The 129,651-nt window shown below is 48.0% G+C and overlaps 1 protein-coding gene across 3 annotated transcripts; it reads left to right on the top strand.

Moving 5' to 3' along the window:
* Nucleotides 1-20,878: 20,878 nt before the first annotated feature.
* On the top strand, nt 20,879-123,215 carry ace2 (angiotensin I converting enzyme 2). 3 transcript variants are annotated; one of them, XM_038802737.1, is made up of 18 exons: nt 20,879-21,084; nt 43,011-43,169; nt 45,243-45,336; nt 54,568-54,711; nt 54,802-54,914; nt 56,600-56,708; nt 59,362-59,459; nt 61,357-61,529; nt 62,440-62,666; nt 66,321-66,465; nt 68,989-69,087; nt 70,272-70,394; nt 75,422-75,600; nt 81,755-81,813; nt 102,087-102,187; nt 107,680-107,796; nt 117,461-117,655; nt 121,876-123,215. In XM_038802737.1, exons 1-18 carry the CDS (start codon nt 20,902-20,904, stop codon nt 122,024-122,026), a joined length of 2,469 nt encoding a protein of 822 aa, XP_038658665.1. In that variant the 5' UTR covers nt 20,879-20,901; the 3' UTR covers nt 122,027-123,215. The 3 variants fall into 3 exon arrangements, with proteins under 3 accessions (XP_038658665.1, XP_038658666.1, XP_038658667.1); XM_038802738.1 differs by having other exon boundaries at nt 117,461-117,659; XM_038802739.1 differs by lacking the exons at nt 59,362-59,459; nt 61,357-61,529; nt 62,440-62,666.
* Nucleotides 123,216-129,651: the final 6,436 nt, after the last annotated feature.

Below are 129,651 nucleotides of genomic sequence, written 5' to 3'. Positions count from 1 at the left end.
ACTCACACACATATTTATACACAAGCTCCCTGTGGGCGGAGCTAGCCGGCAGGGGCTTACCGGAGGAACCTGTATTACAGGTACAGGCATACATCCTCCTACTGCAAGTATGCATATCTACAGTGGTTATATCACCACATTCACCCCTGTAATTAAAATGAGTCCGGCGGGGGTGACATGTAACTCTAATACAAAGGATGCTATTTACAAGAGGGTCCAAACAAGGAAAATCAAGAGTCCATCCGGTTAGCAGGTTACAGGTTGAGCCGAATCGGTGGTCGAACGTTCCGCTGTGATCGGCGTAGCTGTGGTGGTGACGTCGGCACAGGCGGTGATGGCAACGATGGTGCAGGTGTTGGCGGTGTTGGTGCTGGCTGCTGGCGGGATGATTCCGAGAGCGAGCCAAAATCTTCCGTGTCCTCCAGGGTGGGCAGGGGGATGAGGGATGGACCTGGTGGGGATGAATAGGGGGGCGCTGGGGTTGGCGCAGGGGAGAAAGGGGCATGGGCATTGGATCGGCACCTGAGGGAGCCAGGTCCCGGAGCGAAACTGTGTCCTGGCGGCCGCCGGGGAACTCCACGTAGGCATACTGAGGGTTGGCGTGGAGGAGGTGTACTTTGTCCACCAGGGGTTCCGCCTTGTGGTGCCGTACATGCCTACGGAGAAGGACTGGGCCCGGAGTCGTGAGCCACGTCGGGAGCGACACCCCGGATGTGGACTTCCTAGGGAAGGCAAAAACACGTTCATGGGGTGTACTGTTAGTTGCGGCGCACAGTAGCGACTGAATGGAATGGAGCGCATCAGGGAGGACCTGCTGCCAGCGAGCGGCTGGGAGGTTCCTGGACCATAGGGCCAGCTGGACGGCCCTCCATACCGTCCCATTCTCCCTCTCTACCTACCCATTTCCCCGGGGGTTGTAACTGGTCGTCCTGCTGGAGGCGATACCCTGCTGAGCAGGAAATGATGCAGCTCATCGCTCATGAACGAGGATCCCCTGTCACTGTGGATGTAGACATTCACGCCCTGGCTATGTCAGATCGAATGCGGGCGAAGGCCTGTTGTGCCTCGGCCGAGAGGGGAAAATGTGTGGACTGGATAAGTGGGCAGGCCTTGTCCACGTATTGTGGGACCCACTGGGCGTAATAAGAAAAAAACCCAAGGCAGCGTTTGAGGGCCTTGGGGCAGTGGGGGATTGGGAGCTCCATGAGGGGGCACATGCGGTCGGGATCGGGCCCCAGTAGTCCGTTTTGGACTATGTAGCCGAGGATGGCTAAGCGGTCTGTGCGGAACACGCATTTCTCCTTGTTGTACGTGAGATTAAGGAGAGATGCGGTGTGGAGGAATTTATAAAGGTTGGCATCATGGTCCTGCTGGTCATAGCTGCAGGTGGTGACATTGTCGAGGTACGGGAAGGTGGCCTGCAGTCCGTACCGGTCAACCATTCGGTCCATTTCTCGCTGAAATACCGAGACCCCATTCGTGACGCCGAAGGGAACCCTAAGAAATTGGTACAGACGACCGTCTGCCTCGAAGGCAGTGTAGGGATGGTCCGATTTACGAATGGGGAGCTGGTGGTAGGCGGATTTCAGGTCAATAGTAGAGAAGACCCGGTACTGTGCAATCTGAGTGACCATCTCAGAAATGCGGGGGAGGGGGTACGCGTCGAGCTGCGTGTACCGGTTGATGGTCTGGCTGTAGTCCACGACCATCCTGTGCTTCTCCCCGGTCTTAACCACTACCACCTGGGTTCTCCAAGGGCTGTTGATGGCCTCGATGATACCCTCCCGAAGCAGCCACTGGACTTCGGACCTGATGAAGGCCTTGTCCTGGGTGCTGTACCGTCTGCTCCTGGTGGCGATGGGCTTGCAATCTGTGGTCAGATTGACAAAGAGCGAGGGAGGCTCGACCTTGAGGGTCGCGAGGCCGCAAACGGTGAGGGGAGGTAGGGGTCTGCCGAATTTGAGGGTGAGGCTCTGGAGATTGCACTGGAAATACAGGCCTAGTAAGAGTGACGCGCAGAGGTTGGGGAGAATGTACAGATGGAAACGGTCGAATTCCACGCCATGTACAGTAAGTTTAACCAGGCAGAAACCCTGGATCGGGACAGACTGGGACCCGGAGGCGAGAGAGATCTGCCGGTTGGTGGGATGGACCGCAAGGGAATAGCGCCTTACCGTGTCCGGGTGGACGAAGCTCCCGGAGTCGATGAGGCAGGAGGTCACGTGGCTGTTGACCAGCACCGATGTGGAAGAGGGTGCCAGGTTGCGAGGACGGGACTGGTCGAGCGTAACGGAGGCAAGCAGCGGTCGATCGGCGGTTGAGTCAGATGAGTCCGACGAGGAGCGGTAGCAACCCGTGTCCTGTGGCCCCGTCCCGGGGAGAGGACAAAATGGCGGCATCTGGAGACAAGATGGCGGCATCTGCAGTACCTGTGGGTAAAATGGCACTACCCATGGAGCGTACGTTGTGGGGTCGGAACAAAATGGCGGCGCCCATGGAATGCACATGGCGGTGGTGGATGAAGATGGCGGCGCCCATTGAGCGCACGTGGCGGGGGCGGCAAAAGATGGCGGCGCCCACTGATCGCACATGGGGTCGGGGGAAGCGGACGGCGGGGCCCATTGAGCGAGCGGCTGAGGCGAAGGGACCGGGGGCGCGATAGCGGCGACCGTCCGGGACTGACACACCGCTGCAAAGTGGCCTTTCTTGCCACAAGCTTTGCAGGTCACGGTGCGGGCCGGGCAGCGCTGGCGGGGGTGCTTCTGCTGACCGCAGAAGCAACAGTGGGGACCCCCAGGGAGTGCGGTGCAGCGGGCAGCGCAGGCATAGTGCGCGGGGGTGGCTGCTGGGGAGGCCATTTGCGGGGTCCACAGATGGAGGGACAGCATCGTACAACAATAAATTGTAGCGCTAACAATTATACTCAAAGCCGAGAGACTAGTACAATAGAGGCTTTATTGTTGTACGATGCTGTCCCTCCATCTGCAACTGTAGACTAAAGGTCTGAGTAACTCACACGCATATTTATACACAAGTTCCCTGTGGGCGGAGCTAGCCGCCAGAGGCTTACCGGAGGAACCTGTATTACAGATACAGGCATACACCCTCCTACTGCAAGTACACATCACTACAGTGGTTATATCACCACACTGAACAAGAACAAAGAACAAAGAAAAGTACAGGACAGGAACAGGCCCTTCGGCCCTCCAAGCCTGTGCCAACCATGCTGCCCATCTAAATGTCCAAACTGCTCTCAGACGGTAGGAACCCAGCGTGCAAGGGTCGTGGGGCGGTCTGTGGGGAGATGGGGGCGGGTGGTCCGACCCCGGGGGGGGGGGGCCTCCGATGTGGCCTGGCCCATGATTGCGGCCCACCGATCGGCGGGCCTGCCTCTCTGGCTGGGGGCATCCTTTCTTCCGGGCCGGCCCCTGTAGCCCTGCGCCATGTTGCGTCGGGGCCGGCGCAGAGAAGGGAGACACCACGCATGCGCGTGTTGGTGCCAGTGCCAAGGCGCATATGCGGACCCCGTGGCGCCCAGTTCATGCCAGGATCAGCAGCTGGAGTGGGTGGGCCGCACCCGTGCCGTGCTGGCCCCCTGTAGGGGCCAGAATTGCTGATCCTGAGGCCGTCAACACTTAGCCTCAGGATCAGAGAATCCCGACTGTATCTTTTATTTCCCATTCCTTGGCCTTGTTTGTCATCTCCAAATGCACCTCTCTGGCATGAATCGTAGCCATAACAGGCATTGATACCAAGCTGAAGGAAATTCATGGAGCTATCAATGGGAAGGAGCTCTCAGATAAGAAAACACTCCCAGAGCGTTTCCCGCAAAGAGTGGAACCCATGTTTTTTATTTATTCATTTACGGGATGTGGACGTCGCTGGCTAGGCCAGCATTTGTTGCCCATCCCTAACTTTCCTTGAGAAGGAGATTGTGAGCTGCCTTCTTGAACTGCTGAAGTCTATATGGTGTAGGTACACCCACAGTGCTGTTAGGGAGGGAACTCCTGGATTTTGGCACATTGAAGAAACGGAATTTTGTTTCCAAGTCAAGATGGTGAATGACTTGGAGGGGAACCTCCAGGTGGTGATGTTCCCAGGTATCTGCTGCTCCTGTCCTTTTTAGATGGTAAAGCTCGTGGGTTTGGAACGTGCAGGCTAAGCAACCTTGTTCCTTGGTGAGTTCCAGCAGTGCATCTTATAGATGGTACACATGGCTATCACTGTGTGTCGGTGGTGCAGGGAGTGAATGTTTGTAGATGGGGTGCCAATCAAGCAAGTTGCTTTGTCCTGGATGGTGTTGAGTTTCTTGAATGTTGTTGGGGCTGCACTCATCCAGGCAAGTGGAGAGTATTCCATCACATTCCTGATTTAGACATGGTAAATTGTGGTCATGTTTCAGGGAGTCAGGAGGTGAGTTAATCTCAGCAGGATCCCCAGCCTCTGACCTGCTCTTGTCGCCACAGTACCTACATGACAGCACGGTAGCATTGTGGATAGCACAATTGCTTCACAGCTCCAGGGTCCCAGGTTCGATTCCGGCTTGGGTCACTGTCTGTGTGGAGTCTGCACATCCTCCCCGTGTGTGCGTGGGTTTCCTCCGGGTGCTCCGGTTTCCTCCCACAGTCCAAAGATGTGCAGGTTAGGTGGATTGGCCATGACAAATTGCCCCTAGTGTTGGGTGGAGTTACTGGGTTATGGGGATAGGGCGGAGATGTTGACCTTGGGTAGGATCCAAGGGCAGGTGCAGACTCGATGGGCCGAATGGCCTCCTTCTGCACTGTAAATTCTATGATAATCTATGATGACAGGAATAAAGCGAAGGGGTTCATATTATTGCTGTGTTATAACAAATGACTGTTGAAATCCAATCACAGTTTTATGTGTACTCTTTTATTGTACATCGTATATAAGATGATAAAAGGTATTGACAAAGTAGACATAGAGCGGATGCTTCCTCCTGTGGGGCAATCTAGAAAGAGCTGTCATAGTTTTAGGATAAGGGGTAGCAGATTTAAAACAGAGGAGGCAAAATTACTTCTCTCAAAGGGCTCTGAATCTGTGGAATTCACGACCCAGAGTGTGGTAGATTCAGGGACATTGAATAAATTTAAGAAGGCGAGAGACAGATTTTGAATTAGTAATGGGTTGAAGGGTTGTGGAGAACAGGCAGGAAAGTGGATTTGAGGCTGAGGGGAGTTCAGCCATGATAGTATTGAAAGGCGGAGCAAGCTTGAGGGGCTGAATTGCCTAATCCTGCTCCGAGTTGTTATGTTCTTATGACAGGGAAGCCAAGTGTGGCTTTACAGCCTGAAGGTTTTCCAAATTGAGTTTGAAAACTTCTTTTGCATTAATTGTGGGAGTAAAACCAGGTCAGAGACTCGCACTCCACAACTTGTACATGTCAAGTTGCAGTCCCGGTATTCATCAGTTCATGGACATTCTGCAGCCAGTATCCTCAGCTATCATCGAGATCAGTGGGTTTTGCTTCTTCCCTCCTTCCAAGTCAGGCTTTTGGAAACAGAGAGTTAAGGGATTGTACAAAATAGGCTGTCCATCATTGCATGGAATTGTGGGTGCAGTATTTGGCCCCAATTCCTGAAGCTTTTTGGGAAACGGTTCCACAAAATAAAAACTTTGTTTAATAGATGTGACCTGCTCCTAACAGGCAACCGTAGGCAGCAATTTTCCAATCCTGCAGCCAAGTTCTGACGCCGGCGTGAAAAGCGGTGCGAGCCACTCTGGCGTCAACTGGCCTCAAGTGGTCGGTATGCACCCCTTCCTAGGGGGCTAGTACAGCGCCGGAGTGGTGTCTGCAGCTCCGGCGCCCGAAAGCTGGCACGCCACGGCTGGCGCGAGGTCGCGCATGCAGGTGGGTTCCCGTCTTTTCCTGCCGGCCCACGGGCAGTATGGCGGATCCCTACAGGGACACGGCGTTGAGGAAGATAGGCCCCCCATGGAACTAGCCCCCGCTGACTGGTAGGCCCCGATCGTGGGCTAGGCCACCGTGGAGGCCCCCCCGGGGTCGGATTCCCACGCCCCTCTCCCCCCCCCAACCCGGATGGCCCCCACAGCCAGAACTCCACAACTCCGAGGTCCTGTCACATGTGACCTCCGCTGGTGGGTCTCGGCCAAACTCGGCAGGCACTCAGCCCGTCGAGGCCCAGAGAATCGCCTGGGGGGCCACTTTCAACGGCCCCCGACCGTCGCGGCGGCGATCCCGCGGGCACCCGAGAATTGGCGCTGGAGAATCGGCGGGCTGGCGTCGGGGTGGCGTTGCGCAATTCCCCCCCCCCCCGGAGATTCTCCAACCGGCCGTGGGGTCGGAGAATCCCGGCTGTGAAGTCTGAGTTTTGAGCTGTTTGTCTTATTTGAGCTAAAATAGCAACACTGAGTGCACAGAGTTTGACCGATACTCATTGCTAGCTGGTTTGTATTGTCATACTTTCTTTGATGTCAGGCACATCCACTTAAAAAGACCACTGGAAATTCAGCTGTCATTCCAACCAAGCAAACAATTGGGAGCAAAGAATTTATAAATTGAATTGTCTCCTTTGCATCCTTTTGTGACTGCTAATAGTTCCTATACTTCTGATACACAACTCCTCTACTTCCCCACACCAGTGAGAGAGACTCGTAACCCTAACACAATCCAATTCTTTTCCTGCACCTAGTGATCACTAAGGCAGACTTTTGTCTGTTCCATATCTGGTATTGCCAGGAAAGATTCGCTACCCATTGCGCCACAAGCCCTCTACCTAAAACAAACAGTCTTCAAACCCTTCCATGGATGTGGAAGGTATATTTACAGCAGCATTGGATACAGGAAAGTGTGAGGTGTCGCATAGTTCATGTATGTGAGAATATTTTCTCTGACTATGTTATCTATGGCTTGCAGTGTCAACTGGATGATGTGCATCATTGTGTCAATATCAATATAATAGCAATCGGATAACGTGCATCGTGACTGGAATTAAACCATTTTATCATTTGGAAGATTACATCGGAAAACATTAACTTAAATTCCAGATGTTTATGCAATACCCTGATATATGACTGAGGAGACTCAATGTTGCTTTTCCACAATGTGTATCATGCGAGAATGCACAATAATTCATGCAATGATTCATTCCTTGGGTATTTATAGGAGTCGTCAACAGCATTTTCTCTAAAATCGAATCAATGGTTGAAATTAAATGGCCAAATAAGGGCCTCTTCTTCCCTCTGCCACTGGTATTTTTCCAGGGGCAGATGAACACTTTGCCATGTGGAGTGACCTCCAGGTGTACCCTCTATGGGTGTGATTTACTGGTCGCCTCCTGCCAGAATTGGGACAGGACTCAGCCGGTAGATCCGGGGAGAGGCCTGTCCCAGGATTCCCGACAGCCGTTAAGCCTTGCGAGACCTCACGAAATGACGCGATCTGGATGGGTGGGTCCCAGCCTCTAACCGTAAACTCACTTAACTGTGCTGCCAGCAGATTGAATGGCCGCCTGGCATTTACCGACCTCGCTGAGGAGATCCCAGCCGGGCGCAGTTCAGCACTGGCCCCCATTTTTAAATGTTGTCCCGATCTCTTCCTGCATTGAGGAACTCCGCTCATCGGAGCTTCTTGGTGCAGGATGTGCGGCCTAGCAGGGAGTTCCCCGCCGAGGGCCGAATAAACCCCCAGAGTGTCGTTAGATAGCAGGGTCACTACAAACGCCGGGAACCGGGAACAACCCTTCAATTCTCGCCCAGAAGGAATCTGCTTTTTTTTTTAGTGAAATTCCACATTCTACCAATCCCCATTAACCTTTGACTCTCTTGTTAGTTAAGAATCTGTCTACCGCTGCTTTAAAAATATTCATTGGCCCAGCCTCCACCACTCTCTGGGAAACAGTTCCAAAGATTGATGACTCTTTGAGAGAAAAAACTTCTCCTAATTTCCGTATTAAGTTTTATTTTTATACTGTGTTCCCGCATTCTCACTCCCCCCACATGGGGAAATAACCTTAAGCGTCCACCCTGTAAAAATCCCCTCAGGATCTTACATGTTTCACAACATGTTATAAAACAGAAGTATAAAAGGATTGTTACACACAGCAAAAAGAACACCTATTAAAGAGCGATTACCTTGCCCATCAACTGTGTACACAGCCTTCAAAATCAAACAGGGGAACTGGGGGCAGCAATCAGATCTCCGGGGAGGAACCAGATGCAGTGAGAGCAACTGAAACACATGCAAAGGTTTTCTGATCCATCCGACACGGGAGGTTTCGCAGATAATTGTCACAGAAAATCTGACTGACCAGCAAAGGGTCTGTTGACTTTGGGTGAGAATTTCTGGTCCTAAGGCAGATGGGAATAGAAGGTCCTGCCCAAAACAAAGAACAGAACTGGCCATTAAATGTGATAGGATTTCAGGAAATGGGCAAAGATAGGGTAGGAAGATGAGGTTAAGAGGAAGATTAGGGGCAACACGGTAACAAAAGTGGATAGCACTGTGGCTTCACAGCGCCAGGGCCACAGGTTCGATTCTCCGCTGGGTCACTGTCTGTGCGGAGTCTGCACGTTCTCCCTGTGTCTGCGTGGGTTTCCTCTGGGTGCTCCGGTTTCCTCCCACAGTCCAAAGACGTGCAGGTTAGGTGGATTGGCCATGATAAATTGCCCTTAGTGTCCAAAAAGGTTAGGAGGGGTTATTGGGTTATGGGAATAGGGTGGAAGTGAGGGCTTAAGTGGGTTGGTGCAGACTCAATGGGCCGAATGGTCTCCTTCTGCACTGTATGTTCTATGTTAAATAATACATAATGGCAGTGGAAAATAAAGGGACATAATGAACAGAAGATTGGGAAGAGAATCTGTAAGGAATAAATTTAAAGGAATGGGATCAATAATGCTAATAGGGACTGTGCTAAAGGTGGAGAGGGAAATGATGGAGCGGACAATAACAGAAAGAGAAATGCTGCACTAAAAATGTTACAGGTAGGAATAAGTTCCCTGGTTCAGTGAGGCCTCTGTGAGCATTTTCCTCCAGGCCGGTCAAGACTGGATGGAGATTCTCTTTCTTTGGGCTGGGAGTTGAGCTGGGGGACCTCTCAACTGACCGTACCAGCTTGGTAGGAGGTCGCCATGGAGGTCAGTGCCCATGGCCAACAAAAAAAGGCACCCTGAGGTGCAGGAAAAAAATGAAAGATTGGATGTGCTCTGTCGGAGTAAGTGAAATTTCTACTCACTCAAACTAATGCTCTCATTCGGACATCAGGCAGTCCAAGTGTTACAGTCCACAGGGATGTCAGAGAAGACCAGAAGATGGGACATCAGCACCGCTTGTTTGCCAAGAACGTTAAGATTACTATCTCAGTTAAGATCATGCAGAGTCTTACGCCCTAACGAGGGAGAGCTCAGCACACATGATGGGCATATATGCTTCTGAACTACTCTCACATCCATTCTGGTCAGTCAATCCACCTAGGTTTATTTAAGACATGAGGCTGGATTCTCTGTTATGGGTCCACCCCATTACTGCCGCTAGTGTGGATGGAGAATTTGGCCGCACTGTTCGCTGGTGGAGTGATTCTCTACTCCCATTGCTTGTCAATGGAATTTCCCATTGAAACCACCCATGCTGCCTGTAAACCTACGGGCAGGGGCGCACCGCCGGCAGGACCAAGAATCTTGCCGTTTCGCGAACATTCAGAGAATCCCAACAGAAGGGAGAGACCTCCCATGAGGTCTCAGAGGTAGCTGTAGAGGATAGAATTTGCACCTGTATGGAAGGTGAGATCAGTGTCTCCCAACAAGCCAGTGAGGGTCTGTCCAGTACATAACATTGAGACAATGACTGAGTGACGTTTAATGTTGGGAGTCTGCCTTGCCAATCACTAATTATCTCTTCTCTCTATTCCAATCACCAGTAAGGAAGAACTCCAGCAAGCGTCTCAGCCCCAGTCCCCAGACCAGCTCCGATGAGCAGGCAGATGAACGATCAGTTGAAGAACCATCACTGCATTAACTAGCACTCTCCACCAGCACAGGTTCCCACATCTTGGTAGGTCTTGGTTCTATTGTAGGCTTGGGTTTACAGTCTGGTTGGTAATCAACTGGCCAACACATGTCCACAGAAGGCAGAGACAGGATCAGCCAGGTTCTCTGAGACTTGGAGGACTGCTGGAGATCACAGCCCTGTGAATCTCAAATTTGAAGACAAGAAAAATGTAGGCAATGTAGAAACAGGCAGGGGAACAGCAGGCAGGATTGTTAAGAGCCAACGAAGGATGGAGGAGTCCATCCAAAATCGGTCTGATTCCATGGCTTTGTCATGCGAACGCATCAAAGTATTTTGTTATTTTGTTATTTACAGCACAGGAGGAGGCCATTCGGCCCATCGTGTCTGCACCAACTCCCAAAAGAGCTACCTAACTAGTCTCATTCACCATCCATATCCCCATAGTGCTCTAAATTAATAATTTTCAAATATATATTAAAGTTAAAACTCACCACTATTCTTAGAATTCCCCCTATACCAAAAAAGGGTTGATATTCTAAATGGTGAACAGGGATTCTCACTCCCTGACTCCGATGCAGGCTTCGGTGGGTGCTATTCAGGTCAAACTATATTTTCAAGTTATCCCCCGGTATAACCCATACCTTCACCGAAGAATTTTACCTACTTACTCCTTAGTAGCATCGATGTCCTGGGTCCTGCATTGTTAAGTAAGTAAAGTAGGCTAATAACCACTGTTTCAGATTAAAACTTTTAAGTTATTTTATTATTATAATTTTTTCTTTTAAAGCTGTAAACACTTTCTTAACAGAAAGGTAAAAAGATCTTGCTTCTGGATCCTTCCTGTTGGTTGAAGGGACCTTCAGGCCCACCTTGACACTCAATCTTCTTTAAAATCTGGTCTTCTTGAGATGTAGTCGCTGGTGAACTCGGTTGCTGTGTCCTATCCTTCCCATGTACCGAGCTGTGAGAGCTGGCTCTGCTGGCTCTGCTGGTTTTAACGACTTTATTGTAAATAAGCTTGTTTCACTTTGATAGTTAAAAAGTATCTTTGATGTAAACATTTTAATACAACTAATTATTCATTTTGGGCATATCGTCTCCTCTCAGATCTGATTAAAAAATGCTTTGGTTTCAATAGTTAACTTTTATTTCTGTGATTTCGAATCGTTTAATTTTCCAATTGTCCCCAGCTCATAACTTTGCCTTTGACTTTGACTTTAAATTATGTCTCTCGTAGACAGGTCGTCTCCAATTTTCTTTTAATTGACTTGATGTTCGTACAATTTTACACTTTAGAATTGACACAAAATTTGACTGAGCATCATCCATCCTTTCCAGCTGTTTACTAAGAGAGTTTTTTTCAATTAAGGTGTGAAACTTTGCTTTTAGCTGTATGCTAAAATTTAACTTGGTTATGACTTGAAAGACCTGCCTGCTTTAAACATTCGTCACTTAATTCAATTGAAGCTCTCATCCATGCTTTTCCAGATGCTTCCTGAGATAGTTACATTCCATGAAGGTGTGAGCCATTGTTTTAGCTTACCACATGAAACCTGTGTGTTTGATAAGCCTGCTTGTGAGCAAGAATCTGCATTTTATAATCCTGCTCTTTGCAGCTATTAACCTTTTGTGGGATCTTTCCCTGTATCCTCTCAGACCAGATATTGCCAGACTTCCATGTTTCAAATGACACATTTTTCTGTATTTTCAATTACAATATCCAGCTATCTTTGAAAGCTCCTATGGAATCCGCCTCCACCACTCTCTCAGGGAGCGCATTCAGAACACCAACAATTGTTTGAGTAAAGATGTTTCTCCTCATCTCACTCCTAGATGTCTGGCTGACCATCTTGAAATTGTGACGCACTAATCACTGGCACACCAACTAGGGAAAACAGAATATCCTTCTTTCCCCTGTCAAAATTGTTCAGAATTTTGAACTCCTTAATTAGGTCACCTCTTAAACTTCTTTGGTCTGAGGAAAGCATGCCCAAATTCCCCAATCTTTCCTTGAATTTAAAATTTCTCATTCCCAGTATCATTCTAGTAAATTTCCTCTGCACTCTCTCAAGGTCTTTAACAGTCTTCCTTAAATAAGGTGCCCAGAACTGAACAATACTCCAGATGTGGTGTGACCAATGATTTGTAGAGGTGTAGCATCACTTCCTTGCTTCTATACTCTATGCCTCTATTTATAAACCCAAGGATGCTAGAAACCTTCTTAACAACTGTTTCAACTGGTCTGGCCACCTTCAGAGAATTATGCGCTTGAACCCTGAGGACCCTCTGCTCCTGTACTCCCCTCAAAGTTGTACCATTGAGCCTATACTATCTCCCCATGTTCCTTCTCCCAAAATGCATTACCTCACATTTCTCTGCATTGAAGTTCATCTGCCAGATGTCTGTCATTTGGCCAACTTTTCAATGTCCCTCTGAAGTTGCTCAGGTTCATCCTCACAATTCATTATTTTCCCTAGCTTAGCACTATCTGCAAATTTAGCGATTGTTCCATCAATGCCCACCTCCAAATCATTTATATAAATCAGAAAAGGCAAGGGTCCCAACACTGAGCCCTGGGGAATACAACTTTCAACTCTTCTCCGGTTTCCTGGTTATCTTTTGCCCTTTTCTTAAACAACGGCATCACATTTGCAATCCTCCAGTCCCCCGGGACTAATCCTGTGTTCACAGATCTGGAAAATTTCTATGAATGGCTCTGCAAAATGCTCCCTTACCTCTCTCAACAATCTAGGGTGCATCCCATCCGGGCCTGACAACTTCTCCACCTGGAGTTCTGCCAACCCTTTCATCACCTTTTCTTTATCTATCACTATACTGCTCAGTTGCCCAACACTCACATTTTCAACTGGGCCATTGTCACCATCTTATAATTTGGTAAAGGCAGAAGCAAAGTATTTATTTAGTACCACTGCCATACCCTCTGCTTCAGTGAGCAGCTTACCCTGCTCGTTCCTTATGGGTTTCTCTATCCTTCACTAATCTTTTACCATTAATATGTTTGAAGAACATTTTATTATTTGGTTTAGCACAGCCTGCCATCCTTTCCTCATCTTTCCTCTTAACCTTCCTTATTCCAGCCTTAGCCTTTCTCCTGCATTTGAAACCCTCTACCTGATTTCTATTGTTATTATTATTCCGGCATGCACCATCCACCTCTTTTTCTGTCTTATTTTATCACAAATATCCTTAGTTTTCCAGAGTACTCTAGCTTTGGATACACCATATTTATTTCTCATGGGTACGTATCTAGCTTGCACCCCATTCGTCTCTCCTTTGAAAGTCTCCCATTTTTCATCCACTGATCTATCCACAAAAATGTGTTTCCAATCAACCTGCTCCAGTTCAACTTTAGACTCCTAAAATTTGCCCTTTTCTCAAATGGGATCTTAATTCGTGACTGACTTTCAACCCTTTCCAACCTAATATTGAATCATATTATATTATGATCGCTACTTCCCAACGGTTCACCCACTCTGACCTTCCCCACTTGCCCTGCTTCATTTCCCAGGACCAAATCGAGCATAGCTTCCTCCCTGGTCGGACTGGAAATGTACTGTTCCAGTGAGTTCTCCTGAACACACTGCAGGTATTTCTCCCCTTCCGTGCCCCACACTCTACCCTTTTCTCAGTCTACCTTAAGGTAATTGAAATCCCCAACTATCACAACCCTACTTGCCCTGTGGATTTCCATAATCTGGCTGCAAACAGTCTCATCCACTTCCTCACTATTATTTGGAGGTCTATAATAAATACCAAATAAGGGCAACTGTTTCCTCCCTGTTTCTCACCTCAAACTATATAGATTCTAATTCAGGAGCTGGATCTCGTTCAAGGACTATGATACTATCTTTGACCAACTGCTACACCTCCTCACATTTTACCCACCTTGTTCCTACTAAAAACTTTATAACCCAAGATGTTAAATATCCAGTCCTGTTCTGGCTTCAGTCGTGTTTCTGTCAATGCTAATATGTCATATGTGGGAAGAGTGACTGTCATCTTAGAGACCCAGATCCAGACATTCCTGCCAGATTTGTGCTTGGACCCGAGCGGTAAGATATCATCCTGGAGGACAGCAGGGTGTTGACCATTTCCCTCAGACAGTGTGGCTGCACATTCATAATGTGCGCCTTAAAAAAGGCTCAAAAGACCCATGTCCTAGGATTCACTTTCAGGCATCTGGTGGTTGGCATCCAGTGGCCTTGACAATAAGTATTGATATCAAATCCCAACCCAAACCTATGTCCTGGCTGCAAGCATGGTGCCTTGAATAGCAGGATCAGAACACTGAGAACATGGAGGCTTTGTGGCTTTCTGCTGCATTATTATTTTTTTCCTAGCTAGTTTTTCGAACTGTGTCACTGTGAGCTGAGACTCAAAGTTGCATCACTGACCTTCATCTGGAAGAGCAGCTTTCAACTTCCCCCTACAACCCACCAAGTTCATTGCATCCTCCTTCATACTCACTGCCTCATAAATTCCCATTGCTCCGATCACTATCCAGCCTCTCCCAGTTACCCATGACCATTTTGTGGTCCATATTTCCCCCTGCACTGCCCCCCGCTCCCCAATCCGTCAATGTTGCAGTCACAATGCCATTTGTGGACCTGACCCCACCCCATCATGAGGCCAAATGCACCTTTACTTTTCAGGGCCCTCTCCCACAATGGGATCATCCAATGCCCCAACATCACTTTGCAATACAGATTCCAGGAGGATCCAGATGCCTCCTTCAGTCACACAATGCCATGACTCAAACCCCCAGGACCAAATTCCTTATTTGATTGACTGTGCCCAGCTCACCAAACTGTACCTGACATACACTGCCCAGTGAGGATATTCCATCACCAATACAAATATCAAGGCATGTGAGAAATCCAAAGATCTCTAACATAGAGGATACAACTCCAAGGCAGTCTGTTCAGTCTGCCCCCAACAGTGTGGCCTTTGCCATAAGAACATAAGACACAGGAGCAGAATTAGGCCACTCGGCCCATCGAGCCTGCTCTGCCATTTAATCGTGTTTGATATTTTTCTCATCTCCATTTTCCTGCCTTCTCCCCATAAACCCCGATCCCCTTATTAATCAAGAACCTATCTATCTCTGTCATAAAGACACTCTGAGATTTGGCCTCCACAGCCTTCTACGGCAAAGAGTTCCACAAAATCACTGCCCTCTGGCTGAAGAAATTCCTCCTCATCTCTGTCCCAAAGGATCGTCCCTTTAGTCTGAGATTGTGTCCTCTGGTTCTAGTTTTTCCTACAAGTGGAAACATCCTCTCCATGTCCACTCTATCCAGGCCTCACATTCTTCCATAGAAACGGGGCCCAAAACTGCTCGCAATACTCCAAATGGGGTCTGACCAGAGCCTTATATAAACTCAGAAGTACATCCGTGCTCTTGTATTCTAGCCCTCTCGACATGAATGCTAACATTACATTTGCCTTCCTAACTGCCGACTGAACCTGCATGTTAACCTTAAGAGAATCGTGAACAAGGACTCCCAAGCAACTTTGTGCTTCTGATTTCCTAAGCATATCCCCACTTAGAAAATAGTCTATGCCTCCATTCCCCCTTCCAAAGTGCATAACCTCACACTTTTCCACATTGTACTTCATTTGCCACTTCATTGCCCACTCTCCCAGCTTGTCCAAGTCCTTGTGCAGTCCCCCTGCTTCCTCAATACTACCTGTCCCTTTATAGATCTTTGTATCATCTGCAAAGTTAGCAACAGTGCCTTCAGTTCCTTCTTCTAGATCATTAATGTATATTGTGAAAAGTTGTGGTCCCAGCACAGACCCCTGAGGCACACCACTAGTCACCGGCTGCCATCCTGAAAAAGACCCCTTTATCCCCACTCCCTGCCTCCTGCCAGTCGGCCAATCCTCTATCGATGCCAGGATCTTACCCTTAACACCATGGGCTCTTAACTTATTTAACAGTCTTTGTATCCTGGCCCTGGGTCACTGTCCGTGTGGAGTATGCACATTCTCCCTGTGTCTGTGTGGGTTTCACCCCACAACCCAAAAGATGTGCTGTTTAGGTGGATTGACCGCACTAAATTGCTCCTTAACTTGAAAAAATAATTGGGTACTCTAAATTTAAAAAAAAAACTTATTTAACAGTCTCCTTTGCGGCACCTTGTCAAAGACCTTTTGGAAATCTAAATAAATCATGTCCACTGGGTCTCCTTTGTCTAACTTCCTTGTTGCTTCCTCAAAGAACTCTGACAGATTTGTCAGACATGACCTCCCTTTGACAAAGCCGTGCTGACTCAGTCCTATTTTACCATGCACTTCCAAGTTCTCCATGATCTCATCTTTAATAACGGTCTCTAAAATCTTACCAATAGCCAAAGTCAGGATAACCAGCCTTTAATTTCCCATCTTCTGCCTCCCTCCCTTCTTAAACAGCGGTGTTACATTAGCCACTTTCCAGTCCTCTGGGACCCTTCCTGCCTTCAGTCACTCCTGAAAGATCATCACCAATGCCTCCACGATCTCCTCAGCTATCTCTTTTAGAACCCTGTGGTGTAGTCCATCCTGTCCAGGTGATTTATCCACTTTCAGACTTTTCAGGTTCCCCAGAACCTTCGCCATAGTGATGGTCACTGCACTCACCTCTAATTCTCCTGGAGCTCTGGCATCTCACTGGTGTCTTCCACCGTGATGATTGATGCAAAGTAACAATTCAGTTCTTCTGCCATTTCTTTGTTTCCTACTACTACCGCACACGTGCTGTGGTACAGCAGGTGGAGGTACGAACACTCGAGGGGGCGGGCGGTCGGAGGGCAGGCCGACCCCAGGGACTAGCTGCCGTTCAGACAGTTTTTGGGCTTCTGGAATGAACAGTCCCATCAATTGTGGAGATATAGTCGCAGAGCCAGGGAGTACATGAGGGGTTGTCGGTGAGCATCCAGCACCTGCAGATGCAGTTGGAGGAGTCCAACTGTGTGCAGGAGCAGAAGGTGGTGCCGACATGTATGCCATCCAGACAAACACCGCACAGGTAGCACCTGCTTTGGAGGCATTGGGAGTGATGGTGTCTGTGCAGGCCCTGGCCATGGCCCTCTCACAGGCAGCCATGTGCCAGTGGCACCTGTAAATTTCAGCGGCGCTCCTGAGTGTGGCCCAGTCACAGCAGGCCATGTTTGGGAACGTTGGCGACAATGCTCAGGCGCTGGCCGACATGGCACAGGTACAGAAGGAAGTAGCTCAGTGCAAGAGAGACATGGCACAGTCACTGGCTGATGTGACACAGGCCCAGAAGGTGGTGGCACAGTCAATGAGTGAGGTGGTGCAGTACCAGACAGCGATGGTCCACTCCTTGTGCTCGGTGCCCACGAGCATGAAGACCCTGGTCAAAACCAGAGCGGGCCTTCAGGAGTGGCAGCGCCAGATGGCAGGGGATAGCTTCGCTCGCACACCTGTCGCATGGAGTAGCCCAAGGGCCATCGGGCACACAAAAGGAAGAGGAGGTGATGGGGCCCGTGCCGGCAGAGGAGATGCTAGAACACCCCAGACCCTCGAACTCTCACCTCCCTGTCCCTGGCACATCTGCTGGGCAGGACAGGGCAGCATCACGCCAGCTGGGACATCCGAGCAGTAGCCGGGTCCATCCAGACCCAGTCGCCCACAAGACGTCCACCAATGGGGTCCCAGGTCACAGGATGGGAATCACAGCAGGCCGCCTTCACTCCTTTATTTTTTTTAAAATTTAGAGTACCCAATTCATTTTGTCCAATTGAGGGGCAATTTAGCGTGGTCAATCCACATACCCTGCACATCTTTGAGTTGTGGGGGCAAAACCCACGCAAACATGTGCAGAATGTGCAAACTCCACACGGACAGTGACCCAGAGCCAGGATCGAACCTGGGACCTCGGCGCCGTGAGGCAGAAGGGCTAACCCACTGCGCCAGCGTGCTGCCCACCTTCACTCCTGATGTACCATCTGAGGATCCAACTAAAATGTAGCGTTAGGGCCCGTAATGCCAGAAACTTAGACACAAGTTAAGTGGGCATGGGTGCAGGGCACAGTTTAGTTACAGGGGCTACGGCATGTATCTGTATATATTTGTGCATACTAGACAACTGTTACCACTGTTACAACCTGCCTCGGTGCTCTGTCAGATGGGTGTGCGTGGTGGGCTAGTCTGGGCTGGTCAGAGAGGGGGTGTAGGGGTGGAGGATTGGGGGCACTCATATGGCCGGTGTCACTCTGCAGAACCAGGGGCCAAGATGAGTGGTCAGTGGGGTGAACAACAAGATGGCTGCCTTGCAGGCTGCGGTAATGGCAGTCCGTGCCTGGTACTGCCCCAGTCCCATGGGGGGTCACCCTGGCCACATGGCTCTTTTACCTCCATCACCACCCCCCCTGCCCTGGCAGGGCCCCACCCCCTTTCCTGGCAGGGCCTCCCCCCCACTCCAGCCAGCCAGGCCGGTGTCCAGCCCGGCAGCCCGCAGTCGCGCCTCTCCATGTCCTACCTCCTCTCTCTATCTCATCAGCCACGACGCCGGTTTCACGATCTTTAAAAGCACAAGTGAGCCTTGCCATCGGAATTCGGCCCATCGGAGGTGGAGAATTACGGGGGTCCCGGCGAAAACCCATGCTGGCCCGCTTATAATATGCAAACGGTATTTACTGTATGCGCATTCTGGAACGCATTGACATCACTGTCGAGGCGACTGAGAATTGCGATTTAGCGTGAATTTGTTGCCCATCATGATTTCGGCTTCAGAACCGATTCTCTGCCCAATCGCGCTTCTCGATTTCGGTGTTAGGCAATGAAGAATCTCACCCATTGTCTACTTATCTCCAAGGCTTGATGAACTGAAGGTCACAATGTACACGTCACTTACATCAGGCTGGGATAGCCTGTTCTGATTATCCACAGACGGAACACTTAATTTGGAAAGGGGAATGTATTTCTGGCGAGTTCGACCTTTAGTGAGTATACATAGATCAGAGAAAACCCGACCCACTCTTATCCTGCCACCAAAGTCAGGAGAACAAACTTCATAAACTAATTTCCGTCTTGTCAAATTTAGGCAGGATTCCCACCACTGACAGGAGTGGGAAATTCAACCCAAAGTATGACACCAAGCCCCATGAGGAGTATTAATCAGATTACCAAAAAACCTGGTTAAATAAGTAGACGCACACATATAGTCACACACAGGCACACAGGTACCAACACACACACAGACACACCGATGCACACACACACACACACACAAGCAGCCACACATGCAGATACACACATACAGATACACAGACACTCACATACACATACATGCATACACACACACAGACACACAAATACACAGATACACATACATACATACACACACACAGACACACAAATACACAGATACACATACACACACACAGACACTCAGCACTGACAAATATATATGTCTGTAAATTCACAGTCACCACACTTTCTCCTCCATGACAAGATAGTACAGGTGGCAGCGGGACGTGTCCAGGAGGGTTGAGGTACCCCTGCAAGACTTCACCCTCCTTGCGGAGGCAGTAATCAGGAGGGAAAGAAATGACATCATAACAAGAGCCCTGGGCATCTTGCCGAGAGGTATGTTGCCACTCCAGCTTCCTTCCAGTAACCCATCTGACGCCTAGCCCTCCTCACTGCCAAGCTCTAGATGCTCGGATGCACCCATCGTCCTATAGTGACCACAATTACTGCCCCCCTAGCATCCAGTGCCCCCCCCCCCCGCCACCCACCCCCTCCCCCCCACCAATGCAGATTGGCAGCCATGTGAACCATCAACATCAATCCCTCCAGAATCAATGCTCTGCAGCAACTCACTAAGATTTCTGAGACATCACTTTCCAAACCTGTGACCTCCAACATCTGGAAGGACTGGAGAAGCAGCACATGGGAACACCACCACTTGCAAGTTCCTCTCCATGCTGCACACCACCCTGACATGGAAATATTATCCTTGTTCCTTAATTGTTGCTGGGTCAAATTCCTCCCAGAAGGGGGGGAAAAAAAGAGTACAATACTGGTCCGAACTGTTTTGTTCCTTTTGGGAGTTGGAATCCCCTCCCTGTTAGCATGGTGGATGTATCTACACTTCAGCGATCCATGAAGGCTGCTCACCTCTGATGTGTTGGGTACTCTGGATCTGTGAAGACTGCGTTTACCTTAGCAGTAACATAGGCAAGCTACCACACTTGTAATAGTACAACTTTATTTTATTTAACTAAGAGCTGTTAAACATACTTGCACTGTGGGTCGACACTATGTTACATTGACTTAAGACCTATGTCTAACCTGACCAGCCGATATTGCTAGCACATGGTGGATGTTTGTGCTACTGACTGCGGGCTCTGTCTGTTTCAGAGGCTCCATCCCGAATGAACGGGAAAACTAGTGCCCTCTGGCTTTATAGTGACCGTGCCCTAACTGGTGATTGGCTGCTGTGTTGTGTGTGTTGATTGGTCTTGCAGTGTGTCAGTCAGTGTGTGTCTCTGCACCATCATGTACTGATGTGTATATTATGACAACCTCCACCCTCATGGGCGTAGACATAGACAATAAATGCTGACCAAGCAAGCGATGCCCATATCGCGTGACATAGCCTCTTATGATATGGCAGATTGGCTTTCTTCCAAAATATTCCTGAATGGATGGTTACTTTCAGACCTTGCTTATTTAAATGTGGTTCAATTAATAAAGGGTTAATATTGTTTGACTTATCTCTTCAGTGCATAGTTGCCACACAGCTGCCCGAGGGCAAATTCAAAATGATTATCTGCCGTGACTTATTTTGTTGTTCAAAGGCCATTGCGATAGTAACTGATTTAAACCAGCCTTCTGGGACTGATAAGATTCAGTTCAGGTGTATCCCAGTCTGGAGAAGGATGTTTGTTCACGGGCTTTGGGTGCTGGGCCTGACGGCAGCTGTACTCTCCCTGACACCCGAGCAGGAAGCTGGAAATTTTTTGAACACTTTTAGCGCAGAAGCTGAAAAGCTGGCCTACAAGTCCTCAGTGGCATCATGGGACTATAACACCAACATCACCGACGAAAATGCCTTGAAAATGGTAAGTATGTCATCAACTGTAGCCTCGGATTCTTGACCTAGGTAACCCTCTGGAACATCAGTTCTATTTATTTATAATAATAATTATCTTTATTGTCACATTAACACTGCAATGAAGTTGCTGTGAAAAGCCCGCAGTCGCCACATTCCGGCGCCTGCTCGGGTACATGGAGGGAGAATTCAGAATGTCCAAATTACCCAACCTGCACGTCTTTGGACTGTGGGAGGAAACCGGAGCACCCGGAGGAAACCCATGCAGACACGGGGAGAGCCTGCAGAGTCCGCACAGACAGTGGCCTAAGCCGGGAATCGAACCTGGGACCCTGGTGCTGTGAAGCAATAGTGCTACCCACTGTGCTACCGTGCTGCCCCAATAGGAAACACCATTGAAGGGCTCGTACGGAATTTGAACCCAAGACCTCATGCAAGGTCTCAGCCTGAAAGGCCCAAAGTGAGAATCATTCCCCTGGACCAACCAGCCACCAGAGGCCAAAATGGCAGATTCAAGAGATATAAGTGCATTCAGAAAATCCCTACAATGCAGAAGCAGGCCATTCAGCCCATGAGGTTCTGCACTGACCCTCCAGAAGAGCACCCTACCCTCGATCCACCCTCCCACCTCATCTCTGTAACGCCACCAAGCCTTTGGGCACTAAGGGAACATTTATCATGGCAAATCCACCTAACGTGCACACCTTTGGACAGTGGGAGGAAACTGGAGCATCCGGAGGAAACCCACGCAGACACGGGGAGAAAGTGCAAACTCCACACAGACAGTCACCCAAGGTCAGAATTGAACCCAAGTCCCTATCGTGTGTACTTGCCTCACTGTGATATATTCCCCATCTCTCTTCTAAAGGTATTGACAGGATGTCCAGTCACACCAGCTGAAAGCTCTGGATGGGTGCTGTAATGTCTGTATATTTCTTTGCGTACTTCCTTGAGCGTTACCTGCTTCATGAAGCTATTCCTTTGCGCCAGATCTGTATGCACTCCGCAATGTTACCTTCCTAGAAATCCACAAGAAATTCTGACCTTCAGTGGCTGGTCATTAATCAGGCAGAACAATGGCAATTCCTCACAAGAACCCACTCCATGTTCATTCCACTCTCGTTGGGAGCCCTGTAACCGTCGGACTGTGAAGAAGACGTGACGTTCACTGTCCTAGCACCCTGACCCAGGAACCCCTCTGCTAGAGAGGCAGGAGCTGCAGTCAGCAATGTTGAACCACACTCAACAAAGTCAAATCTTTATGGTGTGATGAATTGTGTCATAAAATATCCTTCAAATCAGTGTTCCACAATAGATAGTTATTGAGAATAAACACAGCAAGATTGGGTCATAATAATGCCATAGGTGGCAGAGACATTTCTACATGGTTTTGAGAATTTGTTTGCGAGAGTGCCAAAAGGCTGGACGATCGTCAATGTATTTCTTACATTTAAAAAAGAGAGATAGAATGTGCCTGCAAATGGAAATGAAAATATAATAATGAATAGTCAGCTTGGAATTCTGGAAAACAATTGTTTATTGGGTTTTTTGAGGAGGTAGCAGAGGGAGTAGTTAATCTATTGCAGTAGTTGTAATTTATCTGGAGTTTCAAAAGGTCTTTAAGAATTTGCCTCAAGTCAGTTACCATAATTTGCGATGCATCGCCACACGGAATGGGGGCGGTCCTGTTATAAAATGGACATTGGAGCAGAAAGGTTAATTGCCTTTGCCCAGAGCTCTTTCCGATACCGATCCTAAATATGTACAAATTGGGAAAGAAGGCCTTGCTGTAATCTACATCGTCAAGAAATTTCACCAGTAGCGTTATAGAACATAGAACAGTACAGCACAGAACAGGCCCTTCGGCCCTCAATGTTGTGCCGAGCCATGATCACCCTACTCAAACCCACGTATCCACCCTATACCCGTAACCCAACAACCTTACTTTTATTAGGACACTACGGGCAATTTAGCATGGCCAATCCACCTAACCCGCACATCTTTGGACTGTGGGAGGAAACCGGAGCACCCGGAGGAAACCCACGCACACAGGGGGAGGACATGCAGACTCCACACAGACAGTGACCCAGCCGGGAATCGAACCTGGGACCCTGGAGCTGTGAAGCATTTATGCTAACCACCATGCTACCATGCTGCCCCCTTCCTACTTTACAATAATAGCTGACCACAAGCCACTGTTGGGGCTCCTCCATAATAACAAGCCGATACTCTAATCCTCTCTGCCAGGGTACAATGGTGGACCTCGTTGGCGGCCTGTAATTACATCTTTCAGCGTAGGTCAGGCACACAAGTTTCAAATACTGATGCACTGATTGCATCCCACTTCCAAAGAACCTGGCACCAGCATCCATGCCTCAAGAAACCATCCTGACATTGAACCTTAGAACATAGAACATAGAACAATACAGCACAGAACAGGCCCTTCGGCCCTCGATGTTGTGCCGAGCAATGATCACCCTACTCAACCCCATGTATCTACCCTATACCCGTAACCCAACAACCCCCCCCCCCTTAACCTTACTTTTAAGGACACTACGGGCAATTTAGCATGGCCAATCCACCTAACCCGCACATCTTTGGACTGTGGGAGGAAACCGGAGCACCCGGAGGAAACCCACGCACACACGGGGAGGACGTGCAGACTCCACACAGTGACCCAGCCGGGAACCGAACCTGGGACCCTGGAGCTGTGAAGCATTTATGCTAACCACCATGCTACCGTGCTACTGTGCTACCTTCCTAACATATTGGCAGTATTGTCAGGTCATACAACAAACTGGACCCAATGCAGTCCTGTCCAAACTGAAGCAAATGATCTTAACTGGGTGGCACCATGATAAATCAGACCAATTAAGACCTTAAATCACGTGCAAAGATGGACTCAGTTGTGAGGATGGAGTCACACTCTGGGGTTCCCGAGTGGTGGCACCACACACAGCCAGAGAGCCCTTGTTGCAAGAATTGCACAAAGCTCATCCAGGATATACAAAAATGAATCTACATTTGGTAGCCTGGCATAGATAAGGATATTGAGCAACTGATGCAACAGTGCGGCCTGCCTCTGCCAGGTACAGAAAGAAGTCTGACAACACCAGGTTAAAGTAATCTGCCAGGTACAGCAGACATTGCCACCCAAAGCCATCCTCCAGCCATAGGAATGGCTTGGTCGTCCTTGAATGGGGCTACATGTGGTACTGCCGGTGGGATGTTCCATTTTGCCAGCAATCCGGGGGTTCCCGGTGGCGTAGGGCTGCCCCACAATGGGAAAGCCCATTGTCCAGCGGCGTAACGGAGCACCCCGCCGGCAGGGTGAAACATATATGTGGCGCGGCGGGGCGGCCTGACTACGCAGGCTGTTCTTGGACAGAATGTTCTTCATCTTGGTCATCATCCATTCAAAGTGGTTGGATGTCCAAAAGTTGGGGCGACAACCTTGGCCGCCACAATAGGAGCCCTGTGGTGGATTATTGCTACTCACGGCTTCCTCAAAGTAATAGTGTCTGACAGTGGCACTGTGTTCGCCAAAGAGGAGTTCAGCACTTTGTCCAAAAGAATGGCACCCATCATACTAGAACAGCCCCCTATCACCCTGTCTCAAATGTGTTAGTGGAGAGAGCTGTGTAGATGTTGTCATGTGAGAGTAACTTTAAGAAATGTGTGTTTATAAATGGGTGTGTATATAAATATCTGTAGTGAGAGTACCTTTAAGAAATGGGTGTTTATTACTGCAGTGATGTCAGAGAGTGGGCGGAGCTTGGCTGTCTGTCAGCTTTTTACTTTCATTTTACGCTGTTTGCTGCAGGGTGTGTTTTCGTTTAGTTTTTAGAGCTGGATAGCTGCAGTCACATAAGGGATATTAGACTCTCTCTCTCTCTCTGTAATCTAAAAACTGTAAATCGATCCTTTGGTGATTCAAAACTAATAACTGCTCTCAGTAGTGACTTTAACCTGATGTACTTCTGTTAAAAGTTCTTTTTTTCAGTCTTATGGATGTTAAAAGGACAGCTTAAGGATTACTTAGTGTTGTATTCTTTGGGGGTTGTATTTGAATTGATGGTTGCTAAGATGCTCACTGCATGTTTTAAAAAGGTTAACTTGAGTTCATAGAATAAACATTGTTTTGCTTTAAAAAATACTTCTCTATTTCTGCTGTACTACACCTGTAGAGTGGGCCGTGTGCTCCCCATAACACGATCTATTAAAAGTTGTGGGTCAGGTGAACTCCATGATCCACTTTGGGGTTATCTAAACCCTGGCCCACAACAAACTGGGGGCTTGTCCAGGGTAACAGTCTACCTATTGGATTGGCTTAGTGAACTTAAAGACAGTGAGGGATGAGCATATTGTGGTTGCTTTTTAGGTGTGGTATTTTAGTTTAAGTAGGGAGTGTGTTGTGGACAATGGCTCTTTCAGAGGCTCTGAAGTGTTTGGGGGCGGAGACGGTCACACGCAGTAACTTACGGACAGAGACTAAAAGCAGACTGTTAGATTTGGCAAAAACATTGCAGTTAACATTACCTGACAAAATGAAAAAGATGAGGTAATTATGGTGCTGGCTAAGCATTTAAAGTTGCCTGAGATACAGTTTTACTCATTGGAAATGGCAAAAATTGAGTTACAAATTAAACAAATGGAACATGAGAAAGAATTAAAGCAGCTTAAATACGAGAGAGAGAGGAATAAGAAAGAGAAAGGGTGATACAGATCAGGGAAAAAGATAAAGAGAGAGAGTTTGAAGTTCAGAAAATGGCCATGAAACGTGACAGTCTGTTAAACTTGGCAGGCGTAAAGGGAAATGTACAGTTGGATGATAGTGATAAGAATAGTGAGAAAGCGACACCGTCGAAGGCTTGGTGGGGATCTATTTAAATATGTCCAAGCATTGCCAAGGTTTGATGAGGAGGAGGTGGAAGCCTTTTTCATTTCATTTGAAAAGGTAGCTAAACAAATGAAATGGTCACAGGACATGTGGGTTTTACTGATTCAAACAAAGATGATAGGTAGAGCCAGTTAAATGTTTGCATCACTACCGGAGGAGGTATCTGGGACGTACGAGGAGGTGAAAAAAATCCATCTTAGGTGCATATGAACTAGTGCCTGAAGCTTACAGACAAAAGCTTAGAAATTTAAGGAAAGAATTTGGTCAAACATACATGGAGTTTGAAAGGCTCAAATAGAGTAATTTTGATAGGTGGATAAGGAATTTGAAAATAGACCAAACGTATGAAGCTCTCAGAGAAACTATACTTTTGGAGGAGTTTAAAATTTCAATTCCCGATGTAGTGATAACTCATGTGGAAGAACAGAGGGTTAAAACTGCAAGGTTAGCAGAAGAAATGGCATATGATTATGAATTAGTTAATAAATCAAAGCTTGGTTTCCAACATCAGTTCCAGCCTGTGAGGGATAGAAACTGGGGACAGGAGAAATACTCAAGTGTTAAAGATAAAGGGATCTGATGGGAGATAATAAGGAGAGTGTATCTCAGGTTAAAAAAGAAAGCTAGGAGCATGTAAGAGACATGAAAAGTTTCAAATGTTTTCACTGTAATAAACAAGGCCATGTAAAGTAATAGTGTTAGTGGTTGAAGAAAAACACTGGGAAGACTGATGTGGTAAAACAGGATAAGACAGTGGGGTTTGTTAAAGTGGTGAAGGAAAGCCCAAGTGAACCGAAGGAGGTGCAAAAGCTTGTACAGCCTGATCAAGAGATGATTGATAAGAAGGTGCCAGATGTCTTTAAACAATTTACTTTGTGGGTAAAGTTTACTCATGTGTATCAGGATGAGCAGGTAAAGAAGTCACAATTTTAAGAGATACGGGAGCTAGTCAATCTTTAAAGGTAAGAGATGAGGAGTTATGTAGTTTGATAAGAATGTTACCAGAAAAGGTGGTAATGTGTGGAATTCAGGGTGAGAGGAGTAGTGTTCCATTATATAAAATAAGGTTGGAAAGTCCAGTGAAGAGTGGTGAAGTGGTAGTAGGAGTAATAGAGAAACTATCTTGTCCAGGAATACAGTTTATCTTAGGTAATGAAATAGCTGGATCACAGGTGGGAGTGATGTCTACTGTGGTTGATAAGCCAGTGGAAAATCAGACAGCTGAAGTTTTGAAGGACAAATATCCTGGGATTTTTCCAGATTGTGTAACAAGGTCGCAAAGTCACAGGTTAAGACAAGAGGAGAAATGAAAGAGTGAAGATGAAGTTGAAGTGCAATTATCAGAAAGGATTTTTGATCAGATGGTTGAAAAAGAACAAGACCAGGTGGAAGATGAGGCGGATATTTTTAGTTCAGGAAAATTGGCAGAGTTACAACAGAAAAATGTATAAATAAAACAGATGTATCAGAAAGCATACATGGAAGAGGAATCTGAGTGCATACCAGAGTGCTATTACCATAAAAGTTATGCCTTGATGAAAAAATGGAGACCTTTACTTATGCAGGCGGATGAAAAGTGGGTAGAAGTTCATCAAATAGTATTGCCGTTAGAATATAGAAAGGAGGTGTTGTGAATTGCACATGAGGTACCAGTGGGAGGACATTTGGGAAAAAGGAAAACTCAAGCTAAAATCCAGAAACAGTTTAATTGGCCTGGACTACATAAAGATGTAGTTAAATTTTGTTGATCATGTCACACATGTCAAGTGATAGGGAAACCTCAAGCAGTGATAAAACCAGCGCCCTTAATACCCATTCCAGCGTTTGAGGAACCTTTTACAAGGGTCCTAATTAATTGTGTAGGACCGTTTCCTAAAACAAAAAGTGGGAATCAATATCTTTTGATTATAATGGATGTGTCTACTAGGTTTCCAGAGGCCATCCCAGTACGCAATATTACAGCTAAAAAGATTGTGGAGGAGTTACTTAAATTCTTTACTAGATATGGACTGCCCACAGAAATTCAAATCGGATCAAGGATCAAATTTTATCTCAAAGAAGTTATGGATATCTTAGGAATAAAACAGTTTAAATCAACTGATGGAGGAAATGCTATTCCAATCAAACAACATCCATATCGACTTAACCCTTTAAAATTGGCACAAGTTACCAAAGAGATTGAGAGTATGCTTAAAAATGGCATAATGAAGTGGGTTGGAGTCAATGGAGCTCACCCAGAATGATGGCACCAAAACCGCATGGTACCCAACAGTTGTGTGTGGACTATAGAAAGGTTAATGCAGTCACAAGAATGGACTCTTATCCTATCCCACGTTTGGAGGTTTGCATTGAGAAAATGGGACAATCAGCTTTTATTTCCACACTGGATTTACTTAAAGGTTACTGGCAGGTACCTTTATCCTGAAGGGCGAAGGAGATTTCAGCTTTTGCAACAAATGGTATATACCAATTCAAAGTTATGCCATTTGGCAAGAAAAACGCCCCAGCCATATTTCAATGGTTAACTAAGTTGTTTCAGGATTACCCAATTGTGCGGTATACATCGACAATTTGGTAATTTTCAGCCAGACATGGAAAGAACATTTAAAACATCTGATGGAGTGATTCGATTGACTTCAGGAGGTGGGTTTGGTGATAAACTGAGCCAAAAATGAATTTGGAAAAGCCCAAATCACTTTCCTTGGCCATACAATCGGACAGGGTGGAATGGTCACATGGGATATGAAACTAACAGTTATTGAGGAGTTTTCAATACCCTCAAGGTGAAGGGAAATAATGCAATTTCTTGGCATGAGTGGATTTGATCAAACATTTGTGCAAATGTTTTGTAGCGTGGTTGCTCCACTGCTAGACTTGCTGAAAAACGTAAAACATTCCAGTGGACAGTAGAATTTCAACAGGCATTTGACTGCCTGAAAGCTGTGATAACTAATGCTCCTGTGTTGGAGAATTACAAGGGACTCAGTAATCAGGTTGAACTAAAGTATCTGACTTTAAAGAAAAATGCCGAGGCGCAGAGAAATAGAAAGATCATCCAGAGACTTTCTTGTCCAAAGACACTGTCAATTGAGAAGGATTCCAGTTGGAGGAAATAAAACTGGACTATATTATTATACCTGTTGCCTGTGTTGTTTTTTTGAAACAAAAAAGTATGTTTACTGTGTGCATTTCTTAAAGGATCGTGAAAATGTGAAAAATGAACCATCTTGAAGTTGATGGTTTATTTTTTTTCCTGGGGGAGTTGTCATGTGAGAGTACCTTTAAGAAATGGGTGTTTATAAACGGTGTGTATATAAATATCTGTAGAGAGAGTACCTTTAAGAAATGTGTGTTTATTACTGCAGTGATGTCAGAAAGTGGGTGGAGCTGGGCTGTATGTCAGCTTTTTACTTTTGTTTTAGGCTGTTTGCTGCAGAGTGTGTTTTAGTTTCATTTTAAGAGCTGGATAGCTGCAGTCACAGCCAGAAGGAGTATTAGTCTCTCTCTCTCTGTAATCTAAAAAACTGTAAATCGATCCTTTGGTGATTCAGAACTAATAACTGCTCTCAGTAGTGACTTTAACCTGATGCGCTTCTGTTAAAATTTATTTTTTAAGTCTTATGGATGTTAAAAGGACAACCAAAGGATTACTTAGTGTTGTGTTCTTTGAGGGTTGTATTTGAATTGATGGTTGCTAAGATGTTCACTGTATGTTTTAAAAAGGTTAACTTGAGTTCATAGAATAAACATTGTTTTGCTTTAAAAAATACTTCTCCATTTCTGCTGTACCACACCTGTAGAATGGGCCATGTGCTCCCCATACCACAATCCATTAAAAGTTGTGGGGCAGATGAACTCCATGATACACTTTGGGGTTCTCTAAACCCTGGCCCATAACAATGTTCAAAAACTGTAAGAAGCAGTCCAGCAGACCACCATACCTTAGGTTGGCCAACTTTCTTCTATTTCATAACACATGCCCTCCCCCCAATGGGCATCACACTGATGGAACTACTCATGGTCCATTGTTTCAGGACCCAATTGGATTTAGTTTCCTCGGATTTGGCGGGGAGGGTGGAGGTACAGCAGGATTCCAGAGGAAAAAATAAATTTTGTACAAAAGGAGAAAGGTTATTTCAAGTGGGCGACCTGGTCAGGAACTCAGGCCTACTTTAGCAACCAGGCAGAATTCTATCAAAGTCAGGCCCAGTGTTGTACATGATGGATTTGAATGACAGGACAGCGTGGAAGCATGTTGACAGCCCAAGAAGCTGAGGGACCACGACCCAATCTCAGAACAGTTGGATCCAGTGAGCAGCACCAGTGTTCTTGTGGTGGGGTTCTGAGGAGGCCGCATTGATGATCCAGCAGGGAGCTGCTGAAGGGAATGCCCCTTTTGTAGTGGTTGAATCCCAGTGACAAACCTCAATGGATAACAACATTGCTACCTCAGAGGAGGAGGAGCCATTTGGGGGACTAACGTGACCCAGAAAACCCCTGACAGATTGACATAGTGATGAACTGCAATGGACTCTCTTCCCTTGTGTTTCTCAACCTTTTTATTTTATATAATAACTATTCATAGCCTGTTCTGCAAATATGCTATTGAGGGACTGATAGGGAGGGGCGGAGAAAGTGGTGGAGAAGCCCCGTTAAGGGGCGAGCCCTCACGGTTCACATGACCGACTTGGGACCTATTGCACAGGAGCGCACAAGCCATAACCAATGGGGAAAAAGCGTGAGGCCCAGGGAGCAGAGTCCCGGGTACAGTGGACCCTGGAACCAGAGAGTAAAGATCCGTTTAGTGACTCAGTGCCTGTGTATAGTTCACCTTTATTTATGATCAATAAACCCTTGTTCCATTATACTGGAAGTTTCCCTAGTATTGCCTCGAGCCACCAGTTTCTTTTTTCTTGGGAAAAGAAGGCTGAGGGATCACATAATAGAGGTTTTTAAAATTCTGAAAAAGTTTTGATAGAGTGGATACAGAGAGCATGTTATCTCTTTTGAGGAAGAGCTTAACTAGAGACGGTCAATATGAGATAGTCACTGAGAAATCCAATAGTGAATTCACAGGAAACTTCTTTGAAAATGTGGAACACTCCCACAGGGAATGTGTTGAGGTCAATAATGTAGATATACTTAAGGGGAAACAGACGACGGTGAAGGGATTAGAGGGTTACAATGATAGATTTAGTTGAGAAAAGATGGGAGGAGGCTCAAATGTAGCAAACTGGTTGCACCAGTTGGCCTGTTTCTGTGCCGTTTCCTATGCCATGGAACACTTGACAGAATGATACTGGGTTAAAAGATTTTGAGGACAGGTTGTATATGATAGGCTTTTACTCCTTTGAGTACAGATTGTGTTGGAGCCTCTACTATTCACTGTACTCATTAATGGCTTAGATAACGGAACAGAAAACTGCATATCTGTGTTTGCTGATTACATAAAGATAGGGGATATTGTAAGCAGTGTTGACGATAGCATAAAATGGCAAAGAGCTATTAATAGATTAAATGAATGTGAGAAACTGTTGCCAATGGATCTCAATGTCGGCAGACTCTTACCTGCCTTTCTAAGCGGTCTGGCGAGCCATTTAGTTTTACCAAAGCACTACTGAAAAGTCAAAAAGAAACAAAAACAGATGGACAATCCACAGTCCAAAGATGTGCAGGTTAGATGGAATGGTCATGCTAAAATTGCCCCTTAGTTTCTAGAGGTTAGTTGGTGTCACGGGGTTAGGGCAAGGGCGTGGGCCTGGGTGGGGTGCTCCTTCGGCAGTTTGGTTCAGACACGATGGGCCTCCTTCTGCGCTGTAGGGATTCTATGAATTTATGTTTCTATGTCCACCAGATCAACCACATCAGAAACAACAGCACATCCTGCCCAGTCGACACTGCAAGATCCTGGAACTCATTCCCTAACAGCACAGGGACTGTAGCGGGATTAGGAAGGCAATTTCCCACCACCTCCTCAAGGGGTAATTAGGAATGGGCAATAACTGCAGGCCCAGCCAGCGATGCCCCACATCTCATGAAAGGATCAGCCTTCGAGTGAGCGCAGCGGAGATTCTCCGAAATGACACATGGACTCCAAGAGGAGAGATCAAACAAATTAGAAAAGTATTTAGACAGTCAAGGGGTGATTTAAATGTTATGGGGAATAAGTCGGGTAGATTGGGAGAAATTAATTCTGCTGCTTAGCGTAAAATACAGGACTGAGGGCATTGTCTAAAACGTAGAATCACATCATTCAGGGATGAAATTGAGAAAATAAAGAGTAGTGCGAATCTGTCACTCTCTCCAACTCCCCAAAGAGGCTATCGAGTCTTGGTGGACTGGGGGGGGGGGGCAATTAAAGGATACTAAAAATGACAGAGAAAGAGTTCAGGCATGTATCAACATGATTTAATGGAATGAGGAGCTCAAAGAGCCGATGTACCAACTAGAAATGCCCAATAATGTACTTCGCCCTCAGATTAGCACCTCATAACAGCATTCAGAATCCAGCAATTCACATTTAACAATTCAATTCTGTACTACTGTAATCCAGTTGCCAAATCCATCTATGCAATACTAAACTGATTAGCATTATTTGGGCTTCAACAGGAGTCACTGGGTAAAATCTCGAGCATCTGGGTGGCACGGTAGCACAATGGTTAGCACTGCTGCCTCACAGCGCCAAAGACCCGGGTACAATTCTGGCTTTGGGTGACCGTCTGTGTGGAGTTTGCACTTTCTCCCCATATCTACGTGGGTTTTCTCCAGGTTTTCTGATTTCCTCCCACAGTCCAAAGATATGCACGTTAGTGGCTTGGGCCATGTTAAATTGATCCTCAGTATCCAAAGGTTAGGTGGGTTTACGGAGAGCCTCAACTAGGGTTATGGCAATCCTCAAACTCTCCAGATAAAAGGGTTATAGAATTGCTACAGTGCGGAAGGAAGCTATTCAGCCCATCGGATCTGTCCCGGTCCTCCAAGAGCATCCTACCTAGGATTGACCATCAAAAGCACAGTCTGAACCTCAAACTTCCTGACCCAGATGATTCAATATTACACACCAGAGCATTTCCAACTATGCTATCAGAATCCAAATTTCCTGTATCTTGTCTCGATTAGAATATTAAAAAATGACATTTTAGCGTGTTCTACCATACTATCCTGTCACATTCTCTACACAAAGAACAAAGAACATTACAGCACAAGAACAGGACTTCAGCCCTCCAAGCCTGTGCCAATCATGATGCCTGTCTAAGAGAAAGCTTTCTGCACTTTGGGCATCCGTATCCCTCTATTCCCATCCTTTTCAAGTATTTGTCAAGATGAGTCTTAAATGCTGCTGTCGCATCTGCTTCCAGCACCTCCTCCGGCAGCGAGTTCCAAGCACTCACCACTCTCTGTGTAAAAAAGGCTGCCTCGCACATCTCCTCTGCGTTGCACCATAAACCTATGTCCCCTAGTAATTGACTTTTCAAGCCTGGGACAAAGCATCTGACTATCTACTCTGTCCATGCCAGTCAAAATTTTGTAGATACATATAAGGTCCCCCCTCAATCTCCGTCATTCCAGTGAAAACACTCCAGGTTTATCCAACCTCTCTTCACAGCTAATTCCCCCCAGACCAGACAACATCCTGGTAAACGTCTTCTGTACCTTCTGCAAAGCTTCCACATCCTTCTGATGGTGTGGCGACCAGAATTGAACACTATATTCCAAATGTGGCCTAATCAAGGTTCTATACAGCTGCAGCATGACTTGCCAATTTTAATTCTCAATGCTCCGACCGACCAAGGCAAGCATGCTGTATGCCTTCTTGACAATCTTTATTCACCTGCATTGTCACTTTCAGTGATTTGTGGACCTGTACCCCTAGATCTCGCTGCCCGTCAATACTCCGAAGGGTTCGGCCATTTACTGTTTAATTCCCACCTGTATTAGACCTTCCAAAATGCATTACCTCACACTTATCCAGATAAAACTCCATCTGCCATCTCTCCGCCCAAGACTTCAACCGAACTGTAGCCTGTTGTATCCTCTGACAATTCTCTTCACTATCCGCAACTTCACCAATCTTTGTGTCGTCTGCAAACTGACTAATCATACGGGCTATATTTTCCCCAAAATCATTTGTGCATACTATGAACAACCAAGATCCCAGCACTGATCCCTACAGAACACCACAAATCACAGCCTTCCATTCAAAAAGCACCCTTCCACTGCTGTCTTCTCTGAGCGAGCCAGTTCTGTATCCATCTTGCCAGCTTACTTCTGATCCCATGCGACTTTATCGTTTGTACTGGTCTTCCATGAGGGACATTGTCAAAGGCTTTACAAAAGTCCATATAGACAACATCCACTGCACTTCCTTCATCAACCATCTTCGTCACTTCATCAACAAAGCCAATCAAGTTAGTGAGACACGATCTCACCTTCAGAAAACCATGCTGCTTATCTTTAATAAGTCCATTTGTTTATATGTATAAAATGCCGTGAGAATCTCCGTAAACCTGTTTTCCAAGGATTTTTCATGACCCCTATTAGCCCTGATAACGCCTTGCTTAAGTTGGTCACCCTGCCACGTATGACATCCCAGTTAGAGAGCAGTAACGTTTTGTTCAAGCTGACAATGTTTAAAATCCTAGTTACTCATGAGAAGAATAAAGGCACAGGGTCACATGGTTTTGAACAAACAAAATCAACTTTATCAATCAAAGTTAGAAAAGTAAAACAATTTAGAATGAAGACGATTTTCAGCCCGCAATCACGGGAGAGAACCGTTCCCGATTTACTCCGCCCCGGCCCGACGGTATCACAAGGTTCATGCCCACAAAGTGCGGGAGCCTAATTTAAAGGGATTTTAATAAATGTAAATATTATTAACAGGCCTCATCATATGATCCCTTCTCAATAAATATTCATACCTCGCTGACACAATGTCACAAGTTCACAACAGGTTTGGCAAAATGAGAAGCAGTCGAGAGGACCCCTCCAGGGGCGGAATGGTAAGTGTAGCCCCCAGGGAGATGGTGATATCTGGGTAATGCCTTGGCAATGACCCTTGACACTGCCCAGGCATAGCTCTCTGGCATAGCTCTGGCACTGCCCCATTACTGCATCCAGACCATTTTTATCTGCCAGGTTGGCACAATGTCAACCTGTGTTAGGGGACAGTTTGTTTATCGTTACTATCTCTTATTCTAAGATTATGACCTCTCAATCTAGAATGCCCCACAAGAGGAAGCATCAGCTCCACGTCTACTTCATCCATACTTTTTAGCATCTTGTATACCTCAATTAGATCTCCCCTCATTCTTCTAAACTCTAGAGAGTATTGGCCAAACTGTTCAATCTCTCCTCATATGACAAACCCCTCATATCTGGAATCAATCTAATGAACCTCCTCTGAACTGCCTCCAATGCCACTACATCTTTCCTCAAATAAGCGGACCAAAGTGCATAATATTCCCGGTGTGGTCTTACCAATGCCTTGTATAGTTGCAACAACACTTTCAGAGATGAGAGGACATGTCCTGCAGAACCTCATCAAGGTTAACCTGATGCTGGGTGATATTCCCCAGCGAGGCGGTCATTCTGCTGAGGCCCTCAGCCACGGCCGTCACCAACTGAGCAACATCATGGTGCCGACATCGTGCATTGTGATCACCCCCTAGTAGTGTTAGCCTTGGTGCCACTCATTGCCGACGACATCTCCTGCACCAGTAGCCTCTGGGACTCCTCCAAGTGGCTATGGACCTGCTGGAGTGACGCTGACATCTCCCTCTGAATGTCCCAGCCGCTCCCTATCGTCTCCATCAGCACCGGGTAACGCACATCCAGAGGATCAGCATCAGGCTGGGACCCAGATGGGTTCTAGGATCCAGCAGCCCTTCTAGGCTGTCTTGCCTGGGGGTTCCTGCCTCCACCTGATGTGCATCAGCAGCTCTGTGGTGCTCAGTAGATTGTGTCCGAGAAGCCTGTCCACTAACATGTCCCACCGAGGTGTGTGCTTCTGCCTGGTGGGGGGTGGGGATGACAGCTGTGCCGCGATCACAGTGACATCCTTGGAGCTCTCCTCCAAGGTGTTCTCCTCAGAGTTAAGAGAGGGGGCCACCAGGGATGGGCCGGCACCATTAGTTGGAGGACCTGCAGGAGAATGGGCATGTGATCAGTGGGAGGGACGGGTCAGTCAGTACGGCAATAACAACTCACGTTTTACAGGCCCACTGGGTGCAGCCCGGCAGTTCCTCATCTCTGCGGCGTCGACCAGCCTCCGTGTGGCTGACTGATCTGTCCTCGGCCACCCCAGTCACATCCAAGGCCCACTCGTCAAAGGAGGTGAGGATTCTTATGTCTGGTACCCATCTGCCAGTCTGGCCCCACTCCTGCCGATTGTCATAGAATTTACAGTGCAGAAGGAGGCCATTCAGCCAATAGAGTCTGCACCGGCTCTTGGAAAGAGCACACTATCTAAACCTACACCTCATCCCATCCCTGTAACCCCACCTAACCCAACCCTTTTGGACACCCAGGGCAATTTAGCATGGCCAATCCACCTAACCTGCACATCTTTGGACTGTGGGAGGAAACCGGAGCACCCGGAGGAAACCCACGGGGAGAACGTGCAGACGCCGCATAGACATTGGCCCAAGCCGGAATCGAACCTGGGACCCTGGAGCTGTGAAGCAACTGTGCTAACCACTATGTTACCGTGCTGCCCAATTGTCGGACACAGAGGGGGCATCGTTAGCCACACGTGTGGTTCAGTGGTGGGAGAGGGCGTGTGAAGGCGCGGTTGGGCAGACGGGGAGGGAGGACTGGTGGTCACTTGGAGAGTTGGGGGGTGGATGCTCCCTTGGGGTTGTGGGGGACGTTGATATATATCCACTCGTGCTGCCCGGTGTAGGTTGTTGACCTTCTTCCTGCACTGCTGGCAAATCCTCCTGGTCACACTGCCCGAGCTGACTGCTGCCGCCACCTCGTCCCAAACAGCACTGGCTGCCTTGTGGCTCATCCTCCAGGACCCCCGGGGGAACAGGACATCCCTCCTGGTCTCCACCTGTCTAGGAGTCTTGCCAGGTCACGTCTCCAAATCCTGGGGTTGGTCTCCTCGGCACCATTATTGAGAACTTGCTGGGGTTGGCTGAGCAAGTGCAGTTTAAGTGATGTTCGACCTTGTTAGCAGGTGGCTGGCGAACGGGGTCCGGCGAATCATCTGGCGAGGCGTTATTTGCGGCGAGCAGCCCTTGAGGCCTCGTGAAGTGGACGAATTAACGAGCAATTCCCGCTTGCTACCATACTTAGAAATGTTTTCAGAGAATTACGCCTGAAGTGTTGGCCCCAACACAGAATCCATGGACTTTCATGACAGCAAAACTGGCGCCACACCTGGACAGATTCCTATTGTTAAGGAACTTGCACGGATACCACACAATCGAATCCAATGGAAAATGGTGTCGGATTTGCCGGATCCGTGATTGACACTCAGGAGGCTGACAAGCTGCAGCCGCATATACACATTACACTCCCCACACACACTCATCCCAGCCAACAAGATGGCACTGGTTGTGCTGGAGCGTGCCTATAGAGCAGATAGGTCAGCTTGGGTCAGAGGGCACCTAGAGGGGTGCCCTGAGCGGACACCTATACGTCCCATGGTCCTAAGTTCACAGTGGGCTGTCAGTGGCATGTGCAGCTGCATGGCTGCCTTGCCGACTGTGGCAATAGTGTTGTACTTCCATCCAATTCGACCCCCAGCCCACTTCCTGCACCCCCCCCCCCCCCCCCCCCCCCCACCCCACCCCGCAACTCCCCCTGGGCCCTGGCAGAAGCCCTCCGGCTAGTGGCACAACTGTCAGAAAACTATGGCAATGTAAGACACTAGTGGGTCGGACCTCGAACAACGATGAGTCAGAATACAGGAGGGAAAGATAAAACCTAGTGATGCAGTGTAACGACAACAATCTGTCCCTCAACGCCAGCAAAACTAAAGAGCTGGTCATTGACTTCAGGAAGCAAAGTATCGTACACACCCCTGTCAGCATCGAGGTGGAGGTGGTTGACAGCTTCAAATTCCTACGTGTGCACATCACCAACAATCTGCCCTGGTCCACCCACATCGACACTATGACCAAGAAAGCACAACAGGGTCTATACGTTCTCAGGAAACTAAGGAAATTCGGCATGTCCGCATTGACTCCTACCAACTTTTACAGATGCACCATAGAAAGCATCCTATTTGGCTGCATCACAGGCTGGTATGGCAACTGCTCAGCACAAGACCATAAGAAACTTCAGAGAATTGTGAACACAGCCCAGTCCATCAACCAAATCCATCCATTGACTCTGTCTACACTCCTGCTGCCTTGGGAAAGCGGGCAGTATAATTAAAGACCCCTCCCACCCGGCTTATTCACTCTTTGAACTTCTTCCATTGGGCAAGAGATACAAAAGTCTGAGAACACTCACTAACAGATTCAAAAACTGCTTCTTTGCGCTGTTACCAGACTCCTAAACAACCCTCTTATGGACTGATCTGATCTCTTCACACATCTTCTCTACTTAGTAGTACTACACTCCTGTATGTTTCACCCGATGTCTGTGTCTATGCATTTACATTGTGTATTATGTTTGCCCTTATGTTTTTTTCATGTATGGAATGATCTGTTTGAACTCTACGCAGAACCATACTTTTCACTGTACCTCAGCACATGTGACAATAAACAAATCGAATACAATCCGTACTCCCCTTCTCTCCCTCAGCAGCCACCATGTCAGTTTCATGATTTTTAAAAGCACAAGTGAACCGCGCCGTCGGGAACTCAGTCCATCAGAGGCTGAGCATCGTGGAGGCCCCGGAGAATATCGGGTCAGGCCCGCTAATGATATGCACACAGTGTCCACTTTACGTGCGTTCTAATAGGCATTGACGTGCTGTCGAGGTGACGGAGAATCATAATTTGGCATCAAATCTGCGCCCGCTCTTTACAGTGCAGAAGGAGGCCATTCGGCCCATTGAGTCTGCACCGGCTCTTGGAAAGAGCACCCTACCCAAGGTCAACACCTCCACCCTATCCCCATAACCCAGTAACCCCACCCAACACTAAGGGCAATTTTGGACACTAAGGGCAATTTATCATGGCCAATCCACCTAACCTGCACATCTTTGGACTGTGGGAGGAAACCGGAGCACCCGGAGGAAACCCACGCACACACGGGGAGGATGTGCAGACTCCGCACAGACAGTGACCCAAGCCGGAATCGAACCTGGGACCCTGGAGCTGTGAAGCCAGTGTGCTATCCACAATGCTACCGTGCTGCCCTAAGTATTGGGAGTGTGGCTTTTCACAGTAACTTCATTGCAGTGTTAATGTAAGCCTACATGTGACAATAATAAAGATTATTATTTATATAAAGCCCGGCATTTTAGTTACCTTACCTTCAAAATAACAAATTTCCCAGAACTAAATGTTACCTCTAAAATATTAACATGATCCATGAAGGAAATATTCATCACAAATGTCATATGTTCTGTATTCTGTGCCCTGGTACTGCCTTTTAGACATTTCACCTTAGTATTCACCTTTCTTTTTCACACCATTTCTTTTTCAGTCATTGAAAATGCTGAAAATAAAGTTTGATGCATCATAAAATATACAAATGCTAAGAGCCAATTTTCCTGCCCCCTTCCTGAGAATAAATCATGTGAAGTGCGTAAGATCTGCCCACTATTTCAGGTTGTACACGAACGCATCGACAGCCAGCTCCACCTCACCACAATCTTTCTTGACACCTCCACTGTTGCTAAGTTATCAAACAGCCAATTTTGTTCAAAATATTTGGGAAGGCTGAAGGTTCCCTAGTCATTGATTCCATCTGATTGGGCACTTTAAGGACTTCTGGGCTCAACATTAAGTTCAACAACTTCAGACCATGAACTCTGATCTCCATTTTGCATTTTTCCAGATGTCAGTCTGTATCTTGTTCTCATATTTCGCTTTCAGACAGCACTGACCTTTATTCTGCCATTTGCACATTCTGTTCTTTTTCTTTCAGACAGTGCACCCTTTATTCTTCTATTAAAACATTCTGCTCTTTCGTTTTCAAACAGCCTGATTTTATTTTGTTATTAACACATTCTATTCTTTTGCTGACAGCGCCTGCTATTAACACCAACTCTGGGTTAATGCTTTGTGTATTGACCACAACCATTTCCACATTCATTGCCTTTTATTCAGTGACATCTTTGTTATTTTATCTAACCCTGCCCTCTAATCTATCTCTGACCTTCCTTCCATTTTATTCCACCGGACCATCCATCACTTCACTTGTCAACAGTGCAAAACCATCACATTTCTACTTTCCTTTGATAATGAAGAAAAGTCATATTTGACTTAGGGGCAGCACAGTAGCATGGTGGTTAGCATAAATGCTTCACAGCTCCAGGGTCCCAGGTTCGGTTCCCGGCTGGGTCACTGTCTGTGCAGAGTCTGCACGTCCTCCCCGTGTCTGCGTCGGTTTCCCCCGGGTGCTCCGGTTTCCTCCCACAGGCCAAAGATGTGCGGGTTAGGTGGATTGACCATGCTAAATTGCCCGTAGTGTCCTTAAAAGTAAGGTTAAGGGGGGTGGGGTTGTTGGGTTACGGGTATAGTGTGGATACGTGGGTTTGAGTAGGGTGATCATTGCTCGGCACAACATCGAGGGCCGAAGGGCCTGTTCTTTGCTGTACTGTTCTATGTTCTATGTTCTATGACTTGAAACATTCACTCTATTTTTCTGTCCATAGACGCTGCTAAGTTTTTCCAGCCCTTTGTTTTTATCATCACCAATTTCATCCTTCTGCCAGGCCAGTGCCTGAGGTTGAACCGACAGATTGTAAATCTTCTTCTATTTGAACTCACATAAGTTTCTGACCCCTTATTTGCTCGATCACCCAGACCACCTACTTCCACCACTGGGAGCTTGCCAACCCTGTCCCTGTCGTAGCTCCTCTGTTATTAAAAGCCTCAGTTATTTCCTTTATCACCGCAGGATTTGACTATCCCAATGCAGTCATGGCCAGCCTCCCACATCCTACTCTTTGTAAACTCAAAATCATTTAAAACTCTGCTGTCCATTTCCTAACCTGTAGCAAGTCCCATTCACCCATTACCCCAGTGCTGGCTGTCATATATTGGTTTGTGGTCCAGCCATGCCTCGATTTTCAAACTCTCACCCTCTTATTAAAGCCCTCCAAGGCCTCATCCCTCCCTAAGTCTAAGTCCATCCAGCCCAACACCCCACCCACCCTCCCTGATAAATCTGCTCCTCCAATTTTGGGCTCTTAGGATGTTGTTTATATGGACTTCAGTAAGGCCTTTGACAAGGTCCCTCCTGGCAGACTGGTACAAAAGGTGAAGTCACATGGGATCAGAGATGAGCTGGCAAGGTGGATACAGAACTGGTTAGGTCATAGAAGGCAGAAAGTAGCAATGGAAGAGTGCTTTTCTGATTGGAGGGCTGTGACTAGTGGTGTTCCGCAGGGATCAGTGCTGGGACCTTTGCTGTTCGTAGTATATATAAATGATTTGGAGGAAAATGTAACTAGTCTGATTAGGAAGTTTGCAGATGACACAAAGGTTGGTGGAATAGCGGATAGCGATGAGGACTGTCGGGAGGATACAGCAGGATTTAGATCGTTTGGAGACTTGGGCGGAGAGATGGCAGATGGAGTTTAATCCGGACAAATGTGAGGTAATGCATTTTGGAAGGTCTAATGCAGGTAGGGAATATACAGTGAATGGTAGAACCCTCAAAAGTATTGACAGTTAGAGAGATCTTGGTGTACAGGTCCACAAGTCACTGAAAGGGGCAACACAAGTGGAGAACGTAATCAAGAAGGCATGCGGCATGATTTCCTTCATTGAGTATAAAAATTGGCAAGTCATGTTGCAGCTGTATAGAACCTTAGTTAGGCCACACTTGGAGTATATTGTTCAATTCTGATCACCACACTACCAGAAGAATGTGGAGGCTTTAGAAAGGGTGCAGAAGAAATTTACCAGGATGTTGCCAGGTATGGAGGGCATTAGCTATGAGGAGAGGTTGAATAAACTTGGTTTGTTCTCACTGCAAAGACGGAGGTTGAGGGGTGACCTGATAGAGGTCTCAAATATTATGAGGGGCATAGATAGGGTGGATAGTCAGAGACTTTTTCCCAGGGTAGAGGGGTCAATTACTGGGGGGCATAGGTTTAAAGTGTGAGGGGCAAGGTTCAGGGTAAAGGGAAAAAAAATGCTGAAAAATCTCAGCAAGTCTGGCAGCATCTGTAGGGAGAGAAAAGAGCTAACGTTTTGAGTCCGATGACTCTTTGTCAAAGCTAACAGACAGAGAGAGTGGGAGATGAAAGTTCAGAGGAGATGTACGAGGCAAGTTTTTTTACACAGAGGGTAGTGGGTGCCTGGAACTCACTGCCGGAGGAGATGATGGAAGCAGGGACGATAGTGACGTTTAAGGGGCATCTTGACAAATACATGAATTGGATGGGAATAGAGGGATACGGACCACGGAAGTGCAGGAGATTTCAGTTTACACAGGCAGCATGGTCGGCACAGGCTTGGAGGGCCAAAGGGCCTGTTCCTGTGCTGTACTTTTCTTTGTTCTTTATTCTTAATCTTTGACCCCAATTTTAACTGGTGCATCATCCCTAAATCTCTTCACCTCCGGTCCCTGTCTCTTACTTTAAAATGCTCCTTAAAATCTACCTCTTTAATCAAACTTATGTGGCCTGCCCTTAAATCTCCCTCTGTGACTTGGTATCACTTTAGTTCTGATTATGTTCCCTTGGATACCCTGAGACATTCTACTGTGTCATAGCTGCTATTTAAATGCAGCTTGTTGTTGTCCAGCAGTGCAGCACTCCATGTGACCCTGGTGATAAGTGAGGGGTCTAATCTAATGCACATGGAGACTGTTGACACGGAGTGTGAATCTACTTGACTCTGCATGTCTCTCACTGGCCAGAAATCTAATATGACTGACTCCGCACTTTATTTCACCAGGATATAGCAGGTGCTGAGTGGTCTGCGTATTACCAAAAAGCCTCCAACGATTCCAGCAAGTTTAAGATCAGTGAGATAAAAGACAAAAAAATCAAACTGCAGCTTCAGATGCTTCAGGACAAAGGATCTGGGATTTTATCTCCAACCGAATTGACTCAAGTAAGTGACCAGTGAAATACTGACTCATTGATCTGGTAAAGAGAACTTTAGCACAAAAACTGGGCAAATACTGGGCAATCTCAGCAGGTCTGACAGCACCTGTGAAGAGAGAAGGGAGATAACGTTTGGAGTCAGGGTGACTCTTTGTCAAAGCTCTTGGCTGGTTGTTCGCAGAAAAGGAACAGAATTTTGACCCAGTTTTAGGATTAGTGGAAATATTTACAGATACAGGCTAGCACCAAACATTAAATCACCTTTAATTACTTCAGCTAAAACCATGATCTGCTTCTAGGTGCTGCTGAATGGTCCAATTAGTTAGAATGAAGATTAAACATTGATTGTTTTCACTGGCTAATTAATATCCACAGAAAGACCGTTTTTCAATTCAATACTCGATGAAAGGTGTCGGGAAGGGTGAGGAGTGGGTGCAGAGAAGGGTCAGGAATAGGTGCCAGAAAGGATGGTGAGAGGGTGCAGAGAAGGGTCAGGAATAGGTGCCAGAAAGGATGGTGAGAGGGTGCAGGGAAGGTTGTGGAGTAGTTGCCGGGAAGGGTGGGGAGTTGGTGCCCGGAAGGGTGGGAAGTGGATGCTAGGAACTGTGAGAAACAGGGTGGAGGGGGTGGGGGGAGGTTGGGGGACAGAATGTATAATGAGGGGGTTGAAGTGTGCAGATGAGGCAGAGGAGGGTAGGGAGTGTGGATGGGGAGGGTAGGAGTGGAGGAGGGTAGGTGTAGAGATGGAGGAGGATAACAGGGGGTGAATATCTATAGGTGCCATTGCCAATCTTGGAGGTTTAGTTTTTTCTGTTCGAATTCCTGCCTAACAACCGGCCAATTGACAGTCAGGCAATGAGCAGGAAACCAAATGCAGCAGCTTACAGGCCACGGAGCCATCGGGATTCTTCCCTTGGGACCAAGTGAGGGAGACTGAGATTGGGGTATGCGTGGTGAGAGAGCCATTGTCGGAGGAAGGAAGATTGGTTTTTGTGGGTGAGGGAGAGAAAGATTGTGATTGTTGCCTGAAATGAATTATAGGTGCTGGTGTGTAGAAAAAGAGAGCATGAGGCAGGAATTCTGGAGTAAAAGAGCATTTATGGCTCTCTGTGGGTTTTGTGTCTGCTTCTGAGTGAGATGCTCTGGTTCCAATCCTATTTCAGGACTTGTTGCCCACATAAAGGAATGTTGGTGATGTGGTTGACAATCAACCAGCCAACTATCCCCACTATCCCCCACAGGGGGAAGAAAAAGTCTGTGAAGATCCAAAACAAGTTCATAGAATTCATAGTGCAAAAGGAAGCCGTCCGGCCCATGATGTCTGCACTGGCCCTTGGAAAGAGCACTCCACTTAAGCCCACACCTCCACCCTATTCCTGTAACCCAGTATCCCCACCGAACCTTTTTTGGACACTAAGGGACAATTCATCATGGCCTGACCTGCACATCTTTGGACTGTGGGAGGAAACCGGAGCACCCTGAGGAAACTCACGCGGACTCAAGGAGAAAGTGTAGACTCCGCACAGTGACCCAAGCCGGGAATCGAACCTGGGACCCTGAAGCTGTGAAGCAACAGTGCTAACCACTGTGCTACAGTACCACCCTAAGTATTGGGAGTGTGGGGCCAAAGGCTCCCTTGAGCAGCCAGGGAAGAGAATTCCTGCTTCTACTGGCCCACAAGGAGCTCTGAGAAAGGATCTTACCTTCTTGAGCCGGTATCTCCCACCTCCCTTTTACTGATGGGTTTCCTAAACCCTGGGAAACCCACATGTTACCTCAACATTCCAATTGCACTGGAGGAGACTGATTTCAATATTTCCAAAGTGTTGCCTTCTCAACGGTGAGACACTCGCATGCCATGAAATGGAAACAGGTGTACATAGCCTGTTGATGAATTGACCCACACTTTTTAATTTTTTAACCACACCCACCCCGATTCTCACAACCCTTTTCTGCCCAACCAGGGGTGGGCATGAGAGATAATATCAAGTCCATTTGGAAAATTGAGTGTGTGAGGAAACTTATCATGTCCCTGGATAGTGGAAGAATGCTCATCATCTTGTCATTGTTATGATTACAGCTGAACCAAATTCAGAATGAAATGGTCTCTATCTACAGCACTGGGATAGTCTGCAATCCAGCTGAACCCTCTCACTGTATGGAACTGGAGCCAGGTATCTAATACTTCTCAGTTCATTCACTCACTCATGTGCATCTCACGCACACACGTAAACACAGACATGCACATGCAGTCACAAGTATACAAACTCACACAACGCGCACACATACACACACAAGTACACACATGCACACATATACATACGCACAGGCACATGCACATACACTGACACACACAGGCACACATTTGCAGACATACACACACACATCATAGACAAATGCATATACATACACACATGCACAGAAACACACACATCATAAACACAGACACTCCCCCCCACACATACGTACACACAGGCTCATACGTACACACACACACATTTGTACACACACACATGCATACATGAATACATCATTCACATACACACCACATACATCATACACACAAGCACAGTCACACACATCATACACTGCTTACATCACCTGCACATGATACACACACACATCATACACATATATACATACACATATTATATGCACACATCATATTCATACGCAGTACACTTGAACCCATCATATACGCACCCACTAAATACACCCACTATACATGCACAAAATATGTAAATATCATATGCACACATTATATGCATATACTCATGCACATTCACACACACATCATACATAGACAGACATGATACAGAAACACACATCTCACATACACAACCATTATACATGCACACAACATATGCACACATCATACACACACATGTACATCACACATAGACTTACTCCCCACAGACACATACATTCTGCGGAATTCTCCGCTCCTGGGAAAAATCGGGAGGGCCATCGGCCGAGTTTCACGACGGCCTCGGAGGCCGCTCCTCGCCCCCTATTCTCCCCTGCCGGCGGGGCGAGGAGCGGCGCTCTGTAAATCTCGGCCGCGGGGGCGTCACGCCGAGAATGACGCGGCCGGCGCGCCTAATGACGTCAGCCGCGTATGCGCAGGTTGGCCGGCTCCAACCAGCGCATGCGCGGCTGCCGTCACGATGCTGACAGCTCAAACCCGTGCATGCGCGGTGGCCGTCTTTCCACACAGCCACCCCACAAGACGTGGTGGCTTGATCTTGCGGGGCGGCGGAGAGGAAATAGTGCGTCTAATTGAGATGCCGACCCGACGATCGGTGGGCACCGATCGCGGGCCTGTCCCCTCCCGAGCACGGTCGTGGTGGTCTTTCCCCTGTACTCCCCACAAGCCCCAAACGGGCATATCTAACCTGTCTCACGATGGCAGCGACCAGGTGTGGTTGCCGCTGTCGTGAAATGGTCGTGAACGGCAGGCCACTTGGTCCATCCGGGTTGGAGGACGGCGAGCGGCGATTCTTCCGAGCGGGGGGGGGGGGGGGGGGGGGGGGGGGGTGAATCGCAGGGGGCGCAAGGGGGCGTGAAATTTGGCAGGGGGCCCTCCCACGATTCTCCCACGCGGCGTGGGGAGTGGAGAATCGCGCCCAATATATATGCGCACGTATACTTAAACATATTATGCAGACACACATAGAGCACACACGTCATACGCACGCACACCACGACACACACACAGATACACATACACAGGCAGACACACACTTAATGACACATTTTACACACACACATATATTATATGCACACACACCATACACACATACACACACACATACATATTCATATATCATACATGCACATCATATAATCGCATACACCCCACATACATACAAAGCGTACATTCACACAGAATTATAGAGAATAGGAGAGGTTTACAAAAGAATTCCAAACTTCACCCCTTGGAAGATGAAGGCACAAGCTCGACTGGAGCCTTTGACAAGCAGCCAAAACCATAGCTTAATATCAGTCTGAATGTCGGAATTGTAACAGTGCAACAGTCTCGCAATAGTCCACCTCAAACAGTGCAGCACTCCCTCAGTACTGACCCTCTAACAGTACAGCACTCCCTCAGTATTGACCCTCTGACAATGCAGCACCACCTCAGTACTGACCCTCAACAGTGCAGCACTGCCTCAGTACTGACCCTCTGACAATGCAGCACTCCCCCAGTACTGACCCTCTGGCAGTGCAGCACTCCTTCAGTACTGACCCTCTGACAGTGCAGCACTCCCTCAGTACTGACCCACTGACAGTGCAGCACTCCCTCTGTACTGGCCCTCTGACAATGCAGCAGTCCCTCAGTACTGACCCTCTGAAAGTGCAGCACTGCCTCAGCAATGACCCTCTAACAGTGCAGCACTGCCTCAGTAATGACCATTTAACAGTGCAGCACTCCCTCAGTACTGACCTCCTGACAGTGCAACACCGCCGCAGTACTGACCCTCAACAGTGCAGCACTCCCTCAGTACTGACCCTCTGACAGTGCAGCACTCCCTCAGTACTGACCCTCTGACAGTACAGCACTTCCTCAGTACTGACCCTCTGACAATGCAGCACCACCTCAGTACTGACCCTCAACAGTGCAGCACTGCCTCAGTACTGACCCTCTGACAATGGGGCAGCAGGGTAGCATGGTGGTCAGCATAAATGCTTCACAGCTCCAGGGTCCCAGGTTCGATTCCCGGCTGGGTCACTGTCTGTGTGGAGTCTGCACGTCCTCCCCCTGTGTGCGTGGGTTTCCTCCGGGTGCTCCGGTTTCCTCCCACAGTCCAAAGATGTGCGGGTTAGGTGGATTGGCCATGCTAAATTGCCCGTAGTGTCCTAATAAATGTAAGGTTAAGGGGGGGGTTGTTGGGTTACGGGTATAGGGTGGATATGTGGGTTTGAGTAGGGTGATTATGGCTCAGCACAACATTGAGGGCCGAAGGGCCTGTTCTGTGCTGTACTGTTCTATGTTCTATGTTCTATGTTCTAATGCAGCACTCCCCCAGTACTGACCCTCTGGCAGTGCAGCACTCCTTCAGTACTGACCCTCTGACAGTGCAGCACTCCCTCAGTACTGACCCACTGACAGTGCAGCACTCCCTCAGTACTGGCCCTCTGACAATGCAGCAGTCCCTCAGTACTGACCCTCTGACAGTGCAGCACTGCCTCAGCAATGAACCTCTAACAGTGCAGCACTGCCTCAGTAATGACCATTTAACAGTGCAGCACTCCCTCAGTACTGACCCCCTGACAGTGCAGCGTCGCCGCAGTACTGACCCTCAACAGTGCAGCACTCTCTCAGTACTGACCCTCTGACAGTGCAGCACTCCCTCAGTACTGACCCTCTGACAGTGCAGCACCCCCTCAGTACTGACCCTCTGACAGTGCAGCACTCCCTCAGTACTCACCCTCCGACAGTGCTGCACTCCCTCAGTACTGACCCACTGACAGTGCAGTACTCCCTCATTACTGACCCTCTGACAATGCAGAACTCCCTCAATGCTGACCCCCGATTGTGTAGCAGTCCCTCGGTACTGACCCGCCAATAGTGCAGCAGTCCCTCAGTACTGGCCTGGCCCTCTGACAGTTCCATGTACTCTCAATACTGACCCTCAGTATTGACCCTCCAACAGTGCAGTACTCCCTCAGTACTGACCCTCTGACAATGCAGCACTCCCTCAGCACTGACCCTCTGACAGTGTAGCACTCCCTCAGCACTGACCCTCTGACAGTGCAGCACTCCCTCAGTACTGACCCCCAGACAGTGCAGCACTCCCTCAGTACTGACCCACTGACAGTGCAGTACTCCCTCAGTACTGACCCTCTGACAGTGTAGCACTCCCTCAGCACTGACCCTCTGACAGTGCAGCACTCCCTCAGTACTGACCCTCAGACAGTGCAGCACTCCCTCAGTACTGACCCACTGACAGTGCAGCACTCCCTCAGTACTGACCCCCAGACTGTGCAGCACTCCCTCAGTACCGACCCTCAGACAGTGCAGCACTCTCTCAATACTGACCCTGTGACAGTGCAGAACTCCCTTAGTACTGACCCTCTGACAGTGCAGCACTCCCTCAGTACTGACCACTTAACAGTGCAGCACTTCCTCAGTACTAACCATCTGACAGTGCAGCACTCCTTCAATACTGACCCACTGACAGTGCAGCACTACCTCAGTACTGACCCTCAGACAGTGCAGCAGTCCCTCAATACTGACCCTCTGAAAGTGCAGCACTGCCTCAGCAATGACCCTCTAACAGTGCAGCACTGCCTCAGTAATGACCATTTAACAGTGCAGCACTCCCTCAGTACTGACCTCCTGACAGTGCAACACCGCCGCAGTACTGACCCTCAACAGTGCAGCACTCCCTCAGTACTGACCCTCTGACAGTGCAGCACTCCCTCAGTACTGACCCTCTGACAGTACAGCACTTCCTCAGTACTGACCCTCTGACAGTGCAGCACTCCCTCAGTACTGACCCTCTGACAGTACAGCACTTCCTCAGTACTGACCCTCTGACAATGCAGCACCACCTCAGTACTGACCCTCAACAGTGCAGCACTGCCTCAGTACTGACCCTCTGACAATGGGGCAGCAGGGTAGCATGGTGGTCAGCATAAATGCTTCACAGCTCCAGGGTCCCAGGTTCGATTCCCGGCTGGGTCACTGTCTGTGTGGAGTCTGCACGTCCTCCCCCTGTGTGCGTGGGTTTCCTCCGGGTGCTCCGGTTTCCTCCCACAGTCCAAAGATGTGCGGGTTAGGTGGATTGGCCATGCTAAATTGCCCGTAGTGTCCTAATAAATGTAAGGTTAAGGGGGGGGTTGTTGGGTTACGGGTATAGGGTGGATATGTGGGTTTGAGTAGGGTGATTATGGCTCAACACAACATTGAGGGCCGAAGGGCCTGTTCTGTGCTGTACTGTTCTATGTTCTATGTTCTATGTTCTAATGCAGCACTCCCCCAGTACTGACCCTCTGGCAGTGCAGCACTCCCTCAGTACTGACCCACTGACAGTGCAGCACTCCCTCAGTACTGGCCCTCTGACAATGCAGCAGTCCCTCAGTACTGACCCTCTGACAGTGCAGCACTGCCTCAGCAATGAACCTCTAACAGTGCAGCACTGCCTCAGTAATGACCATTTAACAGTGCAGCACTCCCTCAGTACTGACCCCCTGACAGTGCAGCGTCGCCGCAGTACTGACCCTCAACAGTGCAGCACTCTCTCAGTACTGACCCTCTGACAGTGCAGCACTGCCTCAGCAATGAACCTCTAACAGTGCAGCACTGCCTCAGTAATGACCATTTAACAGTGCAGCACTCCCTCAGTACTGACCCCCTGACAGTGCAGCGTCGCCGCAGTACTGACCCTCAACAGTGCAGCACTCTCTCAGTACTGACCCTCTGACAGTGCAGCACTCCCTCAGTACTGACCCTCTGACAGTGCAGCACCCCCTCAGTACTGACCCTCTGACAGTGCAGCACTCCCTCAGTACTCACCCTCCGACAGTGCTGCACTCCCTCAGTACTGACCCACTGACAGTGCAGTACTCCCTCATTACTGACCCTCTGACAATGCAGAACTCCCTCAATGCTGACCCCCGATTGTGTAGCAGTCCCTCGGTACTGACCCGCCAATAGTGCAGCAGTCCCTCAGTACTGGCCTGGCCCTCTGACAGTTCCATGCACTCTCAATACTGACCCTCAGTATTGACCCTCCAACAGTGCAGTACTCCCTCAGTACTGACCCTCTGACAATGCAGCACTCCCTCAGCACTGACCCTCTGACAGTGTAGCACTCCCTCAGCACTGACCCTCTGACAGTGCAGCACTCCCTCAGTACTGACCCCCAGACAGTGCAGCACTCCCTCAGTACTGACCCTCTGACAGTGCAGCACTCTCTCAGTACTGACCCTCTGATAGTGCAGCACTCCCTCAGTACTGACCCTCTGACAGTGCAGCACTCCCTCAGTACTGACCCTCTGACAGTGCAGCAGTCCCTCAGTACTGACCCACTGACAGTGCAGTACTCCCTCAGTACTGACCCTCTGACAGTGTAGCACTCCCTCAGCACTGACCCTCTGACAGTGCAGCACTCCCTCAGTACTGACCCTCAGACAGTGCAGCACTCCCTCAGTACTGACCCACTGACAGTGCAGCACTCCCTCAGTACTGACCCCCAGACTGTGCAGCACTCCCTCAGTACCGACCCTCAGACAGTGCAGCACTCTCTCAATACTGACCCTCTGACAGTGCAGAACTCCCTTAGTACTGACCCTCTGACAGTGCAGCACTCCCTCAGTACTGACCACTTAACAGTGCAGCACTTCCTCAGTACTAACCATCTGACAGTGCAGCACTCCTTCAATACTGACCCACTGACAGTGCAGCACTACCTCAGTACTGACCCTCAGACAGTGCAGCACTCCCTCAATACTGACCCTCTGACAGTGCAGCACTCCCTCAGTACTGACCCTCTGACAGTGCAGCACTCCCTCAGTACTGACCCTCTGACAGTGCAGCACTCCCTCAGTACTGACCCTCTGACAGTGCAGCACTCCCTCAGTACTGACCCTCTGACAGTGCAGCACTCCCTCAGTACTGACCCTCTGACAGTGCAGCACTCCCTCAGTACTGACCCTCTGACAGTGCAGCACTCCCTCGGTACTGACCATTTAACAGTGCAGCACTCCCTCAGTACTGACCCTCTGACAGTGCAGCACTCCCTCAGTACTGACCATTTAACAGTGCAGCACTCCCTCAGTACTGACCATTTAACAGTACAGCACTTCCTCAATACTGACCCACTGACAGTGCAGCACTGCCTCAGTACTGACCATTTAACAGTGCAGCACTCCCTCAGTACTGACCCTCTGACAGTGCAGCACTGCCTCAGTACTGACCCTTTGACAGTGCAGCGCTCCCTCAGCACTGACCCTCTGACAGTGCAGCACTTCCTCAGTACTGACCCTCTGACGGTGCAGCACTCCCTCAGCACTGACCCTCTGACAGTGCAGCACTCCCTCAGTACTGACCCTCTGACAGTGCAGCACTCCCTCAGTACTGACCCTCTGACAGTGCAGTACTCCCTCAGTACTGACCCTCTGACTGTGCAGCACCCCCTCAGTACTGACCCTCTGACAGTGCAGCACTCCCTCAGTACTGACCCTCTGACAGTGCAGCACTCCCTCAGTACTGACCCTCTGACAGTGCAGCACTCCCTCAGTACTGACCCTCTGACAGTGCAGCACTTCCTCAGTACTGACCCTCTGACAGTACAGCACTCCCTCAGTACTGACCCTCTGACAGTGCAGCACTCCCTCAGTACTGACCCCCTGACAGTGCAGCACTCCCTCAGTACTGACCCTCTGACAGTGCAGCACTCCCTTGATACTGACCCTCTGACAGTGCAGCACTCCCTCAGTACTGACCCTCTGACAGTGCAGCACTCCCTCAGTACTGACCCTCTGACAGTGCAGCACTCCCTCAGTACTGACCCTCTGACAGTGCAGCACTCCCTCAGTACTGACCCTCTGACAGTGCAGCACTCCCTTGATACTGACCCTCTGACAGTGCAGCACTCCCTCAGTACTGACCCTCTGACAGTGCAGCACTCCCTCAGTACTGACCCTCTGACAGTGCAGCACTCCCTCAGTACTGACCCTCTGACAGTGCAGCACTCCCTCAGTACTGACCCTCTGGAAATGCAGCACTCTCTCAGTACTGACCCTCTGACAGTGCAGCACTCTCTCAGTACTGACCCTCTGACAGTGCAGCACTCTCTCAGTACTGACCCTCTGACAGTGCAGCACTCTCTCAGTACTGACCCACTCACAGTGCAGCACTCCCTCAGTACTGACCCACTGACAGTGCAGCACTCCCTCAGTACTGACCCTCTGACAGTGCAGCACTCCCTCAGTACTGACCCTCTGGAAATGCAGCACTCCCTCAGTACTGACCCTCTGACAGTGCAGCACTCCCTCAGTACTGACCCTCTGACAGTGCAGCACTCCCTCAGTACTGACCCTCTGGAAATGCAGCACTCCCTCAGTACTGACCCTCTGACAGTGCAGCACTCCCTCAGTACTGACCCTCTGACAGTGCAGCACTCTCTCAGTACTGACCCTCTGACTGTGCAGCACCCCCTCAGTACTGACCCTCTGACAGTGCAGCACTCCCTCAGTACTGACCCTCTGACAGTGCAGCACTCCCTCAGTACTGACCCTCTGACAGTGCAGCACTCCCTCAGTACTGACCCTCTGACAGTGCAGCACTCCCTCAGTACTGACCCTCTGGAAATGCAGCGTTGTGAACTGTGAGGATAGTGTTGAACTTCAAAAGCAGGTTGAAGGGTTGGGTGGACAAGTGACAGGTGAAATTTAATGCAGAGTAGTATGAAGTGATTCATTTGGTCAGAAGAATGTGGAGAGACAATATAAAATAAAGGATGAACTGTAAAGTGGGTGTAGGGAACAGAGGGGTGCTTGTGGACAAATCATAGAAGATGGCAGGGCAGGCTGAGAAAGTGCTGAATAAATATACAGTATCCTGGACTTTATCAATACGGGCATTGAGTACCAAAGTAAGGAGTTATGTTGAAGCTGTATAAAACACATGTTCAGCTTGAACAGGACTTTGGTGGCAGTACTGGACGCTTTAGCAACCATGTGAAGGCGTTTGAGAGAGATCGCAGAAAAGATTCACGAGGATGAAAGACTTCTGTTAGGTGGGCAGATCGGAGAAGCTAAGGGTTTTCCCCTTTAGGGAAGAGGTGTTTGAGCGGAGATTTGGGCCAGAATTCTCTAGCCATCGGGATTCTCTGTTCCCGGCGGCAGCGCACCGCTGCCTGCGGGTTTCCCGGAACATGGGGCGGCTTCAATGGGAAATTCCACTGACAGGTGGCTGGAAATGAGAATCCTGCCGCCAGTGAATGGCGTGCCACCCACCGACAAACACGCGGCAAAAGAAGCAATGGCAACATGAAGAAAAATCCTTTTCACACAGCGAGTGGTGAGAATCAGAAATGCAGTGCTTGAAGGTATGAGGGAGGTAGGTTCAACTGGGATTTCCGAAGGGAATTGATCATTGTACGAATAGACTATTTTTTTGACGTTACTTGGGAAAAGCAGGGTCGGACTAGCTGAGTTGCTCTTGCAGAGAGTCAGGTGGACTGAAGGGCTTCTTCTTTGGTGTAATCATTCTGTGATTTGAATAACAGAGCTCCAGGTATCTGTAATTGAGATAATGCAATCGTCAATTAACCAGCTCTAGGACCTACTAACGATCATAAATTAGGCCACAGTTTTTATTGTGAAAGATAATTTGTCAGCTCATCTTTCCTTTGATGCTTTTACAAGATTCTGCGTCACTTGCTGTTATTCAGGGTTGACCGTGCTAATGTCAGATAGCAAGGATTACAACGAACGACTCTGGGCCTGGGAAGGTTGGCGAGTGAATGTGGGGAAAAAACTACGACCACTCTATGAAGGATATGCAGAGTTGAAGAACAAGGCAGCACGAATGAATGGTAACTGAAATAAATCAATGATATTTGAGCCTTTGGGCATTCATGTGAGGAATCCGCTGTTAAACACTGACTTGTTTGTTTGCTCTGCAGGCTATGATGACTATGGTGATTACTGGAGAGGCAACTATGAAACTGATGATGTTGGAAAATATGCATACAGTCGAGAGGACCTGCTGACGGACGTGAACAGTCTGCTTAACAAGGTTAAACTTTCTTTAGTTCAACATTTTTTTGTCTACTCTACTTGTGACAATAAGTGATTATTATTATGTGTCAATGAAGTTACTGGGAAAAGCCTCTAGTCCAGAATCCAGCCAGAATACTGCTCCACCGGTGCCTGTTCGGGGAGGCCAGTACAGGAATTGAACCCGCGTTGCTGGCCTTGTCCTGCATTACAAGCCAGCTGTTTAGCCCAATGTGCTAAACCAGCCCCTCAGACAACTGCGATTCTGAAACCCTTTGATGTGTCTGACGCCCGCGTTCCCTTAAGCTTAGAAATATGGAAACAAACAAGTCTTATACCAACTGAATTGAGTATTTGGAAGCTAATAAGTGGCCGTGGTTGTGTTTTGGACCTCAAAGATATGCAGAGATGACAGATATGTGAATAGGACTTGGTTTACAAATGTCTATTGGACCAGTTTCCTGTTTATTTTATTTTCTCTATCTCTCTTAAACCATACCCTGGCTTTACAAATAGCACAGAGAACAGAGAAGAGTCAACAGACACACATTATCAAACACGAAACAATTGAACAAGTGAATACTACGGTCACCCCGGTGGGGCAGTATTCTGGATGGATTCAGGAAGGAAGCCATTTTTTGGGGGCAAAACCAGATTCACCAGCTTTCTGTCTTATTTACAGTTGGCAGGAAACCCTAATCTGAGGAGGAGATGTTTCCTGCTCTCCTAACCCCCTACATCTCAGCAGAAGTTTGGAGTTGTGCCTGGGATTGGGGCTTGTAGGTATACCCACCAGCATGTAATGAGTATTTGATGAGGCTCATTAAGGGCCTAATTAAGTCTACTTAAAGAAGATGGACTGGATTTCTTTTGTGCCGCATGAAAACCACATCCCGATCCAGTGTGGAGAGGGGCGGGGGGAAGTAGGTCCAGGTAAGGGGCGACCGACTGTCTGCCTCTCTCCCAGGGCAACATTCACAGCCAGGTGCCCCTGGAGAGAGAGCATGCGGTGTCCATGGGCACCATCAAGACCTTCCATGCTCATTGGCCTCCTCTGGGTCTGGGGTGCTTTATCGACCCTTTTAATCACATTTTGGCTTAACGTTTTAAGTTTCATTTGCTCTTTGATTTTGTTTAAGGAGGTATCCCTTTAAGGGGCTGCCCCTTTTAATTTGTCCCTCAGTTTATTTAAATTAGCTTAATTGTTTTCTGTCAAAATATTGGAGGCCACAGCCGCTAGCCGACAAGAAGCTCACCAGAGCATTCCTCGGAGTCTGCTCGCACAGTATGGGCAACCACCTCACCCACCACCACCTCCAGACCCATGGTGGTGAAATTAATCCTTAAGTGGTCCTTACTTGGCTACCGAAGAGGTGACAAAGTTGATCTCAATCTTCCCCACCCCAGACTTAAAAGTGGGCATTGCGAAGGTGGCCTGATGGTTGTTGGGGAGAGGGAGAGGAGAGGGGAGGGGGTGGGGGGTCATTAATTTTCAGCTAAAGATCACATTTCCATATGGTCACCTATATTCTAACAGAGAATGATAATATCACAGGAGTTCGGCTGGTGAGTTATATTGGTTTCGAAACTAACCAGGGTCTGGATCAAAAATATTGATGCAAAGCTGAATCATAATACTGGAAAATCCTGCTAGTGGTTGATAAATGTGACATTACCAATAATTTGTTCCCATTGCACCATTAGGTAATGCCCCTGTACAAAGAACTTCATGCATATGTCAGAGCAAACCTCAGAGATACTTTTGGACCAGAACATATCAGCTCGACAGGATGTCTCCCTGCTCATTTATTGGGTAAGATTGTTTCCCATTTCTCTCCACACTCTGTGAATTTTCTTGGTTCCTATATGTGTAGCATTGGGCAGAATAACTAATGTTCTTTTCTCTAAACTTATCCCGTTTACAACTCTGCCGCAGTCTCCCGTGTGAGGACACTGTCAGAATTTGGTTTAGAATTCCTAGTAACCCAAGGTCGGCAAGGAATGATTAGATCTAAAACAGCACCATACAGAACGGTCTGTTAGTTTAGCTTCAACGGTAGTGGTTGGCACATGTGAGATTGTTCAGATGCAGGCAATATGAGATTCAGTCGCTAACTGAATACCACTCTGAAGGGACAGCTCCTCAGCTTCTGATTGTTGTTCTTTTATAATTATGTAAAGGCACTAATCGCGCATGAGGAATTGGGTAAATATGTGGGTTCATTTATTAAGACCAGTCACATGTGAATAGACATACATGGACAAAATGTTTGAATATTTCAGAGCTGCAGAGCTGTGTCTGCGTGCTCTGCTGAAAGCAAAAGTTAAACTAAAACTGGATCGCATGACACACTTCCTTCCGAGTGATGCCATGCTCTGATCACTGAAAGACATATTACAACACTTTTCCCTGCACGCTACTGGTTTTGTGTTAAGTAGGGCATATCAGAGTACTTTTTGGTCAATCTTCTTGCAGCTCTGGCCTGATTCTTTGCAGGATGTCAAAGATCAAATGGACTACTGTGGTGTGATGTGTGATCTGCTGAACTGTGTGCACACATTCAGATGACCAGCCAGTGTCCAATAGTAAACCAGAGATCTTTAGCCATGTGTGAACAATGCAGATAGTTTGAACTTCCAAATGACCATTTACAGCTGCCCATTTTAAATAAGGACAGGCATTTTAAAAAAAATATTGGGTTGTGCCCTTCTTAAGTTTGTCCTGATTGGCATTTTCCTAGTGTGCCTCAGAGTGTAAAGGCACCAGGACATTAATACAAATAATGCAATATCCATCATTACGGGAACAATACTCATAATTTTCAATCTGACTAATTCCCAGGTAGAATCAAGCATCAACTGGTTGCTAGCAGTAAGTCAGAGAAGATAAATATTAATAGTCAGAAGAATTGGTGTAAAAGAGGCACCGGAGAGAGAATGGCAACAAGCAAACTTGCCAGCAATTTGCACCATTCTGATTGTGTTGTGCTGCTCACTGATTAACCAGGTGCTCAGTGCAGTGGTCAGTGTGGCTTGTCCCATGGTCCTCGACGGATTCAACATCAGCACTTTGCTTTATTTCCCAAAGTACAAGGGGCAACTGATGGCTGCCTGATAACTAGGGTGGAACTCATCCCAAGTTGATAGTGCTACTGTGGTGTGATGTGTAAACTGCTTGGCAGATGCAGGTACTGTTTAGCTGTGCAGGGTCGGCTGTGGCTCTGTGCTTGTTTGTTGGCCTTTGAGTCCTAAGGCTGTTGATTCAAGTCCCACTCCAGCAGCTTGAGCACAAACTCTGGGCCAATACCTCATTGCCGTACTGAGGGAACACCATATTGTTGCTGATGTTAAATGGTGGACCAGTCAGGTCACCCTATTTTGGAAGAATCTTTCCAAGTGACCGGATCAAAGCTTAAGCCTCAACAAACCAAACCAAGATGTGGAGATGTCGGCGTTGGACTGGAGTGAGCACAGTAAGAAATCTCAACACCAGGTTAAAGTCCAACATGTTTGTTTCAAACACTAGCTTTCGGAGCATTGCTCCTTCCTCAATTTAACCTGGTGTTGAAAGACTTCTTACTAAAAAAACCAAATGATCCGACCAGCGTGTAATGTTGTTTGTGGGATCTTGCTGTGTACAAATTGATTGCTTCATTTTCTACATTACAATCATTGGCTGTAACCCACATTGTGATATATTGAGGTAAGGAATAGTGTTATATAAATGCTAGTCTTTCCTTTTTTCCAGAATGTTCGCCCTGTAATGAAGGAGTCTGGTAGGTGCAGATGGGTAAAAATGGGACCAGTTGAAAGGTCATCTTTTTTAGTACACAGTCTTGATGTATGATAGTGTTACATTGGATGGGAATTTCTGGCCCCACGCATTGTGGATAGCACAATCATTTCACAGCTCCAGGGTCCCAGGTTCGATTCCAGCTTGGGTTACTGTTTGTGCGGAGTCTGCACATCCTCCCCGTGTGTGCGTGGGTTTCCTCCGGGTGCTCCGGTTTCCTCCACAGTCCAAAGATGTGCAGGTTAGGTGGATTGGACATGATAAATTGCCCTTAGTGTCCAAAATTGCCCTTAGTGTTGGGTGGGGTTACTGGGTTATGGGGATAGGGTGGAGGTGTTAACCTTGGGTATGGTGCTCTTTCCAGGAGCCAGTGCAGACTCGATGGGCTGAATGGCCTCCTTCTGCACTGTAAATTCTAAATTTTAAAAAAATTGCCAGGATTGTACAATCCGATTGAAGTCAATAGACTATTGGCTGGCATGTTGGGTCCCACCACCAGACGGGGAGGCCAGGAAATTCCGGCCTTTGTCTGACCTTGCCAGATCCTTACAGCATGTGGCCTCCCCAGCATTGGTTCCTGGGTTTTGTAATTGTTGTGCACAGTATGCATGGGCACGACTAAATGCACTGACACTTGAGGGACATTCCAATCTAAATTCTCATTCATCTTCAGGTGACATGTGGGGAAGGTTTTGGGGAAATCTGTATCCTTGGTCAATTCCGTATCCATTAGAAGAAGACATCGACGTGACATCCGAAATGGTCAAACAGGTATGTCATGCCTCCACCGCCTCCTCCAGGGTAATTTGAGATAGATAATAAATGCTGGACCAGCCAGTGATACTCATCCCCATCAAAGAATAAAAAGTAAAATGCCCTTCCTATGTGGTGTGTTGTCATTCTTCGAAATAAATCCCCCCGATTTGAGTGTCACTGAACCACGGCCTATGCTGAGATTTTACTGCAGAGCATTGTGAGGATCTGGGCCCTAGGCCTACTTCAGCTGGGTTGGAGTTGAATTCTGTGCTATCGACGGTATTCTGATCCACAGACTAAGACGTGCAGTAAACTAACCTAACTTGCTCTCCGAACTAAGCACGTTAAAGAATTTAATTAAACTAACTTTATAGGCTGCATGGTGGCCCAGTGGTTATCACTGCTGCCTCACAGCACCGAGGGCTCTGGTTTGATCCCACCCCCAGGTCACTGTCGGTGTGGAGTTCGCACATTCCTCCTGTGTCTGCGTGGGTCTCACCCCCACAACCCAAAAAGATAGGTGGTTGGCCACGCTAAGTTGCCCCTTAATTGGAAAAAATATATAATTGGGTACTTTAAATTTATCAACAAAATTTAAAAAATTGAACTGAATTAAATACAGTTACTTGAATAGGACTAGTTGGAGGAAAAAAATACCAAATTTAATATTTTAAAAGTTTTATGTGTTCACTTACCACGGGGAATGAAGTTGACAAATTGACAGCAAGGTTTTGGAGGGTGAAGTTGGTCATCAAGTGTGTGCAGAGGCTGTTGTTGGAGTTTTACCAACCAAGACTATATGCTGACATACAGAGGGAGCTGTGGGGCTATTCCCACTGCTGCTCCTATGGGGCTACCTTGTTTATTGCGGCTGGCAGGGTTATCTGGACCCAAGCAGAACCTAAGAAGCCCTCCGAGCCTTATCAATGGGGCAGACTGGCTGATCATCATCTCTAGGCGTACTGTGTGTGCGATAGATGTCACAGTCTATCATGTCACCACCAAGTTGTATTAGAATTGCAGGCAGTGTGACTATTCAACCATGGTGGTGCAATTATAAAATTTAGCCTTGTGTCTTCAATTCAATTATTTATTTATTTATTATTTCATGGGATGTGGCCTTCGCTGACAAGGCCAGTATTGTTTGCCCAACTTTAATTGCCCTTGAATTGAATGGCTTGCTCAGCCATTTCGGAGGGTGTTGCAACATTCTCTGATAGTCGTCATGGTCAACATTACTGAGATTAGCTTTTTATTCCAGATTTATTAATTGAATTCCAATTCCACCAGCAGCCATGGTGGGTTACATGGCCCCGAGCCTGGGCTCTCTGGATTAAAAATACAAAAACAAATATAGCAAATAATTACAATTACCCTTCCATCGCTAAAACAATTACATTAAAACTGTTTGTCTCCAACACTGCATATTCCTTTTTTAAGTCCTTGACAAACTCAACTAATTAATTTTGAGTATTGCCGAAAACAGGCACATGCTGCCAAAACTTTTCATCTTACTATTATCAGGACAATTTGCAAGAATACCAAATGTAAAGGGAACAATTTATATATCATAAGAAGAGACTGCTGATTGGTTGACATGTGGAATCTGATTGGTACTGGCATTGCCATGGAGAATGTACCAGTTAACTGACGACTGGCAGTTAACTGCCAAGCTTTGTTTAAATTCAATCCAGGTTGAATCTGATTGGTCCAGGCATTGCCCTGGAGAATAAACCAGAGAATGGGTGTTGTCTAGTTTGTTCAGTTGAAACAAACGCAATGTGTATACATATTCTTTTTGTCTGCGAAGAACTGGGCATTGTGTATTTTTATACAGCCCACGATTGTTTGACAGTGGAGAAGAGTCAGGTTCTTTAATGGTGTTGTATGAGTTATTTCCTTGTCATTTTAGAAGTGGAATCCAAAGAAAATGTTTCAGAAGGCAGACACATTCTTTCAATCTTTGGGCCTCGAACCAATGAATGACCATTTCTGGAATAATTCCATGATCGAGAAACCCAGTGATGGCCGAAAGGTTGTCTGCCATCCAACAGCGTGGGATATGGGCAATCGTGTGGACTTCAGGTAGAGAATAAATATTTTTTTATTATTTGTTTATGGGCATCACCGGCTAGGCCAGCATTTATTGCCCATCCCTGGGCATTTAAAAGGCAATAACATTGGAGTGGGTCTGGAGTCACATGTAGGCCATACCAGGCCTGCGTTGATTTCCTCCAGGAAATTAGTGAACCAGATGGGTTTTTATGACAATTGATTCATGGTCATCTTTAGCCTTTAAATCCAGATTTTTATTGGATTCAAATTCCACTAACTTCTCTGATGGGATTTGAACCGAGGTCCCCAGAGAGCTTTACCCTGTGTCTCTGGACTACTAGCCCAGCGACAATACCACTACGCCACTGCCTGCCCATAAATAGAACTGCCATTAATCCAATACAAGCTGTAGATTAAGTAAAACCCGAGAGTTTTTTTTATTGAGTGAATGCAGTGACCTTTGTTCAGTCTCTCCACACACACACCCAGTTGTCCCTATTTATATGCTCTTTAAAAGAAAAACGATAAATCAGTAAAATAAATGAATGGGGGAGAGAGGATGTGATGGAGCATGATATGAGAAATAAAACCTTAAAGAGAAACGTATTGAATCAAACCAAGCTTTCATTGCCAGAGCTAATGGTGCATCCCAGCACCTATTGATCTGCTCTTTTGAGTAGAAAAATAAACAATATCATAAATAACTTAGAGGGGTGATCACCCCTGGTGGGGCATTGTAACTAACATAACTTCAAAGGAAACCTAACTAACTAAACCAAAATGCCATTTCAAGAGGTAATGATGCGCCCCAGCTCCTTGATTTATATGTGCACAAAGTTCTGCATTACAAGCAAGTGGTTTAACCCACTGTGCTAAACCAAATAAGGGGACCAATTCAATCTGCAATTCAGAAAAGAAACCTGTTTTTTTTTTACTGCAGGATTAAAATGTGCACTAAAGTTACAATGGAAGACTTCTTAACTGTCCACCATGAAATGGGCCATATACAGTATGACATGATGTATGCACAGCAACCCTACTTGTTACGAGATGGGGCAAATGAAGGCTTTCATGAGGGTGTTGGGGAGATCATGGCACTCTCAGCAGCTACCCCACTGTATCTGAAATCACTGGGTCTACTTCCAGATTCTTTTATTCAAAAAAATGGTAGGTACTTAACATGGCTTCATTCGTTATTTGACTTAAATTCCAACCATGCTATTTTCATAGCTCTGTTGAGACAATTTTGGTAATGATTTATGTCACTCTATAGTTAGATGGGGGACTGTCCTTTACCTTGCAAAGCTAGTAAAGATGATGCCATCTAACCAATCTGCCAGTGAACCATTCTCAGTGAGGCAATGCAAATCGGATCCTTCTAAGTTCTTCATTCCAATTCCAGAGTTTCATAGAAATATAGGAATTGAACAAATCCATTTAACCCCTCAAGTCTGTTCCACCACTAATTGATGGCTGACCCCTGACGTAACTCCATGTACCTGCCTTTCTTTCATATTCTTTAACACTTTTGGCTCACAAAAAAACTACCAAACTCAGATTTAAAATGATAAAGCAACAACTACCATTAATGGAAAAGAGCTTCAAAATTCAACCATCCTTCATGTGTGTTTATTTCTTAATTTCATTTCTGAAAGATCCAGCTCTCCTTGCTTGGCTATGTCCCCTGGGCTCCCGCAATTGCGGAAATCATTTCCCTCTATCTACCCTATCTGTGCCTCTTAATACCTGAATAACATTGATCGAATTGTTGAACAATCTTGTAAATGTCCAATACCAATGTGTCCCCTTCATATCAATTTTAAGCACAATTTGAGGTATAAGCAGGAAGTAAGGTCACCACAGTCCCAGATGACCATAGGCTGCTTTCCCCATTGAGGGGGAGAGCTGACTGGTGGTGATGGTGGTGATTTAACCTGAGGATCACCACGCCTCAGGCGAGGAGCAAAGTTGAGAAGGCGGGGCCCTTCATGAATAAGCTCAGCTGGTACAGGAATTGAATCTGTACCTGTGCATCATAGATATCATAGAATTTACAGTGCAGAAGGAGGCCATTCGGCCCATCGAGTCTGCACCGGCTCTTGGAAAGAGCACCCTACCCAAGGTCAACACCTCCACCCTATCCCCATAACCCAGTAACCCCACCCAACACTAAGGGCAATTTACCATGGCCAATCCACCTAACCCGCACATCTTTGGACTGTGGGAGGAAACCAGAGCACCCGGGGGAAACCCATGCACACACGGGGAGGATGTGCAGACTCCACACAGACAGTGACCCAAGCCGGAATCGAACCTGGGACCCTGGAGCGGTGAAGCAATTATGCTATCCACAATGCTACCGTGCTGCTCATGAACCAGCTGTCTAACCAACTGAGCTAAACCGACTCCCTGAAACAAGAGGGCTGGGGGGACTGGTGTGGGGTGGGGTGGTGAGGGGGTGTCCAAGGGGACACTATCAAAGTGAAATTCAATTTCTATCTACTCTGACTGTGCCAGACCACATGTACTGCAGGTGACTTATCGTAAAGCTACTATCCCTGGTTTCACACAACGATCGATCTCTTAAATTGAGCATGGGGCCTTTTGAATATTGCGAAATTTCAAGATTATTGCCTGACTATAATAAAGGTTGAGTGGGTATCTCTTCCAATGTGAGTCTAAGCTTGAGCTCAGAAAATTATAGAATAGTTTCAAAACAAACAGAAATCATGAACATGTTGTTGTTAATTACCTGAAAGCAAAGATGAGATTACGGATGGGAAGAGGAAAGAGAATGTGTGGGAAAAAGGAGATTAGGAAGAGCAATATGTAAATGTGTTGTTATTATTCAAGATTATGAATACATCTATTTTGTAATATGGTGATAATATTATAGTAAGCTATTTAGGATATGTTATCAATGAATTATTGTTTCAGCATCTTAATGTTTTCAGAAAATACTTCTCCAATATTATTAATTCTGATGTTGCCCCCTATTGCTCAAGTGGCGGTCCATTTCTCCGACAGATCACTATGACTCCAACAGCCCACTAAGACTCCAATGGCCCGCCATTCCTTTAAAAGTCCCCATATTGCTCCAACAGTCCCTCTATTGGTCCAACAGCTCGCTGTTGCTCCATCTTTGTCTGGGATCAGAGGGCATAATCTCAGAGTAAGGGGTCACCTATTTAAGACAGAGATGAGGAGGAATTTCTTCTCTCAGAGAGTAGTGAATCTGTGGAACTCTTTACTGCAGAGGACTGTAAAGACTGGGCCATTAAGCATGTTCAAGGCTGAGATCGACAGAGTAAGGTAATCGAGGGTTATGGGAATAAGGCAGGAAAGTGGAGTGGAGAAATATATCAGATCAGCCATGTACTTATTGAATGGCGGGGCAGATCCGGAGGGCTGAATGGCCTACTTCTGCTCTTACACTGGTTTAGCTCACTCGGCTAAATCGCTGGCTTTTAAAGCAGGCCAGCAGCACGGTTCGATTCCCGTACCAGCCTCCCCGAACAGGCGCCGGAATGTGGCAACTAGGGGCTTTTCACAGTAACTTCATTGAAGCCTACTCGTGACAATAAGCGATTTTCATTTTCATTTCATTTCATTGTGGTCTTATCTTTGCTTGATGTATAAACCTAGACCATGCTCACTCCAGAAGGGCCTCACACCCATACATACTTTGAAGTTGAACTTTGTGCACAGTGATTAGGGTGGAGATTCCTCCCATATCCAACAAAGGTGTGGTGAGATTTTACTGCCCCACATCCACTCTAAGTGCACTGTACGGGAACTTCAGGTGATGAAGTAAAATGTATGGTATTTGTTTCAACCACTCAAAAGTCAAAGTTACACCCATCAAAAATATGGCAAATTGAATAAAACTCAACTTGGACTTTTCAAGTGACTTCAATATTCCTGGAAGGTGAAAGAGGTATTACACTTCTGTTTGCGATGCCCTAAACCTCCAAAGTTAGTGACACCAATCACATTGTCACATAGTGAGCCCAACTGCAAAATCCACCTGTCAGGTAAGGATGCCAACATTAAATAGTTGATGATCGTCCCACGTCAGACAACCCCTTTCTGGAACCTGAGGAACCCTACCTACAATAATTCACCATCTTCAGGAGAAGATCGAACTAAACATGACCTCTGCAATCTTACCATCGCCTCACGTACCAGCTGGCCCATCTGTAATAATGGCAGAAATCTGTTTGTGAATGATTTGCTGGGATTTGCAAGCAATTTTCATGTTTGTTTAGAGACTGTCAAATCCTAAATGGAGCAGGTAACCAAATGAGGCTAGTTTACTGGATCTCATTGTTCACATCAGTAACATGAAGTAGTAACATAGGGTAAGATTTTGAAAATTCTTTCATGGGAGTTGCTGCCAAATTTAGCATTTGTGCCCATCCCTAATTGCGTTTGAACTGAGCATCTTTCTCAGTCATTTCAGAGGGCAGTTAAGAGTCAACCACATTGATGTGGATCTGGAGGCACATGTAGACCAGACCAGGTAAGAACAGCAGATTTCCTCCCCTACAGGGACATTAGTGAACCAGATGGGTTTTTATAGCAATTATGGCGTGAATGTCACCATTACTGAGACTCCCTTTTAATCACAGATGTATTAATTGGATTTTTAATTCTACCATAGACATGGTGGGATTTGAACCCATGCCGAAAGCAATAGCCTCAATTTTTGTCTTAGTTGTCCAGTGATATTCTGACAATGCCACTTTCTCCCGTTACTATTGGTTGGTAGCACTAACGATTACTAGGGAGATATAACAGTTGTGATTCCTTCTACCCCAGAGACAGACATCAACTTCCTGTTAAAACAAGCACTGACAATTGTTGGAACTCTACCTTTCACATTCATGATGGAAGAATGGCGTTGGAAAATGTTCCGAGGGGAAATACCCAAAGACCAGTGGATGAAAAAATTTTGGGAAATGAAGTAAGCATTCATCCAATTCAACACTGAGTTTGTGTAGTCTGATTAATATTCTCATTGGGAAAATAGATTTATAAGAATGCTGAAAATTGCTGCTACGAGAAGAGATTGGATGGGTTAGGGTTGTTTTCCCCAGAACAGAGGAGGCTGAGGCGTTATCTAATTGAGGTGGACAAAATTATGAGGGGCCTCGATAGGGTAGACAGGAAAGACCTGTTTCCCCCTAGCTGGGGGGTCAATTGCGAGGGGGCATAGATTTAAGGTGATTGGTAGAAGGACTAGAGGGGCATGTGGAAAATATTTTTCACCCAGAGGTTGATGGATGTCTGGAATTCACTGCCTTAGTTGCGAGATGAGGGTGAAACATTCAACTAATTTAAAAGGTACCTGAATCTACATCAGAAATGCTGTAAACTGCAAGACCATGACGCCAGCGTGTGCTGGCGAATCCCAGCGCATGCGCAGGGGGATCGTCTCCGCACCGGCCATGGCGGATCTCCACAGCAGCAGTGCAGAAGGAAAGAATGCCCCCATGGCACAGGCCCGCCTGCGGATTGGTGGGCCCTGATCGCGGGCCAGGCCACCGGGGGGGGGCACCCTCCGGGGCCAGATCCCCCCCCCCCCCCCCCCCCCCCCCCCCGAGGACCCCGGAGGAGAGCCAGGTCCCGCCGGTAAATACCAGGTCTAAATTTCGCCGGCGGGACCGGCCTAAAACGGGCGGCTGCTCAGCCCATTGCAGGCCGGAGAATTGCCAGGGAGGCCGCAGCTAGCGGCCGCCGACTGGCGCACCGCGATCCCCACCCCCGTCAAAACCCTGGCGCCAGAGAAGTCGGCGGGGGTGGGATTCACGACCCCCCCCCCTGCCAATTCTCCGGCCCGGTCGGGGGTCGGAGAATCCCGCACCTTGTGTCCCTTGTCAGGGCACATAGCCTTTTCAGTATCCGGTGCCTTCAGCCGTTTCTTGATATCACGTGGAGTGAATCGTATTGGCTGAAGACTGACATTTGTGATGTTGAGGACCTCCAGATGAGACAGAGGTGGATCATCCACTCGCCACTTCTGGCTGAAGATTGTTGCGAATGTCTCAGCCTTGTCTTTTGCACGGAGAATCCCGCACCTTTTGTCCCAAATAGCATAAGCAGCAAGTAATTGCAATTGCACAATTAACATATCAGGTCTAAGCTCTGCAGGCCTGCCACATCCATCCGTGAATGATGGTGGACAATTAAACAACTCACTGGAGGAGGAGGCACCGCAAATATCCTCATCCTCAATGATGGAGGAGCCCAGCACTTATGTGCAAAAGACAAGACTGAGGCGTTCGCAACAATCTTCAGCCAGAAGTGTCCTCTGGAGGTCCTCAACATCACAAATGTCAGTCTTCAGCCAATACGATTCACTCCACGTGATATCAAGAAACTGCTGAAGGCAACGGATACTGCAAAGGCTGTGGGCCCTGACAATATCTTTGCAATAGTATTAAAGATTTGTACTACTGAACTGGCCGCATCCCTAGGCAAGCTCTTCCAGTACAGGTACAATACTGGCATCTACCTGGCAAAGTGGAAAATTGCCCAGGTGTGTTGTGTCCTGTACACAAGAAACAGGACAAATCCAACCCCGCCAATAACCGTCAATTACCACCCTGTCAATGATGTAAGGAGTCATCAACAGTGCTCTCAAGCGGCACTTACTCAGCAATAACCTGCTCATGGACACTCAGTTTGGGTTCCACCGGAGTCACTCAGCTCCTGACCTCATTACAGCCTTGGTTCAAATATGAACATGGACAAAAGAGCTGAATGCCTGAGGCGAGAGGGACTGCCCTTGACATCGCGGCAGCATTTGACTGTATGGCATCAAGGAGCCTGAGCTAAACTGGTGTCAATGGGAATCAGGGAGAAAAATCTCCGCTGGTTGGAGTCATACCTGGCTGAATGAGATCATGTGACCCATTATCTTACGGAATTAACGAGCCAGCTGTTGGGCCTCCGCCACTTAGTGGGGGAGCTCGTACTCCCATGAGCCCCACGGGGAGATCAATCGGGTCGTCCCCATGGGGGTTTTTAGCACTTTCACTGACAGGAGGATTGATAACCAGAAGATAGCAATTTAACCGAATTGGCCAAAAGGGGAGGTGAGCAGAATTGTTTCGTTTTATTTCACAAGTTGCTATGATCTGGAATGCACTGCCTGAAGGGGTGGTCGGAAGATGGCTTCCCTGGTCGGAATTCTCTGACTGTTGGGATTGTCTGTTCCCGCCAGCAGTTCACCCTACTCGCTGTTTTCCTAACCGCGGGGAGTGGCTTCAATGGAAAATCTCGTTGACAAGTGGCAGGAGTAGAGATTCCCACCACCAGCGAATGACACGCCACTGAGGAACATTCAGCTGGGAGACTGGAAAAATCCGGTCCAGGATAAATACCTGAAGGGGGAGAATTGCAAGGATCTGGGTTAAAAAAAGGGAGTGGGCCTAAATGGAAAGCTCTTTCAATGGGAACTGTCATTATTTGTACTTTTCCTCAGACGGGACATTGTTGGTGTTGTCGAGCCGCTTCCGCATGATGAAACCTACTGTGACCCAGCTGCTCTGTACCATGTCTCCAATGACTATTCGTTCATAAGGTACAGTAATCCTACAACACGACTCAATAAATTAAGGCTTTCCTGGTGTTTGCAACTTTTACAGTAATATCAGTCCGAAGTATTCTTGGCTCTATTATTATGATTTTTCTCATTATTGCTTGTCTGCATCAATGTAGATGTGAATGTTAAAATTCACTTCTGCCCAAATACGTCTCAGGATTTGTTAATTTGCTTTTCCTTCTTTTTAACCTGCTATTGGGAATTTGAGTGACTTTTTCTCAGACTGTTGATGTGTATATTCCACTATGGTGTGCATCCAGCTTCCTATCAAATGCCCGACACGAAACAACGCAAGTCTCCAATTTGTGGAGGAGTCTGTTCAGATCCGTCAATTTTGAAAGCTGTAATTTATAACCTTTAGAAACACAGGGCGGGTTCTCTGGTCTCATTCATGGCAAGACCCATTGCGAGCAAGAACAGAAAATTTGGCATTCCAGTCAAAACGCTAATCATTTCCAACGGCACCGGAAAATCCCAGCCGGCAGCAAGGACGGAAGATTTCAGCCACACGATTTGTCATTTTTAACTTCCTCGTGTCAGTTTAATGAAACAACAATGAAAGCTTATAGCTTAATTGCCTCTAAGGCCTTGGGGATCTGAGGTGAAAACTGCCCTCAATTTCTCCACCTCCCTCCTTTCCATTGCAATATGCCTTTAAATGGTAGCAGCAGTTCATCAGTGGAAGGGAAGTGTGTCCTATCATCGAGTCAATGTTTCATTTCGGCCTATGAAAAGAACACAGCACACACACCTCTGCTGCTGATGTCTTTAAGCTTTCTATCTATGTATATCTGTTCTCATGTCTAAATAAATGAACCAATGTGTTTACCCAAGCCTAATTAGAAATTGATGACTTTATATCATCATAAAAACATGATAGCCTCTTCCCAATGGCCTTACTTAGTTTTTCAAAGTAACAAGAGACCACCTTCCTGGGGAATAAACCTCCCAGAATACCAATAGAAGCTTTTGGCTTATGGTGGGTCATTCCTACAAATATAACAGCTGAGAAATCTTGAATGCTGATTCACATTGTTGAGTTGTCAACATGTCCATTGGAATGTTTCCACTATGCAAACTACAGCTGCTATAAAGAGCTAACAAGTGTGTCAGTTACTGTGCTATTTACCTACAGTACAAATATGCATTGCCCTTCTCTTTAGGTACTACACAAGGACATTCTACCAGTTCCAGTTCCATAAAGCACTGTGTAAGAAGGCTGGCTTCGTAGGTCAACTGCACAAATGTGCTATCACCAACTCCACAGAAGCAGGAATGGCTCTCAGGCAAGTTTTCAATCCCTTGTGTGTCCCACTGTAGATTCATAGAATCCCTACCGTATTGATGGAGGCTATTCGGGCACATTGAGTCTGCACTAACCCTCCAAATAGCACTCTACTTCGACACACTCCCCACCCTATTCCGGCAACCCCACGCACTGATCATGGCCAATCCACCTGACCTGCACATCCTTGGACTCTAGGAGGAAACCGGAGCACCCGGAGGGAACCCATGCAGACACGGGGCGAATGTGCAAACTCTGTGTCACCCAAGGTCAGAATTGAACCCGGGTCCCTGGCATTGTAAGGCAGCAGTGCCAACCACTGTGCCACCATGCTGGCCATCTAATGTGAGCGTGCACAATTCATAAGAACGTCCTGGCAGTGTCTCAAAGTTACTTCTTAAAGAAAACGGTTGTGATGACAGTACGTATCTTGCACCCGAGCCACCCGAGCTGCAGTGTTAATAGACAAATTAACATAATGTCAGGTGTCCATTGTCTAATCAAGACTTTGGGTGGGATTTACCGACCACCCCGCCGCGTGTTTTCCAGCAGGGAGGTGGCTCGCCAACGGGATCTACTGGTCCCGCCGTTGTCATTGGGAGTTCCCATTGACAGCACCCCTCGCCGCCGGGAAACCCTTGCTCCAGCGTGGGTCCGGAATTTCCCACCGGCGTGAACAGCTGGTCAATCGCACCCATTGTATTCTTCAAACTTCAGGTTTGATGTTAAAATAATTCATGATGCAGTGATATCTTCTTGAAGTCATTCTTCATCCTTTTAAGGAGAAGATCGATCTAATATTGGGCATTATCCTGGGTGTGAACATACGATTGTGTCTGTGAACTTGTGGCAATGTAATTGCAAGTTACACACCTCAAGGTAACAGTTCTGATTATTCAAAATAAACAAATGTGCACAACTGATCGGAAATATAGGTGAAGATTTGATACTCCAGTTCACTATTTGCAACATTTGAATCAGGCCTGATACTATAATTTTGACACTCATGAAATTTCCTGAAGGTGTCCAGGGTAAAAATGAGTTAAAACCTCCCCACATCAAATGGGCATGTACTGTTACTGGGACTTGGTATGTTAGACGTGTACTGTTACTGGGACTTGGTATGTTAGACGTGTACTGTTACTGGGACTTGGTATGTTAGACGTGCACTGTTACTGGGACTTGGTGTGTTAGACGTGCACTTATGGAGGGTGGAAAACGTTGCAGATCATTTTTCCAGGTTTTCTGGTCAATTTATTTGCCATTAATTCTGTGCAGACGTTTAATTTTAGAGACCAGTGCCGTGGGAGCACTCTTTTTCTTCCGCCGCCGCCACGGCCTCCACCATGGCGGAGGTGGAAGAGACCCCCTCCACCGTGCATGCGCGGGTGGTGACGTCAGCGGCCGCTGACGCTCCGGCATATGCGTGGACAGGCGAAGGCCTTTCAGCCAGCCCCGACGCTGGGCGGCGTAGCGCCAAACGCCATTGGCGCCAGTTTTGCCGTCATCGGCGGAGCGGGAGCCACTCTGGCACGGGCCTAGCCCCTAAGGGTGCAGAGAATTCTGCACCACTGGCGCTACTTCGCTACGCTGGGACCCCCCGCCCTGCCGGGTAGGGGAGAATTTCGCCCCCCGTTTTTTTGCCAAGGTTTTACCACAGAAGAGATTTTTTTTACAAGTTCCAGAATGTTGACTCCACAGGTTATCCCGTAGGAATCTTCCTTTTGATCTTAATTGTAGGAGTGACAGAGGACTGCCAGACTGGACCTGAGGTAGACGGCACTCGCAAATACTCACATTTATAGTCAGAGTCCACTAGATTTGACATGATAACCTTGCCCAGTTCTTCAAAAATTAATTTACAGTATGTGTGTCACTGGCTGGGCCAAGATTTATTGCCCATCCCTAGTTGCTCTTGAGAAGGTGGTAGTGAGCTGCCTCCTTGAACCGCTGCAGTCCCCAAGGTGTAGGTACACCCACAGTGCTGTTGGGAGAGGTGGGAGTTCCAGGATTTTGACCCAGTGATTGTGAAGGAACAGTGATATATTTCCAAGTTAGGTTGGTGAGTGGGTTGGAGGGGCACCACCAGGCGATAGTCCCATGTATCTGCTGCGCTTGTCCTTCTGGATAATAATAATAATCGCTTATTGTCACAAGTAGGCTTCAATGAAGGTACTGTGAAAAGCCCCTCGTCGCCACATTCCGGCACCTGTTCTGGGAGGCAGGTACGGGAATTGAACCCGCGCTGTTAGCCTTGTTCTGCATTACAAGACAGCTGTTTAGCCCACTGTGCTAAACCAACCCCTAATAATAATCTGGCCTCTCCACCAATATTCCAACCGCTCACTATGGGTGGGGTTGTAGTTGGTGGTGACTCCTCGCAAGGTGGGCATTTCCAACATTCAAAATATCCTGGCCCAGACGTCAATTTTTAGTCCATTCCAGATTCATTCACAAAATGGTAATCACAAATGTGTAATTCCTAACTCTACAACCCACCACCGTTGGAAGGTACTGTAACTAAAACAAAGTTTGAAAAGAAACTTACCAAACTTAAATGAAAATATTGGGGTGAATTCTCCGCCTCCCCAGCCATGTGTTCCACGGCGGCGCGCTGTCGCTAGAAGCAGGATTCTCTATTCCACTGCTGGCCAGTGGGATTTCCCATTTATCACGCCACCGGGGGACCTGCAGACAGGCATATGCTGCCAGTGGAACAGAGAATCCCACCAGCTGAGAATTCACCCCGCTGTTTTGTGGGGGCGGATGATGCACTCCAGCCCCTGCAGTGCCCACCAGCTCTTTATACTCTTAATAGGAATCAAATAAACTAACTATCAAATCAACCAGTTAAGTCCTTTTATAGGGGCACAATAACAAAATTCAAAATTTTTAACTGAAGCCTTGTCAAATTGGATTAAAATTACCTTCCTGGCGAGCTGCTGATGCCCTCCAGCCCTGCAATGCCCACTCTCTCCAGAAGGAGTGTCTCTTCACACGTTCACAAGTGATAATCCAGTGAGTGCCTCTCCAGCCGATATACACTTAATCTTAATGTGTATAACAATGTCTATCACTCAATCATTGTCACAGAATGGGATCATTTGGTCATTTTCACATTGCAGTTTGTGGGATCTTTGTCTGCCTTGTTGCAAACATCACAACAATGACTCCACTTCAGAAGTACTCCACTGGCTGATAGTGAGCAGAGAATCTGTTCTTATGAGTGTTGATTTTGTGATAAATACTGTACAGGAAGACCCCACTTGGCTAGACCCCACTTGGAGAACTGTGAGCAGCTCTGGGCACCACACCTCTGGAAAGATATATTGGCCTTGGAGGGACTACAATGTAGGTTTACAAAAATGATATCTGGACTACAGGGATTAGGTTATGAGGAGAGATTATACAAATTAGTCCTGTTTGCCCTAGAATTTAGAAGGTTAATGAGCGATCTGATTGAAGTTTTCAAGATATTAACAGGGAATAATATTCTTTATTATTGTCACAATTAGCCTTACATTAACACTGCAATGAAGTTACTGTGAAAAGCCCCTCGTCGCCACATTCCGGCGCTTGTTCGGGTACACGGAGGGAGAATTCAGAATGTCCATTTCACCTAGCAAGCACGTCTTTCAGGACTTGTGGGAGGAAACCTAGTACCCAGAGGAAACCCACGCAGACATGGGGAGAACGTGCAGACTCTGCACAGACAGTGACCCAAGTGGGGAATCGAACCCCGGTCCCTGGCACTGTGAATCAACAGTGCTAACCACTGTGCTACCGTGCCACCCTAAAGACAGGGTAGATAAAGATAACTGTTTCTACTGGTTGGAAATTTAAAAACTAGGGGGCATAGTCTAAAATTTAGGGCCAGACTGTTCCGGAGAGATGTTGGGAAGCATTTCTTCACTCAAAGGGTGGTAGAGGTTTGGAACTCACTCCCACAAACAGCAGTTGAAGCTAGAACAGTTGTTAATTTTAAACCTGAGATATAAATTTTTGTTAAGCAAGGTCATTAAGGGATATGGGCCAAAGGGGTTAGGCCACAGATTATCTGTGATCTCATTGAATGGTGGGACAGGCTCGATGGGCTGAATGGCCTCCTCTTGTTCCTATGTTCCGATTACACCTCACATGGTGGCACTCTCAACAATGCAGTTCACCCTGAGTAAAGCCCTGAGGGTGTCAGTCGCTGAACTCTGCCCTCCAGTCTACAAGAGGGGCTTGAATCCACACTAACGTGTGATTCAGAGATAAAGGTGATGAGGTCCTTGACAGACTGACAGCTTCCTGCATAAGACCCTGATTGAACCCTAGCCCTGATTGGGCTTTGAGTCTACCAATGCTTAGCTCCTTTTGGGCTCAATGTCAACTGTGTCTGATTTGGAGTGCAAGGTAAAGTTGTTGTTGTTATCATCACAAAGCAGGTGAGGCAAGCATCAAATTTGTGAGAAATAGTTCATGATATTATTCCTTACCATGTTCCGTACATCAATTGTCAGATTTAATGCAGTCTGGACACAGGAGCCACTCTATTCTTTCAACGAATCCGCCTCCCGTCCATTGACTCTGTCTACATCTCCCACTGTGTTGGGGACAGCGGGCAGCATAATCAAAGATCCCTCCCACCCGGCTTATTCACTGTTCCAACTTCTTCCATCGGGCAGGAGATACAAAAGTCTGAGAACACGCACAAACAGATTCAAATACAGCTTCTTCCCCGCTGTTACCAGACTCCTACACGGCCCTCTTATGGACTGACCTCATTAACACTACACCCCATAATGCTCCATCCGATGCCAGTGTCTAGGTATTTACATTGTGGACCTTGTGTTGCCCTATTATGTATTTTCTTTTCTTTTCATGTACTAAATGATCTGTTTGAGCTGCTCGCAGAAAAATACTTTTCACTGTACCTCGTTACACGTGACAATAAACAAATGCAAGAGGTCAGAGGAATGATAAATTATCTCCACATGTGCAGAGGGCCTTACCTGTTTCCATCTATGTTTCTCCCTCATGCAGTAATATGCTTAAATTAGGAAAGTCTCAATCCTGGACCAGAGCACTTGAACAAGTGACTGGAGAAACTCAAATGAGCGCCTCACCGCTACTGGAATATTTTGATCCCTTGTATAGCTGGCTGAAGGAAAATAATGCAAAGAACGGTCGAATGGTGGGTTGGGACACCACCTGGAGCCCATGTAAGTAAAGGGCCTATTAATCTAACAATCTCTTCACAGGTTTGACTGGCAATTTTGTTGGTTTAGCACTTAATCAATGTCATGAATGGTTATATTAATCTTTATTGTCACAAGTAAGCTTACATGAACACTGCAATGAAGTTACTGTGAAAAGCCCCTGGTTGCTGCATTCCGGCGCCTGTTTGGGTACACAGAGGGAGAATTCAGAATATCCGAATTACCTAACGAGCATGTCTTTCGGAATTTGTGGGAGGAAACAGGAGCACCCGGAAGAAATCCAAGCAGACACAGGGGGAACATGCAGACTCCACACAGACAGTGATCCAAGCGGGAATCGAACCTGGGACCCTGGTACTTTGAAGCAATAGTGCTAACCACTGTGCTACTGTGAAACCCGCACCCGCAGGGGTGAGGTTGCCAGGGACAATGGAACTGGGAAATCCCAGCGGTGCAAAAGCCGTTTTGGGTCACCAGTTGAATTCTCCGCACCCTCATCCATTCCAGCCCCCCTCCCAAAAAAGGGTGAACATCCCATCCGTGGTCATCAATGTACCTGAACAGGAGGTGAGCGACGGAGTTTGCGTAGGGAGGGGATGTTCCACATAACCCAATAAAGGCAGGAAAACCAGGATCCTTACAGGTTCCCACAGAGACTCTTTTATTTGGAGGAAGTGACTGGAGTCAATGGAGTTGCTTAATGCATCAACAACAACCTATATTAATGTAGCCCCTTTGACATTATCATCCCCAAATACCCTTTCACAGAGGGGTGATAAAGAAAGGTAAGTTTTAAGGAACATCTTAAAGGCGAAGAGTGAGGGAGCAAGTCAGAGAATTTTAGGAATGGAATTCCAGAGTTAAGGGCTGAAGGTAGCTGAAATGGCGGCATGGTAGCACAGTGGTTAGCACTGCTGCTTCCCAGCTCCAGGGACCCAGGTTCGATTCCCGGCTTGGGTCACTGTCTGTGCGGAGTCTGCACATTCTCCCCGTGTCTGCGTGGGTTTCCTCCGGGTGCTCCGAGTTCCTCCCACCAGTCCCGAAAGACATGCTTGTTAGGTGAATTGGACATTCTGAATTCTCCCTCGGTGTAACCCAAACAGGCGCCGGAGTGTGTTGACTAGGGGGTTTTCACAGTAACTTCATTGCATTATTAATGTAAGCCTACTTGTGCCCCTAATGATGATGTTTATTATTATTAAAGCTTATTCCCCAGGTTGGGTGATTAAAATCAGGTTTGCTCAAGAGACCAGAATTAGATAAGTGCAAATGTCTCGGAGGATTGAGTGGCTCGAGCACGTTACAGAGATAGGGAAGTGGCAATGTCACTGACGGATTTGAAAACAAGGATGGGAATTTTAAGATCAAGGTGTTGCTTCTCCGGTAACCAGTTTCAGTCAGCAAGCACAGGGGTGCAATGTGGATGGGACTTTAGTGTAAGTTAAGACAACGGATGGCAGAGTTTTGGATGCAAGTTGGTGAAGGGTAAAATGTGGGAGGTTAGGCAGGAGCCAATTTCTACACTGCCGTCCCCCACCAGGACAGCCTGAGGGCTCTCCACTTCACCCTGAAATGAAGGCCTTACCAGTTCCCATCCATCACCTCTCCCTGCAGCCTGGATGAATCTGTTTACAGGTTGACTTGACTCTAGACTTGCCAAACAAATTTGATTGAATTTTTTGATTGGTGGCTAGGTGTATGGATGAGGGCAGTGCAATTGATGTACATGGACTTCAGTAAGGCATTTGACAAGGTCCCGCAAGGGAGCCCGATCAAGAAGATCAGAGCCCATGGGATCCAGGGTATTTGGCAAATTGGATCCCTAATTGGCTTAGTGGCAGGAGGCATGGGGTGAGGGTAAAGTTTTACAACACAGAAAGAGGCTGTTCATCCCAGTGTGTCTGTACCAGCCTTTAAGCACCTATCCATTTTAATTCCATTTTCCAGCATGGTCTATAGCTTTGTATGCTGTGGTGTTTCTAGTGCTCATCTATATGCTTCTTAAATGTTGGTGAGGGTTCCTGCCTCTACCACCCTTTCAGGCAGTGAGTTCCAGATTCCCACCACCCTGGCCGTGCTGACTATCCTGATTAATCGTTGTCTCTTCAAATTGAGATTAATTCTGTCTCTCAGAATTTTTTTGAAACATTTCCTAGACTCACTGTATTTATCTGTTTTTCCCGACTTCACTTCTTGAATAATAGTACCACATTAGCTGTCCTCCAGTCCTCCAGCACCTCTCTTGTGGCCAGAGAAGATTTGATACTGTGAGGCCTGGATAGAGTGGACGGAGAGAGGATTTTACCACTTGTCGGAAAAATTAGAACCAGAGGTTACCATCTCAGACTAAAGGGACGATCCTTTAAAACAGAGATGAGGAGGAATTTCTTCAGCCAGAGGGTGGTGAGTCTGTGGAACTCTTTGCCTCAGAAGGCTGTGGAGGCCAAATCACTTAGTGTCTTTAAGACAGAGATAGATAGGTTCATGATTAAAAAGGGGATCAATTGGTTATGGGTAAAAGACAGGAGAATGGGGATGAGAAAATATCAGCCATGATTGAATGGCGGAGCGGACTCGATGGGCCGAGTGGCTTAATTCGGCTCCTATGTCTTATGATCTTATGGAAAATTGGCGTCAGAGCCCCTGTAATCTCTTCCCTTGCCTCACACAGCAGCCTAGGATGCATCTCATCTGGGCCTGGGGGTTTATCCACTTTTAAGCCCGCTAAAACCGCTAATACCTCCTCCCCCTCACTGCTAATCTGTTCAATTATATCACAGCATCCCTACCTGCTTTCTACACCCAAATCGTCCTTTTCCAGAATAAACACAGATGCAACATACTCATTTAATATTTCACCTACATTTTTCACTTCACATCCAGGTTGCCCCTTTGGTCCCTAATAGGCCCTTTCCCTAGTCACAATCTTGCCATTATTATACTTATAAGTGGTGAAAGGCATTGGAAGTGTCCCTGCTGTAGTTTAAGAGAGACTCAATAAGATTTATGATCCTGTTAGGGTCCGATCAGATTTAAAGAGCAGCCCCAGCATCTTGTTTTAACTAATAGATCTATGCCAGCAGATTCCACATTTTTTTCTTAACCAAACACAAATATTGTTGGAACAAATTAAACATATCAAATATATTTACATTAACACAATAGCTTATGCTCATAATAATAGCTTATTGTCACAAGTAGGCTTCAATGAAGTTACTGTGAAAAGTCCCTAGTCGCCACATTCCGGCGCCTGTTCGGGGAGGCTGGTACGGGAATTGAACCCGCGCTGCTGGCATTGTTCTGCATTACAAGTGAGCTGTTTAGCCCACTGTGCTCAACCAGCCCCTACATGCTAGATCCTTAGATTTTCTTCTTATTGCCCATTATTTACTTCTTAGAATCATAGAATCATAGAAGTTACAGTGCAGAAGGAGGCCATTCGGCCCAAAAGTCTGCATCGGCCCGTAGAAACACCCCTCCACCCTATCCCCATAACGACCACCTAACCTTTTTGAACACTAAGGGCAATTTAGCGTGGCCAATCCACCTAACCTGCACATCTTTGGACTGTGGGAGGAAACAGGAGCACCCGGAGGAAACCCACGCAGACATGGGGGGAACGTGCAGACTCTGCACAAACAGTGACCCAAGCCGGGAATCGAACCTGGGACCCTGGAGCTGCGAAGCAACTGTGCTAACCACTGTTCTACCGAGCCGCTATCTTCTATAAGGAACAACCATGATTACGCCACAGTCCTCCGGAAACTATCTTTAAATCTGCTTCCCTCCAGATATTCATTGTTACATAGATACATAGAAGATAGGAGCAGGAGGAGGCATTTTGGCCCTTCGAGCCTGCTTTGCCATTCATAACGATCATGGCTGATCATCCAACTCAATAGCCTAATCCTGCTTTCTCCCCATAACCTTTGATCCCATTCTCGTCAAGTGCTATATCCAGCCGCCTCTTGAATATATTCAAAAATATATTCTCAAGGGTAAAACTTTAATTTACCCTCTTGTGACAGTGAATGCCTCAGTTTCTGGTACAGATTACTTCCAAGCTCATCGTAATTTGTTGATTTCTTTGCCACAAAGTTCTGTGAGGTCCAATGTAGGTACCTCCATTAATTTCAAACTAGAAGATCTTCCAGCTCCCTCACAAAATGCAAATTGAGGTGAAAGCTCACCTGTATTCCAGATGATGAATGATAATGTGAGGTTTTTTTTGCTCTGCTTCTCAATGAGCTGCAAATCACACAAGGTTCAAACTGCAGCTAAATCGCCCAACAACCATCCAGATAAATTGAAACTAGGGAATGTCCCTCAATTCCACCCATCTCCCTGATGACATAGGCTCCTCTGAGAAATCCTTGAACAGATCTTAAGATGAATTATCCCTCATTCACAATTACTTCTTTCATCTGAAGAAAAATGGGTTTACAACCTTCCAGGGTTCACAGAATACTTTTAAACTAATTTATCTTTAACTCCCAAAGCAAAAACATCTTTCTGTTATGTGCTTCTTGTAATCATTGCAGATGGCATGCCCCCAGGCCCCTAGGTAAGCCCACTCAGGCGTTTTATAGTTCTTTCATTTGTATACCATTAAAGAGACATGGGTCATCCTTGAACTCCCAATTCTTGACATGCTTGAAAGCCCAGCATTTTAACTACCTTACTTTGCAACTTCAATCTTCCCAGAATTAAAAATTACCTCTAAAATGTTAACATGAACCATGAGCGATATGTTCACAACAAAGGGGAGAGAAAAAGAAATAGACTTGAGATAGGAAGAAGTAAATTCCGTAGGCACGACCAAATTAAAATGAAGGGTCTACTGGGTTGGTCCTGTTTGTGGATGTTGGGAAGGAGAGAACGCAAGGTTATTTAGGACTGGGGTTGTAGGCCCTTAAGGAAACAAAGTCAGTGACTGTCTTGGAAATGACGGCTTGATATACAGTGGTGGCCATGATTCAGAGGAAGTAGGAAGAAGTGCCAGTGAGAGTTGGCACTGACCTAGGTAGGGATCGGTTTACCGAACAAGAAGGCCCTCCACCACCCTCCATCACCCCACCGCCCACCCTGCCTCCATGCCTTGTAAGCAAATTTGAATGGTCAATGTTGGTGTTGGACTTGGTGTTGAGCGAGGAGAATAGAGATATTGAGATGGTCAAAATCACACAAGCAGTTCCCAACGAAGAGGTTGAGAGGGAGTAAGTGGCCAGATCAAGATGGAACGGATGCTGAAGATAGGTCGGAAGTAACACTGTACCTGACACAAATTCCTGACCAAAGAAGTGGACACCGAGGTGAAGAAGAGTGTAGCACTTTACATATTTAAATGTATAGAAAGTATATAATTACATATCGAATCATGGCCGGGATTCTCCGACCCTGTGCCGGGTCAGAGAATCTCCGAGGGGGGGGCACGAGAATTGCCCCACGCCGCCACGACACCGACTCGCCAATTCTCCGGCACCAATTCTTGGGCACCCGCGGATCGCCGTTGCACCGGCCGGGGGCCATTGAAAGTGCCCCCACCCGGCGATTCCCCGGGCCCCAACGGGCCGAGTGACCGCCAAGTTCAGCCGAGTCCCACACGGTGGGACCTGGAAGTTCTGTGTGCGGGGGCCGTCCTGGTGGGGGGGGATCCGAACCCGGGGGTGGGGGGGGGGAGGGGGGGAGGAGGCCTCCACGGTGGCCTGGTCCACGATTGGGGCCTACCGATTGGCGAGCGGGATGGTTCTGTGGGGGCTTATGTTCCTCTGCGCCGGGCACCTGTAGGGCACCACCATATTGCCCGGGGCCAGGCGTGGAGACGGGAACCTATGCGCATGCGCGGAATCACGCCAGCCATGGCGCGCATGCATGAATTTGCACCGGCCGTAGCGCGCATGCGTGAACCCGCGCTGGCTGGAGCTGCGGAGACCACTCCGGTGCCGACCTAGCCCCCTAGGAAGGGGAGCATACCTGATGATCGAGGACCGTTGACGCTGGAGTAGTTGGCGCCGCTTTTCACGCCGGCGTCAGAACTTGTCCGCGGAATTGGAGAATCCCGGCCCATATATTTCAGACATTTACCATTATTTTTAAAGCTCGTGTTTAGATTCTCAATCGAACTGGTGCACATTTTCTTCCTTCTTTCTGTTTTCAGATATAAACGATGCAATTAAAGTACGGATTAGTTTGAAGGCTGCCCTTGGCGAAAATGCTGTAAGATTGATTTTCTTATTATAAGACCATAAGAATTAGGAGCAGGAGTAGGCCATTCGACCCATTGAACCTGCTCCACCTTTCATCAAGATCATGGTTGATCTAATTGTGTTTCCAAGTCATAGATTACCCCAACGGGGGGAAACATTTTCTGAGCATCCACCCTGTAAAGCCCCCTGAGAATCTTGTATGTTTCAATAAGATCACCTCTCAACTCCAATGAATATAGGCCCAATTTGCTCGACCTTTACTCATAAGGCAACCCCTTCATCCCAGTAACCATATGAGTGAACATTTTCTGCACTCATTCGAATGGAAGTATATCTCTCCTTAAGTAAGGACACCAAAATTGTACACAACAGTCTAGGTGCAGTCTATCCACTCTGCCCTGTACAGCTGTGGCAAGACTTCTGGACTTTTATATTCCATTCCCTTTTCAATGAAAGCCAACATTCCATTTGCTTCCCAAATTACTTGTACGTGGATGCTTTTTTGTGATTTATGTACAAGGGACACCCAGCCCCCACTGGACTGTAGCATCCTGCAGCCTCTCTCCATTTAAGTAATATTCTGTTTTGCGATTATCCCTGCCAAAGTGGACACTCTCACATTTTCCCACATTGGGCAGTTTTTGCCCAATCGCCTAACCTATCTAAATCCCTCCTCACAACTTGCTTTCCTGCATATGCTTGTGTCATCAGCAAATATGGCTACAATGTAGTCGGTCCCTCCATCTCAGTCAATGATATAGATTGTAAATAGTCGAGGCCTCCAGCACTGATCCCTGTGTTGCACCACTATGTACAGATTGCAACCCAGTAAATGACCCATTTATCTCTATTTCCTCTTATTTAGTCAATCCGCTATCTGCGTCAATGTATTACCCCTAACATCATTAACTCTGACTTTGTGTTGTAACATATTATGTGGTATTTTAACAAACTCCTTCTGGAAATCCAAATGCACTACATCTGCTGGTTCCCCTTCATCCACCCTGCTTGTTGCATTCTCAATGAACTCTAATAAATTTGTCAAACATGATTTTCCTGCCACAAAATTATGTTGACTCTGCCGGATTGTACTGTGATTTTCTAAATGTGCTGTTACTACTTCTTCAGAGATGGATTCTAGCATTTTCCCAGTGACAGATGTTAGGTCAACTGGCTGAACGTTGTTTCTTGTATTCTGCCTTCCTCTTCTCTTGAACGGAACTGTTATAATTGTGGGTGTCCACTCTGCTGGGATCTTTCCACTATCGAGGGAATTTTGGAAGATTATAACTGATGAATTCACTACCTCTTTAAACCCTGGTATTCAGCCCTTCGGGTCCAGGGGACTCGATAGCCTTTAATACCATTAGTTTTCTGAGTACTTTTTCTTTAATGATTGTGATTATTTAAATTTCACCCCTCCTTTTACCTCTTGATTTTCTACTATTCCTGGGATGCTTTTTACATCTCCTACTTGAAGACAAGATACAAAATACTTGTTCATAGCCTCTGCATTTTTTTATTTCCCATTATTACTTCCCCAGTCTCATCCTGTAAGGAAACAACACTGACTTTACCTACACCTTTGCTTTCTGCTTGTAGCTTATTCTGTCTGTTTTTATGTTCATAGAATTTGCAGTGCAGAAGGAGGCCATTCGGCACATCGAGTCTGCACCGGCTCTTGGAAAGAGCACCCCACCCAAGCCCACATTCTATCCCTGTAACCCAGTAACCCCACCCAACCTTCTTTTTTTTTTTTATAAATGTTTTTATTCAGTTTTCATATTTTATATTGAACAAATTACAAATTGTTAGGAGAAAGAAAAAAAAAAACAAACACGCAAAAATTAACATACATATTTACAGGTAAGCATCTTCGTAGTAGTAACTGCCCCCCCCCCCCCCCCCCTCAACATGTTTATTTAGTTTGGTTTTGGGCCTTAGCTAGCCATCGAACCCCCGTAACGAACCTGTAGCCCCCCCCCACTCCCGCTACCTTCCCCCGACTATTCTTCCTCTTGTACATTGGCCACAAATAGGTCCCGGAACAGTTGCATGAATGGCTCCCACGTTCTGTGGAAGCCGTCGTCCGACCCTCGGATGGCAAATTTGATTTTCTCCATTTGGAGAGATTCCGAGAGGTCGGACAGCCAGTCCGCAGCTCTGGGCGGTGCTGCTGACCGCCAGCCAAACAGGATTCTACGGCGGGCGATCAGGGAGGCAAAGGCAAGGGCGTCTGCCCTCCTCCCCAGGAATAGATCTGGCTGTTCTGAAACCCCGAAGACCGCCACTATCGGGCATGGCTCCACCCTCACTCCCACCACTTTGGACATTACCTCGAAGAAGGCTGTCCAGTACTCCACGAGTCTGGGGCAAGACCAGAACATGTGGGCGTGGTTGGCCGGGCCTCTTTGGCACCGTTCACATCTGTCTTCCACCTCCGGGAAGAACCTACTCATACGGGTTCTTGTTAAGTGGGCTCTATGTACCACTTTTAGTTGCGTCAGGCTGAGCCTTGCGCACGTGGAGGTGGAGTTGACCCTATGCAGTGCTTCGCTCCAGAGTCCCCACCCGATCTCCATCCCCAGGTCGTCCTCCCATTTCCTCCTTGTTGCGTCCAGTACGGTGTCGTCCCTATCTACCAGTCGGTCATACATGTCACTACAGTTCCCTTTCTCTAGGATACTTGCGTCCAGTAGGTCTTCCAGTAGTGTCTGTCGTGGCGGTTGTGGGCACGTCCTTGTCTCCTTTCGTAGGAAGTTTTTGAGCTGCAGGTACCGTAGCTCGTTCCCCCCAGCTAGCTGAAATTTCTCTGTCAGTTCGTCCAGTGTTGCGATCCTGTCGTCCGTGTATAGGTCCCTGACTGTCAGTGTTCCCCCGTCCTGCCTCCACCTTTTGGGTGGCGTCGGTCAGTGCTGGTTTGAACCTATGGTTGTTGCAGATGGGAGCCCTGTTCGACATTTTGGTCAGGCCAAGTTGCTGCCGCAGTTGGTTCCAGGATTGGAGGGTGGCTGTCACCACTGGGCTGCTGGAGTGTTTTTTGGGTGGGGATGGGAGTGCTGCCGTGGCGAGGGCCCGGAGGGAGGTTCCCATGCAGGAGGCCTCCTCCGCACGCACCCACTCAGCTTCTGGCTCCTGGATCCATCTCCTTACTCGCTCGGCTGTTGCTGCCCAGTGGTAGAATTGTAGATTCGGGAGGGCTAACCCTCCCCTGGTTTTTGTTTTTTGTAAGACCTTCTTTGGGATCCTAGCATTTTTACCCCCCCATACGAACGCCATGATGAGTTTGTCCAGCGCTTTGAAAAAGGCCTTGGGGATGTAGATCGGAATGGATCTAAACAGGAAGAGGAACCTGGGCAGTACGTTCATTTTGATCGTCTGAACTCTCCCCGCGAGGGAGAGCGGGAGTGTGTTCCATCTTTGCAGGTCCTTTTTAACTTCCTCCGTCAGGCTGGTGAGGTTCCATTTGTGGATCCCTTTCCAGTCATGGGCTATTTGGATCCCCAGGTAGCGGAATTTATGTCGGGCTTGTTTGAACGGCGGCCCCTTTAGTGCTGCCCCCCCCCCCCCCCCCCCCCCCCCCCCCCCCCTTGCGGGTGTACTGGGAAGATCTCACTTTTGCTCATGTTGAGTTTGTAGCCCGAGAAGGCTCCAAACTCTTTCAGGAGCGCGATGATTCCGTCCATGCTGCTTTGTGGGTCCGAGATATAGAGGAGCAGATCATCCGCATAGAGTGAGACTCTGTGCTCTCTACCTCCCCTTCGGATCCCCCTCCAATTTTTTGCTGCCCTGAGCGCGATTGCTAGCGGTTCAATTGCTAGTGCGAACAGCAGCGGGGACAGTGGGCATCCTTGTCTGGTGCCCCTGTGCAGCTGGAAGTATTGGGAGTTGGTATTGTTGGTCTGTACACTCGCCATGGGAGCGTTGTACAGGAGCTTTACCCAAGCGGTGAACCCTGTTCCAAGCCCGAACCGCTCCAGTACCTCTATGAGGTATTTCCACTCGACTCTGTCGAAGGCCTTTTCTGCGTCCAGGGAGACGATCACCTCTTGTGTTCTCTCCCCGGAGGGGGTCATTATCACGTTCAGCAGGCGCCTGATGACCCACCCAACCTTCTTGAACACTAAAGACAATTTAGCAGGGCCAATCCACCTAACCTGCACATCTTTGGACTGTGGGAGGAAACCGGAGCACCCGGAGGAAACCCAGGCACACACGGGGAGAATGTGCAGACTCCGCACAGACAGTGACCCAGCCGGGAATCAAACCTGGGACCCTGGAGCTGTGAAGCAATTGTGCTAACCACGATGCTACCGTCTTGCTCACAGCAATGTTAATTGCTAGTTTTCTTTCAATCACCAATTTCTTCCTCCATTATATTTTAATTATTCTTTGTTTGTTTCTAAAATGTCCCCAAACTCCTGGCCTACCCATTAATCATGCATAATTGTACATCTTTTCTTTCAATTTGGTACCATGCTTCACTTCCTTCGTTAACCATGGATGGTGCATCTTTCTCATGGAGTCTTTCTTTCTCAATGGGACATATCTTTGTTGAGAGTTACAAAATATCCCCTTAAAATGGATGCCATTGGATCTCTACAGGTTTATTTTTTAATCTATCTTCCCAGTCCACTTTAGCCAACTTTGTCTCATAACTTTGTAATTGCCTTTACTTAAGTTTCGGACACTAGTTTTAGACCTCCATTTCTCACCCTCAACCTGATTGTGAAATTTTATCATGTCGTGATTACTATTTATTGGAACTATACAGAGTCCCATTACTGTATAATTTACATTTTTTAAATAAAAATTCAAAGTACCCAATTCCTTTTTCAAATTAAGGGGCAATTCACCTACCCTGCACATCATTTTGGGTTGTGGGGGCGAGACCCATGCAGACATGGGGAGAATGTGCAAACTCCACTTGGACAGTGACCTGCGGCTGGGATCAAACCTGGGTCTTCGGCGCTGTGAGGCAGCAGTGCTAACCACTGTACCACTGTGCTGCCCGGTATAATTTACATTCTAAATATTCAGTAACACTCTATAATCTTCAGGGTTTACTTATGTTCCTGTGCAGTACAATAACTGGCATTGCTGAATGGTTAGTTAAACTGATTGGACAATAATGATCAGTAATGTACAGATGTCCTCTTACCATTCTCAATTCACAAAAGTAATCAAATGGCATTTGTTGACTAAAATGGATGAAAATGTTGGTCAACAGGTGAAACAGCATGGCAGACTGTGGGTAGAACAGTGGGTTAACATTAGGTGAAACAGTACTGCAATCAGTGGGTTTAAGATTGGAAACAACGTGGTCAACAGTGGGCGAATGAACATTGTAAACAGAAGGTATAGGAGTGAGGGAAAGGAGTGGTAGATTGTGGTGTAAAGTTCATTAAATGCCCCGTGTACACAGATTTGGTTTTGAGAATTCCTTTGCAAAACACCACTTCAACAGCAATGGTGCGTGAAATAATAATCCGGGGGTTTTCCAATCCTGCACTCTGAGCTAAGATGAGGAGCTGGAAATTATCTTCATTGCATCTTCCCTCCATCTCTTGGGAGTAAAGTCCCTCTTCTTCTTGGCATCACACCAGAACTGATACCTGGGCGGGATTCTCCCAGCCCGGGGCAGGGCCGGAGAATCCCCATGACTGGGCCATGCTGCCCCGACGCCGGCACGCGATTATCCGCAGAGCAGAGAATTGGTACCATTGGTGCCGGCGCGTTTGGAGCAGCGCCGGTCGCCGATTCTCCAGCCCGGATGGGCCAAGCGGCCGCTCGAAAAAGGCAGAGTCCCACCGGCGCTGTCCACGCCTGGTCGCAGCCGGCGCGAACTCTGTGTGCGGCCTGTGGGGGGGGCCTTCGATGAAGCCTGACCCACGATCGGGGCAGGCCGGCCTCTTGCTCCCCGGGCCTATTTCCTTCCGCGCCAGCCCCTGAACTTCCGCACCATGTTGCGTCAGGGCCGGCGTTTAGGGAGGCCACTGCGTGTGCGCCCGCGCATGCCCGGATCCCGCGGCGCACAGTTTGCGCCGGGATGGGAGGCTGGAGCGGCATGAACCACTCCAGCGCCGTGCTGGCCCCCTGTACGGGCCAGAATCGGTACTCCCAGCGGCCTGTTCACGCCGTTGTGAAACGCGACGCCGTTTCCGACGGTGTGGACACTCTGCCGCCGAATTGGAAAATCCCGCCCCCTGTTCCACCATTCTGTAGAAAAGTGAGTCAGTGTGGTTACAAAGTGAATCACTGAATGCAGTCGATAAGTGCACAGTCATGTAGTTCAGTCAAAAGCAGGAACGCTTTGCCGGTTTTGATAATGGGTCGGAGGTAATTATAGTTGAAGGGACATTGCTCTTATTTACTGGAAGCTGTCGTCTGGTGGCTTATCTACAGCTGCAGTCAGCTTTGCTGACAGGTTTTACTACTTTATGTGCCTCTTTTAAAGTGCAGTCAGCAGACGCAGGTTTGTTTTGTCACTGGTCATTAAAATCTTAACCTTAGTCAGCACAAAACCATATCGTAGTTCACCCTTCCAACTCTGGCTGAGTTTCCTCATTTAGAAGTCAATTTGTGTTTTATATGTCCAGAGAGATAACTTGATGAATGACACCTTTCATACCATGCGTCACATGTTGCTCTGGTGACATCATGGGGTGGGTATATCTTTAATATCCAGACTTCTCATTGCCTGTACAAAACACCTGTCATTATGGTTTTAAGCCAACATTTGCCTATTCGCGCAACTCAAAGCTTGCTTCCACTTTCAAAATGTGTGGCAATTCAGATGGGCAAGAATTAAGGAAAGGAATTTTAATTTAATTTAATTTTCTCAGAAGGAAAGAAATTAGAAACAATCTGTTAGGTCTCGGGGGAAATCTAGTCCTCCCTGGTATAGATGGTAAAGTATGTTATGAGGAACAAAAGACTGGGAAACTACAACACGTCGACATTATGAAGGCATTTTAGAAGAAGGCAAAATTAGGTAAATCTAGTGCATAATCTCAAGTCAAGTCGAGGCATTAAAACAAGCAACAACAGGTTGAAATAGTGGGTACAAGAGTGGGGGAAGCAGAGTGGTCAACTGTGGCGTAAAATGTATTCAATGCCCCTTGTACACAGTTCCTCATTGCACAGGGACCCCGGTTCAATTCCGGCCTTGGGTACCTGTCTATGTGGAGTTTTCACATTCTCCCCATGTCTGCGTAGGTTTCGTCCGGGTGCTCCGATTTCCTCCTATGGGCCGAAGATGTGCAGGTCAGGTGGATTAACCATGCTAAATTGTCCCTTAGTGTCCAAGATTAGATGGGCTAATGGGGATAGGGCTGGGGCATGGGCATACGTAGAGTGGATGCAAACTCAATGGGCTGAATGGCCTCCTTCTGCACTGTGGGGATTCTATGATTCTATGAAATAGGTGAAAACTTAATGTAAGACTTCCGCTTGTGACCATGGAGTGATTGGTCACATAAAGGGCTGTTTCTGTTCAAAGTCACAGAAAAGGGCTCTTTTTACCCAGATCCGGGTGGAATTTTGATGAAAAGGCGTAGGTGAATGTTAGAGGAGTAGTTTACCCCTGGAATGGTATGTCTTCTGATCACCTGACCCGGCAGAAAACAGTGAGAGGTTTGGCTGGAAAGTTGAAACAGTCTTGTGCTTCACAGACATTCTCTTCCAGCATGCAGGCGGGGGAGGGGCAAGCTGTAAGGCCCCAGATACAGGAACTGATTACTTTTATCAAGGAGGAATTCCATAAAGAGGAAAGAAATGCATGAGGATCATACAAAGGCCATTGCAGAAGCTGTGGCAACCCTGAAGAGTTTTGGAGCAGATGGAGAGGTATTTGGAGGTACATAGAACATAGAACATAGAACACTACAGCGCAGTACGGGCCCTTCGGCCCTCGATGTTGCGCCGACCTGTGAAACCATCTGAAGCCTATCTGACCTACACTATTCCATTTTCATCCATATATCTATCCAGTGACCACTTAAATGCCCTTAAAGTTGGCGAGTCTACTACTGTTGCAGGCAAGGCGTTCCACACCCCTACTACTCTCTGAGTAAAGAAACTGCCTCTGACATCTGTCCTATATCTCTCACCCCTCAATTTAAAGCTATGTCCCCTCGTGTTGGTCATCACCATCCGAGGAAAAAGACTCTCACTGTCCACCCTATCTAACCCTCTGACTATCTTATATGTCTCTATTAAGTCACCTCTCAGCCTTCTCCTCTCTAACGAAAACAACCTCAATTCCCTGAGCCTTTCCTCGTAAGACCTTCCCTCCATACCAGGCAACATCCTAGTAAATCTCCTCTGAACCCTTTCCAAAGCTTCCACATCCTTCCTATAATGTGGTGACCAGAACTGCACGCAGTACTCCAGGTGTGGCCGCACCAGAGTTATGTACAGCTGCAGCATGACCTTGTGGTTCCGAAACTCAATCCCCCTGCTTATAAAGGCTAGCACACCATATGCCTTCTTAACAGCCCTATTAACCTGGGTGGCAACTTTCAGGGATTTATGTACCTGGATGCCGAGATCTCTCTGTTCATCTACACTACCAAGAATCTTGCCATTAGCCCAGTACTCTGCATTCCTGTTACTCCTTCCAAAGTGAACCACCTCACACTTTTCCGCATTAAACTCCATCTGCCACCTCTCAGCCCAGCTCTGCAGCTTATCTATGTCCCTCTGTATCCTATAACATCCTTCAGCACTATCCACAACTCCACCGACCTTCGTGTCGTCTGCAAATTTACTAACCCATCCTTCTACACCCTCTTCCAGGTCATTTATAAAAATTACAAACAGCAGTGGCCCCAAAACAGATCCTTGCGGTACACCACTAGTAACTGAACTCCAGGATGAACATTTGCCATCAACCACCACCCTCTGTCTTCTTTCAGCTAGCCAATTACTGATCCAAACAGCTAAATCACCTTCAATTCCATACTTCCTTATTTTCTGCAATAGCCTACCGTGGGGAACCTTATCAAACGCCTTACTGAAATCCATATACACCACATCAACAGCTTTACCCTGATCCACCTGTTTGGTCACCTTCTCAAAAAACTCAATAAGGTTTGTGAGACATGACCTACCCTTCACAAAACCGTGTTGAGCATCGCTAATCAACTTGTTCTTTTCAAGATGATTATAAACCCTATCTCTTATAACCTTTTCCAACATTTTACCCACAACCGAAGTAAGGCTCACAGGTCTATAATTACCAGGGTTGTCTCTACTCCCCTTCTTGAACAAGGGGACAACATTTGCTATCCTCCAGTCTTCCGGCACTATTCCTGTCGACAAAGACGACATAAAGATCAAGGACAAAGGCTCAGCAATCTCCTCCCTGGCTTCCCAGAGAATCCTAGGATAAATCCCATCTGGCCCAGGGGACTTGTCTATTTTGACATTTTCTAAAATTGCTAACACCTCCTCCTTTTGAACCTCAATTCCATCTAGCCTGGTCGACTGAACCTGAGTGTTCTCCTCGACAACATTGTCTTTCTCCAGTGTAAACACTGACGAAAAATATCCATTTAATGCTTCCCCTATCTCCTCTGATTCCACACACAACTTTCCACTACTATCCTTGATTGGCCCTAATCTTACTCGAGTCATTCTTTTGTTCCTGATATACCTATAGAAAGCCTTAGGGTTTTCCTTGATCCTATCCGCCAACGACTTTTCGTGTCCTCTCCTCGCTCTTCTTAACTCTCCCTTTAGGTCCTTCCTGGCTAACTTGTAACTCTCAAGTGCCCTAACTGAGCCTTCATGTCTCATCCTAACATAAGCCTTCTTCTTCCTCTTGACAAGTGCTTCAACTTCCTTAGTAAACCACGGCTCCCTTGCTCGACAACTTCCTCCCTGCCTGACAGGTACATACTTATCAAGGACACGCAGTAGCTGTTCCTTGAAAAAGCTCCACATTTCGATTGTACCCATCCCCTGCAGTTTCCTTCCCCATCCTATACATACTAAATCTTGCCGAATAGCATCATAATTGCCTTTCCTCCAGCTATAATTCTTGCCTTGCGGTATATACCTATCCCTGCCCATTGCTAAAGTAAACATAACCGAGTTGTGATCACTATCACCAAAGTGCTCACCTACATCTAAATCTAACACCTGGCCGGGTTCATTACCCAGTACCAAATCCAATGTGGCCTCGCCCCTTGTTGGCCTATCTATATACTGCGTCAGAAAACCCTCCTGCACACACTGCACAAAAACTGACCCATCTATAGTACTCGAACTATAGTATTTCCAGTCAATATTTGGAAAGTTAAAGTCCCCCATAACAACTACCCTGTTACTCTCGCTCCTGTCAAGAATCATCTTTGCAATCCTTTCCTCTACATCTCTGGGACTATTCGGAGGTCTATAGACAACTCCCAACAGGGTGACCTCTCCTCTACTGTTCCTAACCTCGGCCCATACTGCCTCAGTAGACGAGTCCTCAAGCGTCCTTTCTACCGCCGTAATACTTTCCTTGATTAACAATGCCACACCCCCCCCTCTTTTACCATCTTCTCTGTTCTTACAGAAACATCTAAATCCTGGAACCTGCAACAACCATTCCTGTCCCTGCTCTACCCATGTCTCCGAAATCGCCACAACATCGAGATCCCAGGTACCAACCCATGCTGCAAGCTCACCCACCTTATTCCGGATGCTCCTGCCGTTGAAGTAGACACACTTCAAACCAGCGTCCTGCTTGCCGGTGCCCTCTTTCGAACTTTTAACCCGATCCCTGACCTCACTACTCTCAACATCCTGTACACTGGGTCTACAATTTAGGTTCCCATCCCCCTGCTGAATTAGTTTAAACCCCCCCGAAGAGCACTAGCAAATCTCCCTCCCAGGATATTGGTACCCCTCTGGTTCAGGTGAAGACCATCCTGTTTGTAGAGGTCCCACCTACCCCAGAATGAGCCCCAATTATCCAGGAAACCAAAACCCTCCCTCCTGCACCATCCCTGTAGCCACGTGTTCAACTCCTCTCTCTCCTTATTTCTTACTTCGCTAGCACGTGGCACGGGTAACAACCCAGAGATAACAACTCTGTTTGTTCTAGCTCTCAGCTTCCACCCTAGCTCCCTGAATTTCTGTCTCAAATCCCCATCTCTCTTCCTACCTATGTCGTTGGTACCTATGTGGACCACGACTTGGGGCTGCTCCCCCTCCCCCTTAAGGATCCCAAAAACACGATCAGAGACATCACGAACCCTGGCACCTGGGAGGCAACACACCAACCGTGAGTCTCTTTCGTTCCCACAGAACCTCCTGTCTGTTCCTCTAACTATGGAGTCCCCAATGACAAGTGCTCTGTTCCTCTTCTCCCTTCCCTTCTGAGCAACAGGGACAGACTCTGTGCCAGAGACCTGCGCCCCATTGCTTACCCCTGGTAAGTCGTCCCCCGCAACAATATCCAAAACGGTATACTTGTTATAGAGGGGAACGACCACAGGGGATCCCTGCACTGCCTGCCGGTTCCCTCTGCCTCCCCTGACGGTAACCCATCTACTTTCTTCTTTTACCTGAGGTGTGACTACCTCCCTATAACTCCTCTCAATAACCTCCTCCGCCTCCCGAATGATCCGAAGTTCATCCAGCTCCAGCTTCAGGTCCCTAATGCGGCTCTCGAGGAGCTGGAGTTGGGTGCACTTCCCGCAGATGTAGTCAGAAGGGACACGAGAGGTGACCCTTTCCTCCCACATTCTGCAGGAGGAACATTCAACTGCCCTAGCCTCCATTCCCACTGAACTAACTTCCCAACTACTGAAAAATAAAAAAATAAAAAACTTGTTAGTTTAGCAATCCAACGGACAGAGCTTTTTTTTTGGTTAGAGGAGGAGGATGGGTGGGAGACACTACATAAGTAGTGTTTCGGGTAAAGCTGTCACTCGAGAACAGCCCCTTCACAAACCACCTTCAACTTACGCTGACCGCACTGCACGTATGCAAATCTCCCCGGAACAGCCAATCAGAAGCTCTGCTCTGCTGCCCTCTGCTGGATGCTCACCTTCCGTCGAACTCCTCGGGTCACTGATGCAGGTGCACCTTCAACTTACGCTGACCGCACTGCACGTATGCAAATCTCCCCGGAACAGCCAATCAGAAGCTCTGCTCTGCTGCCCTCTGCTGGATGCTCACCTTCCGTCGAACTCCTCGGGTCACTGATGCAGGTGCACCTTCAACTTACGCTGACCGCACTGCACGTATGCAAATCTCCCCGGAACAGCCAATCAGAAGCTCTGCTCTGCTGCCCTCTGCTGGATGCTCACCTTCCGTCGAACTCCTCGGGTCACTGATGCAGGTGCACCTTCAACTTACGCTGACCGCACTGCACGTATGCAAATCTCCCCGGAACAGCCAATCAGAAGCTCTGCTCTGCTGCCCTCTGCTGGATGCTCACCTTCCGTCGAACTCCTCGGGTCACTGATGCAGGTGCACCTTCAACTTACGCTGACCGCACTGCACGTATGCAAATCTCCCCGGAACAGCCAATCAGAAGCTCTGCTCTGCTGCCCTCTGCTGGATGCTCACCTTCCGTCGAACTCCTCGGGTCACTGATGCAGGTGCACCTTCAACTTACGCTGACCGCACTGCACGTATGCAAATCTCCCCGGAACAGCCAATCAGAAGCTCTGCTCTGCTGCCCTCTGCTGGATGCTCACCTTCCGTCGAACTCCTCGGGTCACTGATGCAGGTGCACCTTCAACTTACGCTGACCGCACTGCACGTATGCAAATCTCCCCGGAACAGCCAATCAGAAGCTCTGCTCTGCTGCCCTCTGCTGGATGCTCACCTTCCGTCGAACTCCTCGGGTCACTGATGCAGGTGCACCTTCAACTTACGCTGACCGCACTGCACGTATGCAAATCTCCCCGGAACAGCCAATCAGAAGCTCTGCTCTGCTGCCCTCTGCTGGAGGTGCAGGGGTCACAGATTCGGGAGACTGAAGGAGTGATCTCGGACCACAGCGATCGTGTGGTGGCTCTGGAAGCGAATATCGGGCTCCTAGGAGACCTTTGTAAAACATTGAGGCACCTGAAGTGGACCGAGCGCATAGGTCTCTGAGGCTGGGGAGCAACGTCCGAAGGGGGTCTCGGAGGCTGGGGAGCAACCGCGGGTGGTGATCGTGAGACTCCATAAATTTGTGGAGAAAGAAAATTCTATGGTGGGCCAGGGAGAAGCGTAGCTGCGACTGATGCATAGAACATACAGTGCAGAAGCAGGTCATTTGGCCCATCGAGCCTGCACCGACCCACTTAAGCCCTCACTTCCACCCTATCCCCATAACCCAATAACCCCTCCTAACCTTTTTGGACACTAAGGGCAATTTAGCATGACTAATCCACCTAACCTGCGCATCTTTGGACTGTGGGAGGAAACTGGAGCACCCGGAGGAAACCCACGCAGACACGGGGAGAACATGCAGACTCGGCACAGACAGTGACTCGGGGGAATCAAACCTGGGACCCTGACGCTGTGAAGCCACAGTGCTATCCACTTGTGCTACCGTGCTGCCCCAGGAGGGACGTGCTGTCCTGCGACTGGGAGGGAAATAACATCTGGATTTATCAGGACATCGGAGCCGAGTTGGCAAAATGGTGGGCAGGTTTCAACAAGGCCAAGGCGGTGCTGTACCGGCGGCAGATCAGGTTTGGGGTGCTCTACCCGGCGAAATTATGGGTGACGTTCGGAGGCCGGGAGTACTATTTCGAGACCCCAGATGCGGCCGAAGACTTCATTAAGGAGCATAAACTGGGGGAGAACTGAGTGGACAATGCTTGGGAACCGGGGTGCTGGTATTATGTAATGGTCGGGAGCATGTTTGAAGTGGGGGCAGGGATTGGGGGATTTTCACCCTTTTTTTGTGGGGGGGGGGTTTCTGTTCAATGTTGAGATTGTAAGGAGGTGTAGGGGTGAAAGGTTTATGTGGGGATGGATGTTCCCATTCCTCCTCCTGTTTTATGGGACTGTTTGTGTTTAACATCTGTTTGTTTGCTTTTGGAGAAGGCTACCTGGAGTTCAGGAGAAGTCCTTGTTTGGGTGGGGGAGGGTCAGGCCAGCAGGAGGCCTTCTTCTTTGAGCTGAGGAGTGGGGGGGCGGGGGGAGGGAGGGGGAGGTCATTAGGATGTGCCTTTGGGCAGATTATGCAGGTTATGCTGGGGAACGGAAGTGAGGTGGTGGGGGAGAAGGCCAAGAGGGGTGGCATGGGGGGAGGGGGGAAAGGGGAAGTGGGGGGATGAAGGGGAAGGGGAAAAGTGGGGGTGGGGGTTTCTATGACGCGGCAGAGGGTGAGAGATGACATGGTCAAGGTCGGAGAAAGGGGCCATCTGGTATGGGCTAGGTACAGAGTGGAATTAAAGGGGCAGGAGTTAAGTGGGGAAGATGGCGGATGGTAGAGGGGATTGGAGGCACAAGCCTCCGGTAAGGTTGGTAATGTGGAACATCCGGGGTCTGAATGGGCTGGTTAAAAGGTCGCGGGTGTTCGCACACCTCAGGAGCTTGAAAGCTGGGGTTGTCTTTTTGCAGGAGACACACCTCCATGTGAAGGACCAGGTTAGGTTAAGGAAGGGGTGTTCGGGCAGGTTTTTCACTCGGGGTTTGATTTGAAATCGAGGGGTGTGGCAATTTTAATGAGAAACAAAATGGGTTTTGTGAGTGCGAAGGAGGTGAGGGATCTAGGTGGGAAATATGTGATTGTGAGTGGGGTATTGGAAGGGGCACCGGTAGTGTTGGTAAATGTGTATGCCCCAAATTGGGATGATGTGGATTTTATGAGGGGGTTGCTGGCAGCAATCCCAGATTTGGCCACATACCAGTTGATCATGGGAGGAGATTTTAACTGTGTCCAGGAGCCGAGGATGGATAGATCAAGCCCCAGGTTGATGGGTCGGGTACGAATGGCAAAGGAGCTGGGGGGGGGGGGGGGGGCTATGGAGAGGATGGGTATGGTGGATCCATGGCACTTTCAGAACCCAGGGGAAGGGAGTATTCCTTTTCACACATCCATAAGGTGTATTCGAGGATTGATTACTTTGTAGTGAGTTGGGAGATTTTGGTTGGAGTGGAGGGGACAGAGTATGCGGGGATAGTTATCTTGGACCATGCACCCCACTGGCTGGATATTCGGTTCAGTACAGGACGAGAGCAGAGGCCAGGATGGAGGTTTGACTCGGGGTTGTTGGCAGATGGAGGTTTTTGTGATAAGGTGCGGTTGGCGATTAGGGATTATGTGGAGTTCAGTCAGAATGGGGAGGTGTCAGCGGGCATTTTTTGGGAAGTACTGAAGGCAGTGGTCCGGGGAGAAATTATCTCATTTACAGTTCGTGCGAATAAGGAAAGGAGGGCGGAACATGACCGTCTCGTGAGCGAGATATTGGAGGTGGACAGGGAATATTCGAGCTGCCCACCGTGAAGGGATTGGCAAGGAGGAAAAAGTTGCAAGGGCAATTTGATGGGCTGACAATGGGGAGGGCGGTAGGGCAACTGCGTAGGGCAGGAGGGGTGCAATATGAATATGGGGAGAAGGCGAGCCGCATGCTGGCGCACCAGCTGCGGAGGCAGGCTGCATTCAGGGAAATATTGAAGATCCGAACTGGGGCTGGGGCTGTGGTGTCAGAACCAGGGAAGCTAAATGAGGCATTTGGAGAGTATTACCAGGGACTTTATGAGGCAGACCCAGGAGGAGAGGAGGGGGACATGGGGTGGTTTCTGGATGAGCTGGAATTTCTCCAGGTGGAGGAAGTAAAGAGGTAGGAGGAGCCCCTGGGGCTGAGGGAGGTGTTGGATAGTATCAGGGGTACGAAGTCGGGTAAGGCCCCTGGGTCGGATGGGTACCCGGCAGAATTTTATAAGGAATTTGCGGCAGACCTGGCACCACATCTGTTGGGGCGTTTAATGAAGCACTGGCGAAGGGGGAGTTTCTGGAGACGATGAAGCAGGCAGTAATCACACTAATCCCCAAAAAAGGGAAGGATCCGGTGGAATGTGGGTCGCATAGACCCATATCACTATTGAACACGGATGTGAAAGTATTGGCTAAGTTGTTGGTGGAGAGGATGGAGGATTATGTCCCGGGGGTGGTTGCAGAAGATCAAACAGGCTTCGTGAAGGACAGGCAGCTCGCGGGTAATATAAGACGGCTGCTGAATGTGGTGATGAATCCGTCGAGAGCTCTGGTACTGGAGGTGGTGGTGTCCATAGACACGGAGAAGGAATTTGATCGGGTGGAGTGGCGGTACTTATTCGATGTTTTGGGAAGGTTTGGGTTTGGGCCGAGGTTTGTGGCATGGGTGCGGTTGCTGTATGTGGCGCCAAGAGCGAGGGTGGGGACGAATGATATGAGCTCACGAAGCTTTGACTTGCACAGGGGTACGAGGCAGGGGTGCCCGCTGTCACCGCTGCTGTTAGCGCTAGCCATAGAGCCATTGGCGATGGCTCTCATGGGGTCGGCAGAGTGGCAGGGGATAATAAGGGGACAGAGGGAGCATCGGGTGTCGCTCTATGCTGATGACCTCTTGCTGTATGTTTCGGATCCGTTGAAGAGTATGGGAAGGATTATGGGCCTGTTCGGGAGGTTTGGAGGTTTCTCGGGATACAAGCTGAATGTAGGGAAAAGCGAGGTACTCCCGGTAAATGAGCTGGCACAGCGGGCTAATTTAGGGGTGATGCCATTTATGGTAGCGAGGGATAGGTTTAGGTACTTGGGGAATCAGGTAGCGAGGGAATAGGCGGGGCTCCATAAGTGAAACTTAACGTAGGTGGTGGAGGAGGCCAGGGAGGATCTTAAGAGGTGGGATACACGGCACTTAACGTTGGCGGGAAGGGTCCAAGTGGTGAAAATGAATATTCTGCCGAGATTCTTGTTTATCTTTCAGGCTCTTCCGATCTTTATACCAAAGGCCTTTTTTTGGAAAGTGGACACAATCATCTCTGACTTTATATGGGCGGGGAAGTTGCCAAGTGTGGGGAGGACCCTGCTACAGAGGCAGAGGCAGCTGGGGGGGTTGGCATTGCCAAACTTGCTTCATTATGATTGGGCGGCGAGTGTGGACAAGGTGCAGCGGTGGTGGGAAGGAGAAGGGGTAGAGTGGGTTTGGATGGAGGAGGAGTCTTGTAAGGGGTCTAGTTTGAGGGCTATGATGACGGCAGCATTGCCAATGGCTCCGAGTAGGTATTAAGGGAGCCCAGTGGTGCAGTCCACAGTGAAGATATGGAATCAGCTGAGGAGGTATTTTAGGGTGGAAAGGATATCGGTGCTAACGCCGCTGTGTGAGAATCATGGGTTTGAGCCGGGGGGATGGACAGTGTATACAGGAGGTGGAGGGAAGTGGGGCTGGTCAAGGTGAGGGATTTGTATTTGGAGGAAGGGTTCGCCAGTCTGGAGGAGCAAAGGGAGAGGGTAGAGTTGCGGAGGGGTAGTGAGTTCAGGTATCTACATGTTAGGAGCTTTGCACGAAAGGTCTGGAAGCGGTTCCCTAGATTGCCAGGATACACCCTGCTGGAGCGACTGCTGCTTCCGGATGTGGAAGGGGAGGGAAGAATTGGGGATATATATAAGTGGCTGGGGGAGCAGGGAGGCAAGCGGGTGGTGAAGATCAAGGAGAAATGGGAAGTGGAGTTGGGAGGGGAGATCAATTGGGGAGTATGGAGTGAGGCACTGAGAAGGGTAAACAGGGCCGACTCTTGTGCAAGGTGAGCCTGATACAGTTTAAGGTGGTGCACAGGGTGCATATGACTCAGGTGAGAATGAGTTTGTTCTTTCAGGGGGTAGCAGATGAGTGTGAGAGGTGTGGGCGGGGGCCAGCGAATCATGCGCACATGTTTTGGGGTTGTGAAAAATTGGGAAGAATCTGGGCGGGAGTGTTCGCGGTCTTAGCCAGGATAGTGGAGGAGGGAGTGGACCCGGACCCTTTGGTGGTGATATTTGGGGTTTCAGAGAAGCCGGTGCTCATGGAGAGGAGGAAGGCCGATGTCTTGGCCTTCGCCTCTCTGATTGCGCGGCGACGAATTTTGCTGGAGTGGCGGTCGGCATCGCTACCGGGGGCAGCAGCATGATTGGGTGACCTGTACGACTTCCTGCAGTTTGATAAGATAAAGTATGAGTTAAGGGGCTCAGCAGGGGAGTTTGAGAAAAGGTGGGGGATGTTTGTGACTGTGTTTGAGGAGCTGTTCGTCGCAGGGGGTGCGGGAGGGGGGGGGGGGGGGGGTGAGGGAGGGTTTGATGGGGAGGGGGGTGAAAAAGGAGAAAAATCTGTACAAACTATAGTTATTTGTTGGGAAGAATGTTTCCCGGGGTGTTTATTTGCTGTAATATAATTTGATACAAGTTTGAATAAAATGCGTTTTTTTTAAAAAAACTCAATGTAAGGATTATGCAAGGAATAACTTCCTCACACATGACAATGGGATGATCTTCTCAATATAATAGTTATCATAGAATCCCTACAGTGCAGAAGGAGATCATTTGGCCCATTGAGTCTGCACCAGCCCTTGGATGAGCACCCCATTTACGCCTACAACTCCACCCTATCCCCGTAACCTCACCTAATCTTTTTGCTTCACTTGTTGAGAGATTTTATCCAGTTTTGTTCTTAGGTCGCAGGCTGGTTTCTCCAATATGACAGGCAAACTTCCAGCTTGGCAAAAGCTTCTGAATTAGCCTGTTTACAATCGGTGTCTGGATTGATATCATTAATATCGAGACATATGGAAGCAATAGAATAATGCACTTGAATTACATTTGTGTTGTGCCATTCTTGACCTCAGGGAATCCGAAAATGTTTGACAGTGAATGAAGTACTTTCAAAGAATGGTCAGGTGTTGTGATGTAGGAGATGTGACAGCCAACTAGGGCACAGTAAACGCACACAAACTGCAATGTGATGATGACCAGATGATCTGTCATTTTAGTGACTTCGGCTGAGGGGGAAATTCCAGGCTCGTCACCAGGAAGAATTCAGCTGCTCTTTTTCAAAGTAGTGGCAAAAGATCTTTTACTTCCACCTCAGGGGGCAGACGATGTAATCCCCCATCCAAAAGGCAGCACCTTCGAAAGAGTAGTTCTCCCTCAGCATTGTATTGGCAGTATCCGCCTAGATACTCAATTATTTGAAGTGTGACTAGACCCTGGGGACAGCGGCTCAGGCCCGGATGTGCTCTGCATTGATCCACAACTGACCCCGAGTGATGCTTGGGGTTGTCTGTTACATTTGGGGCAGCACAGTAGCACAGTGGTTAGCACAGTTGCTTCACAGCTCCAGGGTTTCAGTTTCAATTCCCGGATTGGGTCATTGTCTGTGTGGAGTTTGCACGTTCTCCCTGTGTCTGCGTGGGTTTCCTCCAGGTGCTCCGGTTTCCTCCCATGGTCCAAAGATGTGCAGGGTAGGTAGATTAGCCATGCTAAATAGCCCTTGTGTCCAAAAAGGTTGGTGGGGTTACTGGGTTACGGGGCTGGGGTGGAGGTGTGGGCTTAAGTAGGGTCCTCTTTCCATGGGCCGAATGGCCTCCTTCTGCACTGTAAATTCTATGATTCTGATCTCTAATCTGAAGGCTAAAATCAATGTTGTTTCCACCTGAAAACATGTGTATAGAAGCAATTTTGTTCACTAACTTTGGGTAGGATTTTCCGATTGTTCCTGCTGGCGGGATGGTCTGGTCCCACCTACATCAAGGCCCCCGCTGCCCAATGGGAAACCCTATTGGATTGGCCCCCCTCATGGATTGGCCATGATAAATTGCCCTCAGTGACCAAAAAGGTTAGGAGGGGTAATTGCGTTACGGGGATAGAATGGAAGTGAGGGTTTAAGTGGGTCGGTGGTGACTCGATGGGCCGAATGGCCTCCCTCTGCACTGTACATTCTATGACGATGACTATTGACAGCAGTGGGAAGATCCCACAGAGACGGCTGCCTCTGACTTTGCAAACAAGCCACTGGGGAAAGGTGAGGAAAATCCTGTTATTGAATCTGATTCACATACAATGCTGAGTTTTACTCATTAGTTTTATGATTTTATGGTAGCATTATTGCACCAGCACAGATGTTAATTCAGGCACCGAGGTGTGAAAAGTAATAAAATTGGTCAGCAGAAGTTTAGTTCTGTAAAAAAAAGCGTTCAAAATATTTATTTGATTGGGCGGTATGTGAAAAGTCTCAGTTCAATAGTGGTTTGCTGCACCCCCTGTTGATTTTTTACAAGGATCTTCAATGAGGACCAATACTAACTCAATGGATTCTTCTTTGACTTCAGTACACCTGGGATGCAAGTGAGAAATATTTTTTCCAATCGGCAGTCGCATTCTCCATGAGAAAATACTGGGAAGAAACTAAAAACCAGCTCATCAACTTTGTGTAAGTTATTCTGTTTGTCTGTCACTGCACATTACTCTTTGATGTACTATAGACTTCGATATGGTGCAGATGTAACATCAGTACATCAGTCTGATCCTTGCCATGATAAGAGTTAGTCTTAGCTATAGGTTAAAATAGGTTTAGATTCAAATAAACCTAATGATAGAACCGATTGACAACCCTTTCAACTGCCAAAGAGGGTCATATGTAAAAGGGTGATCATCTTTCTCTAACTGCACAGTGTGTGTGATTGGTGGATTGCACCTGTCCATAAAAGGATTACATTTCTTTGCACTTATTGTTTCAATAATTTTCCTTCCCATTGCTATGTTTTGGACTTTTGTGTCAAGGGCCTCAATCATCTGGTCTCTGGATTGTCAGACGCTGGACATCGGACCCACGATGTGCTTCAGGACCCCAGGGAAGACCTGATGCACTGACTCCATGGGGAATTGGCAGGAAGTTTCCAATGGGCATTTGCCCTGCTCCCAGGAGCCCTCCAAAAGGATCTCCGAGTTGAAGAATTTAGACATTTCTGTCGTATTTAACTGGATAGTTACCCAGGAAATGTTAGATAGAAAAACCTAGGCCGGGATTCTCCGGTCATTGCGATTAACTTTTCCCACCGTCAGCGCACCCACGCCTGAGGTGTTCCCAGGAGTGTGGTGTGGCAACAATGGGAAATCCCATTGACAAGTAGCGGAAGTATAGAATCCCGCCACCAGCGAACAGCATGCAGCCGAGGAACTCGTGGCTGGGGAACCGGAGGATTCGGTCACTCCTTGGTAACTAGACAACTGACCTGGGTGGTGGAGGGTGCTGGAGGGGAGGAGGGGAAGGGGGGTAGCAGAGGAGCGGGGCATTTGTGCTTGCACTGACAGCATAACTCCCCAGCTCAGTTCCCTGTCTTGAACCACCCCCCCCCCACCCACCATGACTTTCCCTTGACCTCCCCCCCCCCCACCACCCACCATGACTCTCCCTTGACCTCCCCAGCCACTTACCAACCCTACCCACCTCATGCATCTCATCCAACTACCACACCACCAGTCGACCCATCTGCCATCCACCCTGTAGTGATCTGTACATCTGCACATACACCAGGGACTACAGCACAGATGCAAAAGCCACAGCATCACTAGAGGGCAGCACTAGAGGCGGGTATAAAGGGTCCGATCCAAGGGAAGATCCGCCTCTTTTAGAAGCACAGGGCTAGTGAGCAGCAGCACACAGAGACAACACAGCAAAGGCAGCTTACCTTGGCTTCTCTTGCTTTGCCTCTTGACTGTATAACATCTGGTTGAGCTCTGGAGACAGAACAAACCTACTGAATAAAGTATGTGTGTTAATTGGAAGTCTACAATCTTTATTCAGACTTAGAGAATAATACATACCCAGCTTGTCCACTCACCCACCTACCCACATACTCACCCATTCACCCATGAACCCATTCACTATTGCACTGAGAAGCTTGGGGATCTTTAAACACTTCGCCAAATATGGCAGCTAGAGCAGTAAAAAGCCCGTGTGGCTCCTGCGCTGATTCCCTTCACTGCTCTCAGCGAGGATTCCAGAGCTGAGGCAATTCTTTGCATTGGGGATTAGAAGTTTTATTTTCAACATATGCAGACAAGTGGACAGTTTTCTGTCTGATCAGCGTCGGACACAGGTGGTGGGAAATTGAGTTCGGCAATCGTCCGGTGAATACTCGTTTCCGACCAAATCGTGGGCTCTTTCGCGATGCCCCGCCTTCTCCAAAGCGGCATGCCGCTGGTCTCAGGACGTTGCCTGATGCCCAACCTCCAACGCTCCACCCCTGACTGGCTGAGTTCCCGACGGCGTCGGTCGCGTGTGCTATCATCCGTCAGGAACTCGGCATGGCAGCTGCGGACTCAGTCCAGCACCTCCACAGTCGGGGGAGGGCCAATCGGTGGGCAGGGGGTCTTTATCAGGGGCTGGGGGCACTGTGGGGGGGGTGGTCCCGGGCGCACAAGCTGGCCAAAGGGGGGGCACTATTTTGCAGGCCGGGTCCGCGAGCGACCGGCGCCATGCTGCACGGCACCGCCGCTGCAGGCCGCCATGCGCGGCACGGACCCGGTAACTCTCCAGGCCACATCGGCAGCTAGAGCCGGGTGCTCTACGCTGCTCGGCTGCGAGCCCCCACTCAAACGGAGGATCGGTGGCCATTTTACGCCAAACGTTTGGTCGTAAAACGCCACTATTACCATACCGTCGTGGGGACATAGCCTCAGAATGGGAGAATCCAGCCCAGGGTTTCTGACTCTGATTGGGAAATTTGGAGCGAAGATCATCCATGGGAATTTCCCATGTAAACACCTCACGCTGTGATTCCACTCTCCTGCCAGTGGTGGTGCAGCAGAGTCTCAGTTGTGCACCACTCAGCTCCTCTGTCTGCACTGCAGACACGTATGCTTCAGTTGGCTCTGCACCTTTACTTCTCAAACAGCCCAAGTGTTTCCTATTTGATTATAAATTAAACTCATCAAATGTCAGTGGCCTAGAAACGCAACCTGGCCTACTAAAGTCCCAGTGCAACAAACAAGAAATGTGGGCCAAAGGTTCGCTGCCTGCCATTTTGGATCCGTTGGATGCGCTGCCAGTTGGAGCACAGGCGGAAATATTTAATGCTGGATAACTTTATCAAATTGACATCATGGGACCCTGAATACTCGTACCTCCCAGCATCTCAGTCATCACGTTCTCAACTCACTTAGCGTGAGCGGCACCAACTGGCAGGAAGATTCCGCAGAGCTGGTTAATTGCTAGTTTGTCATCCAAGCTGACAGGGGCCATTCAGCCTATCACACCTGTGTTTGCCCTTGGAAAGGGCTGTCAATTTAGTGCTGCTCCCAGCTTTGTTTTCCATAACCCTGCAAATTATTCCTCTTCAAATGTTCTTCAGAGTCAGCCATGACAAAATTGCTCGCACTCGTCTCTCAGGGTCACAAGGTTCTGTGTTCGTCCAGAACCTGATCACAAAACTCAAGGCTGACGCTCCAGTGTAGTGCTGAAAGAGTGCTGCACTTTTGGGGAGAGAGGTTGAATTGACGTTCAATCTTGACCCTCAGAAGACCCCATGGCACTGTTTTCATAGAATCCATTGAATCCCTACAGTACAGAAGGAGAGCATTTGACCATCTAAAAGAGCGCCCTACCAACCCGGCCCTATCTCTGGAACCCCACCTAACCTTTGGACACTAAGTGGCAATTCAGCATGGCCAATTCACCTAGCCTGCACAGCTTTGGACTGCGGGAGGAAACCGGACCACCCTGGGGAAACCCACGCAGACATGTAAACTCCACACAAATAGTTACCCAAGGCCAGAATCGAGCCCAGGTCCCTGGCTCTGTGAGGCAGTAGTGCTAACCACTGTGACAACTTAGGAAGTGCAAGGGAATTATCACCGGTGTCCTGGCCAATACTTATCCTTCAATCAACGTGACTAAAAACAGATTATCAGCAGGTCTTTATGATTGTCCATCTCTCGACCTCACTATCCTCATTTAAGACTCTCCTCAAAACCTACCCCTTTGGCCAAGAATTTTGTAATTTGATCAAATATTGCCTTATATGACTTGGTGTTTTACTTTGTTTTATAATGTCCAGCTGCAGTGGTGGGATTTGAACTTGTGTCCCAAGAGCATTAATTTAGGCCACTGCATCACGAGTCCATTAGCCACCGGGTTAGTAACCCATTGACGTGACCACTATGCCACCATCTCTCCCTAAAGTGTACAGTTGCAGCAAGACTGCCTCTCTCTTGTACTCTAATCCTCCTGAAATAAAGGCCACCTTGTCACTTGCTAATTGTTTGTTGCACCCTAACTTTCTGTTTTCCTTATATGAGCATACGCGCATCTTTCTGAACATTGACACCCACAAGTTTCACACATTAAAAAAATTATGCTTTCCTGTTCTTATGCCCAAAGTTAATGACCTCACACTTCCCAACTTTATACTCCAAATACCATGTTCTTGCCTATTCACTTAAATCTGTTAATATCTCTTTGCAGCTACCTTAATATACTCCTCCCAGTTTACATTCTCACCTATTAATTCCAGGAGTTCCCATCTGCACCAAGTTCCGCTTAGCAGTCATCTCTCGCTGCAATGAGAAATTGTCTCAGTCTGTACATCCAATTCTATCTCCAGGGCCTTTACACACTCCCTAATGTGTGCTTCCCAGAATTGAGCGCGATATTTCAGCTGGGGCCTAACCAGAGACTTAGAAAGATTTAGCCCGACTTCTTAGGTTTTGTATATCTTGCTCCTTTGACAAAGCTAAGAATCACATACACATTCTTAATTGGCTGATCAGCCTCTTATCAAAGGCACTCGCCCGGTGTCTCTGCTCTTGCACCCCGTTAAAATGATACCAGTTAGCTTATACTGCAGCCACCCCGCCCTATCCCCCTGTTGTCCTTAGAGTCATAGTTTTACAGCACACAAAGGGGCTCTTTGGCCAATCATGTCCCATTAGGGGCAGCACAGTGGCACAGTGATTAGCACTGCTGCCTCACAGCGCCAGGGACCCGGGTTCAATTCCGGCCTCAGGTGACTCTCTGTGTGGAGTTTACACATTCTCCCAGTGTCTGCGTGGGTTTCCTCCGGGTGTCCTGGTTTCCTCCCACAGTCCAAAGACGTGCAGGTTAGGTGGATTGCCCATGCTAAATGGCCTCCTTCTGCACTGTAGTGATTCTATGATACCTGGGTCAGCCATCAAACACCTATCTATTCTAATCCCTTTTTGTAGCCTTGTATGCTACGGCATTGCAGGTGCTCATCCAAATATTTCTAAATCTTGTTCGGGTTCCCGCCTTTACCACCATTTCAGGCAGTGAATTCCAGTTTCCCACTGCCCACTGGGTGAAAAAGATTTTCCTCACATTCACTCTAAATTTCCTGCTTCTTACCTTAAATCTATGCCCCCTGATTATTGACCCCTCTACAAAGGGGAAAGGTTTATTTCTACATGCCCTCTCTATGTCATAATTTTGTACACCTCAATGAGGTTGGCCTTCAGCCTTCTCTGTTCTAAGGCATCTCTTCATAACTGAAACACTTCATCTCAGGCAACATCCTGCTGAATCTCCTCTGCACCCCCTCTAGTGCAATCACATCCTTCCTATAATGTGGTGACCAGAATTACACAACAGTGCTCCAGCTGTGGCCTAACCAAAGTTCTATGTGGCTCCATAATGTCCTCCCCCCTTTTGTAATCAATACCTCAATTGATAAAGGCAAGTGTGCCATATGCTCCTTTCACCACCCCATTAACCTGCCAACCTGAGATCTATTGACGTACATGCCAAGATCCCTTTGTCACTCAGAACTTCCTAATGTCACACTGTTCATTAAATATTCCCTCGTCAAATTACTCCTTCCAAGTGTATCACCTCACACTTCAGGGTTACATTCCATCTCCCACTTCTACCCTTTGCATTTAAAAAAATGATTGTCTTTTACACAGGGCGGACAACGTTTATATATTTGAAGAAACGAAAAGGATCTCTTTTTATTTCCTTGTTGTGAAGCCGATGAACATCTCAGCTATTATTCCAAAGGTGGAAGTGGAAAAAGCCATCAGGTATCATCTGAAACTCTTTGGAATTGGGGGCTTACTCATAGCTAACAACTTCACATCTCGAAGCTGGTTGGCCGTGTCCACAGGCACCACGTGTGAATGTGAAGTAATGGTGGAAATAGATTACTCATTTGTATTTGCCACAAAAGTGTTGAAGTTGGGCAGCACGGTGGCGCAGTGGGTTAGCACTGCCATCTCACGATGCCGAGGTCCCATGTTCGATCCCAGCTCTGGGTCACTGTCCGTGTGGAGTTTGCACATTCTTCCCGTGTTTGTGTGGGTTTCACCCCACAACACAAAGATGTGCAAAATTGGTGGATTGGACATGCTAAATTGCCCCTCAATTGGAAAAATATGAATTGGGTACTCTTAATTTATTTTTAAAAAGTGTTTTAGTTGTAAATGATTGGACCACCACATAGAAAAGGATACATGGCGTGCATGGATAAGCTTCAACTCTCCAGCACTTTTCACATGGGGTGCAATGATACAGTGAAGCTGTCCAGGTAGGTGCCAGTCTCAGAGCTCTCTGCTACAAGCACTCCTCTGGGACATAACCCACTATTTTCTCAGATTGAAGCTTAGAATCATAGGCTGGGGTTTTCCACCTGGACACTGGTGGGGGTCATTGCAGGCCGGATGGGAAAGTTTGGAGAGCCGGACATCCCGCCCGCGACGATGCCCGGTGTCGGGGGGCAGAAAAAACCCCCTTTAGAGTTTTACGACACACAAAGGAAGCCACTCAACCAAAGGTGACCACACCCCTCTCTGGAAGAGCGACCAGTTCAGTCTCATTTCACTCCTCTTCCCACATATTCTTTGGAATTTTGCTTTTTTCCACTAACCTTTAGAAACTGATTTTGGATTTTCTTGCACTTTAGTTTCTGTATTCTATACAGCCCTATACGGAGAAGGAATTCTCACAGCCTTTTCATCAAAATCATAGAATTAACAGTGCAGAAAGAGGCCATTCGGCCCATCGAGTCTGCACCAGTCCTTGGAAAGGGTACCCTACCCAAGCCCACACCTCCACCCTACCATAACCCAGTAACCCCACCCAACATTTTTGAACACTAAGGGCAATTTAGCATGGCCAATCCACCTAACCTGCACATCTTTGAACTATGGTTAGGAAACCGGAGCACCCGGAGGAAACCCACGCAGACATGGGGAGAACGTGCAGACTCCGCACAGACAGTGTCCCAAGCCGGGAATCAGACCTGGGACCCTGGAGCTGTGAAGCAACTGTGCTAATCACTGTATTGCCATAATGTCCTTTTGGGAATGGTGATATTGCCAAGTGTGTTTAATCAGCTCTCCACTCAATATCCTCCCTGCTTCTCCAGCCTCTCATCATAACTGAAAACTTCAGCAAAGTGGGATGACACCCGCACTCCAGCCCCCTCTCAGACATGTCCTGTCAAGCAGTTACTGAGCTGTATTCACAGCAAACATTCTCGTTTAAAATTACTTTTTTTCATTTGTTCAAAGAATTGAAGGTGTTTGGCTCTGCCAGCCTTTTTTTCCCCATCGCGAATTGCCCTTGAGAATGTGGTGCCATCCTGAACTGCGGCAGTCCATGTGGTGTAGGTGCACCCACAATTCTGTTAGAGAGGGAAATCCAAGATTTTAACCCAGTGATGCACAATCAATGGACACGAAACGTAGATGAAGTCCGAACGATAGGCTTTAATGGACAAGAAGTGTGCCTGGCAGCAGACTTACAGAAGAAAGGCCGACTGCCGGGAAGCACGGGTTCTTATATCCCGCCTCGTAGGCGGAGCCAATCCACCTAACCTGCCAATCGGCTGAGAGGCACATGACTTACCCGGGCCGATGGACAGCGAGTCCTCTGCACCAATAGCAGCTCACTTCCAGGTACCGTAATACCCCCTAGTCATACTACAGTAGTCCCCCTTTATAACGCGGGTGTTGGGGTCCAAGACAGCCACCCGCGTTGTATCCGAGCCGCGGATATCCATGATGGGGGTTTTAAATTTATTTAAAAATCTATGCTAGCGCTTCCCATTGTGAGTCTACGGGGGGCGGGGAGAGAGGTCAGACCCCCGTAGACTCACAATGGGAAGCGCTAGCATAGATTTTTAAATAAATTTAAAACCCCCATCGTGGATCCAATTAAAACAGTGTCAATTTCAGCGGCTGGCTCACTTTGATCCGGAGAGGGAAGCTGCTCTCTCACTGAAACAATCAGCCGGCCGCTGAAATTGACACTGCCGGCTGCTCTCTCCCTCCAATCAGAAACATTAAAACTTAAAAGTTGGATTGGAGGGAGAGAGCAGTGGGCAGTGTCAATTTCAGCGGCCGGCTGATTGCTTCAGTGAGAGCAGCTTCCCTCTCCGGATCAAAGTGAGCCGGCCGCTGAAATTGACACAACTGACAGTTGGGGTCCATAAGCCCCCCCGCGGTATATCGCGAACCGCAGTATTGCGGAGCACGGTATAACGGGGGACTACTGTACCACACCCAGTGACAGTGAAGGACCAGAGATGTATTTCCAAGTCCGGATGGTGTGTGGATCGGAGGAGAACTTCCATGCAGTGGTGTCCCCAGGTGTCTGCTCTTGTCCTTCTAGATCAGGGGTGGGCAAACTTTTCCGTGCAAGGGCCACATTCAGAAATTCACAATTTTAAAGGACCGCATAGTATATTAAGTAAAATAATTAATATTTAAAATAGCCAAAATAAAAGGTTTTTAAAGAAAAAAAAAGCAATTAATTTTTATTAATTAATATTTTAAAGTAGAAACTTTACATGAAACACATTTATTTGAAAAACAAAGTAACTCAGTTTAAAGAAAAAAAAGCAATTTATTTTTATTAATTAATATTTTAAAGTAGAAACTTCACACGAAACACATGGGGCGAAATTCTCCGCACCCGCGGAAAGTCGGCAAACCGTCGTAAAAATCGGGACCGTTTTACGACGGTCGCGAAGGCTTCATTTCCCGACGGATTCACTTCCTGGAAATGGGCTAGTAGCGCGGCCGCGTCAATTACGTGCGTGATGACGACGGAACGCGACGACGACACGAACCCGCCCATGTGACGCCGCCCGACGCCGTAAAAAGGCGCGGGCGACCACAGAATCTGTCGGGCAGGATGTCGGAGCCTAGGCGAGCTGCTCCTCGCTTTATTGATGCAGACGTCGAGGCGCTGCTCGATGCCGTGGAGCAGAGGAGGGGCATCATCCGCCCGCGGAGAGGGCATCGCCAACCTGCCAGCACTGTACGCCAGGCCTGGCGTGACGTGGCTGCTGCCGTCAGTGCTGTGGGGCAGACCCCTCGCTCAGCAGAGCAATGCCGAAAGAAGCTACACGACCTCACCAGGTCTGCCAGGGTAAGTGCCATGAGGGTGCCCCCTAGTCACAACCATCCCTCCCCCTTAACTGCCCGGGGGGGGGGGGGGGGGGGGGGGGGGGGGGGAGAGGGATTGGGGCAGAGTTATTTGAGGGTGGTTCACAAAGTTGTCACAGACCCAGCGCTCTGGCCCCGAGGAGAGATGCAATCATCTGATGACAACTTGCCCCCCCAAACTGTGCCAGTATCTGAACGGACTGCTGATACCTACCGTTTTGTAATGATCTACCTATGTTCCCTCCCCCAACAGGCCAAGGCCGGTCATAACCACCGTGAGTGGCACAAGACTGGAGGGGGTTCGCCCAACATGCACCCCCTCAGCACTTTTGAACAGAGGGCACTGGACCTTGTTGGGGGGTCTGCCACCCGCGATATCGCGCAATGCGAGGTTGGCGGAACTGCAGCAAGTGAGACAACCCTCCCTGACAAACACCCCCCCCCCCCCCATCCTCTGTCCCTTCACACACCCTGCCCACTGGGACACCTCCCCATCCTCTGTCCCTTCACACACCCTGCCCACTGGGACCGTCCAGCGGCCTGCCGAGCAAATCAAAATAACCCGTCTCATTCTCTTCCCTAGGACGTGATGCCGAACGACCAGGGCCGTCTGGCTGCAGACGGAGACAGGAATCTGCCGCCACCTCACCCGGGGCCTCACAACAGAGGGTGCCCGATCAGCGGGCAGCCCTATCCGCCCCAACCCAATCTGCGGACCAGGACGCACAGAGGGTTCGAAGTCCACCACCACCACCAGAAATGGCCAGGGACAACCCTCCTGTCGCTGAGCAGCCCCACACCATGGACGAGGACCTAAGCATTGAGAGCGTCGGGCTTGCGGCACTGCTTTCTCCCACCACATCCATCATCCCAGAGACACACACCCCGGCGGGCCTATTTAGTGATGAGTCTCCTGGGGCACAGTCTGGTTGGCACATCACAGATGAGCAGGTACAGCAGGTGGAGGTCGGAGCAACAGAGGGCCCGGACTCGCGGAGGCCAGACCAGGCCCAGGATGCAGCTGGCTCCCAGACGTTTTCTGAGTTCCTGGAGTTTATCAACCCACCCGCACAGCCGATGCCTCAGGAAACCCAGGGAAACAATGACGGGATGAGGGCTGCCTTCCAGACTCTGCAGACGCTGTTAGAGGAGTTGAACCGCGTCCAAGAGCAGGGAGTGGTGCCGCTCATGGCAGAGACCCAGTCCGACACCGCACGGGTGGCATCCGCGGTGGAGGCAATGGGTCAGGTTATGCAAGACGTTGGGGTTAATGTGCACGCGTCATCCTCGGCCCTGGACAGGGTTGCCCTCTCACAGGCAGCAATGTGCCAGAGCCAAACCGACATTGCCGGCGCCCTGCGGGCCATGGCCGAGTCTCAGCAGGTCATTGGCCAGTCGCAGCACGCCATGGCACAGTCCCAGCAGTCGATAGCACAGTCCCAGCTGTCAGTCGCGGAGACCATCAACCGCCTGACACATGTGCTGGATGGCGTCGTGCACACACAGGTTGAGATCGCACAGTCCCTGGCGGGAATGTCTAACTCCCTGGACTCCGTCTCTGCAAACCTTCGGATCCTGGTGGATACCGTTGCAGGCCTCCAGGACTGGCAGCGCCAGGTGTCGGTGGTGCGACGGGGAACCTCCCCGCTCGCACCTCTGTCCCAAAGTGAGGCCCGGGGGCCACCGGGCTCCCCGAGGGAGGAGGAGGTTTCGGGGCCCGTCCCATTAACTCCATCACGGGACGTCCCGGAATTCTCGGCCTCCCCCCGTCCCATCCCTGGTGCATCGGGTGGGCAGCAGGCAGAGCAGGGTGGCACAATGTCACCCGAGACGCCCGCAGAGCAGCCTGGCCCATCAAGGCCGGGTCGCCCCAGGAAACGCATAGCCAAGGAGAAACGAGTCGAGGGGGGCGATTCGCAGCAATCCTCCTCCACTCCTGCTGTATCATCTGGGGATTCACTTAGACGTAGTGGTAGGGCCCGTAAGGCAACTAAGATAGACACTGAGTAAGTTGGCACGGGTGAAGGGCACAGTTTAGTTGTAGGGGCTAGGGCACCTGTAAATAATTGTTAATATTAAACACACTGTTCCACCTTACTTGTAATACCGTGTGATTGTTCCACAGCCACAGGAATCGTGATGGTGACCGAGTGTCGCTGGGGGGTGACGGGTGGTGAAACCTCGGTGCCGGGTGTGCAGTCCCTGCCCCTACCCCCCTCCCACAGCTAGCCCACGCGGGCACGTGATGGAGTGTCAGTGACGAACTCAGCGGCCACCAAGGTGGATGGTTCAGCTATTGCCATGGGTCAGACTCTCTCTAACGATTCTGAGCTCACAGTTCTTCGCAGAGCGGGCTGTCATCATTCCACATGGCACTGATCACACCCGCTGACACAGCCATCAATGTTGTGCCATTCTGTCTGTACCCAGTGATAAGCGTCATGTCGAAGTGGAGCAGTGTACACTGAGGGGGGGGGGGAGGGGGGGTTGTGGTGGTGGCAGTTGTGTGGTGACCCTCTGCATGACTAGCGATGCAGGTGGTGGTTTGGTGTTCATCGGGGACGTCACATGCGATGCGTGAACCGTGCTGCCACCATGGCGTCGCGTGCCCGCCGTCCTTGCCGGGTCCGTCGTGCCGCCTCCTGGACATCACCAGCACCTGGGTCGTGTCTGCGTGCTGCGCCCGCCACTCCACCAGCGTCCTCCTCCTCCTCCTCCTCCTCCTCCTCCTCCTCCTCCTCCTCCTCCTCTGTGCTGGCACCACTGCCACTAGCTTCTCCCTCCGCCTCCTGCAACAGGTCATCTCCCCTCTGCATCGCGATGTTGTGCAGCGCACAGCAGACCACTACAATGCGAGCGACCCTGTCGGCCTGGTACTGCAGGGCCCCTCCGGAGCGGTCCAGGCACCTGAATCTCATCTTCAGGAGGCCAAGGCAGCGCTCCACCACACCCCTGGTTGCTGCATGGGCCTCGTTGTATCGTGTTTCCGCATTGGTCTGAGGCCTCCGTATAGGCGTCATCAGCCAAGACCTCAGCGGATAACCCCTGTCACCTAGCAACCAGCCCCTCAGCCGGGGGGGACGTCCCTCAAACATCGCAGGGATGAACGACTGCGCTAGTATGTAGGAGTCATGCACACTCCCTGGGAACCTTGCACAGACGTTCATGAACCTCATGTGGGGGTCGCATACCACCTGGACATTAATGGAGTATGTCCCCCTCCTGTTTGTGAACACGTCCCTGTCCACAGCAGGCGGGCGCATGGGGACGTGAACACAGTCGATTGACCCCTGAACCCTCGGTATCCCGGCCACACTGGCAAATCCACGGGCTCGTGAGTCTTGACTTGCTCGGTCCTCGGGAAAGGTGATGGAGCGATCGGCGATGGCATAGAGGGCGTCGGTCAAATCCCGGATGCACCTGTGCACCGATGACTGGGAGATCCCAGAGACGTCCCCGCTCGGAGACTGGAAGGAGCCGGTAGCATAGAAGTTCAGAGCGACCGTCACCTTGATGGCTACCGGGATCGCGTGTCCTCCCCCCGTTCCACGTGGGGCGAGGTGCGACAGGAGTTCGCAGATATGTATCACCGTCTGCCTACTCAGCCGGAGTCTTCTCCTGCAGGTGATGTCCGGCATTGTTAGGAAAGAGACCCGGACACGGTACACCCTCGGCTTTGGTCGTCGCCTCTGATGCCGTGGCTGCACCCTCACTCTCTCCTCTTCCTCTTCCTCCTCCTCCTCCTCCCCGCCCCCCCCCCCCCCCCCCCCCCCCCCCCCCCCCCCCCCGCCCCCCATGCTGCTCGACGACTGGCAACTCCTCGGCCCTTCCCTCTGCTGCTGCAGCTGGCCCTGCAGCCACTGCGGGTTGTGGGTGTGGATGCTGCTGCATCTCCAATCCAGTAGAGCGGCCCCAACCACTGCGCAGAACATAGCCGTTCTGTTCCCATGCATCGTGCTAACCTACAGAAGGGTGGTGGGGGCAGAGAAACGGGACATGTTAGACGGACGTTAGTCGACACCTCGGCAGCCGCCAGCCATGGGATACCAGTGTGTCCCGGTGGCCTGGTCGCGCTGCTGACCCGCGGTCAGCCTAACCCCTGGTCACTTTCTGCATCCAACGGCCAGTAAACTATGGCCTCCTCACGGGTGCGTCAGTGGCCTGTGGCCGGAAGCCACAGGGGAACCAGCGGCCGTATCCTCGTCACCTGCACACCATGGCATGGTGGCAGACATTTTGTTACGGGGTTGGACGGCTCACTCTCTACCTAACCCCCCCCCCTCCGTCGCCCCCCACTGCCCCCTCCGTCTCCCCCACTGCCTCCCCTGTCTCCCCCACTGCCTCCCCCGTCTCCCCCACTGCCCCCTCCATCTCCCCCACTGCCTCCCCCGTCTCCCCCACTGCCTCCCCCGTCTCCCCCACTGCCCCCTCCGTCTCCCCCACTGCCTCCCCCGTCTCCCCCACTGCCTCCCCCGTCTCCCCCACTGCCCCCTCCGTCTCCCCCACTGCCTCCCCCGTCTCCCCCACTGCCCCCTCCGTCTCCCCCACTGCCCCCTCCGTCTCCCCCCCACTGCCCCCGTTCTGGACCCCCTCCCGTTCCCAGGGATGCCTTCCCCGTTGTGGCCAGACTCGAGCGGTGCGCTGAACGGTGCGCTGAGCGGTGCGCAGAGTGGTGCCCTGACCTCCTCCAAGCAGTCGTCAGCCAGGCCGACTGGTTGACGAATTTAAAAAGCAGGTGTGTTTCACGACGTCCAAACAGGGCGCCATGACGTCGGGACTTCGGCCCATCCGGGCCGGTGAATAGCGGGGGGGCTCTCAGTGGCGATTCTGGTCGTGTCAGGGGCGGGAAGGAGGCGTTTGTCGGGAAACGTGACTCCGACAATTTGCGGGGTTCGGAGAATAGCGGGAGGGCGTCGGAACAGCGTCGCCGTAAAAATTTCCGACGCCCGCTATTCTCCGACCCGTCGTGAGTCCGGAGAATCTCGCCCATGTTGTGCCGAGCAATGATCACCCTACTCAAGTCAACGTATACACCCTATAACCCCCCATTAACCTTAAATTTAAAAAAAAGAAAATTAAAAAAAAATTTTGTTTTTAATCACTTGATCTTGGTGGGCCGCATAAAAACCTTTGGCGGGCCGCCGGCCCACGGGCCGTAGTTTGCCCACCCCTGTTCTAGATGGTGGAGGTCGAAGGTTTGGAAGGCCTGGTCAAAGGAGCTTTGATGGGTCAGAGTGGTGTAGGGAATGAACGTTGAAGTTGATGGCTGGGTTGCTTTATCCTGCAGGGGGTCAACATGCTTGAGTATTTTAGAACTGCACTCTTCCAGCCAAATGGAGAGTATCCGATCACACTCCTGACTTGTGCCTTGTAGATGGTGGACAGGCTTTGGGGAATCAGAAGGTGAGATATTCACCATAAGATTCTTGGCCTCAGACCTGCTCTTGTAGGCACAGTATTTAGCTCATTGGGCTAAATCGCTGGCTTTTAAAGCAGACCAAGCAGGCCAGCAGCACGGTTCGATTCCCGTATCAGCCTCCCCGGACAGGCGCCGGAATGTGGCGACTAGGGGCTTTTCACAGTAACTTCATTGAAGCCTACTCGTGACAATAAGCGATTTTCATTTTCATTCATTTATTTAACTAGTCCAGTTCAATTTCAGGTCAATGGTAACCCCCAGGATGTTGATAGTGGGGGATTCAGTGATGGCAATGCCGTTGAATGTCAGATTATCTCTTGTGGGAGATGTTCACCAAAGAAACATTTGAAATTAAAAAGGATAATGCCTCTGTTAAGCTAACAGCTCGATCCATTCATTGCGAGGCTTTCAAAATTTAGCCTAATAGGTTTGTTCACACAGATTGCCAAGCTAACATTGAATTAGCTCCATCATGCCTCTGATGAACATTATGATGAGAAATTTCCAGCATCATCTATGAGATTCAAAGACTCCAGTCTAATTAAATGCGGCACAATACCACAATGGTTAGCACTGTTGCTTCACAGCTCCAGAGTCCCAGGTTCGATTCCTGGCTTGGGTCATTGTCTGTGCGGAGTCTGCATGTTCTCCCCGTGTCTGCTTGGGTTTCGTCCGGCTGTTCTGGTTTCCTCCCACAAGTACCGAAAGATGTGCTGTTAGGTAATTTGGACATTCTGAATTCTCCCTCTGTGTACCTGAACAAGTGCCGGAATGTGGCGAATAGGGGCTTTTCACAGTAACTTTATTGCAGTGTTAATGTAAGCCTACTTGTGACAATAAAGATTGTTTAAAAAAATTTTTTATTTCCTGTCACAGAAAGAACAGAGACCGGTTCAACAATGCATTTCTGTTGACCGATGAGACACTGGAGTTCATTGGTATTCCACCCACTCTGGCTCCGGCGAGTGAACCCACAGTGATTGTCTGGCTGATTGTATTTGGAATTATCATCAGCCTGATTTGCGTCGGATTAATCATCCTGATTATTGGTGGGATCAGAGCTAGAAAACAGTAAGTAAATGAAAATGAGTGTGAGTAAAAATTATTGTGAGGATCAGTAAAGACTCTGGGCATTGTTCTTTTGTTGGAATCACTAAGGACTGTGGAGAACATTAATTACTTTGAAGAACACAAAACTCTATGAGGCAATGCTGAAGAAAAGTCAAGCTGATCCTTAATTGCAAGGGGAAAAATGATGAGGAACATATGGATGTTCTAAATGATTTCAACTTTGAAAAGAGACTTTTCAGAGGGCAGCTCATTGACTCAAATAAGAGAATTGGGAATTTAGCCAAGAAATATTTCTGGTATTTGCTGATCTGGGCAGATAGCAAAACATATTTATTTGAACAGATGATGAGCAACAGCTGGCTGGGGTAGCATACAGTTTGTTTGAAAGCTGGCAAACTGGCTGATTTATGAACGAGCTGGATGATACACGGGAAGTTGATAAATATAGTCTTCCAGAAGATGAGGAGAAATGGACGACAGGCTCTTTTAGAACCTGTTTTGCACATTACTAGTGAAGCAGAAGCAAAATACAGTGAATGCTGGAAATCTGAAATAAAAACAGGAAATGTTGGAAAAACCCAGCGGGCCTGGCAGGTGGGAGCAACAGAGTTAACATTTCGAGTCGATATGAGTTCTTCACAGCTAAAGAGAGGGAGAAATATACTGTTTAGGAGGGGGTGGAGCATGTAGAACACAATTGAAGGTCAGGGATAGATGTTCGCTCAGAAGAGATTTGATAATGATGTCATGGGCACAAGATCGAAGGAGTGTTTATGGTGGTGTCAAAGTCTGAAGAAGGTGCTGATAGTGGCATAAAGACAAACTAGCAAAACATGTTAATAAGACAACAAAGGTCAGTGCTCACTGAAAGCAAAATTTGGGAACAAGTGACAGATGGCCCAGTGTGGGTGGGGGTATTGGGACTAAACATTGGATCAAAAAATGGGTCAGGATGGAGGGGAAAGTTCACAGTCAGAAGTTGTTGAACTTGATGTTGAGTCCCGAGGGCTGCAATGTGCCCAATCGGAAGATGAGTCTCTCTGTCCCTCCAGTTTGTGTTGGGCTTCACTGGAACATTGCAGCAGGCCAAGGACAGACATATGGGCATGAGAGCAAAATGGTGAGTTAAACTGGCAGGCAACAGGAAGGTTGGGATTATGCTTGTGGACTGAGCAAAGGCGTTCTGTAAAGCTATCACCCAGAGTGGCAATGCCAAGGTGCCAGGGTGGCAGTGCCAAGGTGCCATGTTCCAGGGGATGCCCCCCCTCCCCCCTCCCCCAATGACACAGGAGAACCCCAACAGGCAATAGGGCAACCAGCACCCCACACAAGCAACGTCAACCTTTCCAAACACACCCCCACTAAGGCTCCCCAGAGGGCCCGCGCCTGGCACATCCCCCTAATATTGCCAGGTTGGTACTGCCAGTGGATCCTGCCAGGGTGGCACTGACAGGCCTCCCTGGCAGTGCCAACCTTTGCCAGGGGGCAGTGAATGTGCCTGACCTGAGTGGGAACCCCATGGGATGATGGGTATATGTGTGTTGAGCAGGGGAAAATCAGACGGTGGGGGGGGGGGGGGGGGGGGGGGGGGGAGGAGAGGGCAGGGGGATAATACCAGTAATGAATGTCACAGGGAGCGAGGAAAGCCCCCGAGACCTCCAAGATGTGGGCTAGGGATGTTAGACTGCAGAGCTGGTCGAGAAACCCTTAAAAGATGGTGCCTTGATCTGTTTGGAGCCAGTATCCGGCTCTAAGAGGCTCACCCACCAGAGTGACAACGTAAACATTGCCCACTCACTTATTTTTGGCAAAGGGGCTCAAGGGTCCGTGAGAAATATTCACACCATTTTTCTCACTGCTGTTGACACTGCCATTTTTGGGTAAGGTTCCGCCCTTAGTCTATTGTTTCATTCTTACTCAGTCTCTTGTATTTATGTAGCACCTGTAACAGAGTAAAGCAGAATAACAAAGCACTTCACAGGGATATGTGGCACCAAACCACATAAACCATATTAAGACAGATGACCAATAACTTGGCCAAAGTGTCAGTTTTGTTAGGAGCTTAGAAGAGAGAGGTAGAGAGAGTTTGCTTTTATTCTTTCATGGGATGTGAGCGTCACTGGCTAGGCCAGCATTTTTGCCCATCCTTAATTTCCTTTGAGCAGCTGGTGGTAAGGTGGCTTCTTGAACCGCTGCAGCCCATGTGGTGTAGGCGGTGAGTGACTTGGAGGGGAACCTCCAGGTGATAGGGCTCCCAGGTATCTACTGCTCTTGTCCTTCTAGATGTCATCGATTATGGGTTTGGAAGTTGCTGTTGAAGGAGCCTCGGTGAGTTCCTCGGGTGCATATGTAGATGGTACATATGACTGCCACTGTGTGTCTGTGATGGAGGGAATGAATGCTTGTGGATGGAGTTCCCATCAAATGGACTGCTTTGTCCTGGATGGTGTCGATTTCTTGAGTGTTATTGGAGCTGCACTCATCCAGGCAAGTGGAGAGTATTCCATCACACTCCTGACTTGTGTCTTGTAGATGGTGGATAGGCTTTGGGGGGGTCAGGAGGTGAGCCACTTGCCGAAGGATTCCTAGCCCTTGATCTGCTCTTGAAGCCACAGTATTAATATGGCTAGCCCAGCTCAGTTTCTGGTCAATGTAAACCCTCCAGGATATTGATAGTGGGGATTCAGTGAAAGTAACACCATTGACTGTCAAGAGATGATTGTTAGATCCTCTCTTGTCGAAGATAGTCATTGTCCGGCACTTGCGTGGCGCAAACGATACTTGCCACTTGTCAGCCCACTCCTGGATATTGTCCAGATCTTGCTGCATTTGGACACGGACTGCTTCATTATCTGAGGAGTCGCAAATCGTATTACATTATTGTGCAGTCACCAGAGAACATCTCCACCTCTGACCTCATGAAGGAAGGCCTGATTGATGAAGCATCTGAGGATGATTGGGCCTAGGGCACTCCCCTGAGGAACTCCAGCAGTGATGTCCTGGAACTGAGGTGATTGACCCCCAACCACCACAACCATCTTCCTTTGTGCCAGATATGACTCCAACCAGCGGAGGGTTTCCCCCACCCTGACTCACATTGGAGAAGTGGAGAGATGGAGAGTTGTGCAGATGGAGTGGATTCCAGAGTTGAAGGCGTGGCTGCCAGTGGTGCATAGTTAAAATCAGAGTTCCTCAAGAGTTTGGAATTTTGGAGTTTGGAATTTTAAGAACAGGGCTATCTGAGTGTTGTGAAGCTGGAGGAGGTTACAGAGAGAGGGAAGTGCCAGGCCAAAAAGTGAGCGCTGAGCAGCAGCTAGCTGCTTGGGGATTCAAGGAAGAATGTTGTATCTTCCTTCCCCTCAGGAGAACAGGACAAGTAATTGTGAGGAGTGACAAAGAAGGTGATATAAAGAATAGAAGTAGAAAGACCAGGGTGACAATGCTGAGCCAATAGGTGGGGAGGTAAGATGTGACTTACAGCAGCAACAGTCTATTTAACAGCAAACAGTTTGTACAAGGAGTCTTATGAACAGAACTCATAACTGAAACTGTAACAAAGCAGCGTGGAGATCACAGCAAAATACAGTCAGTGGAGGATAGCAACATGATACAATGTGCATAAAATCAATGTATGTCACTTCATACCCATGCATTCTCCATGCGTGTATTGATGGTGATATTAATTTTCCATTCTTTAATGGCTCAGAGGAGGCTGGCGGTAAAAAAACATAGATTTATTTACACTATTTACAAGGGTTTGCTCAGATAACTCAGTGTATCGCCCCCAGTACAATCCTAGCAGGGAGGACTAACCACACCAAGCCCTGTTTTGGGCCTGCTTTTATGTTGGCTCATTACGAGCCCCAGATGGTTGGCCGACACCCCCTGCCTGGGGAGCTCATACTCCACGAGTCCGACGGGTAAATCAATGATGGTTTCCCCATGGTCCTCATGGAGCTATGGCACATTCCTCTTGGCGAACTGTGCCGCAACCCTCTGTAGCCGAATAACACACGCCAAAAAAAATGGCAAGTACCTGATCATTGAACTTATGCAAAGTTCAAGCCCTCTGAGACAGCAAATTGTTAAATGCTGCATGTTGATGATCGGTGACTTGAAAAATTTAGAATCGCGTCATTGATAAAGTCGATGTTTGCTGTGAAGTACTTTTTTCATTCTGAAGTAAAGAAACAATATTACTGTTTATTCCTCAATAACAGAAAGGCTCGGACACAAGCGATTGAGGGAGAAAATAATGAGCTTCACAAAACTGATGAAACACCCGAGTCAAATTATGAGGAGTTTGTTATTGAAAAAGGGATAAAGAATGAAGCTTTCACGACAGAAGAGACATTGAACACCGAGATGTGAACCCACCACACGCCTACACCTTTTTGCTCTAACCTCTCAGCTAACTTTGAAAATCATGGAAATTATGCTGAATGATTTAGTCATTTTTAATTAGCACAGTGTTAATATCTGTTATTTCTGACCAAATTTTGCAAAGTTTTGTCTGTTTATTCTGGACTTCTGGCCTTCCCCATCAGATCTCAACATTTAGAACAGTGTCCATATGAAACATGCTCCCGAGAAATCTAGAAACAAGCAAATTTGCTTTGGTCATTTTTCAGAAACAGTGCAAACCCCTCAGTATTTGGTCAGGAGTGTCAGTCACCGATTCCCTTTCAAATGGGACCAGTTTAGTTCAGTTGGCTAGACAGCTGGTTTGTGACGCAGAGCAAGGCCAACAGCATGGGTTCAATTGCCTTACCAGCTGAGTTATTTATGAAGGCCCCGCCTTCTCAGCCTCCTCAGATTAAATCACCACCAGTCAGCTCTCCCCCCTCCAAAGGGAAAGCAGCCTATGGTCACCTGGAACTATGGCAAATTTACTTTACTTTACTTTGAACGTGGACTGAAGGAATCAGCACAGCAATATCCTGATCAGACAGCTTTAGGTGTGTTGTTCTGGACAGGTCGTCCAAATGCCTGATTCTGCAATGGCCCGAAGCTGTGCTTAATGTTCAACTGCAGTCTGCTGATCGTAGCAGAGGCGACAAGGTGAGATACATTAAATCCACCTGGAAATCTTGCAGTATTGACCCAACCCTGGAGAAGCACAATCACTGAAAGGGAACTATATGCTGGTTGAGTTACTTTGAGTGAATACAAGGCTGGTATCAGACACACAAGGTGACTCACCACTCACCTCAGCCCATCCCAAATGCCATATTTATATTCAGGATCAAGTCCTTCACCCACAGTCACTGAAACTAATCCATTATTCGCTGAGGGACTCTCCACACTGGGAGTTGGGATCCTATTGTAGTCTAGAAGGTGCTGATACATGCCATGTACACACAACTCCCCTGTTCTGTTTAATGCAGTAAGGACCAATGCGATAACACGAGAAAAAGATCCCTGAAATGGTTAATGTTAGAGCTAAAACTAGGATCATAGCAGTTTCCTAATCACCGAATATGTTGGATAGATAGACTCTTCATTGTAGTCACGTTCTCCTGTAATGGTTCCAGACAAATAAATATACAACAGGATTCCATTCTTTGGCTTAGCTGAGTTTATCTTTTATGCGTTTGGCATACAGACTCCACACCCATCATTTCATGGTTGTTCTGAGTCATTTAAGGGGCTAAAATGGAATGTACACCAATATAATAATATATACAATATACAGTAGTAATGAAAAGTGCCCATGTTTATTTAACCAGTTTGCATCAGAGTGCTTGCATATTTTTTCTCACCTCTGCTGTTCCAATGTATTACGCAGCCCACATAAGAACATAACATAAGAACTAGGAGCAGGAGTAGGCCATCTGGCCCCTCGAGCCTGCTCCGCCATTCAATGAGATCATGGCTGATCTTTTGTGGACTCAGCTCCACTTTCCGGCCTGAACACCATAACCCTTAATCCCTTTATTCTTCAAAAAACTATCTATCTTTACCTTAAAAACATGTAATGAAGGAACCTCAACTGCTTCACTGGGCAAGGAATTCCATAGATTCACACCCTTTGGGTGAAGAAGTTCCTCCTAAACTTAGTCCTAAATCTACTTCCCCTTATTTTGAGGCTATGTCCCCTAGTTCTGCTTTCACCCGCCAGTGGAAACAACCTGCCCGCATCTATCCTATCTATTCCCTTCATAATTTTAAATGTTTCTATAAGATCCCCCCTCATCCTTCTAAATTCCAACGAGTACAGCCCCAGTCTACTCAACCTCTGTTCATAAACCAACCCCTTCAGCTCTGGGATTAACCTAGTGAATCTCCTCTGCACACCCTCCAGTGCCAGTATGTCCATTCTCAAGTAAGGAGACCAAAACTGAACACAATACTCCAGGTGTGGCCTCACTAACATCTTATACAATTGCAACATAACCTCCCTAGTCTTAAACTCCATCCCTCTAGCAATGAAGGACAAAATTCCATTTGCCTTCTTAATCACCTGTTGCACCTGTAAACTAACTTTCTGTGACTCATGCACTAGTACACCCAGGTCTCTCTGCACAGCGGCATGCTTTAATATTTTATCGTTTAAATAATAATTCAGTTTGCTGTTATTCCTACCAAAATGGATAACCTCACATTTGTCAACATTGTATTCCATCTGCCAGACCCAAGCCCATTCACTTAACCTATCCAAAACCCTCTGCTGACTTCCAGTATCCTCTGCACGTTTCGCTTTACCACTCATCTTAGTGTCGTCTGCAAACTTGGACACATTGTCCTTTGTCCCCAACTCCAAATCATCAATGTAAATTGTGAACAATTGTGGGCCCAACACGGATCCCTGAGGGACACCACTAGCTACTGATTGCCAACCAGAGCAACACCCATTAATCCCTACTCTTTGCTTTCTATTAATTAACCAATCCTCTATCCATGCTACTACTTTACCCTTAATGCCATGCATCTTTATCTTATGCGGCAACCTTTTGTGTGGCACCTTGTCAAAGGCTTTCTGGAAATCCAGATATACCACATCCATTGGCTCCCCGTTATCTACTGCACTGGTAATGTCCTCAAAAAATTCCACTAAATTAGTTAGGCATGACCTTCCCTTTATGAACCCATGCTGCATCTCCCCAATGGGACAATTTCTATCCAGATGCCTCGCTATTTCTTCCTTGATGATAGATTCCAGCATATTCCCTACTACCGATGTTAAGCTCACTGGCCTATAATTTCCTACTCTCTGCCTACCTCCTTTTATAAACAGTGGTGTCACGTTTGCTAATTTCCAATCCACCGGGACCACCCCAGAGTCTAGTGAATTTTGGTAAATCATCATTAGTGCATCTGCAATTTCCCTAGCCATCTCTTTTAGCACTCTGGGATGCATTCCATCAGGGCCAGGAGACTTGTCTACCTTTAGCCCCATTAGCTTGCCCATCACTACCTCCTTAGTGATAACAATCCTCTCAAGGTCCTCACCTGCCATAGCCTCATTTCTATCAGTCGCTGGCATTTTATTTGTGTCTTCCACTGTGAAGACCGACCCAAAAAACCTGTTCAGTTCCTCAGCTATTTCCTCATCTCCCATTATTAAAACTCCCTTCTTATTCTCTAAAGGACCAATATTTACCTTAGCCACTCTTTTTTGTTTTATATATTTGTAAAAACTTTTACTGTCTGTTTTTATATTCTGAGCAAGTTTACTCTCGTACTCTATCTTACTCTTCTTTATAGCTTTTTTAGTAGCTTTCTGTTGCCCCCTAAAGTTTTCCCAGTCCTCCAGTCTCCCACCAATCTTTGCCACTTTATATGCGTTTTCCTTCAATTTGATACTCTCCCTTATTTCCTTAGATATCCACGGTCGATTATCCCTCTTTCTACTGTCCTTCCTTTTTGTTGGTATAAACCTTTGCTGAGCACTGTGAAAAATCGCTTGGAGGTTCTCCACTGTTCCTCAACTGTTCCACCATAAAGTCTTTGCTCCCAGTCTACCTTAGCTAGTTCTTCTCTCATCCCATTGTAATCTCCTTTGCTTAAACACAAAACACTAGTATTTAATTTTACTTTCTCACCCTCCATCTGTATTTTAAATTCCACCATATTGTGATCACCCCTTCCGAGAGCATCTCTAACTATGAGATCATGAATCAATCCTGTCTCATTACACAGGACAAGATCTAGGACCGCTTGTACCCTCGTACGTTCCATTACATACTGTTCTAGGAAACTATCGCGGATACATTCTATAAACTCCTCCTCAAGGTTGCCTTGATCGACCTGGTTAAACCAATCGACATGTAGATTAAAATCCCCCATGATAACTGCTGTACTATTTCTACATGCATCAGTTATTTCTTTGTTTATTGCCTGCCCCACCATATCGTTACTATTTGGTGGCCGATAGACTACTCCTATCAGTGACTTTTTCGCCTTACTATTCCTGATTTCCACCCAAATGGATTCAACCTTATCCTCCATAGCACCGATGTCATCCCTTACTATTGCCCGGATGTCATCCTTAAATAACAGAGCAACACCACCTCCCTTACCATCCACTCTGTCCTTCCGAATAGTTTGATACCCTCGGATATTTAACTCCCAGTCGTGACCATCCTTTAACCATGTTTCAGTAATGGCCACTAAATCATAGTCATTCACGATGATTTGTGCCATCAACTCATTTACTTTATTCCGAATACTACGAGCATTCAGGTAAAGTACACTTATGTTGGTTTTTTTACCTCTGTTTTGAATCTTAACATCTCCAGTTTTATTCCTTTTAGTATTACTGGGCCTATTCACTGAGCTCCCCTCAGTCACTGTACCTTGTACTGTCGCCCTTTTTGATTTTTGACTATGTCTTCTCTGCCTTGCACTTTTCACCTTACTTCCTTTTGCTTCTGTCCCTGTTTTACTACCTTCCAACTTCCTGAATCGGTTCCCATCCCCCTGCTACATTAGTTTAAACCCTCCCCAACAGCTCTAGCAAACAGCCCAGGTGCAGACCATCCAGTTTGTACTGGTCCCACTTCTCCCAGAACCGGTCCCAATGCCCCAGGAATTTGAATCCCTCCCTCTTGCACCATCTCTTGAGCCACGCATTCATCCTATCTATCCTGACATTCCTACTCTGACTAGCTTGTGGCACTGGTAGCAATCCTGAGATTACTACCTTTGAGGTCCTACTTTTTAGTTTAACTCCTAACTCCCTGAATTCCGCTTGTAGGACCTCATCCCGTTTTTTACCTATATCGTTGGTGCCTATGTGCACCACGACAGCTGGCTGTTCACCCTCCCCCCCCCCCCCCCCCCCCAGAATGTCCTGCAGCCGCTCCGAGACATCCTTGACCCTTACACCAGGGAGGCAACATACCATCCTGGGGTCTCGATTGCGTCCACAGAACCGCCTGTCTATTCCCCTTACAATCGAGTCCCCTATCACTATAGCCCTGCCATTTTTCTTCCTGCCCTGCTGTGCAGCAGAGCCAGCCACGGTGCCATGAACCTGGCTGCTGCTGCCTTCCCCTGGTGAGCCATCTCCACCAACAGTATCCAAAGCGGTATATCTGTTTTGCAGGGAGATGACCGCAGGGGACATGTGCACCGCCTTTCTACTCTTGCTCTGTCTTTTGGTCACCCATTTGCCATCTCCCTCAGTACCTTTCACCTGTGGTGTGACCAACTTGCTAAACGTGCTATCCACGACCTCCTCAGCATTGCGGATGCTCCAAAGTGAGTCCATCTGCAGCTCCAGAGCCGTCAAGCGGTCTAACAGGAGCTGCAGCTGGACACACTTCTTGCTTGTGAAGGAGCCAGGGACAGTGGACGTGTCCCTGAGCTCCCACTTCGCACACGAGGAGCATGACACGAGTCTGGGATCTCCTGCCATGTCTTAAACCTTAGGTAAACTTATACAACTACAATTTCAAAATAAAAATAAATAAATTAGACAATGAAAAGAAAAAGAAAAACTACTTACCAGTCACTTTCCAGGGTTAAAAAGCACCTACGAAAAAGCACCTTCTCTCACTCTGCACTGAATTACCTCACTGCACCAAATTACGAAGTTGCAATTCCCACTCTAGATGTGCCTCACTCCGGATGTGTCTCCTTGAAAAGCGCAAGCTTACTGAGTGCGCTTTCTGTCTGTCTTTTATGCAGATACCTTGATAAAGCAGTTTGTGAGCGTCTTATCCCAGCTATCGTCAGCAGTATGAAAAGCAGCGAGATAAAACCAGAATTTTCAGTAGTGTAATGATATGTATATCAGGAGTGTAAAAGGTTAAGAAGATGATGTTCATGTATCCCAATACTAGATGGCACCACAGAGTAGTCAAATAAATAGACTCGGCCTCCCAGAGCTGGGAGAAGGTTTTGGAGAAGGTTGGGAGAAAGTTTGAGAGAGAATGTTGTGTTTGAAAGATATTATAGATTTCTGTAGCATAGATTTAGTACTGTTCTTTTATTAGCTATTACTTAGTAAAGTGTGTGAATCATTTAAAGCTGTGTAAAATAAACTATTTGTTTCAAATACATAGCTTGATGTTCTTTATCAGCACTAAGACCTTTGGCCATCTTGGAGAACTATACAAGGAACATCACAGGTATAATGCTGATTTTTAAGCCACACTGTTATTTGGCACTGCCACATTCCAGCCAATGTCCTGTCACAGATAAATGACATGAAGGGCCCCTCCTTCCCTCACTACGCTCCTACCACCCTGGCTATTTTAAAGAGTTTTTATTAATTTATTTATGGGATGTGAGCTTCACTGGTTAGCCCAGCATTTATTGTCCATTCCTCATTGGCCTTGAAACGGTGGTGGTGAGCTGCCTTCTTGAACCACTGTAGGTGTAGGTACACCCACTGTGCTGTTAGGGAGGGAATTCCAGGATTTTGACCCAGAACGGCCGATATATTTCCAAGTAAGGATGGTGAGTGACTTGGAGGAGAGCATCCAGGTGGTGGTATTCCTAGGTATCTGCTGCTCTTGTCCTTCTAGATGGCAGTGGTCGGGGTTTGGAAAGTGCTGCCTAGGGAGTCTTGGTGAGTTCCTGCAGTGCATCGATGGTACACACATCTGCTACTGTGCATCGGTTGTGGAGAGAGTGAATGTTTGTGGAAGAGGTGCGAATCAAGCTGGGCTGCTATGCCCTGGATGGTGTCGAGCTTCTTGAGTATTATTGGAGCTGCACTCATCCAGACAAATGGAAGGTATTCCATTACACCCCTGACTTGTGCCTTGTAGACGGTGGACAAGCTTTGGGGAGTCAGGAGGTGAGTTACTCACACACAATTCCCAGCCTCTGACCTGTTCTTGTAGCCACAGTGTTCATATTACAAGTCTAGTTCAGTTTTTGGTCAGGATGTTGGGGGATTCAGCAATGTTAATGCCATGAGCGTGATCATGAACTACCTTCAGGTAAACCACTGGATTATTTCTTCTAGTTGACAGTCCAATTGTAAATATTTTTGGAGCTTCCCCATACTTGATTAAAGTATAAACAATCTCCATGTTGTATTCTCCTGATGATGAGGAGCTTTTCTGTTTGTTTAACAGTAAGTGCTGAAATAAGTTGCATCTACACATGGCTCACCAGGTTGGCTTCACACTGTGCATTGAACATCACTCAGAGAATGAGAAGAGGCCAAACAGGATAACATGTTTTAAGAGGGAGGAGATGGGGGAGAAGGGTTCAGCAGGAGGCCATATCCACAGGAGGATATAAGAACAAGAAAAGGCCATTTAGCCCCTCAGATCTTGTTGCACCATTCAGTGAGATTATGACTGATCTGTGACCTAATTCCATTAACCCGATTTGCCCCTTTTATTTCAATAAAAAATCCTATCATAGAATCCTTACAGTGCAGAAGGAAGCCACTCGGTCTGTCAAGACTGCACCGACCCTCCGAAAGACCCTACCAATGTCCACTCCCCCGTAACCCAATGACCTAATCTGCACATCCCTAAACATGAAGGGGCAATATAGCATGGCCAATCCACCTAACCTGCACATCTTTG

The sequence above is a fragment of the Scyliorhinus canicula genome, chromosome 7 (assembly GCF_902713615.1).
Source record: "Scyliorhinus canicula chromosome 7, sScyCan1.1, whole genome shotgun sequence".
Lineage (NCBI taxonomy): Eukaryota > Metazoa > Chordata > Chondrichthyes > Carcharhiniformes > Scyliorhinidae > Scyliorhinus > Scyliorhinus canicula.
The sequence above is the reverse complement of the archived record's forward strand: the minus strand, read 5'-3'. Positions and strand labels throughout refer to the sequence as shown.

Coding starts and splice junctions, on each gene's coding strand:
- ace2 (XM_038802737.1), top strand. CDS start 20,902: ATGTTTGTTCACGGGCTTTGGGTGCTGGGCCTGACGGCAGCTGTACTC. Junction 59,460..61,356: donor CATCCGAAATGGTCAAACAG/GTATGTCATGCC, acceptor TTGTCATTTTAG/AAGTGGAATCCAAAGAAAAT. Junction 69,088..70,271: donor AATGACTATTCGTTCATAAG/GTACAGTAATCC, acceptor CCTTCTCTTTAG/GTACTACACAAGGACATTCT.